General features: G+C 38.3%; 5 protein-coding genes and 1 long non-coding RNA gene across 12 annotated transcripts in view; 4 read left to right on the forward strand and 2 right to left on the reverse strand.

Annotated features, from left to right (window-relative positions):
• Nucleotides 1-6,323: 6,323 nt before the first annotated feature.
• On the reverse strand, nt 6,324-20,792 carry wdr47a (WD repeat domain 47a). The gene is made up of 15 exons (XM_066692080.1): nt 20,623-20,792; nt 18,072-18,249; nt 17,627-17,710; nt 17,119-17,203; nt 15,287-16,089; nt 14,759-14,864; nt 13,271-13,449; nt 11,420-11,665; nt 10,804-10,882; nt 10,451-10,608; nt 10,097-10,266; nt 9,813-9,983; nt 9,584-9,715; nt 8,847-9,065; nt 6,324-8,236 (listed from the first exon to the last, which is right to left on the reverse strand). The coding sequence occupies exons 2-15, from the start codon at nt 18,227-18,229 to the stop codon at nt 8,094-8,096; spliced, it is 2,733 nt and encodes a 910-aa protein (XP_066548177.1). The 5' UTR covers nt 18,230-18,249; nt 20,623-20,792; the 3' UTR covers nt 6,324-8,093.
• Nucleotides 20,793-22,902: 2,110 nt separating this feature from the next.
• On the reverse strand, nt 22,903-68,177 carry camsap2a (calmodulin regulated spectrin-associated protein family, member 2a). Of its 7 annotated transcripts, none has more exons than XM_066691621.1 (19): nt 67,473-68,177; nt 59,836-60,095; nt 45,809-45,970; nt 45,071-45,154; nt 41,249-41,281; nt 39,792-39,933; nt 39,044-39,183; nt 34,022-34,112; nt 33,813-33,915; nt 33,456-33,529; nt 33,281-33,350; nt 30,892-33,037; nt 30,368-30,504; nt 29,848-30,068; nt 28,822-28,894; nt 28,171-28,236; nt 27,316-27,431; nt 26,868-26,986; nt 22,903-26,745 (listed from the first exon to the last, which is right to left on the reverse strand). In XM_066691621.1, the coding sequence occupies exons 1-19, from the start codon at nt 67,627-67,629 to the stop codon at nt 26,440-26,442; spliced, it is 4,500 nt and encodes a 1,499-aa protein (XP_066547718.1). In that variant the 5' UTR covers nt 67,630-68,177; the 3' UTR covers nt 22,903-26,439. The 7 variants fall into 7 exon arrangements, with proteins under 7 accessions (XP_066547718.1, XP_066547717.1, XP_066547719.1 ...); XM_066691620.1 differs by having other exon boundaries at nt 28,822-28,918; XM_066691622.1 differs by lacking the exon at nt 41,249-41,281 and having other exon boundaries at nt 28,822-28,918; nt 67,473-68,176.
• A 1,431-nt stretch (nt 68,178-69,608) lies between these two features.
• ddx59 (DEAD (Asp-Glu-Ala-Asp) box polypeptide 59) lies at nt 69,609-74,891 on the forward strand. Its single transcript, XM_066691791.1, has 8 exons — nt 69,609-69,695; nt 70,448-71,306; nt 72,371-72,553; nt 72,854-72,943; nt 73,030-73,281; nt 73,965-74,117; nt 74,231-74,359; nt 74,574-74,891. Exons 2-8 carry the CDS (start codon nt 70,455-70,457, stop codon nt 74,835-74,837), a joined length of 1,923 nt encoding a protein of 640 aa, XP_066547888.1. The 5' UTR covers nt 69,609-69,695; nt 70,448-70,454; the 3' UTR covers nt 74,838-74,891.
• Nucleotides 74,892-75,405: 514 nt separating this feature from the next.
• kif14 (kinesin family member 14) lies at nt 75,406-102,693 on the forward strand. The gene is made up of 30 exons (XM_066691790.1): nt 75,406-75,544; nt 75,914-76,963; nt 77,697-77,951; nt 78,224-78,311; nt 78,414-78,512; nt 78,918-78,970; nt 79,162-79,192; nt 79,274-79,381; nt 79,591-79,707; nt 79,889-80,007; nt 80,151-80,323; nt 80,474-80,621; nt 81,620-81,683; nt 81,801-81,985; nt 82,102-82,204; nt 82,291-82,448; nt 83,951-84,098; nt 84,292-84,444; nt 84,563-84,695; nt 85,478-85,571; nt 91,817-91,958; nt 96,261-96,364; nt 97,934-98,028; nt 98,442-98,666; nt 98,796-98,983; nt 99,314-99,454; nt 99,574-99,696; nt 100,755-100,829; nt 101,431-101,578; nt 101,672-102,693. Exons 2-30 carry the CDS (start codon nt 75,969-75,971, stop codon nt 101,989-101,991), a joined length of 4,785 nt encoding a protein of 1,594 aa, XP_066547887.1. The 5' UTR covers nt 75,406-75,544; nt 75,914-75,968; the 3' UTR covers nt 101,992-102,693.
• An 836-nt stretch (nt 102,694-103,529) lies between these two features.
• Nucleotides 103,530-115,532, forward strand: LOC136715034 (adhesion G-protein coupled receptor D2). The gene is made up of 19 exons (XM_066692707.1): nt 103,530-103,565; nt 104,317-104,620; nt 104,893-105,000; nt 105,105-105,503; nt 106,554-106,615; nt 106,908-107,057; nt 107,310-107,409; nt 107,819-107,956; nt 108,213-108,306; nt 108,599-108,710; nt 109,048-109,088; nt 109,190-109,316; nt 111,162-111,187; nt 111,599-111,701; nt 112,935-113,113; nt 113,286-113,295; nt 113,452-113,550; nt 114,087-114,181; nt 115,358-115,532. Exons 1-19 carry the CDS (start codon nt 103,530-103,532, stop codon nt 115,530-115,532), a joined length of 2,358 nt encoding a protein of 785 aa, XP_066548804.1.
• Nucleotides 115,533-139,012: 23,480 nt separating this feature from the next.
• LOC136714434 (uncharacterized) overlaps nt 139,013-144,179 on the forward strand; it is a 12,384-nt gene continuing 7,217 nt past the window's right edge. Inside the window, exon 1 of the long non-coding RNA XR_010805027.1 lies at nt 139,013-139,056. This is a non-coding gene — a long non-coding RNA (uncharacterized LOC136714434). The remainder of the gene's footprint in view (nt 139,057-144,179) is intronic.

Genomic DNA, 144,179 nt, shown 5'->3' on the forward strand with positions numbered 1-144,179 from the left:
ATGCTTTTAAATTGTTAATTGAATTAATCAGGCTGGTGTCGAGTGGGATGGACAGCACCTCTACGAGTGGAAAACTCTCACCAGAAATCTCCCCGCAACGTTGATACTCTCTGTCCCCTGCTCGAAGCTCAGCTGGGCCAATGCACTTCGAGAGAGAAAAGTATGAAGTGCTGGACAAAACAATCATATTTATATAAAAAACAAATCGTTAATAGATCGGATGTTAGTTCTTAATATGCCATATTGAAAGTGCGATAGAATGCATAGCTTTCCTGTTGTTTTTAAAGAATAAATTAATAAAACAAACAAGAAATGAAAATACCTTGTAATGCCATAGTAAAGTTTTTAATGCTCGATACATCTTTCCTGTTGTTAATGTGGGCTCTGAGTATTAGCTGGAGTAAAGCTGACACCCAGTGGTAGACAATATCACTGCTCTCGGCAGCTGCTTTAACTCACACTGTGTGAAGCCAAGGACACTTCCCAGTTAGGAAGAGACGGGGCTTTTGAGTAAATGGGACAGACAACGATCACACAGAAATGAGAATAGGCTAATAAAGGCATTATGTTACATTGATCTACAAAGTGGGAAAAACCTTCACACCTTTACTGTAAAGTGTGTTCAGAATCTGCGCAGACTCAGGAAAGGGGCTGCAAATTGGTGCACGTCTGTTGGCCTGTTTACCTCAATGTTATGGTTTGGGGAAAAAACTCAAAATATAATGACAGTTCTTTATGGTAGCTTTTTATTTAAATTTGATCCTTGCCTACGGTGCAGAGAGCATGCATCCCCACCCCTCTTTCTGCCTGATTGTAAAACGAATCATTTACTTTTACATGACTTGGTTTGTGGATGGAAGTTTTTACTTGGTACACACCTTACAATGTTCTGACTGGCAAGTTCAGAGAGTAAGTGATTTGTGTTTGCTTTTAGTTTCAGTTGGTAACCTCAGTGGACAACCTCTTGGATGTTTTTTAATTTCATTTGGATTAATTACAATATTTGTATGTGTGTATTATTGAACCCGTTTAACTCCATTTTGACAAATCTTACTCTTTCACAATTGTCTTTAAGAGTACTGAAACTGTCTCCACTAAAGCATGTCTAGCAAATTGGATGTATTAGTAATAAGATAGATAACAGCCTGCAAGGCACAGGCACCTGCAATATAAATCCTTCTTATAGGTTCACAGTATTTAAATACACAATTGCAGACCCACAACCATTAATTCCAGGCAAAGGGATGTTGATATCCCTCCCAATACTCCATAACTGTATAGTTAGAAAGTTGATCTCTCTCTAAGGCATTTCTCATCAGTCTATTCATAAATCAGACTAACTCTCAACTCAAGGGTCTTACTAACGTTTTGGAATGCAATTCTATGCACCCTTAGATTGATTACACGTCAAGGAGAACACTACACAAGAATAGAGGAGAAAATGAGCAGCACAAGTAGTATGAAAGTATGATTTTATTATATATGTTATGATGTAATATGTATTGCATATGCTGAAACCACAATTATTAAAGGACAGGCATTACTTTAGGCGTTATTTTGCTACTTGTTTATGGGGATGCAGAGCAGGAATCTTTGACAGACGTGTGTTTTTCAGATGAAAATAGACGCATTTGGTAACGCATTTTGGACGTGTCCATTTCCATTAAGGAAATGTAATCAATACTCCACTTCAGCTGCATTTGTGCTGATAACCCTGCTGGGGTGTAGAGAAATGTAGTATATACACTAATCCCATGATGCAAAGCAGAACCTGGGAAAAATAACAGAAGTGTGTTTAAGAAAGTGATTAATGGTACTTTTGACAGTGATGCTACAACTAACACATCTACAGCTAACACATGCTAATGTGTTATTGAAGGATGCAGCCATTTGAATGTCCTTTGTGTCAAATAAAGCACAAAAATAATACCTGAAAGAGTACTATAATGATGAGACAATGCAGATAAAGATGAACAGGCAAGTTTTTGAGGAGAGCCTGAATAAAATGACTGATGCCTTCCCCAATATGTTGCAGTGGACCAGTAACATTTGTGACAAAGGTCAGAGATAACGCCTGTAGGAATTAAAGCAAGTAATCAAGTTTGTGATTATTATAATTTTGTAATTACTTTTTTTTTTACATAGTCTCTTATGATATTTGATATCTACCGAGGAAACACTTCAGATATCCTTAACAAGGGTAAGAAAAGTAAACAAATAGGCCTGGACTGATCAAATTTGTGTCACTCCGTTATCTGACCCTTATGCAAGTATATCCTTGTAAATTCCCCATAGATTTTGCCGTTTTAACATGGCTGGTACATGTTAAGGAAACTGTAGTTTAACCATATTCTTACAGTGCATTTAAATAGATTCAACATGCCTTCAATGTTCTTTAGTACACCAGACAACAAGTAAACAATGGTTTACAATAGTACACATACCTTAGAAACATTTGTCATGAAATATCATGTTAATGATAGCTTTAACCAGTAAACTACCATCAAATGTTGGAAAAAATCAAGTTAAACCATATTAAGTGCAAATTAGACAAATTAAACAATATTTTTAAATTACATTTTAAGCTCTTTTGTTCAGTCAATGTGACATTTGTTTTAGATTTTCATATATAGAGGGGTTTCTCTTTTGGGTTCTATGCTACACAACATATCCCACTGTAATTTGAGCTGACTCAAACCTGCAGGGTCTTTGTTGTATATTGAACACACTTATACATAAAGAATGATGAAACATAATGTAGGGTATTTATTACCTTGAAAGGAGAGACTGAAAAGATGGGATTCACCCACATGGTACTGTAGTATGTCATGCACATGTCATCTTCTTTGGTAAATGTGCTTCTCCACCAATCTAGTAATACAAATTGAAATTGTAACATTCTCAGTGTCTGTTACACACGTTGTACTACAAGGTTGTGACTGTATTACATTTTCAAAAAGCAGAATGTGAAGAATTTGCGGAGAACAGCCTCAAATCACGTCCTTCAGATATCTTTTTGAAAACTGGAACGGAATTATCAACAGAAGATTGATTCCCAACCAGTTAAAGATGTCCTCAAATTTAAAAAGATCTTCACCCATCCTCACAAAACTCACCCTTTAAATTGTCAATGAACGTCATTTTCCTCTTTGCCGGTGCATTTGCCTTCATTTGCTATCACCTGAGTCACTTTGCTCTGATGTTGAATATAGGCAATCTAAAACAGGAATTCACTGTTACAATCCAGATCTAATAAAGTGTATACATGCAATCTAATTATACCGAGAGCAAGGCTTTACCTTCATAATAGAGTAAAGTTGTGAGATAAACTGTAATTTGTTACCTTGTACCAATTCCATATAAAGCTAACAATGAAGATCGCTAGAATGAGACGCCACATCTGAGTGTACCAGCCAATCCTGGTCCGTTTCTCAAGGGTGATTATTGCAACAACACATACTGAACTTGCTAGAAACTAGAAAATAAAACATAGTAGAACATAACAAATTAAATCACACCATTTTAATACCAACAACTAATTCTTAAAGCTGACAGTTGACATATGTTCACTAGAGGTCAGAAGGTTGAAAGAACAACATTTCTGTACATGCTGACTGGGGAATATGAACACATCATTTGCTTTTCTCTTCTCTACTCCCTGGACAGGTAACTGTCTCTTAAAAACAATATCTATTGAGAACACTAACACCTTCTCTTTGTAAGCAATGTGCACGCTTCCCATTAGCACCAAACTGTAATATAGTTTGTAAAATACTTCCATTTTACCTTTAGTATTGTAGTCAAGTTGAACCATTCAAAATTGTAATTTTCTTCCTGCCTAGAATTTAAGAGGACTCTGTCAAGAGCCTTATCCTCTAACTTGAAATTCCCATTTTTATTCTCCAGAATTTGTGTGATTTCGGACACATCTTGAGTTGTCAGGAATACATCTGCTGTGAATTGTATTTCATTTTTGTCTTCTGATTTCTATGAAAACACAAATAGATGTGACGAGAAGGTCTCACAAGATCAAACTACAATATTAAATGATATGATTATTTAATATCTTAAATGATCTTCTCAACATCATCCAAGAGCCTTGCAAGAAATGTCTGTAAAGTGGGTCTGGAGCCATCCTCTTTCTGGCAGGTGGAAGATATACTGGGGTCCACCTTCAACAGCATTTGTAATCAAGAAAACACAGTTTTACTCAGGAAAAAAACAAAACAGGCTGAAATAGATCTCGTATGCCTTCTCCTTGATTAAAGTAAAATATCAAGATATTTCAAGATAAATAAAACTAGCACAAATGGAGATGGAAATATTAACATAAATATTAAAATGATAGGCATAAATAACATAAAAGCGTGTTTTTATTTAAACGGGTACACTGCACAGTAAAACACACAGATGAAACAAGTGTTTATTTGTGGGGTAATCACTCTCTGTCCACTCAGGCTGTAACAAGACACCTGTAATGCTGTACAATGCGTGTGTTATTCAAGCACATGAAACACTAGACTGTAGGTGAGGTAGAAATCGCGACTTGAACTTGATTTGCGTGTATGCAGCTAAAACACCCTAGGCATATTTAATACATCTATTTAGGAAAAGTCACCATCGGGTATGCAAAGTGTATTCAGGAACACAGAGTCATCCAAATAGAATCGTTCAAACAGACCGGCCCTGAGCTGCGAATCTATTATAATTTAATATTAAATTTTTGATTATAATTATTTTGTGATTTTTTTAAATATACATTTCTCCATTCCCGTTCAGCACTGTTATACTGTAATATCAATGCCTAGTATTTGTTAAAGTATTACTGTGTGGCACAACCACTTAAACACAGTTACACTTATTTTAATAAGTACCCAATTAATCTACCGATTAATCAGCTAATGCCCATTGATTAACCGATCAAATATTTTAACCGACTGACCTAATATTCACTTACATTTTGCCAAGAATTCTTTTTATATTCTGTAAATCAGAATATTAATATCTTAATTTCCCAACTGAGACAAATAATAAAAAGTGTTGCAACCCACCACCACCACCAGAAACACCGCACAGAAGACTAGAAGACCCTTCATTCTCTCTGAAAGACAACACAAGACATTAAACAGCATCTCTACATACACTACAAAATGACCTTCTTCACTGAATATGACATATCTTAAAATGTAAATCTATTACTATTTGCATACCATAAATAATTACTACCATACTGTTTGTATATGATTCATATGCTACATCTTATATGCTAAACCAAGATTTTAAATAGACTTGATAAAGAAATGTTCACAGCATGTACAAGGCAAATTACTGTACCTGTACCACTCCACACCAGCAATTATAACTGTATCAGGAAGACAATGGATTTATATGTTGCGCTTCCGGTATTGTCTTACTATAACAGGTTATACAGGTTCTGTGCTTTACAGTTACTTCCACAAGGATTCGTTCCAGCTCAGTTTTATCCTCGGATTATACATCAGAAATATTTCAGCTCACATTTAATGCACAGCTTGTGTAGCTTTTAATTTGAAGTTTTGCTCCATAGAGGTTGCCAGTTCACCCATATTGCCATGTACATTTGACACTTTCTTTCTCGTTTCTCTGCTGAATTGCCTCCCCAAACAAATTAGTACTGCATGTATACTTTCCCATTAAAAAATAATGTTCTTCTGTTTGACAAGGCTTTTACCTACGCTTTGAGAAGATGTTGTGTAATGCTCCTTTGAACAGTATATGCTATAGCTATACAATGTTAGATTTCTTACTAAACATTTATCACCTTCAGACAAATTAAATATGAATAAGCTATTCATATATTATTCATATAATGGTATATACATTCTTTTATTATTTTTTACACACATTTTACAAACAGCACTTGGTTTCATATCAACACCTGTCTTCAAAGAGGTTTTTACATACGGATATATCACAACACATTCTCCCTGAACTGTGAAGAGGGACTTAGTTTAACTAGTTTTAGGTTCCTGTTCTATCAGTAACATGCACCTCATGTATGTTTCTTTCAGTATTCATCCATTTATTTTAAACAGAAAATGTGTAATATAAATATATAACTAAGATAGGCTAGAGGCATCAAACTGAATCGTAGTAGAACCGATATAATTATCACATTCAATATCACAGACATCTTTTCATAAACAAGTATTGAGGTATTCTGCCCAGTCTCACTCTGCACACTAAGCTATATGTTATTTTTTATCCACAAAACAGCAAATTAAATGTACAGAATCAATCAGTCAGTGTTTGTCGAACAAAAAAAGCACAAGGTTCAAAAAGAGTACTGACGTGTCAGAAAGGCTTTTATTGAGATAAACACAGCAGTCACACTTCCAGGACTAATACTTCTGTCACTTTTTAAACAAGGCTTGTAAAAGCTGCTCAGTATGTGCACAGACAACACTCTCATAAAATATAAACAGAAACAAACTACATTACAAATAAGTTAAATATAATAAATCTACCTTTATTTTGGCTTTTAATTTAAAGAAAAAGAGACTGTACAATACAAAAAAATAAATCAGAAACATTAATACAATACAACAATCCGCATTTCTTAAGAAACAGCAGTTCAGTTGTATTTCAAGAACAAAGTGCAAAAGGAACATAAGTGGGGGGGAAAGGTGGAGTATATTGGGGAAAAAAGTAGTATTTTCTTTTCAAAACATGCCTATGTGGAATGCCATGCTTTTCTCATCTTATTTGCGGTTTCATGGTTTATTTTTTAGGGTTTACCCTTTTTGAATGGGCACAGACTGCCTTCAGAACAAGATAAAATGAAAACTTGGTTACGTGGTTACATGAACTGCTTTAGACCATCAGCTATGCAATCATACCTACCTTTCACAAGGCGAGTGCTAGACGCAACAACAACGGGTGTCACAAAGAAAACAGTCACCACACTAACTGGAATGTGTTTTAAAAATCAGTAACTGCATGGTCTTCCTAGCTATCGACATTTTACAAAGCTAAGATTATTTTTGCAAGCACGATATATTGGGGAGCTCCGTGGCAGCTGAGAATAAAAATAAAACAATGATTTTGTATTAAATAAATCAGAAACATCTGTAAAACTGTTCTTTTATACATTTGCATTATATACACAGAAGTGAACAGAAGGAGTTTGGTAACCTATGTCTGAAGCAGAAAGATCGATCTGTTCTCTGCTGATTTCAGATTACAATTATTACCTGTGTGACACATCTACCTCCGCTTGTCCACCGACTCTGTGATGGACAGTTATTCATGTCAGCCAAGAGAAATTGGCCGCCAACTCTGGGTCATACTTCACAACGACTAATTTAGCAAAGGCAAATTATCTAGAAATCACAGCCGGGGTAGCAGAAATAATGTCACGTGGTGCCATTGCCTCAACAACATCTTGAACATTAAATGCTGTCAAAATTATTTCACTGCTATTTGCTTGAGCCCTTGCACTTACTGCCAAATACAGCCCATCACGTCACGAATAGAAATAAAGCTATCTATGGAAACTGACTCATCAAGGCACCATGTCATTAACACTGCGGTCTGAACAGGTGTTCAGGGTTTGTACTGAACTCGCGAGAGCGGAGCACTCAAGCCCTTGCATGAACGGTTGGGATCGTCTCTGGCCTCAGGAGTGTGCGGGTCGGTTTAGCTCTTGTGCATTCGCTCCTGACTCATCCGCCGCAGATGTGATTCAGGAACACAACAAATAAAACGGTCAACACGTTATTCTTAAGCCTTTTATCTTGTGCACACTTACAGGGAAAGGAGAGCCGCTGTCCAGGACTAGACCAGGACTAGAATCGCTCACAGAAGCGGTAATGCAAGTGGAAGACTCTAAGCACAGCGAAATAATACAAAACACGGCCATCTGCAGAAGCATAGAGAGACACACACACACACACACACACACACACACACACACACACACAAATGGTCAGGAGCCTCCGTTTGTTCCTGTCTGTCCTCGGGGTGAATTCACGTCGGCTTACATTTTCACAAAGGACTTTTTTCCAGTTCGTTAGGGGAGTCTCTGTGCTTCGTCTCTCCCGGCGGCAGCCAACTTACGCACTGTGGGCCCAGAGAGTGACAGTTCTGTCTGCCGAGGAGGACAGGAACGAGAGGTCGTGTGTGTGCCACCTGCACTGTATCACCTTGTCTGCATGCTCGCCGACTACCGTGAGAGGCAGCTGCTTCGTGAGATCCCCTGTGTGCGCCAAGGAAGAAGATACCGGTGTTACAATTGCACGTTTACAGAGAAAAAATAAAATCACAGGGAAAATTGGGCACAAACCAAAGTGACAGAAAAGGAGAGGATTTAGTTTACGAGGTAAAAGCCGGCAGAAACATGAAAACAAAATGACATGATAAAATAAATTAGTGAAAAATGAAAAAAACAAACAAGCAGTCCAGTCTCATTAAATCGTACTGCAGTGCTGGCAGGGAAACCATAATCTCTTAAATCTTATTTTCCAGTAATGAACTTAAGATTCATTAGCTTTTAATTATGCCGATAAGACCCGACAAATCAGCTTTAGAAAGCAGCTCCAAAGACAGGCCTCAGTGAAGTGTGGCTTGAGTTCATCTGTTCAGCTACATTTTACAATTTAGATCATTTTGTATCTCCTGACATGCAAACAAACACCTTCAAGCTTAAAGATGCTTAACAAAATTATAATTATATAATATATATATATACATACACAGGATAAGCACAAATACTCAATCCAAGTTGCATAACCTCACAATTTCCATAAGGATTATATCTAAATCTATATCTTTCCTGATGTGTCCAAGGTGTTTAAACGAGACCTTACCCTGCAGGTCCGTGATGATGACTTTAGTGTCGTAGGAGCCGGTGAGCAGGTAGTGGGCCCCGGGGGAGAAGCGCACCGAGCGGACATCGCTGGAGTGGGGGCGGTACGTCTGGACCATGCGGCCGCCTCTGATGTCGTAGAGCATGCAGCTGGTGTCCTCCTGGCCGGTGGCGAGGAGACGCCCGCTGGGGTCCACAGCCACGGAGGCTACGGCGCTCCCTGAGAGAGGAAGGTCAAAGATGTGGCCAACTAACCACTGACAACAATTCACAGTACACAACTCAAGAGGTTTTATTACGGTGTTGGAGAAATCTGCACAATCATGAGTCCATAAAAGGCATCGACCACATCAAACCAGAGGAGCTTTTCCAGATCAGCAGGGACACACGCACCCGGGGACACAAATGGAAATTGGGCTTCAAGGCATTCAAGACAGAAAACAGGAGACACTTCTTCACACAGAGAGGCGTCACAATCTGAACAAACTCTCCAGCGGTGTGGTTGAAGCTGAAAACTAGGGAACATTTAAAAATAGACTGGATAGGATCCTTGGATGGACACAAAACCAGCACGAATGGCGAATGGCCTCCTCTCGAGTCTTATGTTCTTATATCAGTGTACAAAACTGACACCAAGTGGTGGAAATACATTACTACACCCCGTCCAAAGCTGGCTTGATCTACTTTAACTTATTTATGGCAGCCGCCCCCTGTCAAGTGATAAATCCAGACCCTTACCTGATCCGTGGAAAGCCGTGCCAACCACCCGCACACAGCTCGGCACTCGGAGATCCCAGAACCGCACCGTCTTGTCCTGAGAACCGGATGCAATCATCCACCCGCCCCAGGTGTACAGGGACAAGATGTGACCTGAGGTAAACACACAATGCAATATTGGCTCTGGAACTCATTTGGACGTCGCAGTGAGCTCTGCGTGTTCGCAGGCGACCCGAGACGGGGCCTGTACCTGTGTGGCCGCTCAGCGCGTGCAGACCCTGCCCCCTCTGGCAGTCGGTGGTGTAGATGTTGCAGTCACCCGCCCCCGCGCTTATTAAGATGGCTCCCCCGCTCTCCGGGCCCTCCATGAAGGCCAGGTCTCGGATGGTGCCGTCGTGCATGCTGAACTCGAGGTCCGGACCTGCAGGGACACAGAGCTGCTTCAGAGACGGGCCCCTAAACGCGCACAGTGTCGTGCTGGAAGAGGAAACCGTTTTTCCCCCCTCCCAGGTCCCATAGAGAAATCAACCTCACCTGTAGCATTGCAGGATTCTGCGTTGAAGGGCAACACCTTGACGTATTTGTCATTGGAGCCCGTTGCCAGCAGCTGTCCGCAGTGACTCCAGGCCACGCAGTATATCGACCCCTTGTGATGCTTGTTCCTTTTGAAACGCACCACAGGCTGCTTGGGGGTGCTGCCCGGACTGCAGAGACAACATGGGAGAGCAAGGCATGGGCAGGAGAAGTGGAGGACTTCAGTATAAAAGGTCACTGAGAACCGTACACTGAAGCCTGAGGAGGGTGTTTGTGTGTACTGTTTCCTGCTGAGATGGTCAGTGTCCCCTACTGCACTAACAATGAAAGCAGGAAAGCGGGAGAGCTGTGTACCTCGTGTCGATGGTGTCCGGGTAGGCACAGACGCGCAGGGTTTTGGAGTTGGAGCCCACGGCGTACAGAGCTCCGCTGGGGTGGAAGGCCACCGCCCGGACTGCCTGCGTGTCCTCCAGGGTGCTGACAGCAACAAACTGCGTCTTCGGTTTCTCACCCTGGGTGGAACAGGACAAGAATAACTGCATTACGTCAAATGTCACAGATGACTCATTGCATACTCTTATGACTGTTACCGCTGCTTAGGAGTTGATTTATCTTCTGTTCGGACTGTACTGTTTTTTTGATCTTCTGCCGTTTAAGTGGCACCAGGCCCATTTCCTCATCTCTCCCAGGCCCTGCGGAGACCTCACCTCTTGGTTCCTGACCCGTGTAGGGGAGAAGTTCATGTCCTGCACAGCTCTGTCCTTGGGCACCGCCGCCGAGCTCCCGCTGTACACAACACACACACAGTGCATCAACAACCCTGCCACTGTACACAACACACACACACACAGACACGTACACGCACACACAGACACGTACACGCACACACAGACACACACACAGACACATACACGCACACACGCACACACAGCGCATCAACCACCCTGCCACTGGCTTTACTTCCATATAGCATCCATATTGAAAGAAGCCTCAGTTTTCACTGAAAAGGTTAAACTAGTTAACAAACTATCCAATGTACAAAAAAAGATACCTTACCTAAAAGTCAAATGGAGCATTACATGAATACAAAAACAAGCCTTCAACACCACCATAATATTATTAATTAAAGTATATTATGACACCTGCTAAATAACTTACTCATAGATTAAGTACATGAAGTCCTGAAATGAATATGGAAAGATATTAAATATAAGACATATAAGAGCTTTATCTTTATGTTCAGTGCTTCTCACTTATGCCGATGACCAGATCTCATTTAGAAAGCAACCGTTCTGGAGCTTTTATTCAGTGATTAAAGCTCACCTCTGAGTTCCTATAACTGGGGACTCGTCTAGTGAAGGGACCCCCCTGCCCCCAATCTTCTGGGGGGTGCTGCTGGTGATTTTGCTGTCCTCCTTCAGCTGGCTTTTCTCGTTCGTCAGCGTGACGTCGCTCTCGGGGGTCGGGCTGCTGACCCCACTGTTCCCGTTGCACTGCTGTGTCAGAGACTGCACCTCCCCGCCCAGATTGTCCATCCCCACATTCAGCTCCTCCAGCTTCTGGATAGACCTGCACAAAGAGGAAAGAAAGGAAAAAAGCTTGTAATAAATAGTGCAATGTGATTCAATCTAGATGTACGCAACGCAATTTACTAGATTCCCAGGAACACAGGGAGGTCTGATGTCACGAAAGTGGAATCAACAAAAAAGATTGGACATGCATGTGTGGTATCATATATTAAACAGACAACAGCTGTTCAAATTAATGGTGGGACAAGCGAGTATCCGGGGGGGGGAATGTTGAGCAACTTACATGCGATTACAAATCTGCTGTGGACCGTTCTGCTTCTTTTAAGATTAAGGGGAAATGTTTGTGATATCTCGTTTGGATTAGGAGATTTAGATTTTCATCACCTAGGGCTATTTCACAAATGCTTTTCGGATGTTTTCACACTTTAAATGTCTCCTGGATCTGTTGTTTGGCTTTGTGCTCCATTTAGCTTTTTCTAAGCAAAACAGAAAACTAAAGCACTGCAGTTTATTGAAAACGTATAACAAAATACACAAGTGCTAGAAATCTTTGTTGTAAAGAAGATAGCTCAAAGTGACAGTGGACTGAAATGTTCAGATGGAGGCAGGGAGAGGTCCCTTGTGACCGGCTCTGCCCCTGAGTCACCCCTGCCATCTGGAGGGACCGACTGAAGGCTGTCTGGCCCAGCAGTCTGCCTCTCAGAAGTGAATCTTTAACTAAAACCCTGCTGCGCACTGGGGACCGCTCACAATACAAATGTGGTAAAACACTGCGAAGACTTAAGAATCTTTAACAATATGGCCCCTTGTTTTGCAAAACACACAAAGTGTCCCTGTTTCTAATTAAAAAGCCCCCTCAAGTCACAATTATTTTTGTCTGTCAGGACAAAGATAATTTCCCTTTTAGAAATATAAACATGACAAACCAATCCAATCACTTACTTGAAGCGATTTGTTAAATCACCCTGGTTCAGAGTTAAATGACAGACAGATTCAAAATGTGCTTTTCCAGACAGGTGAAGAAACCACAGGTCTCGCTGGACAGCATACAACTTTCAAAGGCACAGCACTGCCAGCAGAGACTGACAGATCGGTTCAGACAATTGCAAACACATCTGCCCCATGGCTTGGGGCAGTCTCTGTACAATGCTGGCCAGCTGACGGCTAATTTGTATTCCACGGACGGATGAAAAAACATCTGAGCTCCTAATTTACACAAAAATCGCTTTGAAAAGAGGTCACTGTCAACATGACCTGAGCAGCAAGCTCCGGTCGTTATCTATTGGGTTATACAGAGTATTGTCATCACCCCAGGCAGGGCTGTCACAATGTATTTGAGACCTTTCGTTATGGATTATAGTCTTTTTCTATAATACCCAACTCAGTCTATTCAACCAGTCCAAGGAGATTAGGGGTATTTCATTCTTTTATCTCAAAGGGCTTTCTGCACCTTTAGGAGCACATATTTTCATCACAGATACAGAGCAGCAGGTCCCCCCAAAGAGTCACTGCCAAACAGGGAGAAAGCACTTATTTTACAAACAGCATAATACAAACATAATATCATTACTAAAGGGGAATATAAGAGCGTATAGCTAAAGTTTCTGCCTCTAAGTGCCACAGTGAGATCAGTTTGAAGGCCCACCTGTTGAGGAACTTCTCTGTCAGGTTCTGCTGTGCGTCCAGCCCATCTTCCTGGTTGACGCCTCCCTCTAGTAACATCTGCTGGTACAGCTGTCTCTGCTGCTCCTTCTGCTCCAGGTGCTGCTGCACACGCATCCTCTGTCTGTAGTACTCCTGGAACTGCTCTGTGGAGTCCCGGAGCTGTGGGGAAGACATTCAACTTCAGTGGCACCATTGGGTTGGACGGACAAGTTCCTTCCATAAACCAAATACATCCCTAATGAGATCAGGCCCGCCGCCCCCAGACAATGTGTCCGAGCCTTCACCGTAGTCATCGTCAGTGCTAGCACAGCCTGTAAACCAACCACTGTTAATCCTATGCAATCTGTGCTAATACAGACGCCAGCTTGAAAGATATTGCTTTTTTCATACATATTAAGTTCCCAAGATTCCACCCAATGGCAGGGCACTAATCCTGTTTTTACTGTTCTGGCATTTTACTTGGCATTTCAAATCTACAAATAATTCAGATCACAGATCGAAATTGTACCACATTGTTTTCATGAAACCGTACAAATTATTCACTTTAACAGCCTGCTTTAAATTGTAACTTTGTGTTGGTCTGTGATTCAGCAATCTTCAGGGTCACCAGAGATTTACAGAACACATTATTTACTGATATCATTACACCCTGTCCCTTGCTGTGGTCTCTACAGCCATAAAACGCTCATACAACAACTTCAGTATATTTAATCTTCTTTCATTACATTGACAATGAAGGTTTAAAATAACCAACTAGGGCGAAATGGAGACGAAAAGTCATGGACCGTATAACTAAATAATAAAAAGTATCTTCATAAATTTGTCTATTGCAACAATACTTTCTCTGGTGCTGCTTTCTTGTCCAGGCTCCACAATTATCTCAGCTTTCCCTGATGAGACGAACATTATGCTTCACTTACTACTGAAATCAAGGGAAATGGAGTGGACATAGCTGATTGTGGCCCTCGCAACCCAATGAATAAGCAGACATGGATGAGTGATCAAACCAATAACAATCAATTAAAGGGTCGCTTTTGTTTTTCCTTCGCAACTGAAGAAAAATACGTGGTATGTGTGAAAAAAACTAAAAAATACACAGACACCCAAAACTTCAGCACCCACTGAGCTAAATACCAGGTCACAATCTTCTTTACGTTGATCTGTGGTTATAGCCATGAAACAACACAAAGTATTAAACAGGACTATACGTTCCTTTTATGTGCTACTGTAAGTCAACTTAGTTAAGACCGTCTACTAAGAAAATAATACCCATAATCATAATAATAAAAATGCATCCAGGTGAATAGATTTTAAATACTTCAAGGAAGACATTAAAAGGACCTTAAGAAATCAGAAAATTACATAATATATGAGGAACCAAGAGCAGCACAATTGTGCTTTCAGGAGGGGATGCCACTGTAAAAATGTCCATAGCAGTGTATGTAATCAATGATTTGCTCCTAATTACCTCATTCTTCTCAGCAGATCCGGGAGTCACGGTTTCCCCTCCTGGAGCCACAGCAGCGGTGGGAAGCTGGGCGGAGTTCAGCATAGAATCAACAGGTGTGTCAGTTCTGCACACAAATCAGGAATAATAATAAAAATCAGACACACCGTATAAACATCATCATTACTTTAATCCCTTCTGAAAACATGTACCATTTACTCAGCTTGCAAATAGTATTAAACTATTAGATTTTATAACTTTTGCATGATTTTTATCTACTGCTTTTAAAAAGACAGATTCACACGTTTCAACATGAATTCCACGGCATTCTTATATATAATATAATTGCAAAGTCTAATAAAAGTATCAATGAATTGGCAAGACAGTGTACACACTTTCAAAATTCAGAATCTTCCTTTTTTCTCTTTATGGCTTTTCATTATGAATAGCCTTGGTATAAAATCCTCCAATGCAATATGATTTCAATTTCTCAATTCATAAATCTCTGATGAGGAGGTGAAGGAACCCACGACCAGATAAATCACCCACCTCTCAGGAGACTCCTCGTAAATACTGTGGCAATCTGTGCTCTCCAGCATTAAACTCCTGGACAGATTCTGGGCCCCGGGGTACTGGAAGTTAGCGAAGGAGTGCGACATGGGCGAGGTCTTGTTCGTGAAATCGGTGACTCTCTTGTCGTGATTGGACAGGCCGTAGGAGAGGCCATCCAGCGCGGGATTTAGAGAGCGAGACATGTAGGTGTCGGCCGACTGCGGTCTCCGCATGGGCGAGGACGGGTATGGGGACAGCTTATTGATCAGGGGGGTCAGGAGGTCAGCGTACGTGGCTTTCGTGGGCTTCACCAGCTTGTCCACGTGGATGTTGAGCATCTTCTGCTCGAAGGCGCAGGAGAACACGCTGGGCGACAGGTTCTGCAGCCAGGAGAGCAGGCTGAGGTCGAGGTCATCGCAGCCGTTGCCGCAGAGCATGTCGATGCCCAGCAGGACCTCGCTCTCCGTGATTTCCTCGCCGGTGGCCTTGCTCTGGCAGAACTCCACGCAGCACTCGTACAGCATGCCCTTGATGAGGAGCTGGAAGAGCCGGTTGCTGCTGGCCTTGAAGCCGGCCTCGCTCAGCTTGCGGTCAGCCGGGATGAACTCGGCCACCATGACGCAGGCCTCCTCGAAGCAGTGCACCCGGGCCGTGCTGGGGTTCCAGTCCTTGAACTCGGCGTGGTTGGTGAGCCGCGGCAGCGTGAGCAGCAGGCACAGCTTGCTGTAGTCATCCTTGGAGGGGCAGAACTCCTCCAGGTTGTGGAGACACTTCACCGCCTCCTGCATGGTGAACTCCAACTGCAACACAGAGGCGTCACTTCACAAAGCAGACAGCAGTGACAACGCAACTTAAAATACTGAAAGAAAAACAAAAAAGCACCTATTTTACGTACGTTTTAAGGAAATTACTGAAACCTTATAAAGATATCACACGAAAAGTGTCTGAAAGGAAAGTTTTTTGTTGGTTTTAGGTCTCACAAAAGGTATCATAACTAATTCAGATTGAGTCATTTTCCACTGGTGTTCAAGAACTATCAAGCATGATCTACTGCTGTGCATGATCTCTGATTTGAATCAACTTTACCACAAATATGTTGTCTCTCAAGAACTAAAAAGATTGGAATAGGTTTTACATCCTTCCTCACCCAGCGATAACATAATACAATCTCTTGCTAGCGGTGCATACAAATGATTCACCATTAATTAGTACTGTGCAAATGACTTAAAAATGCACAAATAGAAACATATCCAAATATTACCATTCAGACAGCTTTCAGCACTCTGTCTCCAACAGGAAATATGCACAGTACTGCCCCCACAGTAAAGCAGGTATTGTATATAAAATCCTGTCTGTGTAAAAACACTACCTCAAATGGTGCATACAAAAGATCATTAAAATATGTTGGATAGCAGTTGTATCAAACAAAGTGTCACTAAATTGCATCCTTGCAATTTCCAAGTCTGTAAGTCAAAGATAATAGATGAAGATGATAATTTAAGTTAAGAAACCATTAGAAAATAACATACATTTCATAGGCAATTAAAAACACAGTACACTTTTAAGTTCAACTGTCAAATAGACAGCTTCTTCTCTGGAGTGTAATTACTCATAAAAAAATAAACAAGAGCAGTCATCCAAATAACAAAATATACGGCACAAGCAAACACTTATGGCAACTCTCAATTCTTGTCTGCTTGGTAAATGGTAAACAGGCTTTATCTGCTCAGCTGATGAAACCGCATTTCAAAGCTACACCTTCTCTGACATAACAGCTAATTTAATCAGCCGCTCTAAGCCTCCATATTCTTGGTGCGGAGAGCACTTACATGCTGGGGCTCGTCCTCTGCTGACATTGCATTATTCACACACAGGGCTTCAAGGAATTTCTGCTTCAGGATAATGTATCGGAATCTGAAGAGAGAAAGCAGTCAGAAACACAACCGGACAAACACACACACACATCTGACAACAGTGTTGCACAGAATAGATATCCCCGTGGGATGAACAAGTCCCCTTTACCTCAAGCAAGGTAAATCAGAAATAATTATTTGGAAACAAAATTTCTGTATCTGCATTTTAAGTTTTTTTAACTCATTACAAATCTAAATTACAATTTCCACAATTTTGTTTTGCTATCAACCTTTAACCTTTCACTTTAGTCAAAGGTAACCCAAACACCCAATCACTAGGCCTGCACCTCAGACTGGCTACTAAACGGCCAACACAAAACAATCAGCACTGAAAACTAGACAGCTCCCACAATGAGCTCCCAACTCAAACAATGCAACTCTTCTTTGCGTGCTGCTTATGTTGCCTTCCTGAGAAATCATTTACCTCTTCCTGTCAAACTTCTCCATACATTCCAGGGGCTGGATGAACTGAAGAACTTCATCCCATTGACCATCAAGCACGAGCTGCCTGAAATGAAACAGTACCTTTCAGAACAAGTTGAAATGCATGGACCCTAAAAACCTCTGTTGTTGCTTTATTTGTATGGTGTTTATTGAAATAGGCTCCCTTTCTTTTTATTTGATGGGGAATATTATAATTGAGCTTCTGTGCCCAGACATTATAAACACTGCAATTCCAGCTAGACTGAGGAGGTCCCAGTGCCAAGGCATGAATGGGTACTTTGTGTGCAATCGAGTAAATGGGGCCATCACCGTGGAAAATTCACATGTCGGTGGCCTCTGAATATCTGAATACACTTCAATTAGTAGCATCCCAGTGGGAAACTGAAGAGATTAATGTATATCGTACTCGGAAAGAAAGTGCCTACCTTAGAAAGAGCATGTCATCGGAATAGAGGCCATTTATGACCCCGCTCTCCTTCTCGAGAGCAAGCATACTGATGTGCAGCTTCCGAGAGTTCAGAAAATCCAGGATCAGTTTAATAATCTCGACCTCCTTAATGTTGATGGTCTCCTCCGCTGTCATGGTGCCAGCTTTTAAATGAACTGGGGGAGAAAGTCAAACACATTAAAAAATATAATCCCCGCAACTCCAAAGACATTGAAAACGACAACCCTATGGACCATATTGAATAAAAACACCACCACCAACAACAGGGTGGGCTGAAAGTCAAACTTGAAATAAGATCTTAGTTGTTCTGACTTTATAAAGTGTTTATTTTGACTGAATTTCTGTATCAAATCTGAGAACATCCCTTGAAGTAGACAATTAGGAGATTACTGGGAAACATGAGGTTAAGCCCGGGAAAACTATGAAAGGTTTATTCACATACTTAAGCATCTTAAGATGTTTTAACATGCACCAAAATAAGTCAAACCTCCATCATCAACATCTTAATACGTTTGTGCAGAAAGAGAACATGATTTTCCATTGTAATCTGTATATAAAAGCTTTATTTTAAGAGTTCCTAAAAGGATAATATTCACACTTCATTAAACCAAACCATTTCTGTTTATTCTTTTTAGGTTAAGCTGGTATTATGTTTAATGTAAGTCATGTATGTGATATTGTTAATATATGATTTACCTTTTTTTAATTAAATGTACAATAACAGGAAATCTGGAATTCTTGGGGAAAGGTCTACCTGTAAGGGATCTCCGAGGTACAGCTCACAGTACACAGATAAAGGGTTACTTTATTTCTACTTATTTCATTGAATATTGCAACTCAATATTGATTCATATAAATGATCTGTCCCACAGAGATTGTTCTTCAAGCAAATTGATCACAGAAGACTCCAGGCAGATATAATTTCTACTACAGCCTTCATAGTACACACCATACCCAATCATCACTTTTGTTGGATCAACTTTGTATTATCTGATAGAAAAAGTTATGGAACCTGAATAACTCTAACAGTCTTTCACATTACTTCCATTGTCACTGTTACACTTGTGTTACAAAGGGCAATTTCCAAAACACACTTTCTCCCTTTGTAAAATATTGACCATTTTGTATTTTATAAAATAAACAAGGTTTTAAACCCAAGGATCACTTTACAACAGTGTAGGTGTTTCAATAAATGAAACATGTTTGGATGTTCACTGGCTTTACTAGTTATTTAAAATAATATCATGCCGTCACTTTTTATATAGAATAGAATAGTGCAAAAACAAAACAGCGTTGAATGCCAGCTGATGAAAATGCCAATACATAAATCAACAAACAAACAAATAAATAAAAACATGACCTGCAGACCTTCAATTGAGTTTATTAAATACAGCAGGCATGCTTGTCTTCAACTGACTTGGGGTCTTGGGGTTAGTAGACCAGCACATAACTTTCAAAATGATTTAAGAACATCAGAGAAAACTGTCTTCATTATGTACTTAACTGTACTTTATAATTGGAGAAAAAAAAACATTTAAATACAGGCAAAAAAGAGAATAGCAAAATAGTAAACACTGAAACAAATATTAACTAACAATATTGTACTGCAAGGTTGATCTAAATCTAAGCCTGAAAAAATAAAAAAATAATAATAAAAAATAAATATATATATATATATATATATATATATATATATATATAATTTTTTTCTAAGCCTTAATATTATCTTTCCAGAGAAATGTATCTTAATATAGCCTTGCAAGCTGAAGCTCCATCCCACATCAATGCTCAAAACAAAAGTATTATAATTGGCTACTGCACTGTCTGTCTATTATATTTCTACACACCAGCTGAAGATGATGTAAGTAAACATATGTCTCAAAAAGCAAACATCAAATACCTGCTCAGATTAGCTCAACTGAAGCCAAAGCCATGCATTATTATGGAATGACATTATGTGATCATTGCAGATCCACACAGAAGATGAATGATGTACAGAGACACAGCCCTGCTGTAGTGTATCCTCTGTATCCAGCTCTCCCCCAGACTGGGTGGCTCATCTTTGTGCAGGGGCGCATTGTGGAGGCTTAACTGCGCCGTCTGTTGTCCTGATGAAAGTCAGCCATGTACATGTATACTAATCTGGCCACTTCCTAAAGACTGAACCCACATCCCTGTTGAGATCCACTAGTGCACAAGAAAGGCCAGGACAATAGCGTGTCCTCGTCTAGCCACATTGTCAGACCCAGATCCCAGATCTTTCTCCAGCAGGTTGATCATGAGCAAGTGAGCATCTAAAAATGCTCCCTAAACGTCACTACCTCAGTTAACAATCACACACCGCCCATGCAGGACACCCAGCCCGGTGCTATCAACACCACAGCGGTTTCAGATGCACCCGGCGTGTAATGGTGTGGTTCAGCCTCCGTGTGACAGATCCAGATCATGGGGAAGAAGAGCCCAAGACATGCATCATCACTGCCATCACCACTGCAGCACAGGACCCACCGAGCCGCATGTACACTCACCTCCTCCGCGCTATCAATGCATTAATTTGATCTTCGAGGTGGTGGGCAGGATGGGAAGTGTCTCGCCGGTGTGTTTTTGCGATATAGCTGTAAAACCCTGTTTGTTTCTCCCGATGCCCCGCTGTTGTCGTCTCCTCCCACCCCGTCTCCGCTACCCCGGCTCTGGTTGCCAAGCCGAGCAGCCCGCCGACCAATCAGAGCAGCGCATTGCGCCCCGGCTGGCCGAGGACCCCTGGCGGCCGACAGCAGCGCCGAGCCCGGGCTGTCCGCGCAACTGCCTGCCCGCAGACCCTTGGGGAGATCGGTCTGGCATGGACGAAGATTAACGCTTTTTTCAGTTTGATAATCGGATTATTGCAAGTCAAAATGTCAGGGATAGCGTGCATGCCGCTACGAGATTTTTTTTTTTTAAGCCTGATTTGATTTGAACGTGTTTTTCTAAACACACAGAAAAGGGAGTGTCCAGATTCCCCATCCACCCAGATTGCATCTAGTGCAGTTTCTGATTTGAATGATTATAACAATAATAATAAAACCATTGTGCTAATTTAATAGGGCAATGGCATGTGCTGCTTTAAAACGTCGCGGTCATTGCCCTGTTGGAAATGTTACAATTGTTACTACCCTGCATTGTAGTCTATTTTTGTATCATATAACATAACAACTCGAATTTCAAGTACCTCAAGATACCTTGTCTGCATGTCACAGTATTTTTTTGCATCCTATTAGATTATGTGTATTATTGGTATGGTAGTATGTAGGTTAATATCAGTGTTAGTTTGTAATGGAAATACTAGTAGGCCCTACAGTATATAATGTAGGTTAGGGGTACTATTATCTACATCAGTGATAGTTTGTAAAAGTAAGAAGGTTAGTAAAAGCAGGTATGTGCATGCTTATTTAGTATGTAATTTTTATTTGCATTTGTATTTATAACATTGGTAAAAGAGGAAACCATAGTAACAAGGGAATACATAGATAATAATGATAATACAAAGTAGTATGGTGTTTTGTGGTTAAACATGTTAAATATAATGTGGTTTACCATTGTACAATCACAGTAAATGTAGTGTGGTAAAATCAGAGTAAAGTGTGGGCTGGTATACTGTGGTAACAACACAGTCAGAAGTGTGTGCTGCACTGGGGCACAAACACAGTCAAGTGTACAGGGGTGTAATATGGTAACCTATTAACACAGTGACCGGTGCCAGTAACTGCACATATTGAATAGCTATCCTCCTTCCCTGGGATTTTTCATTATACCATGGCCTGTCAGAGCATGTGGTTTCTCTTTTGTGTTGTGTGTCTGGTGTGTTATATAGTTTCAGCCTGCATGTAGCATAGTTATGAGTATATTACATATTTCAATGTTGCAGTTTGCCATAGGTATGTCTAATTTCTCCAATACTTTAAAGTAAAAGGGTCATTTTCAATGCAGCCTACTGTTACACTTTAAAGTTGTATTACTCAGACCTTCAACTTGAATTGGTAGAAGGCTTAATTCCTTGTAAAAACAAAGGCTATTTAAGCCTAGTATAAACTGTGTCACTCGTGTGGTGTATTGGGCCAACACATCCACCCATTTGGTAGAAGATCCAGGTCCAAGCTCTGGTGGGAGTAAAAGTTGTTTTGAAATGGAGTTGGCTTGAACATTTCTAAATGAGGTGTATACACAACTTTAAAGAGGGGACAAGTGATGAAACTAATACATTTAGAACATTGTTTTTAATACATTACATAGTTTAACAAAGGACAACACATTTCCATTACTTTTTATATAAAAAAAGCCCCTATATAAGATAATAATAATATTAACACAAATTGTGTTGTCCCTAATTGCAGCTAGTAATGTGTTAAAATTGTATTTTTTGTAATAACCAACAGTACTAGTGTCTATTAAGTCAAGTTAGCTGAGATGTTAATATAAAACATGTTGGTAATGGTTTAATGATGTACATCTTTGTTGTGTGGGTACATCTCAGGATAGTGTGTCGCTATGATCATCATGTTTCTCCTTCTCATGACCTCGCTAATTCTTATGACCGGTAACAATAGGTTCTTGAAGTACTGCAGCCTAATGACTTAAATACTGTGGCATGACAATTGCTTCTGTAATATTGCTTATTGACAAGGATTTGAATAAAATCTAGGCAAACAGTAGCCCTGCTTAAAAATCTTTAACGTTTCAAATGGTCAATAATACGATGTATTTCTTAAATAGTGTGATTTTATTCCATCGTGGCAAATCCTTTCAACATGTATGAAAACACAAGGTAACCCTTTGAGGCCATGCTTCATTTTATTTGATGCAAAAGGAAAAAAAACAAAAAACTACATGTTACTTCAGCAATATGTTGACAATATATGACAGCACAGCGTCTGAAAAAATTGAAGCAATGCTCCATCAAGGTGGACAGATTAGCACACAACACACTGTACAATAATCAACAGTGCCCATTTACAATTAAATAGCTATTCATTTTGGCTTTAAACAGCCAAGTAAGACAACTATACTAGCTGTCCTAAAATAATACCTCTTTCAACATAATGAAACCCAAAAGGCTTCAGTAACCAAAGTAACTGCTGATTTTTAAAGTACTCTTTTATTTATTTTTGTCCCAGAAACACACACAACTGCTTGTTTGGCAATTCTATAAACCCCGCTGAGAGCACCAGTGTTTGTGTTAGAGACAGACATTCAAATCTGCCACCTGCATAAGGTTTTCTGGTAACCCGCAAAACTAAAGATGATTAAATATAATTATAAAACTAGCAGGCTTAGAAAAGAAAGGAAAATAGTCATACTTATATAACATACAGCAACAATTCTCTACCAATACACAGAGAAATAGTCAGGCACATTCTACCTTTAGACATTGTACAAGGGAATGCCACTGAATCGTTACTTGGCGAGAAGAGAAAAATTAAAATGAACACGATTACAAATGAGCAGTTTTAAAATAAAGTTAAACCCTGATCAGTCTCATTATCAGCTGCAGATTAAAATATATGACACTTTTTATTTGGGCAAAATATTCAAATTGGACTTTATATGTACAAGATTGGAAAGCAACCTGTATAAATTATATTTCCATTTTCTAATATCAATTCAACAGTTAAGAAAATAAATGAACATGTTCACTAGCATTTTATGCCTACAGAATACTAAACTCAAATGGCATCACTGAAATATACTACATGCAATCAAAACAAGAAAATATATCAGAACTGTTGCAAAGTGATGCATCTCTAGAAAAGTCCTCTACACTAGTGCAAGTGAAAGAAATGGATCAAATAAGAAGTGCCATCTCTTAATCCACAATATTGTTTACAATACATGATATCAGGACATAAAAAAGGGTTCAAGTGTATTTAAACTGGATTTATTTACAGAGTGTGGGTACAATCCAAAGTGTAAATTTCAAAGTAATTAAAATCATTTAAAACAATGGGAATGCTGATGGTTTAACCTAGACAGTTATGCCAATACTTGTCTTAAAATAGTCTGCTTTAAGTACAACATTCTGCCTGCACTCGTTATGATCTGTAATTCTGCCAACACCTACGTCTGCTTTTTTAAATAATGGCATGTTGTGACATGTCTACAGGCAGAATATATGTGCATTTTAGTCCCTCGATTAGGTTTATATACATTTATTTATACAGTTTTAATTTTTGAGAATTACATATCTTTACCTTGTTCATGCAGATAGTATGGATAAGCCAATGACAAACCTTTTATATATATTTTTTTTATTTAACCACATCACTCTTCATTTCGTAAAACGATGACTTTTTTAAGTAGATGAAAACGTTCTTTCGATACAGGTTAAAGAAGAACATAAATTTAACTATTGGATGGCATGTAAAAACTGGATGAACTGCACATCTTGATTATCATAACATTTAAAAAAATATTTCAAAAGGATGACCCTAAGTTGGAATACACGAGAACACATAACCATTCATCATTAACGAATATCATTATGTAATGACAACAAAGAACCTTGACAGATTTATTTTCTTTTGATAAAAAAAGGGCATATTCTGTCCCACCCTAATTGGTTATCTAGCCCCATGCAGACCCCACTGCGCCTCTTATTTAATTAGGTAATTGTGATGACAAACAATATGGGGTTAAAATTTTTTTTTTTTAATACAAAAACAGATGGTTGTCTGCATTCTGGAGGTATGTGAACTGGTTTCCTTCCAAACTTTCAAGTTATTTGTTTTCTCATGAGCTTCCATATTGATTAAATATATTTAGTGGAAGACCATACTATAGAAAGAGAAGATGGGAGGATAGGTCTCACATACACGGAAACAGTTCAGCAATGAAATACTTTATATGCCCAAAATATGTACAGTATACACACTGATGAAGGGAAACACAATAAAGTAGAAATAAAAGTACATATTTTTTCTTCAACCAGTAAAGAAAAAATGGCAACATAAGCAATGATAGACACAACCCTTCAGACATGAAACACGGCGTTGTAATAAGACCTGCTGTATACAGACACATAGCATACTAAGCAGTTGAAAATGGCAGTCAGGAAGAAAACTGGAATTCAGTGTTCATAATTCACCTTGATTAAAACAAATTATTTACAATTGTAAACTAGTTAAATATTGTCTTTATAGACAGTATATTAAATCTATATTTAAAATTGTCTAGAACCAATATCTAATCTGCTTACAACAGGTAAGTGAAGCCTTCTGGCTTGACTTGCCGGCTTTGCCTCTTTTCATTAAGAGATCCGAATATGACGCCACATTTACAAAAGTTACATTTGCCTTGTATTGACAATTAAGTCTACTGTTGTACGTTCCTTAATGTATATGCAACAGAGTTTTTGGGAACTACCTAAACAATCCAAACTAAGCAGATCTAATACTGAGCTCTACTGACTGAATACTAGTATTTGCTAAAGAGTAAAAGAGGCTCTGTGTTCAGTAATAGTCTGTAATCAGTCAATTATATATTGCCTGGACTGTAGATGTGAACATATGTTTCCTGAAGCAAATTGTGCAATACTGTTGAGAAAATGTGAGTAAAACAGCATACTTTTTAAGGATAAACAAACAAAAACACTATATATATGAGGGGTTTGTTGCCTTTGACAGTTGCTAAAAACGAATAAATACTTATGTAGTGACTTGTTTTGATTCTACATTTCATCCAAAACCTGTAGAACCTAATACATTTGGTAAAGGTATCTCCCTGGAACCCCTGAACCCCCGGACACTTCTCATTTATCTTCTTTCTCTTAACACGTTATGTTTCTACCACGATAAAGTAACAAGCATCACTTGTGGACAAAAACCTTTCATGAGACAACAAACTCACAAACACCTGATGGCAGTCGCATACAAAATAAAACAAGCATAAGGCCACAAATGATAACAGATATGAAAATTCAATCTATACAGATGTTTGACATTCAGTGCTTCAGTGTACCAAATTAAAATATGACATCCATACCTTTTCTGTTGGCACATACAAAACCACACACACACACACGCGTGCTTTAATAAAATTACTCCTATTTCATGATCTCTTTGTACTAAACACATTAGTGATGTCAATTTCATACTCTTAAATAGTGTTTTACATTCCAGTTGTGCATAACGACAGTAGAGTTCTGGGTCCAGTTCAAACTAAGAGGGAAAAAAACAAAATCTGGGAAAAATAAAACAGGATATACTTTTAGTTGTCCATTGGCAGCAAAAGCAGCCTAATCCAAATGGATATTTAAGGTGAAGTGCAATTTGAACATGAATGTTTTGATAAAAAAAAAAAAAAGTTCAATACTACTATGACTTGGAAGGTAGAACTTTTTTAGGCGTTACTGGTTTCTTGGTCTGCCACAAGTGACTGTGAATGGTAATGGCGTCGACACTTGCGGACATGGTTTTAGCAGGAATATGGCTGAACTGCTTCCGGTCAGAGTTGTATTTGTACAGCCCCTCGATCATCTTCCTGGTGATGGACTTGGGCCCAATGCCAGCCAGCTTGTTGATCTCCTCCATTTCTGGGCAGTACGTGTACAGTGACCTGAACTGGCACCCAGAATCCCGGAACAGAATCAGAAAGTTGTTGGCCTCTGATTTCTCCATTTCCTATCGATCAAATTAGGAAATAAATCAAGGTGTCATCAATTATCAGGTAAAATATTAAATGCAGTATAAGACAGTACACAATAAAAGTGTTATATTAATTAAACTCAACAGTAACTTCTTACCTCCAGTATTTTATTTTTCTGGCCCTCGTTTACTTTGCCTGCCAGACAGCAATGAGACAAAGCATTCTGGATGATGTGCTTGTTAGACTTTGCACTTGGTTCCTTGTACAGCTTTGGCCCTATAGAGAAGTCAAATCAGAAAAACCTATTCAGCATCCAATTTGTTTGTGGATCAAACACAGACTTACCTATATTGTAATGTCACAAACTATACTCCAATCGATTCAATATCAAAGAAAACATTCTTATGCGGAATATTTTTCCTGACCTATTATTTTATTATAAGCTTGTCAGACCATATAGTTATGTGATTGCATAAGTTCTAGTTACTGTACAGTTATTCAATTGTAATTTGAACATTAAATTGCTAGAATCCTCTCTTTCCTGTGAACTGAAGTCAATGGATCTGCGTAACTGAGGAAAAAACTTGCCGAGAAGCAAACAATACCTGTGTACTCTGTATTGGAAGCCACAGAAGAGGTCGTCGAGCCGTTTTCCCAGTCCTTCTCTCCATTGCGACTGCCTGAACGACATGGTGATAAAAACCCATCGGCGGACTCCGGCCTGGAAGAGACGGTCAACATTACCAGGTGACCTGTCATTTCTTACCTTGACCCCCTTTTCCTCCGTGTGGATTGTCTATTACATTGTTTGCCAGCAAGATTGCTTTTGAGGTTTCTGAACAGCGCGTAGCTCTGCACAAAACTTGAAGAACAAGGATTATTTGTCTTTATACAGGAAAGTTTCTGTAAAAGCAAACAAACACTCCAAGCATCTCTGACTTCTACAGGAGAGAGGAATTAAACAGAGCCACTGGGGTTCTGACAAAATGCAGAAAGAGAATTAATTAGGCATCAAATGTGATGAAGAATATATGAGAATCAAAGTGGGATATATTGTTCATATGAGATTATAAAGTGCCAGTAGAGTGAGATGTATTTCTCTGCATCACTAGAAGTATTGTACACAAATGATCGAGTGACCATTGAGACCACATCAAAATATGTTAGTTATGTTAATATATTCTTCAAAGGAAAAAACAATACAAATAATTCAATATGATATCCTTAAATGTTCGACTCACTTCCTGCAACTGCAAGAGTATCTCATTTAATCAGATTCCTGTTATGACAACTGAATGGAAGAGCTTTGGGAATTGTAGCGAGACATCTTGTTGTCCTCTTGGCGTTCCTAAAACTAAGCTGGCTAAACTCGGCGTGTCGACGTCACCTCACGAATTACTCCATCCAGTAAACAGGAGCAGACATAATGGAGTGAGTTAGGTCATATCAAAGAGACTAACCTTGCCTTTTTCAGTTTAGAAGATTTCAATAAGTAGTAAAGGTTGCCAGAGGCTATGTTACTGCTTCTGAAAATTCCAGAAAGGGGGAGACAAAAAGGAAAAACAGAAAAGAGAGAAACAAGGAGGCAGAAGAAAGAGCATCAGGCCTGTGACTCAGAGAGATGGGTCACAGGTGAAACAAAGGGCGAACAACGGAGGGATATGCTTAAAAAGAAAGTCTACTGGCAGTCATGCAATTCCCAGTAACGCTCAAGGCAGGTTAAGAGAGTGTTAAAGATAAGTTATGGGCTCTTCCAATGAAGCAACAAATATGGAACACGTACAAGAAGGACTTTGTGTGCCACCACCATGATAATCAGAATTTATATTACCAGTAAAAGCAAATAAATGTGTTTTTTCTTTATTCCTAAACCTCTTGAGACTTATTACTGTGAGTAAGATGGTTTTAGTACAAGATTTGGACATTTCCTGTCTTTTTCATATTTCAAATATCTTCCCAGCCTTCAGTAGAAGAGGGAATGTTGTAAATATTTAGATTAATGATACTTTTTCTTCCCTTTCGGTATAAGCTATAACACATCCCATTTCCTGTAATTAATGAAGATAAAATGCATTACAAAATCATGGCAATAAATGAAAAACATCCGTTACCTGGGCGTCCTCTTGCCCGAGTGCACGCTGTCAGTGTCGGCCAAATTCAGGGAGGCCAGAGAGAGGCTGGAGACTGAAAAAACACGAGGGCGTGAACCTGGATTCAAAACACAAAGTTGTCACAATGTAAATCATTATATCAAACAACAGGGTCTGTTCAGAATACTTTGTATCCACCTATGCAACATATTTTAATTTAAGTAAGAGTAAGAGGGATGCTTACATATATGCATGAATAATTATAATGCCAGGACGGCACATTTACTGTACTTTGTAACGCTCTGGAAATGTTTCTTGTGAAAACTCTAAGTCGCCCTGGGTAAGAAATAAATAATAATTAAATTCCTCAAACACTCACTCAACTCCAGTTAACTGGAACTTTTAACAGCATCTTAATCTTAACAAACCAAATAAAATGTATTCTGTCTTCTGTTTGAATGCACTCCATTTAGTCTACACTAATACATATACAGATAAAAACGATGAAATACCCACGTTAATTGGTCTTGACGAAACAGTTCACAATCAGATCTTTAAAGCTTCAATCACAGTGCAGGTGGCAGTGAGTTTCACTGAAGCAGAAACACGTTTAATGCAGATTAGGGAAGCAAAGTTGGAAAAACTGGTCACACTTCACAATAAAGGGCACTTATTCCTAATGAACTGAGGTATGAATATCACAGGAATAACACATGATCAACAGCAGACGTGAACTCAGATGCTATTCCTGTTGAATTTGTCCATAATTCATGAAGAACTGGTTCCCGTCACTGTAAAGTGTTCCCGAAACATTAGTGTCCAGGTGAGAGTAAGGCTGCAGGTTACAGAAACGTTGCTGGTGTTAAGGATTTGCATGCATATATGTAAGTTTACGCTTTTTAAAGATTTAAAACCAAAAGCGATTAACAAGGAAGCTATTAAGCAAGTGCTGAAGAAATGCAGCTAGCGACTCTAATTGGGTTGCAGGTGGCACAAAGCAAGCCTCGGGCACAGAACAGACCCCGTGGAGACCGTGGCCGGTGTTACCTGCCGGTGCCCTGACGGGGGTTTTGGGGGACTCCATTATATCCCTGTGCACAGATTTGGGACGAGGTTTCTTCGGTTTGGAGCTGGCAGGGCGCGGCTTTATCACCGTGTCCATGTCTTCCATCAGCTTGAGCTGCTTCCTCCTGAGGTATTCCTGCTTGATGAACTCTCGGCGTGCTTTCTCATCCTCTTTCTTTTGACGCTCTTCTTCAGCCTTGACCCTGCGGGGTGGGGGGGGTTAAATAGAAGATATGTTATAGAACTAATTTGCCGTGTTTGGGGTCCACTTCTGACTTTGATTGGGAAACCCTGAAGTCTGATCTTCAAGGTCATGGACTTCACTATATACGTCGTTAGTGTATTTATGTCAGAAAGCTGCAAATATCAATGTAAATGGTGAACGTTAAAGGAAGCAGGATGTAGCATTTAAAAGGTTAAGAGTTGTAATTTCTTCCGTCAGGGTTTAATTAATAAAAACAATAATGGCAGTAACAAGTGTTTGGACACCCTGGTCATTTACCGGGCTTCCTCTTTCTTCTGCTCCAGCTCCGCTTCCAGCTGCTGCTTCCTCTGCTGCGTCTCCTTCTCTCGCCTCAGCCGCTTCTCCAGCAGCGCCGCCCGCTTCAGCGCCATGTCGTCCTCTCCTTTCATGTCGTCCTGTGGGCAGCAAAGATTCATTATCCTCTGAGCCTCCTGACTTTCCTGACCTAGATCTTCAGGAGGCAAAAATGCCACCTCATAGCAATCAGCTGATTGTGTTTTTTTTTTATCTTGCTAGCTAAATCATAAGCACTGCAACAAAAAAAAAAAATCCTTGGGAATTGAGGCATAATTAAATTAGTGAAATGAGGGCATCATATCTTGAATATTCTTGCATATTGGAATTAATTAAAAACGTCTCTAGCCATACAGAACATGATAAAAACAATTCAAAGAAGACTATTGTCTTACAATTAAAAGCATTTTTCTTAATCTTTTATAAAATAAGACCTACATAATTAACTGCATCACTGACAGTCGTTAGATGAAAAAGGACATTCTTACCTTAAAAAAGAATCCACAGCACATTTTCTGGTCCTCATCGTACATCTCTCCACCTGTTTCCCCTTCTCCCACTTCCTCCAGTTCCTGTCCGTCCAGAGGCTTCAACACTGACAGAGGAACCTCAATCAGGTTCCTAGTACTCTGGCCGATAAGATCACTTGGGTTTTCTGTGGGGGTAACTGTAAACGTCTCCATTATTGGCTGAGATAACACTTCTGAGACTGTGGATTCAATGGGCTTCATCTCCTTATCCAGCTCGGCCTCTGCAACCTTCTCACTTGTTGTCCACTCCTCCCTCTTGTTGGGTTTGCCAGCTGGCTTCACATACTCACTCTTCTCTGAACCTTCTGCCTCTGCATATAGAGCTGCTTTGAGTTCCTGTGTGGCATATTTCTCCTTGGTCCAGGTCTCAGTGGGAAAGCTAGCATCATCACCAAGGCACACGAAGGAGCTCGTTTGGGTCTGACTGGGAGAGAACCTGCGAAGGCGAGGGAGGCTATCGACTGACTGGGGCGTGTTTAGAATACGGTTGAGAGGAGCAATTTTTAATTCATTTGGCCTGGGAGTCCTTGGGGTCTTGGAGTGGAAGGACGCAGATTTCCTCTTTATGCTCGTTGGGGATCGGTGGGACGTCCGTGGAGACTCTGCTGAGGACAACACCGGCGACAAGGATCCGGTGGATCGGGTGGCAGTGCGGAGCTCCCGGATCTGTTTCTGGGGAGAGGGCTGAGGAGGAGAGATCACCCACGTCTGCTGCTCCCTCATCTGCATGATCACCTCCTGCTGCTGAGCCAGGCGCTGCATCTCCTGCTGCAAGAAGTTCAGAGATGTGTTGAGTTTCTCAATGGACTTGGTGTACTCCACCAGGTCGACTTCTCCCAAGCTCTCATCATTGGGAGACTTCAGCCATCTGTTCTGAGCCTGGTCCACATGATCTGGAATTTCAGTTTTACATTTCCCAGGCCTGAGGTTGTTGTCTGCTGCCACCTTAAAGGGTTGGCTTTCCATGGAGAGTTTCTCATCTTCTGAGCCAGCAGCCTCCTCCCTCAGAGGTGACGTGCCGTCTCCTTTTTTCTTCACTACGGTCAGGAATGCTGTTCTGCCCATTCTCTGCCTGTGCCTTGTGAAGGCTGCTTCCACCTTCTTCTTCTGGGCTTCAATGGCCCGGCGCTTCTCCTCCAGCTTCATCCTCAGCTGTACCATCTCCGATGCCAACAATTGGGTGGGATCCCTCCCTGCCGCTCGGACTGGGCTCTCCTCTGGGGTTTGAGCCCAGGCCACCATGTGAGGGATATTTAACTCCGAACTCTCTGGAGTGGTTTTCTGGGAGCTGCTTCCGCTGCTCCTGCCATCAACGTGGTTCAGCTTCTTGAACTTCTGTTCCGCAAAGCTGGTCATCTTGACCCCAGAGCTTGAGGATGCGGTGCTCCCAGCCTGAGACTTGGTACTGACTGAGCTGGGACACGGGCTTGTCATTTCCCTGGGGTGGCCAGGTTTCAACTCATAGTCATGGTCCATGTCCGAGTCCATACTCACAGTGTAATCCCTCAGAGAGGAGTCCTCGTCCATGGTCTCCTGAATATCTTCTGTGCGCACGTTAATCCCCGTGTCCACCTCTGTAGTATCAGGACTCATAGCTCCCTTAGTCTCTGCCACCGAATCCAAACCAGCTTCTTCCATTTTAGGCTTTGCACCCAAATCTCCTAAATCCTGACTATGGAGGAAAAATCCATTGTTGACCTTGTCAGATTGAAGTACACTGTGGGGTTTCCCAGAATTGTGAATGATTTTCAAAGCTTCCTCAATACTTGGAGTCCCTGTGACACTGCCAATGTCATCCGTGACTGGGCCATTTGAAAGCCCGTGCTGGCCCCTCTTGTTCGCTCTTCCTGGCCACTTGCCAGAGGACTCTCTGCCTGTGGGACACTCTGTAAACGCTTCCTCCTCAATGCCTTCCTTTTCATTTTGCCCGTTCACAGGCTGGAAGGAGAGGTTTCTCTTGATGTTTCTGGGCAGGTGATTGACTTTAAACCCTAGACCTTCGGTGCTGATAGACCTGGTCATCCCTTTACTACGGGTTGAAGGCATCTGCATAGAGTTCTCTTTGTCGAATGGGATGTCAAAGGATACTCCATGAGCTGATGACCTATATTGAAAGAAAGCGACAAGATTACAATCTCAATGCATAAATAAATGAGTATTACTTTCATTCTCCTGGTATTTTACTTTGTATCATATTCTGAAGGTCAGTTATTAGGATGAATGTTCAATAACTTCTGAAAAGAAGTTCGATCTGATTCACTGAGGTAAGAATCTACTTAATACTCAAAGCAGTGTCAGCTAATAGTTCTGGAAAGCTGTTTCTTTTACTCTCGATAGGAATACAGACCGTTTCTCCTTCGGCCACGTGCCAACACAACCATCCATGTAAGACATCGAGGTTGATCTTTTCATCACACCTGAAAAAACAAATGCACTACTATAAGCTACACAACACATAATTACAGTTATATATTTACATGCATGTGAATACTTCCGTAGGTTGTAATGCAGAGTATTTTTACCCGAAGTGGCCATTTCAGGATGTGGTTGCGTGTGCCTGAGGGGCAGAAGAGACTCTGCTGGTGACAAGGGCAGGCTGGAGAGGGAAATACAAAAGTTTAAGTTAGGAGACACCTCTTTGATACTATCCACACACAGAGTTTCTAACCTAAAGTTTCTTACACCACAGGAATAAAGAAGGAAAATATTATACAAAGGAAATATTTATTTAATGTGCACTTCACACACCTATTTAATACCCTAGGAATTAATTGACATGCAGGGATTTGATCACCACCGTTCTAAAGCATGCTGGGTGGTTTTCCGGAGACCTATTATGACATAAACAGTGCTTTAAAAAAGGATGTAATTAACTCAACCTGGACTGGTCTGTACTGGGAGGGTTCTCAATAAAGCTTCTTTTGGTGGCATTTGAAATGGGCACTGTAGGCATGTTTCGCAGTGGCTGGACTGGCTCCGGAGCTGACAAAAAACATATGATTATTTCACAGCATTACCGGCATTTCACACAACAGGGTATATTCTAAATACAATAAAAAGCATTTTTTTTATTTTTTTTTAACCATACCTTCAGGGTCTAAAACACGGGGTTGTACAAATGATGGCTTCACCACTTCAAACCACCAGAACAGCTCTGCCATGAACACAAGGTAGTTATTCTGAAAAAGACAAAGAAAACACACACTTAACAAATCTCTGCAAATCAGAACTACTCAGATGTCGTTGTTCTGCCCTATTGACATGGAAAAATGGGCTGTGCAGTTTGGTCGCCTCTCCACAAGGTGTTGCTGCTCACAAGTGCAGACCAATTTCCCATTCAAAAGAAGTGATTGTAACTGCAGTTCAAAATTAACAAGGTACATACAGTAACTGCTTCTTGATTTTCATTTATTGAAACTCATTTAAAAATAAAATGACTCATCCTGTAATGTCTACAGAAATTATACAATAATATTGACCAATTCCATTCAATCTCTCCTCTAGCAAACAATGCAAATTTATGAATATCATACTTGCACAGTTTCTCAGAGTCTATATGTCACAAAGTATTTGAGGAATCCTTGAAATTAGAAAACAATAGTTTAAACTTTACACAACCTGGTAATCTATAAAATTATCCAACGGAGTAACCTAAAAGATAATTAATGACTAATATGGAGGTAAAAAACAAAACACAGTCGATAGTATAAAACCTGAGATGCATGTAACTGGCATTTTCTTAAAAATGTGAAACTCTCACTGTATGATGAATATGACGAATAACAAAAAATCGACCCATTTCTATCGACCTGTACACCCTCCACATATGGGAAAGTCCATCACATAAACACGTGTGTTTTTAAATACCCTGATGTTCAACAATGGGAAGAAAAGTAGTACAATTGCGCATTACATTCTCGCGAAGGTCAGAGGAAGTGAACAACATTATTGAGTTTTCAGCATTGATAATTCCATGAATCCAGTTCACTGCTGTTAAAACCAACAATCATGTGTATTGTGTTATATTACATATCAGCAGTCTGCTAATCCTCACACTACATTAATATAAAAGCATGATTAGGTTAAGAAAAAGCTTGGATTTGGTCTGATGGGTTCTGACAAGAAGCTTACTTACACATTTATAGGCAGGTAACATCAGACAATAGGAAATGTTCCAGTTTACGCATTGCCTTTAAATATTAAAAGCTTCATGGTTAGAATGCAAATAGGTTTGGTTTTGTTTTGTTTGTTCACCTGATGACATTTTATTAGTGCTAAATGACAAAACAGCCCAAAAGAATCTCATTTTCATGCTCCTTTGTCAGCATTACCATTCACTTTGTCTGCAACAGATCTATTACTGTCAACAAACACAACATGAAAGCCATTTTTTGCAGGACCCAACCTGCGGAATGGTAAAGGAACAAATCAGACATATTTGACCTTGAATTCATGAGACGTGCTTATAAGAACACAATGAAAAGACACAATAATGCTGTTTTGTTCCACGTGAAACCAAGAGGGGAAAAAAAATCTGATGTTTCCAGCATCAAAGGTAAAAAGCACACTGCGGGAACTACAACACAGCACACTATCAACCAGATGACATTTCTTTTGTTATGAAGTATGCTGTTTCAGGTAACAGAAAATGTATTCTTGTTTGAAAAAAGCACCATAATATTTGAATTAAAAAAATGCTTTTTTGACGTCATCTTTTAAAATCAGATTTTCCAAAGCTAACAGTTAATGGTTTTCACTTATTATAAGGTGAAACAATTGCAGGGTAGCATCGGTACAAATAATCCTTGAATTCACAATAATATCAAACAGCACTTGTATACCTTTCCCAAGATTTGACATTCAGATGTCAACTTTACATTTGTGAATACAGCTGAAAACATTTCTCAGAGCACTAATCAGTAGAGAAAAAATGTGATTATAATCATTTGTGATAAGTGTTTTCATTTACAATCAGATAATTCAGACATAAACACACACATCAATTACGAAATAAATACATTTTTAAAATAACTGAACCACTCTGCAATTTTTGTCCTTGAAACCTAGAAAGATATGGAAAGATGTAGACAGTCATTCTTACATATACTTACAGCACACTGTGTAAATAATACTATGAACCAAATACAGATTCAAGGTACATTATCTAACAAATAATACATTTTTCCAAGAATCAAATGAAGTTACCATAGATGCTTTCTATAGATGCTTTCCGTAGGTGTCCGTAACAAAGCACTGAAGAAACGGACATCTCCAGATGGCTTACTATGAATCCTGTCCTTCTCTCCATCTGTTTGTCTACCTGCTTATTCATACTACAAATATACTACTAAAAAATGTTTGTGGTTGTCTTTTAATCAGTATTCAAGAAATAGCCCATTGTCTGCTTACACTAGCTCAGACGGTTTTACATATTTAAAAAATCTGAAAACGAATTACGCATTCACACTGTAAGCGGAGGGTTTTCTTCATAACATTAGTCAAAAGGAAAATAAATGATACAGGCAATTTATACAAAGCCTGCATTAAGCAGTTAATCTCCTTGATCCCTCTTTCAGGCACAAAGGCAGCCAGGATTGATTTGCAGTCTCCAATTTAACACTAGACACTAGACAATATTCCTTATGAATTGTCAACATGGAGACATTTAAGTGACTTAGCAAGCAGTAGGTCAAGAATGGGACATTTCTGCTAATTAAGGTAATCAGATGATTTTAGTTTTTTTAATTAAAGGAATAGAACATTTTAAATTGAGCTGCTGCTACTTATCAACAACAACAATAACATTAATAATAATAATAATAATAAGCAATGTTGTTGATATATTTAAAGTAGATGCAAAATAACGAAATCCAAAAAGAAAATAAGATGGAGAAAGCAACAAGACATTCTCAGCCAAGAACTGCATCTCTTCATATTTTACTTCATACAGCCTGGTCAATTGGGATAATGTATTTCTGTCAATCCTATTAAATGTTTGTTACACATATGTCACACTGGGTCCTAAAGGGTTAACATGATTATTTTATTTTTTTTACATTTTGAGAAGAGCAGTGAGGAGGAATGAGATTTGTAATAGGACAGCTCTTTAATGGCAGTGCGGTCCTGTTTTCCCTGTTTTTTGTTTGTGCATATGTTATTAAAAGAGTGGAAAACCAACTGAGTAGCTGCAATATTGCGAAAGCTGTACTTTAACAGGATTATTGCTGAAAGCAGCAGCATTTTCCTTTTTTGTGTGTTAGTGGGAGCTGGATGAGCTCAGCAAAAAAACAAAGCAAAACCTGCACACCCTCTAACACCAGATGGCAGGCCTGAGAGCGCTACACTTGACACACATTTCTGCCGCCATCACAGATGTGGAGCCGAGACTGCCTCACCTTGGACTGTGTGAGCTCATCTGTAAGAACGTCCTTCTCCGTTTGCTATTCGTTTATGACCACTGTTCGCTTTACACGTTACAGAGCAGAATGAAGCTCTGGCTTCAGGAAGTGAACAGAGCCTCAATTCAGTAAGACGAGGATAAAAGTAGGTCAAGGTTACTGTCAAAGGATTGGCCTGAAGGTAATAGATATGCTATAATTCCAGGAGAATCAATCACAAATGTGCAAGGGTTCTTTGCTGCAATTTCATTTTTCATTCAGACAAAAATAGGTTTGTGGTGTCACAGCTAGCATCCTAGACCACTGTAGAACAGCCTGAATATTAATGGGACTTCAAAACAGTTCTTGTCAAACAGCAGAGTAATATGTAAGTCCCTCAAAAACATATAAACAAGGGATGAGAAAATACTTTTTACACTGCACAATCCTCCCGTGTCTGCAAAGTGATTTTAGCCTAGCAACCCTAAAAGAAGATCTAATTCAGTGACTAATAGGACAGAAGAAGACATTATTCTTCATGTGCTATACTTTGTTCATTCCTGATTTAGATATTTTAGAGAATGATTCCTTATCACTCTTGAAGAGCTTGTGTGGAACAGACAACTCCTTCCCCAATCATTCTCAATAAAATACATTGAAATATACATTTAAGCATCAGTGTTCTTTGGTACTCTAGAAACTGAACAAACAGGATGTATTGATTTACAAGTGCCTTGTATGTAAAGTGAGCAAGAAAGAGCACAATGTTGTCAGTTCATAAAACGCTCCTCAGTCAGTTGGGTCAGTATCTGCAATACTCTTCCAAGAGAAGTCAAAGAACTGACGGTTAAGCCAACTGCTATTTCCATCTCAAAAGGCAGTGCCAGGTTCTGAATGTCCTCAGCACTTACAAGCTGCAAACAAGGTTTTTTTTATCCTCTGTTTTACAGTGACATGCTTCATTAGAGAACTATACTCGTTCTAAACCTCTTAATACCGTATTTATTCATCTCGGCTGAGCCTCCCATTAACAGTCACAAGGCTGTGAAACAAAATCATCCCAGAACTAATTTAACACATTGCAGGAAGCCGTCCATGGAGGTCAAGTGCAATATTTGTATTTTCTTTTCTTCAGGAAGAACGACGGAGTGCCACTAAAATATCCCCACCGCCAGAGTCCAGGGAGTAACATCACGTCTACTCAACAGTCTGTCTTTATTTTGTACAACAAGAAAGCAATACAAATTCAAAGGCCAAGCAGCTCAGACTGCTTACTGAAATCCTTCCGCCCTTCAATTTCACATGCCAACGGTAATAGAAAATCCATGTATATTTGCGTACTCTACATGACCGCTATTCCTGTTCAATCTCTCAAAGACAAATGGAAAGAGAGAATGTTAGAAGAAACGAAAAAGCATAGCCACCCCTGCCATTGGCCGACTGTTAGTGTACTTTCTGATGAATAGTTGTTTCAGAGCCATCTTGCAGTCAGATCTGAACGTGCTGATGACTAACAGATTCAACATCCCAGTAATAGTGTGGTTTACTTTCCTCCGTGCAGAATGTATCTGCCCACCCTTCGAACATCTCCATTACAACTGTATGACTCATACCTACTAAGGGAAGAATGTTATTGGAGGCTTGATGTGTTTTTTTAATTAATCATCAAGTACTTGAGAGAGAAAACGGTGCGAGGCCCAAATGTTTTTCGAGGGTCCATAAACAGATCTTACCTTTATCGAGGAGGAGGCATAGAGCATGTCTTCTAGCGTGAAGTGACAACATCGGTTCAAGTTCTCCTGACAGAATTCCTGAATCAGCTGTAGATTATACAAGCTGTCTGCCAACGACATGGTCTCCTTCAAGCAGATATCTGAGGAAGAGTCAGAAATGGACGATGACGTAAGAAAAAGCCAACGGCAAAACTGCTCCGCGTCCAAATTTCTACCCTGTCATTAGCCCAGCACGCAGTGGATGTTTATAATTAAACTGAAAAGCTATATCCAGTGAGATAACAACACAAAAAATGTTCAGTAAGCAATGTTTAATGAACACTTTAAGGCTAATAGGAAGTAGAAATTGAATAATACTCATACTCTAAACAGGATTCCCAATACCTTAACATATCAACTGAACATCAATTAACAAACCCCCTTTAGGGTGATTTAATGTGCATTTGGCAAACCTCTTTCCAAATGGAAATTAAAAAACAAAATGTGTCAGTTTGTAATATCTTCTGATTGGGTTGCAGCACTTGGGGAATCTACTGCTGCACATTTGAGAGCATCACTGGGAGGATTTTCAATCTTGGTATCAGTCCTCTGGGAATCTCTGTTGTGGCGGAGTTCTGTTGGAATTGCCTTGAAGCACACATGCTGCACACATCTCTAAAAAACAACCACACTGTGCCGCAAGATAAAGGCTGTGCTATCAAGAAAGGCTGCACTTTGAAAACAATGCAACCGATCAACTATTTTATACCTTCTAACTTCACGATGTCTGGGCAGTAGAAGTGGATCAAAGCAGCCAGTGCACAGCCATCAGTGCTGTCTTTCAGTAAGTTGTCCACGGGGGGAATGCATGGTATTTGTCTTGGCATTGCCTGTTCCTTCCTGTAGCGAGCCTGTGCACACCAAAAACAGATTAAACGTAGACACATACACACACACACTTTACTCCACACAGTTCAAAGTGGGGTCTTTGGATTTGGGATTGGGAATTTACAACAGGAAACAGGAACTTGTCACATGCAGGGCTGCAAACTACAACAACACAGATGACACTAGCTCCACATTTACAGTGTTTCGTATATGAATGTATCACACCATCAACAGATCAGCTTTAGTTTTGTTTTGCTTCTTTCATTCGGAGTTTCCCAGCCCCGGAGATGATAATGTGGTTGGTGTTGGCACAACAAAAATGGGCCGAGAACCTCATTCATGTAATCACTTGCACAAAATAAGAACGCAGATTTAATTTTCTTTTGAGGCTGTGTTCCCAGCTGTATCTCGTTCTGACCACTTTAAAGTATATTATAAAGTATTCATCGTCGTTGTTAAACATGCTCTGGCTATTTTATGTTAAATTGAATAACATTTAATAACTCACTGCAAGCAGGTCATTACAAACTATGTCTTAACCCAGCAAAATAAACTTCCTGACCTCTACCCTACCATTTCTCCCTTGGCTAACGACTGTACTGTGCGTAGACTGCTTACTGTTTAATAGTATTTTTATAGGTCTAACTGGGGAGAAACAAAAAAAGAAAAATGGAAAGGGAAAGTAATAACCTTTTCCTTTCATAAGGAAAAAGGGCACCCATTCATCCAGCTCCTACATTTGTGAATTCAATGGCCATATCTCTCCCTTGACAATAATATAATAGAAGTTCAAACATCAATTTGAGTTTCCTGCATACCTACCAGGAAAACAACACATACAAATAAAAGTCATGTACTAACAAAAAAGCCTTTGTTTCTTTCTCTTCACTTAACAAACATGAAAGGACAGGTTGAAGTTGAATAATTAAGCAAGGGTGGTGAAATGGGGTTTTCAAAAATAGACAAAGATGGTTTTAATCATCTTTATTTATTAGAATTCCAGCCAACCTTGTTTTGCTTTACAATGTTGATGTATTCATCTAAAAATAACTGATGAGAATGAAGGGATATCCCCTCCAAGTGACCATATTTCTGGATCATATTTCACCCTCATACCACTGTGATGATTTTATATCTAGTACAAATTAAAGTCGCAGAAGACTGAAGTGGCTGTTAAACAAGGTTGAGGACTCTAAGATTAAACAAAATAGTGTTCCTGTTCACGATTGCAGGACACCCTTTTGTTTTTTCAGGCCTTGCAGCCAATGGGAGACGTGCATGCAGTGGGACACAGATGAAGACATGAGTGAGAGAAATAAAGCTGGTAGGCAGACTTACAGGAACCAGTTTCCAATACCATTTGGTTGGAGACTTCAGCAGCAAAAAAAAGCAGCAGAAAAAGAAAAGGGTGACAGAAAACAAAACACGGAGAACAGTCAGCAGTCTGCAGGCATGATGTGACCAGCTTGCAAAGCTTTCACAACATCAAAGGGTTTCATATAGGAAGAATTTCGGGTTATTTTCCAGCCCGTCCTTGCAATCCAATGCGTCAATTGCATGAACAATCTCACTCTCATGCAAGGAGTTTAACCTATTCACTGACTGAAAAAAGGCTTTCAACTACAGACAGACAAAGATGCAAGTATTCCTCAAGGATCGTAAAGTATCTGGGATCTATTAGGTCTGTGCTGCATCCATATTGAACACTATTTGTGCCCTAGGGTCTTTGGTGCATTATGAATTAGTTTTGATGCCAAAAGATGTCTTAAATTTAAACTCTTCTTTTATAACAACGGTTTGACAGGCAGATCTATCCGATTTCTATATGATCCGCAAAGCAACTTATGCAAACAGTTTTAACTTCAATACATATTTTGTATTATGCATGCCTGTAGGACAATGGGGCGAAAATTAAATATACATGCTCTGGCCGGGCACCAGAAACAATGGCTGACAACTTCAATATTGCATGGGGAAGTCAATTCTGGTAAAGCCTTTAAATAACTCGGGATCATCAGTTGTCCGCTGGTTGGGAAAATGTTATCGTTCCTTTTGTTTTTTTCATACAGGGTTAACAAAGGATAAACATACAAAGATACAGCAGATCTTGCCTGGAGGGGCTTCACATCAAAACAGAGCAGCCCTGTCTCAATTTTTTATTAACCCAGTGCTTGTTGATTGTGCACTGGAGAGAGAGCAGTGCATCACAGACTTAATAGAGGCTGCCACTATAGACCAGTTCTATATGATATTATTCTTAATATAACTGATAGCGCATTGTAATGGTGGAGCACAGAACTGCAAACAAGCACTCGATTGCCAATATAAAATTTCATTTTCCATTTTTGTCTGGTCAATATCGACACACAATAAAATGCATTTTAGATTCCAGAAAAGTGAGAAAGCTTTTCTTTCAGTCAGAAAAACAGGGGATTCCATGGTATCTATGTCAGACACAAGCCTTTTTGGTTGATTATGGAACAAAACTTGATGGATTCCAACCCTCTCTTTTTATTTCCGTGGGTTTCAAAAATTCTCTAATGGTGAATGCCGTGTGTATTCCTGCTATGTCAAAGGATAAAGAGCTTTTTCACTCAATGCAGCGTGATTACACATCTTATTTTCTGTGTATGCTCATAGACACGGGAGCTGCATTGATAAAAACATCTCTCAGTCCAGACATTCCACAATGATCTGATTAGCAGTTGTTTGAATGTTGTCCAAACTCCTCTAATACTTACATGTAACCTAGCCTAATAATTCAACTCGCTTTCAATACAACTGTTTTTTCTTATTTATATTCCAGAATCACAAGTGTTTAAACTGTCTTGTTAAAATTATTTAAATTAGTCTGAGTTTAAGTTGTTTACCTCTTTCTATCTTAAGCTGGCTCCCATAAAATCATCTGTAACGTATGTAGCAGATACAGTTGAGTCCTGAATTATCTCAGGCCTGGTGCCTCAAACACAAACCAAGTAAAAGACCAAAAGGGCATAGGATTCATGCACTAAAGATACAGCATAATAACTATAACCAGAGATGGTCATGATTAAATATATTATCATAACTGTGCTGGAATCTATACACAAACAGTTTTAAGATAGCCTGCTTAGTGCTGCCTTATATTAGGAGTGCAGAAAGCTGTTTATTGAAGAGAGTTGCTGTTAACTCTAAGCTCAGACAACCGACTCAATTCTCTTTCAATGTAACGTTTGTTGAAGTATATTTGTTACAGTTTAAATATATATATCACTCCAGCACAGATACTGGTGCTTAAAACTATACAGATGTAATTAATAAACATAGTGATCAAGTCTATCCAAGGAAAACATTCTGCAACTGCATGTTGAGAGTGTTGGTGCAATTGAGTGTGTCAGAACAGATGAGGTCACTGTTCATATCAATTATTCCCCCCCCGTGTCTCTTAAACCACAAGCAAAACACAGTGAGAAAAGCCTGCCTCTGACGGACAGTAGGCCGGGAGGTGGGACGTGGTTTTAGCAGGATTATAACACAAAATGCTCACTAGAACATTCCTGGCCTACCGATGTTACTGTCCCTGACAGGAAACAGTGGACGGCTTGCTTCGTTTCAGCAAGGAATGCTGCTTCTGCAGAGTGACGGGTCACATTAACATCAAGTTTATGCTGAGCAATGGCTTGGAAATGAAACAGTAAAATATACTGCTCTTTTCTTGCAATTTACAGTTTAAAACTGCCTCCTGAACTGAGCAGTCTGCCTGAAAGATTCAAGATACATTCTCTATGAGAGGCTGCAGGAGGAAAATACTTGTTTCAGCCCCTAACACTATAAGCTGTAGTGTTTTTACTTCAGTCATACACTATCAAGTACTAGCACCATTGTGAGGCCTTCAAATCAAAGAAGAAAAAAAGGATTACAATTTCACACAGCACAGATCTTTGATCTTCAACAATCTATCAGCAGCAATATTGCTTATCTGATACCACACTGAGAACTGATCAGCTAAACTGACTGAGAGGAAGGAACATTTGTTTTGGTTTTAATGGTCCGTACGGCGTTACTGCCATTGCATGGAGTGAATGGGAAGCGGGTGGCATGAACTGCCCTCAGCAGGTCTACTTCACGTTTAGCAGCGAGATGACATTGCATTCCTGCACACAATCCACACACAGCTGTGAGAATGAGCTCAACCCGTGCTGTGTCAGCGTGCCGAATCCAACAGGCATTCAGGAGAACACCATGCTTAAGATTGTCTAGACAGTTATCAGCAAACCATGGGCAACAACAAACTCCTATCAGAAACTATTTCACAGCAATGACAAGGCATTTTTACATTTCGATACACATTTCTATAAAAGAAGAAATAAAACCACCACCACCAACAACAACACTTTACCTAAGACTGGATGAAACTCATATGACACAGATAGGTATTGCAACAAATTACAACATGCTTGGTTTTCATGAGCTTAAAATGTTATCTTGTCATCAGTACTGCTTTTGTTATGTCTGAACGTTAAAAAAGATGACAGCAAAAAGTAATATCATCTCTCCAAGTGTTTCCTTACTCATTCATACGCTGTGATGATTTGAAAACCAGAAGCTGACCAGACAAATATGATGTGTATTAGTCAAGGATGGCTGTTCTGCTCAGAGTACGTTGCCACCCGCTGGCTCACGGTACCCAGTGAGATAATGCCACGCTGACTTGTTAGTTGTAGGATAAGTGTACAAATGTTTTTGTTTCCATGGTTTCAGGCTATTCACTGCCAGAGCCGGCCTACTGTAACTGAAATTTGCACAAAGTAGCTCAGTGTTTTAGAGGAAAAAAATGTAACTATATTATACAACTGAAAAACTTTAAAGGGAACGTTTTATGTGTGTGTTTTATGTCTGTTAATATACTGTACGATTGACTAAAAAGCATGAATTGCACTGCAGGATAAAAATTGCATATAAATGCATAAATAAAACATGTCTAAAGGACTGTACATTACTTTGTACTTTCACGCAAAAACTTTCTGCAAACTGCCGATTAAGTTGATCCAGATTTAGAACTGGCAATGTCTGTGAATGTGAACGCAAGCAGTCTAGCCTTTTTCTTTTCAATCAACTCCACCTGGCATGTTGTTCAATTTAGTATTGTTTTTTTTTATTAAAGCCAATGATTCTACTCACCCTTGGTCCTCCAGAGGGTTCTGAACACTGAGCTTCTCGGATCTTCTGCTCTTGGATGATGATGTCTTTTAAGTGTTCATTTACCTTTATATAAAAATAAAGTATGTCAAGTAAAATAAAGCGCACTTACACACTTGACAATTAATAGTTATACCTGCAGGAACTGATGGGTGTTTAAGAAAACAAGAACATGAAAAGAAAAATGTAAACATGTCAATGGTAAATTGTTATTAGGGATGAAAATGACAGTAGAAATGGTCTTTTATTTAGGTTGTGAGAGTATTATTCTAAATAAGTTACATTTTGGACTAAGATTAAGTTTAGTGATTGTTAACATGATGTGATTTCAACATTTTTGTTTTTTCTTAGTTTTTTTCCTCCTCCCTGGAGTGAATCTTCTGACAAATATGAGAGAGTCTTTTAGTTATTATACATTTTGAAAGGATAAGATTGTATGGTTTCACGCAAGAGTTCCTCTTCAGAGTTCAAATTCCGCTGAGCGGTTTAAGCTAACACTTCAGAGTTAGTATCGCTCAAGAATCTCCTGTGGCATCTTAACATACATTTCCATGGATTATGTTTTGGTTCTGAAACAGTGACTTTGCCCCAACGACTACAGCAGCAGTCTGAGGTGAACAATTTAAATTCCCGTCTGCCACAGCCTGAGACTCACTGTGTGTGCATACAATCTGAGAGACACAATGAAATATGAAGAGTAATGAATCCTTGGTTAAGTACCTTATTAATCCAGCTGGTGACAGCATCCTCGGTATCATACGGCATATCGACATCAGGATAAAAAGGTGAGTACTTCTGTACGCACTTCACAACCTTCTCCACGCTCACCATCTCCACAGTGTAAGCCATCATCAGCGTGTCGATCATGGCCAAGTGTGCACTCTGCGAAAGAAAAACACAGAAAACAACAGCTTTATTTTTAGGGCTCATCTAGACAAGGTAGTGTCACTTCTGTAGGCCTCCACCCATGGATCCATGTGGTGTAATGGCTCTCCTTTCACTGTCACTGACCTGAAAACACTTCTTCCCAGGTTGGGAGTCTTTCTGTGCTTCAGTTGCTTGGAAAACAGCTGTGCAGCCTCCTTGATCAACAGTCTAATTACTTACATTCATATTCAAATACCCCCAAAGGCAGAGATTGGAGAGTTGTAGATTAAGCTGATTGTTGTGCCAGAGAAAGCAAAATGTGTAGCACTTCCTGGCTTTAGATCCTATTGAACCAAAATGTCAATTGCTGTGCAGAAGGTTGGAGCTCATTAACACTTGCATTTGTGATACATTTAAAATAATAATGTAATATTAGATGGTTATAGTTTTTACTTTTCTCAACAATCTGTTCAATTCAACACCAGTTCTCTACATCAGAGTGTATGTAAATGCAAACTATAGTACTGAAACGTGGAAATAGGCATCTGGATAATATTTAACCTTTGTAACCTCTCTTGAGGTCACAGCTGAAATCAGTCAAGCTTTCATAGATCCTGCAAGTTACTTCAGCACTTCTGCACAGCCTTCTCTACCCTACCCGTGGTTGTGCTGACACTGTGGTTTGCTGCTGTATAATTAATCACTGTTAAAACCTGTCGGCCCGGGCCCGAGATCTTCCAAGGGGTATTTATCCCTGAAGCTTGTAATAACAGAGCAAATAAATGTTTTGACTTTGAGATTTATTTATTTATTTAAAAAGAGGCAAAACAACAGATATAAGAGTTTCGGAAAGATACCATTATAGGCGTGCCAAATTTAGACTAACAAAAGGGGCGGTTTACATTTTAATGAGGAATTAGCCTGCTAGAACTGAACTTGCTAAACAAGCACTTCTGACTACAGGCAGAAATCAGAAATGGTTTCGATGCTTGGTTTTCTCATTAAATCGTACGCTTGAAATTAAAATCTGTAACGAGTTCACTTTTAGTTTTAGAAACAGATGGAAGAAACCCACAAACCGCGAAATCTAACTGCATGTTCATGCAGAGTGAGAACTTGCAAGCCTTCTTGACTCTATTTAGCTTGTTATAGACTTCATCCCTTTTAAAGGTAGGCCTGTTGAAGATATAAAATGCTTAGCCATAATAAATTAATAGATAATAAAAAATAATGATACATACAATTAAAGAACTATATATTTTTTGACCTTATACTGAATCAAATATCAGTGCTGTCAAAATGCCTTGCTGGCTGTCTGTCTGTTCCCTATTAAATGTAGTATGTTTACAGGAATGCCACTGCTGTCTTCTCATAAGAAGTTGGTATTCTTGGGCAAAACTGCTCACAATACAGTCCTGAATATGAAAACGATAAAGGTCAGATCCAAATGAGAATGTCATTCCCATTGAATTGTATTCCCATGATATTTTGGAGTTGAAAGAGGGACTTACTCAGTCAAACCGCAAAGAAAATGCAGTAGGGATTTCATTGAGATTTCTTGCAGAAACACCAGTTTGTGATGACATCCTTCTATCAACTTAGCTCATATTATTTGTTTCTTTTCATGACAGAAGTAAAAAATGAATAACCTTACATTTGCACCAGTTTGCAGCATTACTTTATTAATCATAAATCCATTTATATACGTAATAACAAATACATTTTTTTAACTTGCAAAAGAATGCAAATGTGCTGCAGATCAGTTTTTGTCAACTGATTTTCACCAGATTATGTTTGGCGACACAACATTTATTTTGATTTATTAATAACACAAGTTACTGTTTTTTACATCAAGAACTCAATGCCATTCCCAAGAATTTTCCTCAACATGTTCAGCCCTCAATGGTATTTTTTTTGTTAATGATGTGCACCATCTAATATGAAGTAGTTCATATTATTACTGTCTGCTTGTGTTTAATTCAAACATTTGCTTCGATACATTTGTCTGCTTAAAAACCCTCTTTGGTTTCTGATTTTCTGCAACACAAAGACTTTTGCTGAGTAAATCTGTCTTCATTGATATGGCACATTTAATTATAAAGACAGGCTCACTTACTGCATGCTGCACAGTAAGTACCTGAATAAAGAAGATGTAATTCATGCCTTTAATAAAAGCTGAAAGAGAAATAGATAAATAATCTTATTATTATAAGGAAAGTATTCTGTTATTACAGAGGCAAACATCTGCCACAATTATTCAGGTAAATTAATAACTTGTCTGTAATATACATTAAACTCCACTTACCTGCTCACTACTATTGCTCCTTATGATCTAATTCTTGCACGTTAAATTGCCTTAATTGTTAACTAAATCTGTACTATTTGTAAGTGCACCTCTTATCTCAACTACATGTAGCTCTGGTGCAACAATTACTGTATTTTCCTCCTCTGATTGTCCTACGTTTCTTGAATAATTATTTTGGGACAGCATTAAGTTTCCATCGGTAAAGACACCTGCTGTGAAATATTGTTTTTGCACAGTTAACTGCCTGAACAGACCATGCAGTTCTGCCTCATCAACAGGCAATTATTGGGTCTGCAGGATATCAGGGTACACTTGCTGGTCTCTTCATATGTATATCTATCTCCCCCTACGGAAAAAGTTATAGAGAATATATTGCCCCTGCATTTCCCTGGCTATGAGCAAGAGAATGCAGGTTTCATTTTCACTACTACATCACTGAACTGGGTGCATATATCTTTTCTGCCTAGTTTTGTCTTAACCAAGGCTAAACATAGATGTCATATTTCACCCAGTATTAAAATCTGCTCCTGCAACTAGAAGCTCAATATGACACGATAATATCTCAGGCAGTGCAGTGTAGCAGTTCATGAATGTGCGTCTTTAATGGCATACTGCACTATAAATACTGAACTGTAACTGCCCTCAATAAATAGGTTAAGTCTTGGAAGTCCTTATACCAAAGTTGAAAAACAAAGTGTGGCAACATCTTCTGTAATGACTGTTTCTTTCAATCTTGAAGACTTGGTGATAGTAATTTCCTCCTTTTCCTCAGAGTTAAATCTGTTCATTTAATTGAATAAGAAGCTTAGGGGGATATGCCTGTGAATTGCACGATTCAATGCAATCTGCAGCATCATGGTAATGCTTTCTAAAGCCTGCAGTGTTTTTTAAAAATGACTGGCATCTCCACAGTGGAAAGCCACTCTAATCTTTTCTTCAACAACCTGTACTGCCTCCACTTGAATTTCCTACGGTCATGTTTATGCATTATATGCACAAGAAGTGAGACGCGTTAAATGATTTTGAGGACATGAATTTGGGTTTCATTATTTTCTCAATTTGGACAAAAAAAATTAATGACTAGATAGATGGATGGCAAAGTCAATTTGGTTTACATCATAAAAGACTCAGCAGTTCTTTTTAAATGCATAACAAGAAACATTAAACAAACTACAAATGGATAGTACCTGTGCCACACACAACCATTCGACTACCAAGAACCATGATTGGGTAAGGGCGTCTGCAAATAGATAAATAATGATTTAAATAGGTTAAATGTTGAGCAAAAAAAAAATGTATACCTAATCTAAACCAACTGTACTGCTGGTGCAAAAGATAGATACACCAGAAAAACAACTTAGTTTTTTTTGTTTATTTTTACATAGTATTGGGTATTGAAACCTTGTTATTAGTTAACTCCAAAGCCTCACTTTTAAACAACGTCTTTCAAGCAGTCTCACAGCAGTTCATACAGGCCATCATAACCTTACACTCACTCACTCGATCATTCTGATTTAATTTCAGAGATATTACTTGAGCTAGCTCCCCAATCTTTCATAAGTGCGCTGCGGAATGCAAATCTTAGACTGCCTGGAAGTTCCAACCGTTCTTCAGAAATCAATCACGGGTTCGAGATGTTTCGCTTGGTAGCATTTGCTTATTCTGTGGTGCTTTTTACAGAATCAGAACGGCAAACATCATGTGAACACTTGCTGAAGGACGTGGCTGCAGATCTTGTCAATGAGGAAATAATTAACTATCACAGAAAGCTTTAGGTTCATTACACTTATGCCAGCAGACACGCATAAAACTACCCTGACACAATGTTCCCAGCTGTTGAGATCTGTTACCGAGCGATGACGAGCTGCCGTCCGGGGTGAAGCCACTTCCAGGGTGAAAGAATGGCTGCTCTGTATAAACAGCTCGGCTTGTTTGTTCAGCAGGGAGGACGGAGGTTTCTCGAGCTGTGAGCAGCATTCCAAACATGCCAGGATGCACGAGAGGCCGGCCACTGTTGTTATTGTGCTCCTTTAATATTCATCCACAAATCCAGCAGGTCACCTGAGGAACGTCCTTCTATAAGGGTTGAGATAGATACCAAACACATAGATACAATCCAATTATCCTCCCTTTCTCCTTTAAATACTGTATAGTACTAACATTTCTTATTCATTCTGGGCACAAATGTATCAGTGAAATAAACTGGAGTAAAAGAAACCAACTATGAGTCTTGTTTCTCCTGCTGCCACAGACCTTTGCTATTTCATGGTCACTCGAAATGGAACATGTCATGACATCTTTCAGTTTTACATTTACTTTTTGAATCATTTAAAAAAAACTCCAATAATTCTAATACTTTTCACTATATCGCCAAAGACGGTCATACACTACAGGTTTTGTAATGACGCCAAGGAAAGTGATAATGAATTGGTAAAGTATCCATTTCTGATTCACTGAGCATTCACAAAACAACAACAAAGCAAAGCATATCCGTAAACAAGATTCCTCCGGTGGACGATCATGGCTAATAAAATATATACAGCAGCCTTTCATGGATGAATTTGTAACCGTGTCATAAACCTTTACATGAGAGCATTCCACACCAACAACTTAAAGCCCACTCAGTAAAATGGACGCATTTTAGATCTTACACACAATCTTTTTTTGTGGAAAATGTTCTCTTTAGCCCTGACGTCAATGTATTGAGGGTAATCTTGAGGTCACCGTGATACCTTTCCTATTTCGTCCTCTGCTATTTGAACAGAACTAACTCACAAGGCCGGAATGCAAATAATAATTTCCCATTTAGACTGATTGTGAAACGTGATTAACCGATCTGTTGATGTTGGTACTCTTTTTTTAAACTACATATTAGAAATATCAAATTACATGTGCTATATCATACTCTGAACAGAGCTACAAAAGCAATAAAACATTATTACCTTTCCTCTGCAAACGACGCAGGCATAATGGCTCTCCTTTATTGGCTTTTCCTACTACATCTTGAGACTGGGGATTTGGACAAATGTATTTTTCCTACACTTCGGCACAGAACACCTCAGGTTCTGCAATGTACCACTCCTTAATTGTGAAGATGTTTCAAGTCTCTTTTTCCATAGTGTCTAAATACCAATGGCCATATTAAAAAATAATAGCATATCATTATCCTATGGAGGGAAGAGAGACGTATATATATATATATATATATATATATATATAAAAAAAGACAGATAAATAGACACAAGAGGCTGTGGGAACCTAACATTTCAGATCTCATCGTTCAAAACATGGCAGGCCTCTCTCTCATCTGCACTGGTAACCATGGAAATGAAGCAGAGGCACATCGGGTGTACATCGGGGGGGCAGTCATTGTTCCCCAAGGCCGGGGAGTGAAGGTATGCACGCCTCCATCACTGTGCTTTACCCTGCAGAGCGGGAGTGTGTCTCACTCATGAACACGTTTGAGGGAAACTACAAAGCAAATCAAACCCGTCGAGAGAACTAAAAACTATGCCAAATCAGCGATTCCCCAATCCTTTTTCAAGCCCGTGACACAGGTACATAAATTAAAATAACATGTTGTGTGGCCCACCAACCCCTTCTGCCTGCTAATCCCACTTTTATCAACATTAAAACATAACTTGCATAATATATATCGATTTTCACATTTGCTAAAATGTTGTAATGTAACACAAAGGTGTACAGTATAAGGTCTCATCTTTCAACATGCCAATGCAGCAACACAGTTTGGGTTAAGGCTAGGGTTCGAGCCTCCAGTAAACTTTCGTTAAGGTTAGGGTCCTGATTTAACTGAATCAAGTGTAGTTTTGTATGGACCTAGGTTCAAGCTTTGGTTTGGGCTAGGGCTGGGGTTCAGGCTGCTGTTGGGCCAGTAACCTACTAATATAATCAAATGGGTTATAATGAAAAGTACTTACTGCACTGTTACTATCCAGCATCATAGTTAAACAAAGATTTTAAATATAATTTAATCATTAGGCAAATGCATTGCCATATTGGTAATAACTGATGATTTTGATGTCTATAGTCATTTATCTTAAAATATTTGCAGGGACACCAACACTTAATTCTGTCAGGAATGTATATAATTCAAATGAATGTGATGTTTATTATTGTTAATTTATTCATTATCTCATTCATTACTTTTAAATTCAGTGGCACACCTGTTAATGCATGATGCTGAATGGGAAACATCATTAACAATATACATTTTCCAAACCAAAATTGAACCTGAACCATGGATTGTTTTCATTGAGGAAACATTATTAAATGTAAACACAGGTTCCGCAGAAGACAGTTTGGATACAACCAGATCCCAGTATCCCAAAAGCCTCAGTATTAATCACTGTGGCATCCAATTTACATGTTAGCTTTCATGAATGTTCAATCTCACAGAAGTTTCTACCGTTGCCATGAATTGGATTCATCTAAAAATGGCTCATTCTGCTCAATGTCTGATCACAAACCGTGAAAGTGGTACCAGGTGTTAAACACAATTCAATTTATTACCTCTGTTCCTCCTATTTGAATCTGACTTGATTACGTCAGCAATATTACATTGAAAATGAATACCACTAAAAATTCCCAGAAGGGCGATGTCTGAAATGCCCAAGACATTGTGCTATTCCATTATGTGGCGGACCCATATTAAATCAAGAGCAATTCACAGCAGCACCCCACCGAACGTCGATCTTCACAGCTCAGTCAGATTTTCCACCTCAAAATGCTTTTCAGTTTCTGTGCTCTAATTTCATACACAACTGGGGTTCTGAGTTACAGCTTTCATTTCAATGACCAAATAAAAACACAACAGTGAGATTTTATATGAAAAAGTATATATTTGTAGATTTAATCTACAGATTATCTGCAAAGCCTTATTGAACGGATACTACATGATAGGACATTTTCTGAACACATCAAGCTAGAGTCTAGACCATGTGATTTCACTGGGAAAATATATTCACGAAACAAGCAGCCGAAATATTAAATGTGCATATTTTTGGAGTCAATGCCTGCTGAACTGCACAGTACACTACTTGGAATTTTCAAGTAGGTCAATCTTAATGCAACTGTATACTACACTGAAATATAAATTATACAGACATTTTTTCTAATGCAGGAGCTACACAGGTCAAGGCTATTGTCCTCTGCAGATGGAGGAAGTACAAACATGGGATGCATTTACAATAAATTAATGTTGCCTTTTCTAGGTCTATACAAATGATGAGCCTCTGTATCATAAGGCAGATTTCTTATTTATTTCATGTTCTGTTATGCAATCAATATATTTATAATGCAAACCCCCATAGTTGCTCATATCACCATTTGTACTACTCCCTGTTTACTACTCTACTAAACATTGTGTTTTGGTATTTTAACAACCTGTCCATGCTCAAAATGTCCTGTGTCTCCCCCTGTAAATACTGTCTATATATAGCTGCACTGAAATCCCTGACCCCTGTTTTAATGTAATGAATTGCCTGCAATTGCCTTATATGGTTCTGGCTGAGTCTGAAGTAGGAGTTGTGTGGATCCATGCATACATAAAATAGTGACAGGTTAAAAGAAGAAAACTGCTTTAGATGTGCAAAAGTACAAGAAAGAACTGTGAAATCATGGCCGCCCTACTGTCAGATGGACAAACTAGCAATAAATAGGTCTATTCATTCTATGGTGCATGCCACATGCTTTCAAGGTGTATTGGAATTCAGGTTTAATATTAAAATACTGGACAGGAATATGTAACACCAAACAATAAGCAAATACAGTCAAAATTAGAACCTACCCTTCAGATGGTAAATGGAAAGTTCAAAAACTGCAAATAAGAAAAAATTATTTTGAAAAAGCATTCAACCTTATTAGCCACTCCTTTGATGATTGCCTCTGTAGCAGCAATAAATTCAGAAATTAACATGGTGTTTTTAATTAGATTGTGGGTTTAACTCCCCTGTGACACAGCGACTACGGTCAAGCACTGTCTCTGTGCGTCAACAACCTGCTCTTGTTGTTGTCCAAGACTGTCTTCATAACCCTGAACAAAGCAGCAGTGCACTTGATCTGACTGGGCAATATCTGACATGCTGGCTCCACCAGGGAAGACGATGGTGTATGTGGACACTACAGCAGTGTTTCACAACCTCTTCAAGGTACCGCCACATTTATTAAACTTTAAATTAAACCTACATTCGGAAAACTGAAGTCGTCCTGAGGCAAAGAGTTGTTTGTTCGGGCAGGAACGTACTTTGCATAAATAAAGAATAATTTAATCTCAAGTATGACTTTACCAAAATTGAGACACACTTGTTCATGGCTCACTGGGTAAGATTCAAATCTCAGTTGCCCACTGTCGCAGCTTACTAACTACTACTACTACAAGCCGTATTAGCACACATATTGATGTAATATAAACTGGTCAGTAGATCTCTAGGTTATGAGTCTTGGAGAGTTTTCCGTTTTCAGAAAGTTGTGTATTTATAACAGTCTGTAATGTCACCCACACCAAGAATATTGGAGACAGTATATTATTCTTAGTAAGTAAAAACCATAATTCAGGACCATAATCACATGACTGTGTGCTACACATCATGACAATAAGCCTTGGATTTTTAAAATATATGTTATGTAGTTGTTATTTTTTTCCTTGTACAAAAAAATCTCCTAGCTACTATCTAATCCTCAATTTACTGACATGTAAGTTTGATGTCATAACACTAGTGGCTTTAACTAGCTTCCTAGGTTTTCCTTTGTCAGTTCCAAGCTTCTTTTAGGCCAAATGTTCAGGATTGTTTTCAGCAGAGCAGCAGGAAAGATAAATCTTGTACACTATGCCACAGGCCAAACGGCTCTGACTCAGAATGGAAAAACTTCTATTATGTGCATTCAGTAACTCCACAGACATTGACCTCTCTTGGCATCTTCTGAACACGGTTTGCGTTTGAACAGGATTTCCCAGAGCTTTTAATTTCTTCACTTTGCAGACAAACCATCCACAATGCCTTTATAATAGTAGGCACATGCTAGTTGAAAGCCAGTAAACAAAGACGACTCCCGATATGTGGTAGCTTCATAAAAGTGACTATTGTTTACATACCAGCTGAATTACTGCTGTTAATTTTCCATAATAATAATATTATATTGTTTCTTCTTACACACTAATAATAAAGTCACTATTTTGGGGATAAACACCAAATTCATTTATAAATAATAAATAAAGCTGTCTAATTGAACACTAAGCTGGTTTACAGGAAGCTGCTACTGTTATCATTGTAGCCTATTGTGCATGCCTTGGCTTGCTTTGAAGCCCCACCCTACATGCTTCTGCAGCACTACAGCACTTCTTCGATGCTATTGTTACTGACCTGCAGATTTGGCAGCCTGCGTTCAGAAAAGTGTGCAATCATCAAGCTTTCCCTTAATGCAGGTCATATATTTCCAAGATTTATTTTGCCCATACAATTGCTTGCCAAACACAAAAAAACACCTATAAAACTAAAACAACGATACAAAGCAGATTGCTGCATGTGCTTATTTTAGAAACATGTGGCTGCCCATCAGTGAAAAAGAGGTGCACACATTATCTATGCAAATTTGAAGCACACACATATGTAGACATCTGATTACTGTTCTAGGGTTGCGTTTGCATTTTCATACCTGATGTCGGTTTACTTGCTTAATTTTGCATGACCTCAGACATGCCACAAAAAAACTCCCTTCAGGATATAATTTAAGGTAAAATGACAGATAATGATGAATGTTCTTCATCTGCTGCTCTATGCTGAGACTCAAATTAACCTAAACATACGAGCCAGGTAAGTGGAGTAAATTCCAGTATCCCACTGGGAATCTGAAAATCTCACTCTTGCACAGCAACCCTTTCTTTCAGTGTTTATAAGATATATAGCACCAGCTTGAAAATATTATATATAGTACATATTTTAAAAAATATGTAGAATGTATTCTTCCATTTAAAAGTCTGCATAAGGGCAGATAAAATTAGGTATCATGACATTTATACAGTATGTGGAGTTTAGTTTAAGGGTAGATAATTAATATCTCATCTTCCATTAGACATTTCTCATTGTATTTGGTTCCTTTGTTTTCCATACCTATAATCCAGAAAATATATCCTAAATCTTCTAAGATAGTTTATTACTCAAATTATCAGGCTAAAAGTCATACGTAAATGTACCCATAAAACCTTTAGAATACACAAAGCCTCAACTTTCATGTCAGGAGTATCAGTCTGCCATTGTATCTCCAAAACCAACCTGAAGTGGCATTCACACACATTTTTCTAATAAAAGATACATATGTGTGAAAAAGCCTTAGGAAAGTAGATTTTTGCATTTTAATATGAAGAAAAATATAATAACAGTATTGTAAATTATTAAGGAAGCGTAGCGATCCTGAAGCCTCCCTAAGGAGCCTAGACCTTTTAGTCATGCAGAAAGTTCACCGCACTGTGGCGAGGGAGACCAGGACCAATGTTACATTGGTGTTAGCAGTGGGATAGATGAGCCTTCATCTGGCCATCTTGAGTTAGGAGATGGAAGACCAGTGTGAGGTTGCGCTGTAACTACTGGGGATGGGGGTAGAGTAGAAAACCTGAAGCCTCGCTAGGGGGTCTATACCTCTAGACTGGGGTTCAAGTCTCGCCGTGGCCGGAACCCCCAAGATGTTACAGTACATTGGTGGTCATGATAATAAACAATCTTGAACAAAGTGTACAGCTAAAATAATACACGTAGTAATTTAAAAGTATTTAAATAACAGGGCCTGCAGAAACACATCTTGTAATACCATGTATATACTAAAGAATAACATCACAGTGGCTCAATTTCTAATTAGGTATTTATACAATTAGATTGCATATGACCATTCCTAATGGGTAATTTGTAAGATTCGTAATACCAAAACGCAAATCTGGTACTGGAGACTATTTGAAGATGCTATGACTGGTCAGACAATGAAGAGTATTTAATAACAGCACTGCAATGCAGAGACTCAAAACCATTATACTGCCAGTCAGGAGACATAGCACTTGTGTTGTTAAATAGATGGATTGTATTATTTAATTGAATTATATTAATGCCATTGTTCTTTATGGAGAAAATAAACATGTTAAATCACATTAAACAAAAATAATCAAGAAGACAAATCTGATAAATAGACATTAGTATTTGATAAGATATGTCTTGTCTCATTATTTCATCTCAACCAACCGTCACATGTCAAGTCTGCAAGATTAAATAAATCATATATATTATTTAATGTATTATATGTCCTATGTCCATATGCACCAGCATGGTAACAATAATATCTACACAGTATTGTGCAGATCGCTACCAACTCGGATATCTTCAGACAACTTCCTTTAATTCTTCACGAATAACAGATTGTGATATCTTCAGACAACATTAAATCAGCAATATCCTGTTCATTTATTTTTGTATTTCAACAACAGCTCCTGCCCAGTCAATGTTAAATCTCACTATTTCCTTGATGTATAATGGCTTGTACTACACCATTAAGGTAAAACGTGTAGTAGAACTGGGTGCAGAATTCCTTATCCTAATCATTGGCGACAAGTATTTTTAGGACAACAGCATTCCTCATTCCTTCAGAGAAAAGGTAATGAGATTCTCCATTGGATTATTGAGAACATCTTATAACAAGATTTACAAATATCCATTTAGCCAAAGCATGGCAAAAGCACAGCATCTCTACAGCACTATTTTTTCAAAAGGAACTGGTCAAATGCTAGACATCGTTTTCCTCTGAACAACCGTTTTGTACACATCTTAATATTCCTGGCCAATGAGCACTTAAAAGTTTCCCATTACCATCCAGAATCCTGCAGTTTGTTCAGTTCAGTAATCTTTGTTTAAAGGTCTGCCCTACATGATATAACCATTAGGCATTTGATAATTGGAAAATATTTTCAGTTACAGAAAAGTGCTCTTGTCATCGAATCCAAGTCCAGTGTCACACAACAAACACTCCCTGCCAAACCAATATATATAAATACATACAATCTAAAGCGAGCGGTTTATTTTACCACTAATGATGCCCCCAGAGACATGCTTGACAAGATACTTGTGTGGCCTATCCACTCCACTTCAATTTTAAATAAGCTGAAAGATGTTCTGTTTTTCTCCAGCCTAATATGTATAATCCTCCAGAGACTGAGAAGGAGCTAAATCAGCATCTCCAAAAGAGGGAGGCCACTATAACAAAATAAATGATTGCCCAATGGTTTTGTGTTGTCTTGCCCCAGTGGAAATATATTGTTGGCCTCATTTAGGTGAATAGAAAAAGTGTATTTTTTATTATTAGAATATATTCTATTGTGCATGTCATTAAAACCTATGCAATCACATGGAACAAAATGCTAATGAACTACATATAAAACATTATTCGCAGTGTTTTTAGTTAAAATAAAGACCTATGTGGTTGTATAAAGAAAAAAGTATTGATGATTTCTGGGCTGATTTAACAAGGACAATTTTAAGGATTTCTAAACAAGGAGAACCCTGCCAAGTTAACAACAATAACTAGATGTCTTTCATTCCTATAGTTGATTAAGCCTTGGACACACCTCACTGCAAGATTGTCATCCTATAGACATGACTATTAACACTTCAGACGTACTTCTTTAGCAAGGTTTCTGAAGAAGAGAAAAGCCCGAGGCACAGGGCCATTTACAGTGCATTCCACTTTAATGAGCAAACCGATTTAATTACACCAGTGCATCATCTAATTTACTTAACCTATAGCTTCTGTAAACACATCACTCACATGCCAGAAAAAAGCTTTAGCAAGCCTAGCCAAGGTTCTCCCCAAATCCAACTTATAATACTCCATTACTTCTAAGCAAAGGCTGTCTGCCATTGTATTAATTCCTCAAATCTATGGTCAGTTTGTAGGAAGCAGAAAATATTACAAAAAAATCTAAATGCAAAGCTGTGAAAAGTAGAGGTTATGTAAAAAACAGAAATTAAGCATCTGACAGTGATTGATGCTAGGGGGTGAGCTGACTACACTGCATTGGTTGCAATTGCAATGTTTACCATATATCACTAACCCAAAGCATGGCACCATCTGTCAAATATCCGTGATGCCAACAAGAATGAGTGCACAGTGTACTGGGAATACAAAATGATGGCCTCTCAAATTAAGGGGGGCTGTTAGTATATCATGAGCATTATACTAATTACACCTTAATACGGAAAAAACTGCCATTTGAATCAAATAGATTAATGGGGATCTCAGCTGTCTTTGAGTCACAGCTGTACATTTGCCCGTGTTTAAGATGTATGAGCCATAGCTTCTGCGCTTCTCCCCCAAACAAAGCCACCGTGTAATGCTGTTGTAGCTGCTCTGGTATTTCCTGGGGCAGATAAACTGAGAAAGCACAATCATATTAACCACTATTAGAGTCAGTCTTTATAATGGCACCCTTGCTTATTGGCAACTTGTCCCTCATGATTGGTTTTGCACCATGCTTTTGTTTTGTACTACCAGTTGCGGGGAATTGGGGGATTTGAACACTCGCCATTTGAATGGGCTTCTTGCGCAGGTCCCTCTCAGTGACCAGCTTCTCCTGGTCAGTGACGTACAGGCCCTTCTGCGCCAGTGCCTGGATGACGGCATCGTGACCCAACAGGGGCTTGGCGGCGTCGCTCTTTAGAATGAGGCTCCCGGCGCGGCAGTACAGTTCGGCTGACAGCAGCAGGTTGACCACGGGAGGTTTGATGTGCTCCTGGTCGTACTGGTCGGTGTAGAAGGGCTCCTTCAGGTCCTCGGGAATACTGTCTGTAAAACAAAAACAAGCACACACTGACTGTCGACAGTTCAACAATGGCTCAAGCGGAGGTCACCTGGACAAAAAGTTTGCAATCCAGTTGGCTGTACAAACTGGCTTCCACTTTAATAATCCCCACACCAGGTGTTGTGCTGTTCATACTGGAAATACATCTACTCATATGTGGCACATTAATCCTTGTGATAGTGATATATTACATTGTGGGAAGTCAGTATTTTAATGCTGACATCATAGTCTGCTGCCTTTGGTCTTGTTCATTTCCTGTGGAACTGAACATTTATGAAAGTCCCACATTAAACCATTTCCCATTAATTTAATCATGTGAAATTAATAATTAAGAAATGAAACCGTTGGAGCAGTTACTTTTCAAGTTCATACACAGAACTGGTGCTTCAGGCTAATCTCTTTACTATTCGCTGCTCTGATGATTTGCAACATTCATTAATCTCTCCAAAAAGATGAAATTACAGTTTCAGAAGTGCCGAATACAAACCAAATCCCTCTCTTTCTAATTAAAACATTTTGAAAGCATTCTTCAGAAGACTGACAAAACACCATGGAAGGCCAATGTATGCCATATGCTTTAGATCTTAAGAGACGGATGGGGGTGGCAATCTCAATCCCCAGCTTCAATATTCATCAGGACATGGAGTTTTTATCCTTACCCTGTATTTATTATGGTTTTACTCTTCTCCCGTGCTGTAACTGTTCACTATTCTAACAGGGCTTGCTAAGAACTTTTTAGATGATGTTCACCAGGAAACAGGTTTTCTAAGGAATACAAAATAATTGACTGATTGACTAATCAATTGTGTGGAGCATATGTAATCGTAAGGAGTCTGTGAAGTGCCATCTGGCAGACAAGTCAATAGAATTCAGTACAACATATTAAGGAGGATGAGAAATTGAGTTCGAGTCCACACTTGTGAGATGAAGTGGTGGTAAATACCTTGGCCTTATGACCTCAGTACCTTCTGACTCACCCAATACACGATTGTGATAGACTTTCTAAGCCAGAACTGATATTGTAAACCTAAAACAAGCACTAGTATCTCCAGACAATGGATAAATGCAAAAACATCTGCAAAACCTTTTTAAATCTGATGTACAATGCTCACATAAGTATTGCCAGCACAGTATATGATGTGTGATATATTATTTTCAATCAGTTGCATATCTATACATAATATTTAAATTCCAGCTTTTCTAGCAAACAGGCATACTGGAAATGACCATCTATGTTTAGTAGATACACTTAAGGCTGCTATGGAATCTAACTAAATATAGAAATTCCCAGTCCAGTTATATACAAGCAAAAACAATAGAAATCCTTCATGAGCTTACTTGTACTCTTCCAATTAATGTTTTGGTTAATGTTCTTATTTTATTTGATGAGCCAAATCGACTCGTCTTCTTGTGCCTTCCTTATGTTCTTATTAGTCACAGCTTGCAAACTTTATGAAAAACAATGCAGAGGAGAGACACATATGAAAACAACAGCACAAATTTATTATACACACATCTATAAGTGCCAGGGTATAGTCCTGCATATTTAGAATAAATCATACAGCCTCATTTCCTGTAGCACTGTTTTCCCTTCCTGCACACAGGTCTCCATCACAAATAACGTACCATTTCTACCTTATTCTAATGACCCACATTAAGTGGAATTCATGCAGATCAAAGTAATATCTCAGTTAGGACTGCTGGAAGATATTAATTGTTATTCCAGATCAGCTACTGAAAGACAGTCATCCAGTCTGTAGCATGATCTGCAGCTCTTGTAGTGATTAACACCAGTGGTAAGAATGCCATAAACACATTGTAACATGTCCTTATTCAGAATGGCCTTGTATTCAAATCTGTGAAAATGTTAGAAGTTACTATTTGAGGATCTTTGATCAAAGGACTGCAGTGCCGTGACTTATAAAGAATGCATTGTGTCTTGAATCCTATATTAAGCACTGCGGTAAATATGGGCTGATGTTTTGAAACGTCTTAGGTGTGTGCCTACTTAAGTAAATAGAAAGTGTAAACCAAGTGGAAACGTATTACAATTTTCCAAAACATTTCCAAACAACATTTCCAAACAAAAAAAAGAAAAGAAAAACAGTTCACACTTGTCCAAAAAGGAGAACCTTTTACTTGGGATCTGAAGCAAAATTAAGAGTTTCTATCTCATTACCACACTTAACAGTAAATCTGATTTGCACAGACCCTAACCCTAACCCTAACCCTAACCCGTGTGCACATATAAAGTACACTGCAGGCATGACCACATTCCACACTCTGTGCTCCTTCTTTCTTTTTTCTGCTATGATGCAAAAGGAAAACGTTTTTTCGAGGAAGAATCCCTGTCAGCTGGGACTGTTAATGGTGCCTGTTTCCTCTCCCCTCCATGTGATTCAAAATCTCGGCCTCAGCCTCACACGAGAGACTGGATTTTGAAGTGCATCTTAAAGCTGCAGTGTACTTTTTCTGTAAGAGCGTGGCCTGAAGCACGTGCTCACTGCAGTCTCACACAATTAGTCTCCTCGGCATTTGTATTTATTAGGAGAGGGGGCCTTGTTTACATACCAATCCTATGGACATTTGGAACCACACGTCCGGAGATTCCTTACTTTGTTCAATCATATAGAAAATGTGACGCCTCAACTGTATCTCAGCTGTACAGTAATAAAAAAGGCCAGACAAATGAAAAAACAGTAACACCATGTGAAAGAATGACTTTTAAAGGGTTGAAACAGCTGCTATGGGGTGTATTGGGAGAACAGTAAGGCCAAGGTGTTTCCAACTGCTTTAAAAACAAATGGTGTTTATTGTTCTTATCTTCATAAAAACCAACCCAATTTCCTACAAAATAGTAGGCTATTCAATAACAGTTTCACAAATGAGGCACAGGATAGTAACTAACACATTTGTATTCCCAATAAGGAAAGAAAACAGAAGAATGCTTATGTGAGAAGCGTCTTCTCTCCAATATTAGATTGGACCAAGCGTTACACAATTTAAATAAGAGGCCAGCACATTGGGCTAATTATCCTAGATGTTAGGACTACTATGGACAACCACGTCTTACTAATAAATACATGCATTTTACGTATTTTAAAAATGTTATGCTGCTTGGTAATTGATACAAATTGATCCTGAATTATTACACACACGAGATCAATGATAAGTGCATAATAACAGTCCTTGGCAAAGGTACAAACCACTTGAGAAACGTCCAATAGCAATAATAAAACAGAACTGTACTTTTTATATCGGCTTATAGGTGAGTATACATCACACTTAATTAAAATGAAATGATTTTTAATAAATGTTGTAGAAAGTGTGTAGCAATAGTTTTAACGGTGTCTGTGAGAAAGCAAACATACCAACAAACAAATCAGATGGTGTCAGATGTTTAGATGGATAGATAAACACAGATGTTAATGTTAATGTCTTGGTCGCCATATTTGTTTCACTTCATAAAAATGTACTCCTTCGGTTTCTGCCTTCACAAAGGAAAAAGTCACAATCATAGGAAAACAATGTAGCCTACATTAAATAGATTATTTTAAACTACCTATCTATCTATATATGTGTGTCTGAGAATGTATATACATGTTTGTACTTGCATATTAAAATTAGATCAGATACAGTATTCTTTTGGATTATTTTCAAGTTAAAACTATGGAGCTCTTTTCTAGAGTTCTGTTTTAATACTGCTCTTGGGTTTTAAGAAGAGCAATGATCTAGAAACCAGCAGTATGAATTTCCCAAGAGATGCTTTCTGTATTTTTGGATTCATCTTGGGTCACTAAAGATAAAATGTACCCTGACATTATTTCTTACCTTATTTGCAATGAAAATTAATTTCTATGTCAATGGTTTAATACAAAAAGGATGTATTAAGTAACATAACTTAATAATGCAAATGCACAGTTATTCCTATCCACAATAACCTTGAAGTGCACATTCAAACAATTCATCATTCACAACGATTAATACAAAACTGAATATTTTATTGTATGTCATTAATGATAGTAGAGGAGTCTAGTTTCTCTAAACGTCAGTGTTCAGTGCCTCCAGTGTGGTGCCAGGCGTGTCCAAGACTAACACTGTTCTAGTGTAGGCTGGTTCTGTTGTAACAGAAACAAATGTTGCCATTCTTGGTATTCATGTTATGTCACAGATGTTATGAAATTTCTCGGCCTACTTGTGTCTGAAATGAAGACAATTTCTAACAGCTGCTTTAGAAACAGTACCACTTCAGAATTAAAACATATTCACTGCTCTTGATCAGACGCTTACAAACAAGAGCAGTGGCCTTTAATTTGACGTTTTCAAATTGAAAGAGATTGCTGTGCAGTGCTGTCAGACATGTTCATGTTGACTTACTGGCTCGGTGCATCTCCCCCATTCTTTAATCACTACCGGATCAAAAAGCTATGATGTACACTACAGTCAATGCAGTACATGCAGACAAGACAGTTGTCTAAGCATGAGGGGTATACATAAAGTATGAAGGGACTACAGCATTAGACTGCCCCATTTTCTACAGCCGGATACAACATCTGGCACTCTGTGTTATCCGTCTGAATGGCTAATGCAGAGGTTGTCATCGTGACAAAACTAGCGTAGGCCTATAAAACTTGTGTGAGCCAGCTCAGTCTCGTTTAATCATAGAGGGCATACGGGTATAAAAACTAGATTATAGTAACTACCACTACACTGATTTTCTTCTGTAAAGTTTTCTCTAGGAGGAATCAGTGTTCAACAGACACACAATCTATATTTGATTAATAAGTATAGTTTCATTAAAAATTTAACTAAATGCATTATTGATGTTTCAAAAGAAGGATGTGCACCCTTTGAGTAAAACTGTCATTTAAAGGGGGTGCTTTCAGATTTTGAAAAGGCAATTGGTGCTTTCAATGGGTGACAAAGCAGTAAACATTGATATCTGCACTTGGGTACTCATTAATCACCAATAAATGACACCTGGTCACTTATTTTATTTATGTATTGCCTTTACACCTTCATGTACATATCTGTACACACATTATGATGTCCTTAAACAACAACTTTGAATTAGTTAACATATACATTTAAGACAGATAAATTATTTAAACCTCATTGTTCATAACAGTACATCTGAACAGACAACACCATTATGACAGAGAAAGATGGGAAACATCTTATTGCCAATGTTTACAATGGCTCTTAAAAAGCTAATACATGCAGTATCTATTTGAAGTGGCTGTGACATCACTGAAGAGTAGTAAGTGATAAATATTTTGGAAATGAATGCATCAAATGGCAGAGTTAAAGTCACAGACCAACAATGGTAATTGTATGTTCCAGTATAGCCTACATAATCCTGCAGGATTATATTCATCCCATACAATTATGATTAATAAAATATGATCACATTCAAATTAGTATTTCAAATGCAGTGCAAATACAATTCTGCAGATCTAACATTACTAAAATCTTAAAGATTTAGATTAACAAATACATTTGAAATACAAAACAAAAAAGTACATTATTAAAATGTATAGAGCATAATGCATCTTTAAACTCTGTCAAAAGATCACTTGCCTATACAAGCATATGGTAAACATCCTTTTCATTTGGGCCGCTGAGCAAAACAGAATTTGCCACATGTTTAAACTTCAATAATCATACAGCGAGAATTTCCTTCATCCCAGCTCTGATATTTTATCTTTAAAAATCCTGATGCTGCTACTACTACTAATAAAAATACCTATTAAGAACATTTGTTTGAAACAAATCGACCTTATTCTACAGTTAATCTCTCATGCTGGGATTAACTACTTTATGCAGTCTGCCAGACTATTCAGAAAGGAAAACTGTCAGATTTCTTCACCTTGGTGACTACTTTAATAACCTATTCCTGCTCCATTTATGAAGGACCTCACATCTGTAAAGATAAATGGATGTAACAATAACTACAAAAAGCAAAACCAAAAACAAGGCTTTCAACTGTTAACAAGATGGTCTTAACTGCACTTACAAAGTCTCAATCTGTTAGGCTATACCTGGGATAAATCTCTGCACGGTGCAGGATTAGTCCAAATCAAAATAAATATGATGAAAAAGCACTATAAAAATGCAGTTGCCACACAATGATTGTAAACCTGTGTGTGCTGAGGGAAGGGGAGTTAGTGTGGGTGTTGAGAGGAGTAACCATGGCAATGCAAATTGTGAATATTCTGCTAAACGATAAAGTGGAAACTCTGACTGAATCCTGTAATGAATCACCATCTGATTAAGGGTCTCTCCATGGCCACAAATTCCTTTAAAAACACAATCCATGAGTGCAACTTGAAGCTAGTACTATGATCCAAATGGCTGACTCCAGCCCCCAAATGCTTTATTTTATGCACATCATTTGACACATTCATTGGTGGAAGGTCATTCAATTCCCACAATCGGTAGTAAATAAATTGTGGTTTTGCCATTCAAAACAATATTAAAGAAGAACACACAGTTTGTTTACTTACTGATACAAGTCATTTCAATCAAAGTATTGTTAGACAGCTCAGAAAAATACACCAAGATATATATTCTTATTTACAGGGTTACATTCTTGTTTCAAATAACAGTTATTTCCTGAACATGTTCAGCCTGCATTACTGGCACCAAATAAGGCACAGGCACAGACTAGATATCCAGATAATTAGGCAGCCCTGACCACTCCTACCTGATGGGTAAGCAAGACAGCACCTGCACTAGTGTGTCTTGGAATTAGTTTAAACATGCAGAATCTGCCATGCTCCAGTACTTACAACCGCCTTTAATACTGAATGTAATTTAATATTTTTGTCTATTTTATATCAAAACATATGCAGTTGTTTAGGTGCAGATGTTCCTTGGAATGCTTCTTACACTCTATGACGTTTTTCATCTTATTGTAGATGGTATGACAGGCTGTCATCCCTCTTCTGTGTGAACCCACCAGAGAAAACGCAACAGTTACCACACTGTTCATCATTTACACCAGACTTCTTGCACACAACAGCAATTGTGGCTCTGGTGCATTTGTTGATTTCTGACTACCCTTATTATATAACTCCACAGCAGGGTTGGGGAAAAAATTATGTTTTGTAGCCCTTCACACATTGCTCGAACTGTTCAAATAATACGAATAAACTGCTTATCAATAGTCTGATTAGTGGGGTTGCTCTGCAGTCCCCTACACTAATGAACACTATTTTCCTTGCAAGTAAGCATTACTGGATGGACATTAATTAGCATAGGCCCTGGTGAATCAGATTGAATTATTTTATATTATTATTATTATTCCATGTCGGCATTTTCCCAACATTTGAACGCAAACAAGAAAATACGCCACCTACCTGTCCCAAAGGCTTTGGCCACCAGCCATGTCAGGCTACAGGAGATCTTAGACCGGCTGAAATCGTAATGATCAAAAGCTTTTATAGCTGGGACAATAAAAGTCTTTTTAATCTCCTTGGTGTCTGCGGCATCACCCATACTAGCACCTCTGAACATACAAGCCCCGTCTTCCCGAAACAGAGCTACTAACTATCAGGCTGACATCCCTCCAATGGAATTCAATGCACCAAATGTCACTTTTGTTTCCTTTTTAAATCCCAAATAGTTTCAATGTATTTTACCAATCACACCCAACACTGCGCGATGTGTGCAGGCCTTTCTGTGTCTATTCTTCAGTTATATCTCCATTGCATTTGACGTAGTCGACCCAGTGAGCAGACCCAGGCAGCAGCGGTATATCATCTCCTTGTAATTGTCATCCATTCTCCGGTATTAAAATGTATTATATCGCCGATTCCTTAAGCAAACCGCGCAGATGCACATTGTATTTTGTGGGGGGAACCGGTTTCCATCCTAATCGCGATTGATTTCGTCGGCAAACGGTCGTTTCTCTTGCGTTTCCATGTTTTTCTTTTTCCTTGTTTTTTTTTTTTTTCTTACGGTCCCCCTTTTCCTATTCAATCTCGGTCTTTCCTCGCTTGCTGCGGTTTTCCTGCCGCACTGTCTCTATTAGGGAGCTTGCCCAGTGCGCCTGCGCGGTCCGCCCAGGCCGTGACAGGGTAGCTCCGCTGGCTGCGTTCTCGCAGCGCAGATCTTCAGCGTTTCTGGGATGCCATTGGTGTAGCTGCGCAGATCTGCGGAGTTCTGCGCAACACGAACGCAGCTTCATGCGTTGGATTCAATGCGTGTGCGTATCTTAAGTGCATCGGCACTGCACAATAATGGTGTGTCAAACCATAAAATACATTTCTTACATATTAGCTTGTATAAGATTTGGGGGGTTTAAGTGTGGATGCATAAATATTTTAGGAAATTGTAAACATACCGTTACTGTATTTATAGTTTTCTGGGTGGTAGATTATTTGTGTGAAGGGATATATCCACTTTCTAGAAATCACAAAATAGTAAATATAACTAAGGCAATCCACAGTATGTGTCAGATGTTCTATAGAAGCACCATTGTGGATGACAAGCGTTCTAATATTCTGTTATCAATTTAGAAAATATTCACCAGTTCTTATATGTTTTTGGAAATGTACTAGCTAAGTAAGGCTCTGTGGATTACAGCTCTGGGCACAGTAAGGTGTGGGAAAACTGTAATATTCAAATATAATGGAAAACAGTAATTAGGAGGAAATGTCTCCAAATAATTAAAAAGGAGATGTGATTACATCATTCTCAGATCCTGATGGCAACTGGCTAGTGTTTGAATGAAGAGCATATTCCCTGTGCTTGTCAAATAATATACTTCATTGTTATCAGTAGTAATAGCCACTTGCCACAGAAAAAAACACTCCCTCACTAGTGGGTACACTTCATTTGCCAACTGGACACATTATCCTTGGTCATGCAATAATGCACAGGATTTCATTCAAGATAATATAATTCACAATCGTCTAAAGGAGAGTGTAGGTCCAGTTGTGTCAGAGAGATCACTTCCTAAGTGGCCAAGGTACTAACAGACCACTCCACAGTTATGTTGTCACTAGATCTGCATCTGCCTCTGCACTCTGTTGGATCAAATAATGCTAACAAGAAACATTCAATTAACTGGAGAAGTTACATAAAGCAAAATTTAAACTTACTTAACAACAGAAAAGCAGAATGCAGAATAAAGTATTCCCCAAAGTAAACATACAGTGCAAGACACAGGACCTACAACAAATGTGGTGAGGGATTAAAATACAATGCTATAGTCTATAGAGTGCAATACAAAAGTAGTAACAAATGCCATGATTAACAATGATATTGTGGTCAGAAAAGGTGGAGACTAGTTGCAGTTCTGCAGGCACAACTCAACAATTGGTTTCTACCACCTATACAAGAAGTCTAAGGCGTTATTTTCAGTTTATCATTATTTTGTAAATAAAATAAAACAAATCAATTTAAAAGCCAAACAAAAACTGAACCCATCAACAGCAGGCCTCTAAAAACTACATTTCCCAGAATGCCATGCGCGATATACGTAATGGTTAGGCGACAACGCCCCATGCAGGCAGGCAAAATAACAGCCAGATCCAGGACCAGGGTAGTTTTCATGAGATGAAATGTTACGTTTAACAGTAAGTAGCGCAATTATGTTTTATAGTCCAGCTTCATTATTTTTAGACAGTTTGTGGTTAAAAAACACGAAAACGTAATTTGTATATTTTTATCGGTAGACGATGACGAAACATGTGGCTTTTCTATTGCAGGTATCGTACAAAAACACGATAATGTCGCAGCCCGTTGCTGAACAATTGGCTTATGTGTTTATATCTGTAACTCATTTTATTTCGTTTATAGCACTGACATATATCGTGAAGTATTATCACGTCAGAGTCAGAAGTTACTAGATTATATGACGTATTTTGTGTTTTTTTTTTTGGAAATAAAGACACCTTTGAGATACTGAATTTAATTGATTTCTTCTGCTGGCACAACACTGTACAAAACACAGCGTTTAGTGTAGCCTAGTAGTAATATGTTTCGTAGTTTACACAAGCACATTGCAGCCATTGAGGGCCCCAAGTAAAACTATTGTAGTTTGTCTTCAACTGTTACTGCTACTATTGTAAAGTCTTTTTATTTGCATTTTACACCTATACCTGTACATATCTGTTTCTGAAGATAACCTAAATTATAGTTTTTCACACTGATTTCCATATTCTGCCTGAAAAGCAAACAAATCCCTGTTTATTACATAAAATACACCAGTAAGAAAAATGGACTGTTAATAACCATTATACAAAGGAAGCAAACAAACAACAGTTCTTAACTCTCCTAATTGTTAATCAGATGTTTATGAAATGCTGCCTTTTTCTTCTACTTTCAGGGGGAAAATGTTTGTTCCAAGGTCTCTTAAAGTAAAAAGACCCTCAGAAAGCCCCGGTCAGGTCCCCAAAAAATGCAAGGCTAGTCCCGAGGAAGAGAAAGATGTTGGGAATGAGGAAGAGAGTCCACGCATCCCTCTTCAGCAGCCTTGTGCCGCCACGCAAATAGTCTCCGATCGAGGCGAACAGCAGGACCACGGCCAGGTTGACCCAGAAAACGGAGATCTAGAGGCCAGTGACGGAGATGTGACGAATAGTAGCCCTACTAGCCTTGAGGAAAGTGAGGATGAAGAGCCAGTGAAGTCTTCCAAGAGAAGCCAAAGGTGGCCGGAACCAGGGGAGCCAGTCTGTGTGATATGCGGTCGATACGGAGAGTATATCTGTGACACGACTGATAATGATGTGTGCAGCCTGGAATGCAAAGCTGAACATCTGACCCAGGTGGCTGCAGGACTGGAGGCGGACGGTGATCAACCTGAAGCTGGAAAGACTGTCCTCTCAGCAGCTGTGGATGATGGCGGTGGTGAAGGCTATCGCGAGAAGGACCAGGTGTACTCGTACAGAGAGGACGCCTTCATTTCAGGTTTGACAGAGGAGCAAGTCACAAGGCTGAGGAAGGAGCTGGGGATCGTGGTGCAGGGACAGGATGTCTGCAGACCTGTCATAGAGTTTGAACAGTGCCGCTTCCCCCTGGCTCTCGGCGCCAATCTACACAAGGCAGGATACGAAGTCCCAACCCCTATCCAGATGCAAATGGTTCCTGTTGGCTTGGCGGGCCGAGACGTGATCGCCAGTGCTGACACGGGCTCAGGAAAAACAGCCGCCTTCCTGCTCCCAGTTCTCATTCGGGCACTGGAGGAGGTAAATTAGAGTTCACTTAGCATACAGGAAGGTGGGGTCGCTGATTAACTCCAGAGCTCCCAGAGTAATTACGGGGCAAGCTTGGAGAACCATGCGGGCTTTTATCTGGTTTGCCGGATGATTTAGAAAATGTGCTGCAACACATGGAACTTGTTTATGGTTCGAGTCGGCTATCATTTGGGAACATAGGAGCAGGACAGAGTTCAGCCCTGAAGTCAATGTGCGACTTTACCCCACCGTTACTCCACCCCCCCCCCCCATCTAATTTATGAACACTTTAAAATCAGGGTGGTGAATAGCTTGACTGCAAAAAATTAGGAACTTAATTGTCCATTTCCTAAGTCTATGTTCTCTTTATGTTGCTTTTAATTATGTTTGGCAAAGAAAATCAAAGTTTGTCAGCAAATGCAATTGTATATGATGTATACAGTATTACATAGGTAGGGAATAACATTTAGAATATTTTACATTTTATATCCTCTGCACGGCTGCTCCATGGCTGGCGAATGCTTCTGTCTGTTGTTAAAGCAATCCTACCAACTCAACTGCAACCACTTGCCTTTTCTCTCTTGGTGCAGCTTGAACTACTTATAAAGTGCTGCTCTATATTTGTCTGTGGCTGTGCTAAATTCAGAGTGTAAAATTACTCTGTGGTACAGCATCCCATGGAAATGTTTTCAAGATTTGGTTTTACTATAATGTTTCTTTTTTCAAGCTCAAATTAATATTTGTATTATTGTTACTACTGTTGTGTCTTACAACTATATTTGTCATGAACTAGAAAATATATTAAACATGTACAGGAGATGTTATTTGTAGCATTCATGTTCCACTTGAGCAATCTGGAATCTACAGTCATCTACAGACAATTGTTATTAAAGTATACATGTATTGCACAAAGGGAAGTTCAGTTTTAATCTAAGTATCTGCATGGTTAAATACAGATTTGTTGTGTCGTAAATAGGTTTGCTAAACCTTCATGCAGTATAAAATTAAACCCCCTTTAGTTTTACTTTAGACACATTAATTTATTTGAGTTCAATGTCCGTTTGGTTTCTTTTCAGAGACGAGCAAACACTGATTATGGTCCAGCAGCTCTCATTCTCACACCAACCAGGGAGTTGGCAATTCAAATCGAGAGTCAAGCAAAAGAGCTGGTGATGGGTTTGACCAATATGAGGACGGCGCTTCTGGTTGGTGGAATGCCTCTACCTCCTCAGCTCCATCGGCTGAAGCAAAACATCAAGGTAATAAAGAGATCACTCACATCTGCGATGATATCTGCCACTCAGCAAAGGACATGCATGCAGCTCATTGATTTTGAATATGAAATAGCCTGGTCAGATGTATTTTTATGAACTTGCATTTCGCCAGGTTGAACAGACAATTGTTATTCCTCCAAAATGTACAAAATACTTTTGCACAATGAAAGTGTAGAACTTGCATTGGTGCAACTGGTATGATTAGGTGTATCATTTCCATACCACATTGCCAGAATTCGTTTTTATCCCAGAATTTAAATTAAACTGTTCTTTTGTTTTGGTCAGATTGTTATAGCCACACCTGGCAGACTCTTAGAGATACTGAAACAAGAGGCAGTCCAACTCTCTGGAATAAAGATCGTGGTGGTTGATGAAGTAAGTACTTTAAAGCTCAATACAAGTGTGTGTGTGTGAGTTTGTATGCATATATATAAGATAACTTATTTAATTTTATTATTCAGGCTGATACAATGTTAAAAATGGGATTCCAGCAACAAGTCCTGGAGGTCTTGGAGCAAGTGCCAGTGGAGCATCAAACCCTGTTAGCGTCCGCCACCATCCCAGCGGGAACAGAGCAGCTTGCTAACCGTCTGACACAGAACCCAGTCCGAATAACCATCGGAGAGAAGAACCAGCCCTGCTCCAATGTCCGGCAGATCATTCTATGGGTGGAAGAGCCTTCAAAGAAAAAGAAGTTATTTGAAATCTTAAATGTAAGTGCCTTTTCTTCTCGTCTTTATGTAGCTGTTGATGGAGGTGTCCCTTACTGATTGATATCTAGTGCCTTTAGGGTATGTTTCACATAGATGTATTAAGCTTTTGTTTTAATATATATTGGAATAGTGAAAATAACAACATGAAGTCATGAAGATACGTGAAGTCCAAATCAAAAGCAGGACCCTTTATTGCAATGTTATCTATATGTAATTATTTATTTGAAATCATACTGGAGTATAAACTTCACTTCATCTTTGTTTATGCTGCGGTGTCTGCTATTCAGAAGGTGGGAAATCCTGCTGGTTTATCCTGGAACATATTTAGTGGCTTGTTTTAGAGCTCTGCTCCTGCAAAGGAAATGGGTGGGACCAGTAGAAAAGCAAAACTTCACCATGGAGCCGATCCAAGAGCTGGAAAAAGGGCTGATGGCCTGCGACCTTCAGCCATGCAGGAAATCAGTTTATTGAAAGAAACATACTGGAAAACACATTGTTTCCTAAACCATCTCTCTAATATTGATTTAACTTGTTCTTTCCTAAATTCCAAACAGTTTTAAGTTTCTTCTGATCCGTTTTATATAATATGTAACACATAATAATGTAAGACGTTCATCTAAGTCTGCAGTACATGTACTATTAAATGTTTATATATTGTTGAAGGTGGTTTCTTGAAATTGCAGGATAGAAAACTGTACCATCCCCCAGTGCTGGTGTTCGTCGACTGTAAGCTTGGAGCAGACCTTTTATGTGAGGCGGTTCAGAAAGTAATGGCTCTGAATACTGTCTCTATGCATTCCGATAAACCACAGTGTGAAAGGAACAGTATATTAAAGGTGAGTACTAATTGAGGGAGACAGCCTAGTAGTTTTTTTTTTTTTTAATAATATATAATAATACGTTTCGGACTTTTAATTCTAACAATGCCTCTTTCTCATATCTCACATAGGGTTTGCTTCAGGGGGAATATGAAGTGGTGGTCAGCACAGGAGTGCTTGGCAGAGGTCTTGACCTGGTGAATGTTAAACTGGTGGTCAATTTTGATATGCCTTCCAGTATGGATGAATATGTCCATCAGGTACTGACTATTCTCAATTGCATGTGACTCGATCAACAATAAAACTAAATATATAAACTATCCATTTATCTGTATACTTTACACGATACTCTTAGGATCGATTGCTGGGTGATATGATATGATACGTGGTAATAATAATCTACATCAACATATATCCAGTGCTTTCCTTAGCAATAACCCCACACTTATTTAATAAATGTACTTCTGTCTTCAGGTTGGGAGAGCTGGGAGGCTGGGCCACAGGGGAACCGCCATTACGTTTCTGAACAACAGCAATAAGCGTCACTTCCTCGATCTGGAGAACAGAGTGAAGCCGACGGGGTCCCTGCTCCCTGCGCAGCTGCTCAACTCCCCACACCTCCAGGAGCAGAAGAGGAGGCAGAATCAACGGAAAAAACGAGGCGAAGGGACCATCGTCACGAAGGATAACCTGATGGACATTATCATAAAACATGACAGAAAAACAGCCAGGAAATAGCGGAGCTACCTGACTGCCAACAAAATGTAATAAAGAACTTTTGTTTATACTTGATTCTGTTCGCATGGGAGTATTTTTTCTTGCAGTGTTGCGGATGGGTAATAGGACTGAAGTGCAAAGGTTAGTGTTTTAACCTTTGTTAGGCCACAATTTCTCTAAGGTTTTTAGCATTTCTGGAGATGTAATATTTGCTAGTTATGCATGCCTTCCATGAGATCCTTATAAAGTTGCTCTGCATGCATTATGCTTAATATCCAAGTATGGAGTCAGGCTGTGTAATTCTTTAGTGTATGAGCATTGAGTGCAAGCTTACCGAGTTGGACCAAAAAGCTGAACAGACAAATAAAAGGACAATATTGTCTTAATTTTCTCCAGACTGTTTTAACATGGAAGGAAACAGTGCCATCTGGTGGGTACTATGTGCCACCACCAAATAACCCATCACATATATTTTTTATACATTTATATTTAGTTTAACGTAAACCTTTATATATACATAAAAAAGAAACAAACGTTAGATAACTAAGAAATGAAGAGCTGTTTTAATTACATGTGCACAAGTCTCTGAGGGAAGGGGCGGGGCTTGGAGTGTTTTGGTTACAGCGGAGAAGTTTCATTTCCGCAATTGCGTGACGTCATCACACGGCGCTGGCCAATCGCAGAGGAGTGCGAGTTTGAAAACTGGAAGCGGGCCGATGGCAGGGAAGGTATGTACACAGCCGCGCACAGATACACTGTTTTTATGCTTTTTGATGGTTTGCAATGGTCGATTATAATAGATGTTTTAACCGTAAAACAAATGAATCGTTTAAGTTAATTAATTGAAATCGAAAGTCTTGACAGCACTTCCAACAGCGCATTTAAACGACACGACCGTCTCCTCAGCCGGACTCCTGTGCTGACAGAAGTAAACTGTGGACAAAGATTGCTGTCAGCCACGTTTATTATTATATGATATTACGCACAATCGATCAATGAAATCCCCAACTTATATTAAAAACACTGTGATGGTTATGCAACAGTTGTTTACATCGCCAGTGTGTTCATGTCTGTATATTCTCCGTTCTCTTTTGCAGGAAAAGCAAGTTTATAGCTCCTCTGTAAACGATTGACCCATACATACATTTAGCCATGCCTAATTACTCCACACCTTCCAGAAACTACTACCGGCCTCTGTTTGAGCCTGTCCAGCTGTCCAGAAACAGTCCCTTCACCGAGCTGTCCAAGAGGAGTAAAGTGACACGCAGGTCTGCAGACACAGACGGGGATGAAAGCAGCGTGAAAAGCGACGTCTCTGTCTCCGTCGATAAAAGCAAAGCGGTCAATCAGACCTACGTCCTTTCTGCGAGTAAAAGACAAACTGAGAGCAGTGGCTCCCGGGCCAGACTGACCCTGCAGAGGAGAAACACGGACAGCAAAGGCCCTCAGAGGGGGTCCAATGAAAACACTGTGCCCGATGCAGCCCTGGAGAAAAGACCAGCCCTGCAGCGGCGGACGAGGACGGGCTCCACCGAGACCAACAGAGACAATGTAACTGATCACCATCCGCATCATAAAATACCCACTGAGCCCAACAGCAGCGTCAAAACCCTGCGGGGTCCCTCATCCCTCCAGCGGGCAGGGAGTCTGAGGGACACGGCTTTGAAAAGCACCCCCAAACCCAGACTGACCCCTGCAACCGCCCCCGCCCACTCAGCCAGTAAAGGCATCGACAGGCCCGCTCGGCTTCTGCAAAAGGACTCCGCCGGGGACAGAAGCGATGTCCCCAAAGCCGATGCGAGGAAGACACCGGCTGAGAAGGGTATCGAGAAAGATGTGGGCAGAGATGGGTCGAGATCAGCCGCAGTCCAGTATGGCAGCTTGGACAGGGAGAGGGTCAGACCTGCGCCCAGAGCCGCTGCCGCCCCGGGGGGCACGCCTAGGCACCTTGCCGGGGGTCTGCTTAGATCTAACCCGGCGGCAGCCCAGCCGAGAAAGACCTTCAACCTGATTCATCCCCAGTGTCCCCGCGGAGAGGTGTCCGACGAGGGGGTGAGCAGGGAGAGTGTGGCTCTGAGCCTGGAGTCCTTGAAGATGGAAAGCAGTGCGGTGACGGTGGCTGTCCGGGTCAGACCCTTCAGCAACAGGTAAGAGGACCAACACTGGATCACACCGCAATTAAGACCTTTAGAGTACAGTTTATAACTTAATCTGTAATGCTTTTCCTACCCCCTTTTCATAATGTGTGGTTACTGTGCTAACGTTAAAATACCTGCATGCAAAACTTGGTTAAAAGGTGTGGAAAGGAGAGATGGGGGGTGGGGGGGGAAGGAGAGATGCTTTGGGGTTGTTATACATAGTAATGATAATAACTAGACTTAACAGTACTTTTGCATGATATATTATTGGATATGTATTATTGCATGGTGTGTTGTAGGTTAATATAAGTGATATTTTGCACCCAAGGTAGTTGTATAGTATAATTGAAGTTCGAAGTAGTTGCATCAGGAATAGTAGGTATGTTCGTGATAATATGTTAGTTATATGTAAGTATTATTATTGATCATACAATGGAAATTGAGTTATTAAGCTTATAAATCCTCTATAATATGGAAAAACATGCCTGATAAGGAAAAAAAGTGTGGTACAAGACAGCTTGGGATCATGGGCCAAATATGAGGCTGTGACACTCTTGTCCCTACAAGATTGTAATGTGGTGTACTGTGGGGAAAAACTTTGAGGATAGTGTGGTGTAGCATGGTAAACCCATGCTAAAGTATAGTTTACAATGGTTAAGCATGGTTGAGTGTAATGTGGTGTACTACTAGTAGACAAAAACTTGAAAAATAATGAAATTATCTTTTCTTTAATGTCACTCAGAGAGAAGACGGAGAATGCACACCGTGTGGTGTTCATGGAGAACCAGGAGACAATTGTTCAACATCCGGATTCCAAGCACAGGCATTCCTTCATCTACGATTTTTCATTTTTCTCCTTTGATGAGACAGACCCTGATTTTGCCAGCCAAAACACCGTGTATGAAAAGCTAGCTCTGCCTCTTCTCGAACGAGCTTTCGAGGGCTATAACACCTGTCTCTTTGCATATGGACAGACGGGCTCTGGGAAGTCCTATACGTAAGACACTTTCATTTTTGCTCGTACACCCATCTCAACCCCTGCATTCAAATGTAAAATTAGTTGTGAAACTTGCGCAAATTTTGTTATTCCTTTTTTGTGTTGTTGTTAAAAGATTTGCATAAGTCCTTTTATGTATTTCACCTGTGTAAACCTGGCTTTTTTTTTTGTAGAGCTTTCCCTGTGATAGTTAATCCATAAAATGTATCAAGCTTTTAATGATATATGATGTCAATATGATGTCATTATATTTTGTTCACGTGTCTCTAAAGGATGATGGGTTTTGAAGAGGAGGCAGGCGTCACTCCCACGTTTTGTGAAGAACTTTTCTCCAGAGTTTCTGAGTCAGAAAATCAGCAAGTATGCTTTCTTTTCATAAATCAATGGTTTGGCATGATTCTTTAAAATTAAAAATTTTAATTTTATAGTATTTGATTAACAGTTTTAACATTTTTATTTCAGATCACATATCACCTGGAAATGAGCTATTTTGAAGTTTACAACGAGAAAATTCATGACTTACTGGTGGTAAAGGATGAACAAACTCAAAAGAAGCTACCGGTATTTATATTTATATAGATGTGTGTGTGTTTTCCTTGCTCCAGCTTTGGGCAAAACCCCGCTGCTTCATTCTCCAAGCCTTGCATGTATTTATTGATATGCATAAAACTTCCATTAAGAGATGGGCAACCATTTAGATTTTCTGCAGACCATGAAGATAAAAATAGGAACTGGCTCACTACAATAAAAGTTTAATCAGAGTACTACTATATTTATGGTCTATGTCTCTTTTAATCAACTCTATAATTCATTTTATTGGCTGAAAGAATATTATATAAGTGAAATGTATGCTAATCCTTTTGCATCATAGTCTTATAATCATTGTTATAATTGGAAGACATTGACAAATTTAAATTTAAATGCAGTGAAAATCACAATTTATTGACCAACCTTTTTGTTTTATAGTTAAGAGTACGAGAGCATCCGATTTTTGGGCCTTTTGTGGAAGATCTATCAGCGTGAGTATGGACATATTTTAAGTTAAAAAGAACGTTACTGGACTTACACCAAAGTGAAAGGTATAGCTGAATGTGAGACATAAAAGCATGACATTTCTGATGCAATATGCATCATCTATTGATTTAGTAAAAGTGATCATTGATTTTGAGACTCAGAGTGTTTCTGTAATGGATTTTTGTCTCTCTTTCAGCAATGTCGTGAGCTCATACCGTGACATTCAGGTAAGTCCTTAAACGATCACGGTCGACATATTGTATTATGAGTTAAACATGCACCGTCTCTGACACGCGTGTGTCTTTCAGAGCTGGCTGGAACTGGGAAACAAACAGCGTGCCACGGCAGCCACTGGCATGAACGACAAGAGCTCCCGGTCCCATTCGGTCTTCACTCTTGTCATGACTCAGACAAAGGTGACTTGTTATGGATGTCTCATTAAAACAGAGGACCAATTGACCGCTTTTGTCTACCTGTTTCTCACGTTATCTTCATTGCTGAAAAGCAGCCGCCTACATGTGTTGAAAAAAGCTGCACATCTTTACTTAACCTCCCCCTCAGCTAATTAATATTCATGCAAATCGTGTCCTGGGGTGCACTAACTCAGCTCTTTATTGTTGGACAGACGGAGTTTGTCGAAGAGGAGGAACACGATCATACCATAACCAGCCGAATCAACCTGGTGGACCTGGCAGGGAGTGAGCGATGCTCCACTGCACAGACCAGTGGAAACAGGCTCCGGGTAAAACACGGGCCCCGAATAGCTGTTTGGGCATATTTCTGTCTAGTGTCATGATGATGGGTTGTATTCAGAACTCAGAACTAGATTTTTCCTGATAATCTTCATGTAACAATGTATTTAAGTTTGGTCGCATAAACTGAATAAAAAGTAATGATGGCAAATATTCTGCTTTTTCCTGTAGGAAGGTGTGAGCATCAATAAGTCCCTGCTAACCTTGGGAAAAGTGATTTCTGCCCTTTCAGAACATTCTCAGACCAAGAGGAAGGTCTTCATTCCTTACAGAGAGTCAGTGTTAACATGGTAAGAGAGCATCTGACATGATATATACTTTTAAATAATAATACATTAGAACAATCTTGTGGGTAATATCTTGGCTTTATTCATCAAGATTTTTTAAAATATTCCCAATCTTATCGTCACTGTCATTGTTCAACTATGTCCAGGTTGCTGAAGGAGAGTCTTGGTGGGAACTCGAAGACTGCCATGATCGCCACCATCAGCCCCGCGTCCAGCAATGTGGAGGAGACCCTCAGTACCCTTCGATATGCCCGGCAGGCGCGCATGATCATCAATGCTGCAAAGGTCAACGAAGACACCAATGCTAAACTCATTAGAGGTGGGTCAAGATTTACAGTCAAATATATTTCACCATTATTAGCCACAAGAGGGAGCGAAGTTCTGCTTTGTGTACATCTAACTGTCTGTCAGGCTTTGGGCAGAGATTTGTATGCAATATTTTAATACATTTGTATGCTTGTTTTAACAGAGCTGAAAGCAGAGGTTGAAAAACTAAAAGCAGCCCAGATGAGCACCCAGGGCATTGAACCAGAAAAAATCAAAGTGTTTCAGCAGGAAATATCAGGTCTGAAAATGCGGTTAACCCAACAGGAGAGGGAGATGGCGGAAGCTCACCGGTATTTTAAAAAAATTTCATGTTCCATTTATTTTATTTTATTAATACGTATTATTGGTCTCATACTATATACGGACAGGTGACAAATTAAAGAAAAAAACAACAAAGTGTCTCAGTAAGCTGTTGGGCACCACGAGCCCCAGAACAGCTTCAATGCTCTTGGCACAGATTCTACGAGTCTCTGGACTCTACTGGAGGGATGAACACCATTCTTCCAAAAGATATTCCCTTATTTGGAGTTTTGATGATGGTGGTGGAGAGCGCTGTCTAACACGTCAGTCCAGAATCTCACATAGGTGTTCAATTGGGTTGAGATCTGCTGACTGCAAAGGCCATAGCATATGATTCACATAATTTTCATTCTCATCACACCATTCAGTGACCCTTGTACCCTGTGGATGGGGGCATTGTCATCCTGGAAGAGAAATGTTATCCACAGGATAAAGGTGATCACTCAGAATAACTTTGTCATGATTTGAGTGACCCTTCCCTCTAAGGGGACAAGTGGACCCAAACCATGCCAGGAAAATGCCCCCCACAGCATAACAGAGCCTGCGGACCCCCTCACTGTAGGGGTCCAGCAGTCTGGCCTGTCCCGTTCTCTTGGTGTCCCACACATGCACACGCCCACTTGTCCAGAACACGAGCCAGTTGAGCGTCTGTGTGACTGAAGCTCCTGCCATTTGTGCCCCAATAATGCCCACTCTTTCAAAGTCCCTTAGATCCTTTCCTCTTGCCATCTTGATCCACAATCGAGGTCAACTGGGCCTGCTCAGCATTTGTATACATGCCACAGAGCATGATGGGATGTTAATTGCTTAATTGTATCATGCAGTACACCTGTTTGGAGGCATCGCCATTCGTTATGTTCCTCCACTCATTTATTCAGGTTTTTCCTTTAATTTGTCACCTGTCTGTATGTCAATAAAGAATCTGAAGACAAATTGTATGAAATGCAAAACATAATATGTGGTTCTGCTCTGTTTTTTATAATGTAAGGACTTGGAAGGAGAGACTAGAACAGGCAGAGAAACGAAAACGAGAGGAGACCATAGAATTACAGGTATCAAGATCTCAACTGTTTAAAAATATAAAGTTTCCAATTGAATTGAAATACTGAATGTAAAAAAACAACAACTATAATTTCCTTAAATCCTTTCCTCTGGTTTCTTTTAAACAGAAAGCTGGTATTACTTTTAAAGTTGATAACCGTTTGCCAAATCTTGTCAATCTGAATGAGGATCCTCAGCTGTCCGAAATGTTGCTTTATATGATTAAAGAAGGGAAAAGCAAAGTCGGAAAACAGAAGTCCGGTTCTACTCATGACATTCAACTTTCTGGAGCCCTGATTTGCGATGATCACTGGTAAGAGTTCGATGTGTTTCATCATTGTTTATTGTGCTATTTATTATTATATCTACCACTGACATTTCATCTGCAGATTTTGATTTTTAACTTTGTTTATTTGCATTTCCTTCTAGTGTCATTTCGAATGTAGGTGGCACAGTAAGTATCACACCAATTAAGGATGCCAAAACATTTGTGAATGGAAACTTGGTCTCTGACTGTAATGTCCTCCACCATGTAAGTTAACAATACATTTGTTTAAAATTAAAATAAATGATGGCATTACCTCACACGCACACTGATCCAATTAATTTAATTTGTAGGGTGACCGGGTGATTCTTGGTGGGGATCACTACTTTAGATTCAATCACCCAGTGGAGGTGCAGAGTGGGAAAAGAGGATCCTGCTGGACTGGGGCAGGAGATGGACACAAGGGCTTCGAATTTGCAAAAAATGAGTTATTAGCAGCACAAAGAGCACAGTAAGTTATTATTTAGCAAAATGATTGATAATTTTGAAGAAAAATTAACCCTGTGCTTAAACAAGTAATGGAATATGGGCTCAAATTAGTGCCATAAGTTACAAATTCAAAATTAAAAAAAGCAAAAAAAATTAAGTTGAGAAAAAATTGTTATAAACCAAAAATAAAACAATCGAAAGCAAAATGTATAGAATAAAACAAGAATAATTATATCAAAAGCAAAAAAATAATAAAAGGAAATAATGTTAAAGGAGACAATGGAGTCCCTGTCTGTGGCTGCGATGCTGCAATCTTTGCTTTCGCCGCCAGTTTCTTTTCTTTCGTTAATTTTTTCGTTTATGAGTTTTGGCACTGTTTTGGCGTGAGGGTGGGGCTTAGAGGGAGGCGAAGGTCATGGCTCTACATTGGTCCACTAGGTTTGAGTGACGGTTCTTCCTAACCCAATCAGTGATCAGGGTGGGCTGGTCTGGGTGATCTCTGTGTGGGATGGGAATCGATTGTCTCGGTTTCTTGCAGCAGCGCCGATTCCAGCAACTCATTATAAACACCCTGTGTGTTCATAGACCTGCAGTCAAAAGCTGGACAATCCCCACACTGGATCCCACCGTCGCCTTCAAAATATCCTCCCCCCATACAGCACTGAAACAAAACGCAGGATTTACCTGCTACGTGCACAGTAAAATGTTTAATATCATGTTCATATTAATGTAACCTGCAAAAGCACTTTAATTCAGCTCCTCAGACAACACCGCGCCAGACTGATGGAGCTCACATCATTTAGCAAGAGGCAAATGGAGGGGCATCGTATTAATTAAGAGCATGTGATGTCCCAGTTTGTTTACACACACACACACACATATGTATATACACACATATGCACAGTCACCTACAAAATCACTGTCACCATTGATAAAGATGAGAATAAAGGCTGTATAAAATAAACACATATGTAATATGTAGAAAGCGATTGTCTATAACTTTCTTTAAAAACATGCTTTGTTTATAATTAAATTCAGAAGCCATGTAGTTGCACCCACTCAGTTGCACCCTGCTCACTGATTGGGTTTGGAAGAACTGTCACTCAAATGTAGTGGACTAATGGAGACCCTTGATTTGCGCCTCTGTCTAAGCCCCATCCTCATGTCAAAACCGCGCCAAAACGAAAAAAAAAAAAAACTAAAGCAAAAAAACTGGTGGCTCTAAAAAAACTCTAGTGCTCTCGCTTTAAAATTATTTCCTTTCAATATATATATTTTTTTGCTTTTGTTATAATTAGTTTTGTTTAAAATTCTATACATTTTGCTTTTGATTTACTTTTGATCTCAACATCAATTTTTTCTCAACTTTATTTTTTTTGTTTACAACATTTTTTATTTTGAATTCATTACTTATGGCGCTTATTTGAGCCCATAATGAAACTTATCGTTTTACTTTAGCATCTTATTTTCTAGTACAGGAGTTTACTTTGATGTAAAGTGTTTAATCCAGTGTGACGTTTACAGACTCGAAGCAGAGATCGAGGAAGCACGCATGAAAGCCAAAGAAGAAATGATTCAGGGTATTCAAGTGGCCAAAGAGGTGGCTCAGAAGGAGCTGTTGGATCAGAAAGCCTTATTTGAAAACAAAATTAAATCTTTAGAGAAAGAACTGGTAAGTGTTAAAAATGTCGTTTTGTAAAGGAATGATATTAGTACTGGTCACATTCTATTCTATTGTGCTTTATTTGCTCATTCTGTTTACTTATACAAGTGTGCCTCATGAGCTTAAAGCTGAAGACAATGATGTTTGTTTTAGATTTCCAAAGAATGTGCATTTCTTAGATCTGAAGGTGTCATTTCTTTAGGAGGCAGAATGTGAGAAAAAGAAACGTCAGGAAATCAATAAACAGAAGGTGGCGAGCAAAATGGAGGAGCTTCAGAGTGCGAAAATACAGCTGGAACAGGAAGTGCATGTCAATAGAAAACGCCTCCAGATGGAAGCATTGGCCACCCGCCAGGTAAGTTTGGATAAGGTTGTATGCCAGTAAAAAAAAATGATGATAAACAAAGTCAAAACAGCAATTACGTATGATTATGATTAATTTCACTGTCTGAATTTGTCTACATACTTTGTAGGCCCTGGTGGAACATGACATACGTCATGCAAAGATCATTGAAGCTTTAGAAGAAGAGAAAAGGAAGATCACCAAAGACTTGGAAAAGATTCAACAAAAATCCACAAGAAAAGAAATTAGTGTCCCCAGGAACAGTAAGTCATCTTTGTAAATGCTTATTTGGTATTGTGACTCCGTGATCGGGCCTGTAGGCTAGAAAACTGACAAAGTGCTTGGAGAAGGAAGTTAGTCTTCAAAAGCAAGACTTGCAGTGTATTATTTCTGGCTTTTAATCAAGCAAAATACAGGGCCTTACTGGCATCAAAAGAAAGAAATGGAAAACAAAACCTAACTCTGCATCGAGCATTGACTACACCCAGGTTCAGACAAACAAAACGGTAACGGTTGTAAAATAAACAAAAGACAAAGGTATTTTCTTTGGGAAAACCAAGAGTTGTTCGCCCCTTCCATAGACCATGTAAACTTTACTAATCCATAGACTCCTTAACCTCACTCCAAACTCTCCCCACTCACACACCTTAGCACAAACAAAGTACCAACTTTGAAGACAGGGGCCCCAGCTGCACCTACTAATTAGCTAATTAGGCACTAGAGATTAGCAGCTTTGTGGAAACGGCGCCCTCTTCAGTTTTAAGACCTCATATCTACTGTAAATGCTACAATTGGGTTCCTGGGCTGGAGTCTGTACTTTGGACGAACTTAATGTTAGGTGTAACTGTAATACAGCAGAATATGACTGTACTTGTAGTTTTGTTCTTGAACTAATGCTGCTTTAATTGTACATTTAATCATAATTGCCACAATATCTGATGGGAAGGCAGTTTCATTTACTTTTCTGTGTCTGGTTCAATGAAACTGAGTTCTGTTTTCCCAGTGATGAAAATGGTCTTTTGAACGAAGTGCTTATTTATTTTAGCTCAGCCGCAGTGGGATTCAATGAAGCTGTCACTGATGGTCCAGGAAGCAAATGCTATATGTAGAAAACTGGGGAAAAATTGTGTATTCAGCAGGTAAGTAAAAAAAAAAAAAAAAACTCCATATATTGTTCTTAGTAGAGATACTATATTTTACTTTTTACTATGGCCTACGTTATATATAACATACACTTGTAGATCAGTTGTCTGGTCTACTTGGATGGTTTCATAATTTACTCTCCTGATCTGAAACATCATTTGGTTGATATACAGGCAGTTTTTGAGAAGTTAAAACTAGCAGTACTAACTTTAAATCTTAAGAAATGTCAGTGAATAGGCCCACTCGCTGGATGCTTGTGCTTTTTGCAGCGCATTTTCAATCCAGGTGACAGGCTTGCAAAGTCTGCATAAATACTTATGGGAATTGGAAATTGAGTTCTCCTGACTTTAGCCTTAATGAAAATACATTTTTAGGCAAACTGCACAATCTAGGTTTTCCACTGTTGAGGAGGAGTGACGCAACCATAGACTGAGAGACATTCAAAGATCAGCATTGCACTTTTTACCATGTTGCACTGTTAATTGAATGATTTGTTCTTTTTGTGAGATACTTATCAGGGGTGTAAAAAGTATTTGGAAGTCATACTTGAGTAAAAGTAAAAATATTCTATCAAACACTTACTCCGGTAAAAGTAAAAATTCTCCCATTCAAACAGTACTGAGCCTCATGAAGGGGGCACACAAGAGATTAATTTGATGTTTTAATCTAACATTTTATTTTCCATAAATTATTAAGGTATTTTTACGCTCCACAAATGGGCCCTTAGGAAAAAACAACTGGGGAATGAAAAGGGGCAGCAGCTCGATATGACCCTGTATCTGAATATAACTTAAAGCATCCGTGCACTGCAGCGTCTTCACTGCCATGAGGCGCTGGCCCAAATAAGGCAAAAATATAGATTGAAAATATTATTTTATTGAATAACAACAACTTTCGACACTACTGTGTAATCATCAGGGCTATAAATACCTAATATTTGAGAGTGCGGCTACAAAATCATTTTTTCATTATATACATAATCCTGACCAGTTTGGTGCCCTAGGCAAGATTTTAGCTGGTGCACCTTGCATCGTGTGTTGCTCAGTGCGGGTGTCCGGTCCGGCCCCGAGTTCGAGTCCATCTTTGATCAGGAAAACAAAGAGCTGATGCGCTAATGGACGAGAGAGAGGCGGGTCTTTACGGCAGATCCAGCTCACTGATTGGCTCACTGCAGCGCTGCTCATTGTGCTACAGTGTGATTGGTCACAAGTATCTAGCAAACCTGAAACATGGTAATTTCACGTATATGTGTGTCATTCCTCTCTCCAATTATATTAACAGTAATGAGGCATCTGTGGGAAGTGTAGTGGAGTAAAAAGTACATTATTTTGTTCATAAATGTAGTGGAGTAAAAGTAAAAGCAGCCACAAATAAAAAATACTAAAGTAAAGTACAAATACTTGAAAAACGTACTTAAGTACAGGAACGTAGTATTTGTACTTTGTTACTTTACACCCTTGCTACTTATACCCTTTAAAAAGGTAATATTCCACTACTTCAGTATTTTTAGTTTACTCTAAATTTTATCTGTACTCTGGTTGTCAGATAATTAAACTTTTCAGCTTTTTTTTTCAGTTTTCCTCATAAAATGTACTTTTTCTAGTTATTGTTGTTTTTTCCACAATAGAATGGAATAGACTCCATTCAATTTGTATTTAAACATTTTGTTGTGGCCACCCTCCTGTTGGAAGAACACAAAGTTAATGTCATTATTCATGCAGTCTTCTTCCCATAATATGACTTGAACTGAGGCCAACATTCTCAGCGCACCCCTCCCTCCTGTCCATCCATAGACACTGTCTAGAGTGGACAAGGATGGAGGGCTATTGCCTACGTGTACTGAGGCAGTGTGGGGGGGGGGTGTGGTACAGGGAAGAAATAACATTTCCCTCGCTTTGGTTGGAGTCCCACAGCCAGAGAATGACCCAATGAGTGAAATGATCGAAAGACCATTCAATGTGATAAGTCATGTCATGTGGGTGGGGGACCTGTGTGATAAATGTGAAGGTTAGTCATTACTGCTGGCTCCTGCCTGTGAAAACAGAGTCAAAGGTCATTATAATTCAAGTCTTCTGTTATGATAACCTGTCCATTTACAAAGCCAAAGTCACAAAATTGCCCTCTCTCTCACTCTATCTTAACGCATGGCGATACCATGCTGTCTGGCAGGCAAACAGCTGGGAGGCCAAGGCCGCAGCCACTGACACTGCCTCTCAGGGGGAAATCCTTTATCTGTGTCGCCCTGTCTCGCAGCTTCTCTCCCAGCCTGAATTTCCTAGAGTTTCATGACTAACTCAATTAACTTTTAGTTATCTAATTATTTTACCTTTTTCCGGATGTATTTTACACACCTGTGAATTAATTCTTCATCCTCTCTCATGTCCTGATCAATATTACCCCCAGAAAACCTGTGTTCTGAAAGCGGCAGCACTTTCACTTCCCACAAAAATTCCCTCTTCAGCTTCCCAAGCCTCCTCAAACCTTCAAACATTCCCTGTTCCTTGCTAAACAGTTGTCTAAGTTATGTATCGATATACACTGATCAGCCATAACATTATGACCACCTGCCTAATATTGTGTAGGTCCCCTACAGTAATTGCTGTTTCCTCAGATTCCCATTTCTCTCTCTCTCAAATAAATAAATACATTTTGATATATATATATATATATATATATATATATATATATATCAAAATGTATTTATTTATTTTTCCCACTCTAATACATTTACCCTATTAATCTACCTATTTATGTAACGCCTAGTTACAACCCTTTCTTCTTTCTTTTTTTTTTTTTTTTCAAGCCACTCCTCTGATCGGATGTGGCACTCCGATCCCACTCCGATCCCACTCATGCTTCCTTAACAGGTAATCCACCACCGGAAAACAAAAAAATACTAGCACATCAGTGGCATATGCCGGGTTAGTATAACACGCAATTATACCTCCAGATTGCAGACCTGGGCACCTGCACCCACACTGCAGTCTCTGTATCCCAAATGCAGGGCCCGAACCGCACACTGAAGCGGAATAATGGCCGCAAAAAATCTAAAAATCTCACCACTCCTCTGGGGAACTGGTGCAGGGCAAAGCCCACAAATCTGGGCAATTTGACTTGGAAACACAGAAAATCTCTCTAGACTTATTTCACTCTCTTATTCTTGATAGTGGGATGGTGCTCCTGGTGACTATTGATAACCGTACAGAACACTAATTTACAGTGTGGTACTGAAAATCCTAAACTCATCCTTTTCCTACTCTGCACTGGCACTAAAGTCCGGGACACCGAAGCCACTATCCTGTTCATGACGCCAACTGAAGAGTCGTAGAAATACAGAGAGAGATGTACCTCCAATCACAAGGTTTTTTTTACAAGCAGCTGCAAGGAAGAGGTTCCGGATCTATAGAACAGTCTTAGAGAAGTTATAACTACAGGCACTTTTATGCAAACCAGACAGGAGAGACAGATTACAGGATCCACATGTCTATCCCTTGATGAGTTGCTTTGGATAAGGGTTCTTATCAGACCCTGTTCCTCTGGGTATCAGGGCTGCACTATGGCACAGTACAGTAGCACAGCAAGACAGTGAGACAGAGGCCTTGTTTACACAGACACACAGGGAAAGAAATGCAGTTAATCAAATGGCAGAGTTATTGTGGAGGAGCTGGGCAGGAAAGGTACCTACTGTCTGATGTAGCTAGAATTCTACTAAGTGGTTAAGCACAGATCAACAACAGCAATGTGACTTACATTATTAACAAAGATTTACACTTTTAAATAAATAGTTTAACGTTGAAACATACTATGCTGTTGTGTCTTTATGGTGAGGTATAGTTTATGTGCGATATTTTTTACATATTTTGTAAAAATGATGTAAAAGCTCATTATTTCAAAACTCAAACATTTTCCATTTGTTTTTTCGTTTACGACATATATTTATATTTTGAATTCAATATTTACGGCACTAATTTGATCATATATTCTGAGCCTTCTGCAGCACTGAGCTGCAGCTGTGCAACACACTTCCAGAGGCAGTTAGAAGGGCCCCTACATGTGCTAATTTAAAGTAATGTCTTACAAATTTCCCTTTAAAAAAGTTTTAAATGATATCTGTTAGTTGCAAGTTTTTAAATCCACGTAGCCTTTTTTATTGCTTGCTCCCCTTTATTGGCTATCCTGCATGTTTTCTTGCTCACTTTGTCTTTTCAGTGTCTGCTTTGACTCCCGCTTGAGTGTAGCGCGGGTATAAGATTGCGTTATAAATAAAATGTATTATATAAACAGTAATAATAAGTAGAGGAATGTAGTTGAGGAAGTAAAGAAACAGGCGTAGCTTGTTTGACACATACCAGATCAAGAAACGGAAAGGCTGTGTACTTAGTTTTAACGGATCCAAAGTGTAATAATAATTATTACTATCATTATCATTATTATTATTCCCATGGGTGTAGCTGCAGCCAGCGCCATCTTTAACGTTTTTTTTGTTTTTGTTTGTAGCTGCGCCCCAGTAGACCCAACAAATCGACGATGAAATTCGTTGCCAACGATTTTTAATAATCGACATAATCGATTTCATCAATTAGTTATTGCAGCCCTACTGCCAATAAATAAATAATACTATTAATGACGGGAATAAAGTTACTACATGTAGTCTAACACATTTGACTACTTCTGATACAATCAAATAATACATGGGTGCGTTCACATTGTGCAGGATGTGCTCAGATCTGACCAGCAAAGCGATTCATTTTCATAATGTATGACAACAGTCTGAATAGTGACACATCCAGCTGTCTATATAAACACACTGTGTGCAGTTATACAGAACACAACAATAGGCGACTATATTTGTGAGTATTATAATCAGCATTGCGCTGCCCAATGGTGATTGTTTTGCCTATATAAAAATATACAATAACACAGTAGTGTGACGTCTCCTAAATATCCATCTCGGAGTATTTTAATGCTACTGCCATTTCTTTAAACGTCCAGAGTGCCGGTCCGGGTCTCCTCTCTGGATCCACGGGCCTCTGTAGTGTCTCGGTCCCATGGCCGCAGTGCTCTTGCTGGATCTCTGTTTTCTGTGTGAATGCATCCTTGCTGGCAATTTTCCTGCATTGAAACCCAGTGTGAATGGGGGACAACCGGAAAAAAGCAGGCAAACGTTACTGGCAATTTGGTGGCATTTCAGTGTGAATGGGGCTATACAGAACCATTACAATTCTTTAAAGTAAAAAATGATTTGTTTAGAAACAAAATAATCTATGAAATGGTGCCATTTAATATTTACTTTATGTATGTTAAGTGTTGATTTTTTTTCATTTCTTGAATGACAAGTAGTATATTCAGAGCATGACTGGTTTAAAAATGCCTAAATCCCCCTCTGAAATGTCACAAGAAACTAGCATTCCTCCCCAAAATATTGTGTCCCTACCAATGTTCAAATCAAACCTATACCCTTGGTCGAGACGAGATATATAATTTTTTTTTTTTTTTCAATATTTTTTTTTTTGGTTGTTTTTTCCTCTTCTCAAGGACTTTAGTATTAGATATGTTGACAAGCTGTGAGCAAAAGGTGATCGTGTGAATCATTTCCCTTTCTTTGCTTTATCGATTTAAATTTATTTTCCTTTTATCTATGGCTTGATTCTTTGTTTGGGTTATCTTTCAGTTTCCTATTCCCGTGTTCCCCAAGCTCACATGCTCCGCCACAGCTAAAGCCAATACGTAACCCCCCCCCCAGCTCTCCAATATGTGATCGCCACCCACCCCACCCCACAGTTTTGTTTATGTTCCGTGCTTTCGTTATTTATTTAGGAAAAAAACTAAACCAAAAAAATAAAACAAACACTAAAACCGGGTGAAAATCCGTGCAAAAAAAGTATTGGGTTTAATAAGGTGAAAAAAAAAGTTTTACTGTAGCCTACATCAGTGGTTTTAGAACAATATGTATTGTTATTATTTACTTGATTTGAAATAAATATGCATATCGTACATTTGGCTACTTAATTTAAATGCAACGGGGTTCTCAACACTGGTCCTGACAAACCACTGTCTCTTCTAATGTTCACTCACCTGCGCGTTCAGCTCTTGTTATTTAAGCAAACCTGTAATTGAACAAATTAAGTGATTAATCAGACATTTCTTGTTATTTTCAGCTCTTAAATATTAACAAAGTTTTTAATATGTTGTGGTTTTAATGCATCGTACATTTTAATCCCTGATGATTTGTCTGTGGCAGACACGAACCATCGGATAAAGAAAACGGCAATACCAAAGAACAGCTGCAAGTGCAAGTTCAGAACACGAAGCTGGGAATAACGACCTTTTGGAGCCTAGACAAGTTTGAGGGCAGACTGGCAGCCATGAGGGAACTTGACCAGGTAAAGACACTTGGACAACAGCGGGAGAATGCACAATATCCATAACAACAAAAATCACACTAAAATGAATGTCCTGTTTCCACTGGCCACGTTTAGCTGCAGCTCAGTGTGGCAGTTTGAGTCCAGGGTGTTTCCATTGTGGCTCAGGTGCACCTCCGCCTGTGCCGGAACTAGTTTCAGGAGGCACAGTTTCGTGCAGTGTACCGACTGAGTCCCAGCAAGACACAACGCCACTGCATTTTGAAATTGCAATTACAATAATGGTGACTGCTATCGATATGAGAGATGCGGTAGAAACTTTTCCCAAGAAAGAATGTGTGTGTTTACCTTGGGAAGATGAATACATTTGAGCAGTTATTAATGTATGGTTGGAAAGTGCAACACAGGATTAATTGCTTGGAGCAGTAAGACATATAAAAGTGTCAAACTCCTGGGTTAATATTATATGTCCCGATGTCCCGACAATTCTTTCAAAATTGTTTAAATGTCATGGTTATTAGCTTTCCCTTGTTTTGACTCGCTTAAAACTCTTAAAATCTTAAAAATAGAGCATGTTTTTATGTGATCGATCACATGAAGAAGCAAACATTGTAATTATACTGGTAAGGTAAGGGTATGGATATACAGTACTGTGCAAAAGTTTTAGGCAGGTGTGAAAAAAAGTGGTAAAGTAAGAATGCTTTCAAAAATAGATATGTTAATAGGTTATATTTATCAATGAACTAAATGCAAAGTGAGTGAACAGAAGAAACATCTAAATCAAATCCATATTTGGTGTGACCACCCTTTGCCTTCAAAACGGCATCAATTCTTCTAGGTTCACTTGCACAATGTCAGGGATTTTGTATGCATATAGTCAGGTGGCTGATTAAACAATTATACCAAACAGGTGCTAATGATCATCAATTCAATATGTAGGTTGAAACACAATCATTAACTGAAACAGAAACAGCTGTGTAGGAGGAATAAAACTGGGTGAGGAACAGCCAAACTCGGCTAACAAGGTGAGGCTGCTGAAGACAGTTTACTGTCAAAAGTCATACACCATGGCAAGACTGAGCACAGCAACAAGACACAAGGTACTTCTACTGCATCAGCAAGGTCTCTCCCAGGCAGACATTTCAAGGCAGACAGGGGTTTCCAGATGTGCTGTCCAAACTCTTTTGAAGAAGCACAAAGAAACGGGCAACGTTGAGGACCGTAGACGCAGTGGTCGTACAAGGAATCTTACTGCAGCAGATGAAAGACACATCATGCTTACTTCCCTTCACAATCAGAAGATGTCCAGCAGTGCCATCAGCTCAGAATTGACAGAAAACAGTGGGACCCTGGTACACCCATCTACTGTCTGGAGAAGTCTGGTCAGAAGTGGCCTTCATGGAAGACTTGCGGACAAAAAACTATTCACAAAAACACAGGAACTGGGGTGCAGAAAAATGGCAGCAGGTGCTCTGGACTGATGAGTGAAAAATTGGAATATCTGGTTGCAGTTTGTTCACCGAAGTGCTGGAGAGCGGTACACAAATGAGTGTCTGCAGGCAACAGTGAAGCATGGTGGAGGTTCCTTGCAAGTTTGGGGCTGGTCTCCTCAATGCTGAGTACGGGCAGATAATTATCCATCATGCAGTACCATCAGGGAGTCATCTGATTGGCCCCAAATTTATTCTGCAGCATGACAACGACCCCAAACATACACTGACAGTCATTAAGAACTATCTTCAGCGTAAAGAAGAACAAGGAGTCCTGGAAGTGATGGTATGGCCCCCACAGAGCCCTGGTCTCAACATCATCGAGTCTGTCTGCGATTACATACAGAGAGAGAAGCAACTGAGGCTGCCTAAATCCACAGAAGAACTGTGGTTAGTTCTCCAAGATGTTTGGGCCAACCTACCTGCCCAGTTCCTTCAAATACTGTGTGCAAGTGTACCTAGAAGAATTGATCCTGTTTTGAAGGCAAGGGGTGGTCACACTAAATATGGATTTGCATTTAGTTAATTGATAAATATAATCTGCAGATGAGGCTTCCGCACAGCTCACTCCACTGAGACTGCCCTCCTGGCAGTCAATGACTCCATCAGCTGTGCTCGAGCGGCCTCCCTCTCCTCAGTCATCATCCTCCTTGATTATTATTATTAATAATAATAATAATAATAATAATAATAATAATAATAATATTTGTTGGCAGACGCCCTTATCCAGGGCATAAATAGATAAACATAAATACAGAGGGAGTCATTGACTGCCGGAGGGCAGTCTCAGTGGAGTGAGCTGTGCTGAAGCCTCATCTGCACTCATCAGCTTTTACAATCCAGGATGTAAGACACTTGTGTAAACTGGAATTTGTAAAATGTATTATGCTTTGAATTGCACTGTATTTTTGCACTTTGTATTGTGCTTATATTTTGTAAGTCGACCTGGATAAGAGCAACTGCTAAGAAATAATAATTTGCCATGGGCATGTATGGCTACCAAGAGAACTGGTTCTCTTGTATTTATTTATGATGTGACTGCTGACAAAAGCAGCAGGATGAATTCTGAAGTGTTTAGGGCTATATCATCTGCTCAGATTCAGCCAAATGCTTCAAAACTCATTTGGATGACACTTGACCTGAAGCATACTGCGACAGCAACCCAAGACTATTTTAAGGTGAAGAAGTGGAATGCTGTGCAATGACCAAGTCAATCACCTGACCTGAATCCAATTGAGCAGCATTTCACTTGCCTTCAGTTTTGCCTTCAGCAAAACACCCCAAGAACAAGCAGGAACTAAAGACAACTGCAGTGCAGGCATGGCAGAGCATCACCAGGGACGAAACCCAGCATCTGGTGATGTCTATGGGTTCCAGACTTCAGGCAGTCATTGACTGCAAAGGATTTGCAACCAAGTATTGAAACTCACAATTTAAATAATGATTATGTTAGTTTGTCCAAATACTTGTGAGCCTCTAAGATTGGGGGACCACATATAGAAATGGGTGTAATTCCTACACTGTTCACCCAATTTGGAGCACGTCTTTTATTTCCTTTCAAATCCATTGTGGTGGCAATACAGAGCCATGAATGATGACAATTGTGTCACTGTCCAAATATTTATGGACCTAACTGTATGTATGCATTTGCCGACTGCAGAAATACATCAAAAGATTTAATACCTGATCCATTGACAACAGTCTTAGGAAATATTTTATAGGAATCCCATACAAAATAAAAGTTGATAACGCACAATGTTACAGATGTGTGATTAATTTATTTAGCAACACATGTTGTAATTGACTAAGCTTTTGTGGAATTTATCCAGGAAAAAACTATAAAACTGCATTTGTGAAAAACAGTTTGAGTAAGTGGATCCCACTGTGTTGTGACTGTATATTTCATACTGTTATGCTAAGTGGCTACACAGGACAGATTTAAACACAAATAAGCACTTTATTTAATAATGCAACACAGTTTAATTCTCCCACAGAGAAATAATAAGATAAAATATTTAGGATACTTAAGTTATATTAATCGGATTGTCAGAGTAGTCATACACTTTTTTTGTAAACGTGCTGCTCAAAAAAATGAGACTAGATGAAATGACAGCAGATGCGTGGAAATTAACTTTTTCTAACAAATACCATAGTGTTAAGTTATGGAATTTGTTTTATATGTAGGTTTTCAATATATTCCGTTTACTACTTTTGAAAATCTGGTCACCTGGCCTATATAGTCCAAAGTTTATTGCACTTTAAGTTATTTCAGGCTCCAGTTTTTGTACACTAAATCCCAGAATGCAGAGTGTCCCAGAGTTACGTTTTGAACTTTCATGTCTCACATTCACTTCCTAGGGCAGCTGTAAATTAATGGAAACACAGGCAGCAAAGTTTAGTTTTACGCTTACTTCCCTAAACGTAACCGTAAACGTAGCCACTGGCAACGGGGTATAAAATGTATTTTGTGGAACAAATTTAAGTACAAATATACATATCTATATGTAGACAAACTGCATACTTTCAAAATGTTTCATATTTTTTATTTGGATAACATCCATAATAATTTAGTCAACAAAAAAATGTCCTTTAGTGCTTTCAGTTATGCCTGTTGCAGTGCCATCGGTGTTCAAGATTCAAGGCTGTATTCTTAATGTGTTTGCATTTTCCATTTTAGTTTGACTGGTATCAGGTTTATTACTGGTTTAGTTGTTTGTTATGTAAATCTGCTGTCATCATCCCAGTTACATTTTTGTGTGGGTTGATAATGGTTATTTGGTAATGGTGTACTTATTTAATATAGTGTTAATGAATGTCACAATACGTTTTCTAGGGAGATTCGGGTGCAAAAGACGATGACGTGTTTTATGATCCAAACGATGAGTGGGAACCAGATATATCGACTTCTTCTGATACTTCATCTTTTTCACGTAGAAGGTAAATGCGAGCAGTAGCCTGCACATTTATTCACATCCCTGATGAAAAGAACATGAAAATGTTGGCTGGTATTTTGCAAAATGAAAAATAATTGCCTGTCAATATAGATGCATCTAGTGAACAATATTCAAATGTATTTATACAATATTTATTTATTTCCTTGTATTTAAAAGAAAAGCATTTTTTTGTCCAAAATAACATCAAATTGATCAGAAATATAGTGTAAACATTGTTAATGTTGTAAATGACTATTGTAGCTGGAAATGGCTGATTTTGTAATGGAATATCTACATAGGCGTAGAGGCCGCTTATCAGCAACCATCAGTCCTGTGTTTCAATGGCACGTTGTGTTTGCTAATCCAAGTTTATCATTTTAAAAGGCTAATTGATCATTAGAAAACCCTTTTGCAATTATGTTAGCACAGCTGAAAACTGTTGTGGTGATTTAAAGAAGCAATAAAACTGGCCTTCTTTAGACTAGTTCAGTATGTGGATCATCAGCAATTGTGGGTTCGATTACATGCTCAAAACGTCCAGAAACATGGGCAAGAGAACACAGACACTGGACAGAGGAAGACTGGAAACAAGTGTTATGTACAGAGGAATCTAAGTTTGAGGTGTTTGGATTGGATCTTGAAAGAAGAACATTTGTGAGACGCAGATCAAATGAAAAGATGCTGGAGGAGTGCCTGATGCCATCTGTCAAGTATGGTGGAGGCAATTTTATGGTCTGCAGGTGCTTTGGTGGTGGTAAAGTGGGAGATTTGTACAGGGTAAAATGGATCTTGAAGAAGTAAGGCTATCACTCCATTTTGCAACGCCATGCCATACCCTGAGGACGGTACTTGATTGGAGCAAGTTTCCTCCTACAACAGGACAATGTCCCAAAGCACAGCTCCAAACTATGCAAGAACTATTTAGGGAAGAAGCAGTCAGCTGTTATTCTGTCTATAATGGAGTGTCAGCACAGCCACAGAACTCTACCCTATTGAGCTGTTGTGGGAGCAGCTTGACCGTATGGTACGCAAGAAGTGCCCATCAAGCCAATCCAACTTGTGGGAGGTGTTTCAGGAGGCATGGGGTGAAATCTCTTCAGATTACCTCAACAAATTGATACCTAGAATGCCAAAGGTCTGCATGGCTGTAATTGCTGCAAATGTAGGATTCTTTGATGAAAGTTTGAAGGACACAATTATTATTTCAATTATTTCTAACCTTGTCAAAGATTATATTTCCTATTCAAACTCATTTCATGTCCTTGTTTTCCATGAAAACATACATTTCTAAGTGACCACAATCTTTTGAATGGTAGTGTACCTCAGCAATCAGTATATTGTGAAGTGATTTAGAATGTTCTTCCTGTAGCCTTTTAATAGGTTCATCTGTAGGGATATTTTATTTTTTATTTTACACCATTATATATAATTAATTTGAAAGTGGTGTTCTTAAAAAGTTTACAATAATGCTTTGTGTACAACCTACATTGAAATTAAACACAGCAGTAATAATGTATTACAATAGATTTTTGTGAAAAAAGTGTATTAATATATTTGTTTTATATATCACCAGGAGCAGAAGTCTTTTAAAAAGCAGGAGAATATCGGGACGCCTGTATGAAATAAGAGTCCATCCCATTCAGAGTCTTCACAACTCCCAGTACTCTGGTAAAGTAGTCGAATCTCTGCCAGCAGTATTGTGGCCACTGTGTTTTATTGGATGTAGCAAGAAAAGAAAAAATCCAACTTTTGTCATCAAAGCCTTCGGATGTTCCCTCAATTCCACTTGGTTGCCATACTGACGTTTGTTTAGTTAACATATTTCAGGCTGAGGAGAACAGAAGACTGTTTCCTCTGTTGAGAGAGGGGAAATTTAAGGCTTAGAAGAATGTGCATTAACTACAGATTTACACATCCCACTACTCAGAGTTTAAATTCAGACAAACGCAATGTTCATTGTTTTAAAAGGAGTGTGCAAGTCATTAGGTAAGATAGTTAAACACTTTACAAGAAATTAATGTGCAAATTAATGTTATATCAGTTAATTTAATTTAGGTAATTTGTTTTCCTTTCTCTTATAGGCCTAATGAGCAAAACCAAAACTGCACATTCCAGTGTGACCGAGTCGGCATTGCCCGGCATCTGCAAAGACCTGATTAGCTCAGCGGTGGCCAGACTGAGAGGAAGAGAGGCGGTGGAGGAGAGCGTGGCTGACAGGTTAACGGAGGACGTCCTCACCGTTCACAGTGGTGTCTCGGCCATCTCTGCCCTGTACGAACACCTTGATGAGGACAGCCAGGACAACCGTAAGCAAAAACGTGATCGATGATAAACTTTGCCTTTGGACTTTCCCTACATTCATAGATAACCCTGTGAGTTACATACGATTCAGTATTCACCCGTGGTAATGAAGTTTACTCGTCTCTTTTTTTCAGTGTTCGTTTGTAATAAAGAAGCTCAATTCCTGCTTGTCAAGGCAACCGCTGCCCTGGAGAGAATCGCCTGCCTGACAATGCAGTGGATCTGCAGTATGAAACTGTGTGCCAGCTCTGTTGATTGTGCGGCTGAAGACCTCAGGGGGGAAGTTCAGAAAATGGGAGGCTACTTCCAGCTGCTCATTCAGGTATCGATCCACAAATGTTATTGGTGCAGTGTTACCCTGATGAATACTGAATAGTAATCATATGCTTAAGCCTTCAATGCATCTGTATCCTAAGGATTAAAAGTAAATAAATGGATAACTGCAGTACAGATGTATCTCTTCCAATATGTCATGATGGTGGTCTAATTAATAACATGCATGTGTGTGCAAAAGGGGCAAGTGTAGGTTGAAACAACTTTGGCCATACACTAAATTTGTGCTAAGGAATATTGGGGGGAAATACTAGAAACAAAATCCAACAAGAAACCTGTTTTTCTGAAATATTTTAAATCTTATTTCTTTTCCTGTTAGGGGTGCGATTCAGAGATTTCTTCTATGGTAACAGAAGCCAAGATGAAAATCGACCAGTGCACTAAAGCAACACTTAAATTAACCGGCCACCTTGCGGTAGTAACTGGGACGGTCCTTCACATCTTCGAGCGACCGCAGGAGGTGCTGTACAAGAGCTTTATACATTTCACTTGTGTGTTGTGTAGATAACGACTTACATTTTCCTGCTAGTTTTCCATTTGATGCAGTATGTTCACTTTGCCACGTCATTCGTATTTCAGAGCTCCGTAGTGGCTTCCCTCCTTGAGGGAGCTCGCCAAGGTCTGAGCTCTCTGCTGGAGGCGGGGGTTTATGAAGCAAAAGAGATGCAAAGAACTGTTCGGCGGATATTCGCCAGAACTCAGGTACTGTATGAGGACCACTGCAATTACACAGTTATTCAATAGCAGTTTGTCAAAGACATCGTTTGTTGTAAGAACATTAACAATTTTAAAAGTTCAAAACCTCTGATAACTGCCCTGCTATGCCAGCTGTGACAGGTGTGGTCAGACCTCCTTTGAGTCCCACACATCCTAATGTCAGATTAACACAACCACTATGCCAAAAGGCGTTGATTCTTGTAAGTCTTGGGAAGTGTGTTATCAAATCACACAATTAGCCCCGTTTCACAGTCTGTGGAATTTGGGCTCTTTAGCAGCATGAAGTTTGGCCAGCTTTCAAATATTTGTTTTTGTGTCTTATGACGGAAAGGTGCCTTAAACAATAATCCACTGGGTTTAAGTCTAAATGAATGGTCTACAAAATCAAGCAGTTTTTGACCCAGGGGTGTACTGACGGCAAAGTAGGGTGAGAGGCGGGGGGAGGGTGGCTGGCGGTAAAATATTGTGAGTGCGGGGAGGGGGTGGCGTTGATGGTAAAAACTTGCGAGAGCGGGGGGGGCTGACAGTACAGTCGCCAAAATCCCTGATCGGTTACATTTATTTTTTTCGGGGGGGACATTTTGCCGTCTTTTTTGAAAGATAATATTTTTTTCTCACGCACCCCTTGGGGTCAGCCTATGTACCACAGTTTGGGAATCGCTGTACTAAAGTTTTAACACGCTATACTTCACAAGCACTCTCTCTAGTACACCCCCACACAGGAGAGTAATTAAGCACATTTTGGCATTTTTTTGTCCATAAGATGTCTTGAATGTGGTTATTATAACCATGGTTAATTATTAGCTATACAATGATAAATATGCAAATTATGAGATTCAGATGGGGACGTATTTGAACTCTTATCTTTGCTATGGTTCATGTTACAGTTTGGTTAACTAACAATGCATTAGGCATATAATGTATATGTGTAGATGTCTGTGTAATAGTTATACGTACCATTTATTAAACATAATCAGTTAGTTAATACAATCTTTACAATCTGCTTCCGTATGTGTTTAAATATCTATACATGCTCTACACAGGTTTTGCAAGACTTAAAGAAGCGCACATTGGATGTTGCAACGACCCTGCAAAGCTATATCTCCAGCATTAAACCGGTAACATTATATAGTATTCTGTGTAGTAGTTATTAATTGCACTTATTGTTATCCATACAGTATTTATTAATTCATTCAAAATTCTTTCATTTGGGAAGTGTGCTCTTAATTTATCATTACATATGCAGTCAAATCTGGTATGTTTTAATTTGTATGAGGACAAAAACAGTTGCCATTAGAAGGTTATCATTATGTTCATCCTTTCCCCCCAGGAATTGAATGTTTTGAGTAAAGAGCTATCTTTCTCTCATCTGAATGTTAGTAGCCAGGGACAAAGAGAGAGTTGTCTGTCATGTCAAGGATCAGACGTTTAAAAAGTACAGCCTGTAACAAAATAAGTGAAATACCTTAAAAAAACATTTTATAGTTAGGGTGTTCTTACAAATGAACTTTAAAAACTGGGCTTTACTATGAGATGGTAGCTATTTATTCAGGTTGAAAAGACTACATATTAATTCAGCAATATGATCTTTCTAATCCTGTTTATTACTAGTGCCTGAACCTCTCACTCTTCAACTGGATCTTTCATTCCAATAAAATATATTCCATTATCAAAATATTCCTTTCCTAAATAAAAGCAGTTCTGTTGTGTCTGTTATAGGCAGGCCATCAGTCTTTGGAAAGCACGGACGAGGACAGCCTCCCTGATCTCTCTCAGCTGAAGACGGCACAAACACTGGCGATGGAGCTGTTGAAATTCAACATGTCTGTCCGCCAGGTCAGCTCCACTGTCACCAGCACCTTAAAAGGTAACCGTTCACATGAATAAACCTGCATTGTGCTATCAAATTGTACATTTTATGGAACTTCAGAAGTCTAACACCTTGATCCTTTCTTTTCAGGTGAAGGGAAGTCCAGTCTAGGCACTCACAGGGATGCAGTCTGGGCATCGTGTGAGGTTATTCGAGTCTGCGTCAGTGTCTTCTCGTCAGATAAACGGAACGGCTCTGTTTCTGGACTTCGGGTGGATGATGCAAAAAGTGTCATGGCCGCAAGAGTTAATGTGGAGTCTGTACTGAAGTCTTTAACTGCTATTTTTGACCAAATATGCGGGGAAACAGACATGGCAAAGATTGAAGACAGACTCAAAGGAGTCCCTAAAGTGGTGTATACCTTGTCATCCCATGGAAACTATTCGCCAAGTGCAGTACAGTGGGTTTAATCGACACATTTGTATAGTAATTGGTATCGTGGTTGAACTTCAGGTTCTGAAGGTGTGTGTGTGGGTGGGTGTAGATCTGTGTGTACATATGAACTGTATTAATTTAAGTAAGGAACCAGCTTTTGGTTAGTTAATATCATCTGCATTTGACTGTTTTGACTTTTCCACACACACATATGAATGACAATAACCTTAATACACAAAAACCCATAGGACTTGCCTGAATGAAAGTGTTGGTTCGTGAAAATACACAGAACATGTGAAGTGCTCTCAAAATACAAACGACAGGAGATCTATGACATTTAAAGTGTGTGGTTATTTTGCCGTCATAATTAGCAATAAACAAGACACTAGCCAGGGGAATGTCTATATCATTTTTGTTTTGTAGGATGTAACAACTTTTGTGTAGCTTTTAAAAGTGTGATATATGAAAATACTGTAGTTTAACTTGGATCTGTATATTATTTTTCACAAATAATTTATTTTTGGAAATGTTTAATAAATGCAATGTTATTGTATTACTACTTGTATTACTCTTGCACTATGTGTCAATCAAAACTACATAATGATATAGTGTCTGATCTGTTTTGTATTATTATTCTAAAATCAAACTTCACTCATCCTGTGTTAAATAATCATGTATGTTTGATGTTTTGGTTGAATGGGCACACTCAACAATAAAAATGTATTTTGTACACTTAACTGGAACCAAATCTCATCTTATTTTGATTAGATAACAGTTTAAATGGTATAACATTTAATGATTTATTTATTGCTGGGTTTAAAATCCAAAATTGATATGGATTGAATTAAAATGATTAAAAGCTTTGATTATTTAACCGAGAGGTTTTAATTGGGATTCACTGACTAGCTAAGATTCTCTCTTTTTGTGTGTTTGCAGCATCTACTCTTGGTTTCTGCATTTTTATAGAAATAAAAACGGAAGCATATTGCTGCCAACTGGCTATATACTTTTTTTTGATATAGTGAAACGTATCCTGTAGCCTTCGTGCAGGACAGTATCCTGTACGTACAGGAAAGGTTCCGTTATTTAAAATAAAGTATTTTTACGTACAAAATAATCCTACTATATCTTTTTTTTCCACTTGGCAGCAATACGCTTCCATACGCTACGGTTTAAAACCATTGATTGTGTCTTCAGTCCCTGCGTGCATCTCTCAGGCACTGCTGGCAGCCCAGAGGTCCCCGCACAGCTGCAGGACAGAAAACATCTGCCAGGATTTATAACGAATCACTGCGGCAAATCCAGATGTGCGATGTTTCATGCATTTGCTATGAAGGCAAACCATTAAACTACAAGGGCATCGTTTGACACACGTTTTCATGCAGGTGGTATATTATCCATTTGATGACAAAACTTATTGCATTTCTTACACTTTAGAGTTGCTTAATTTATTTTTTGTGTATATCGTTTGCTCAGATGCATGCTTTTGTTGGATTGTTTTGTTTAACGTGTTGATTATTATATTTAAATGCAAATACATGATTTGTATCATATGTTATGATTTTACAGAAACATGCGGTGGTTCAAATTGATCTACCCTAATTTAATCGTAAGTAACTACTAATTTAATTAAATATACCAATTTTGTAAGTTGTTGCGTGCTACTCATGCATACTGTTTTTGGTTACAGGTTTTATTTCACCATTGCACAGCCGAATCAGATAAGTGATATCATATGCACATTTAAATCAGATTGACTTACTACTAAGCTAATTAATTTATTAAATTAATGTAATCATATTTTATTAACTTATTCAAGTAAGTTCGAAAGTGGGCGTGTCCTGCGGCACATTTTACATTTTTTAAAATTCGTGATGGATTTCATTTATAAAATTTGTATATTTAGAACTTTAACTGTATTTTAATGTATTTGTAATGTGATAAATATGAATAATGTTTCTTGCTACTTCTTTAAAATCATGTACATAACCTCAATGTCTGCATGAAAAAATAATACTCAAGAAATAATTCTTGTTTGTTCTTTAATAAATACAATTACTCAAAACTAGTAAAAAAAAAAAAGTTATTAAACATGTTATTGTTTAATATAGTAAGTGAAGTGCACCAGTGCACTCCACAAGTCATTTTAATGAAGAGCTGATAAGAAATTAATGTCATCCAGTTACTTAAGCAAACCTGACAGAACAAGTAAATCCAAGTAAATTCGCAGTCATTTGAAGTTGTAATTCGTAGTAAATATGCTAGTGTGTAATATGCACATTTTTGTGAGTGTTTCTGTGCACACTTCACTCCTGTCTTGTAAAATATTGTAAAGCTGATTCTAGGATTAACAAAATGAGATATATATATATAATACAAATGCTGTGAAATTAATTAAACTACCAACGTTATGTACAGTTTTATATGGCTATATTACTCAGTCTTGTCTTTTACCACATTTTCCAAAAGGCCACAAGTTTACCTACAAATACGGGCCTGGCTGCCGCCCGTGGAGGGAGGCAGAGCAGGAGTGTGAGCAGAGTTCTGGACCGCTGGCCACAGTGACAACAGCTCAAGAAAACAGGGAGCTCACCAGCTTTTTACAGGCACTTAACATAACAGAGCAAGTCTGGATAGAGAGTCCTGTCATGGATCATAAGCTCCGTAAGTTCATCTGTGACACCTTTAATAATGCCTATCTTCCAGACGATGTCATTTTCTTAGTCAAAGATTATAGGTTAAAACATGTATTTTATCTTGTATATGGAAACACCTGTATTCTTAAGATGGTTATAATTATTTCATATTGAGACTTTATCCCACACTAGGATTTTCACAATTTCTCCTAATTATTATTATTATTATTTTTATTTCTGGCAGACGCCCTTATCCAGGGTGACTAACAAAATATAAGCAAAACATTTCTTCCATTGAAGGTGCTGCTGATTCCTTGATTCTTGAATTTTCAGGCTGGGATTACTGGCTGGAATTGAGGTGCTCCATTGTCCTGAAGGTCTTCTCTTACACGCCAGCTTGGACGGTTTGTGCTTCTGTTCAGTTTGAACACGGTTCCTTTGGAGATTACATAGTATTCTCTTTTAACAAGCTATCAAAACCATTTTTTGAGTTCAAGCTCATGTGAACCCAGGGGAGCCAGTCAAGCTCACTTTGCATACAGCTGAGATGCCACACAACCCAGATTTAGTGGCTTTCTCAAACGATGGGCTATGGCACTCGAGCTGGGCTCGAGATGGCAAGTTGGTCCTCGTTGCCAATGGATCTGTGATTGGCCAGTGGGGGAACCACTCCCGGTCTGACTCCACTGGTGGTGACTTTTTTCTAGTTATAGGCGACTATGTATACAAGTCCTTTTCTTGGAATATTATGCAACTTAACGTATGGGATCGGGTGTTGAACATCACTGAAATCCAATCTATGGAAGAGGACTGCTCACTGAATTCATCTGGATTGATTTTCCAGTGGAATCTCTTTTCCCTGCCATTCAGCAAATCTTTGAAGACACATTGGGGGATTAAACCATGCCAAGGTAAATGGAGTTGCACTGTTGTTTGGAATAATTATGATTTTCTTTGTATAGCCTGTTCTGGTGTTTCACTTTCAGTATTATAAGGATTTCCTATAAATTCCCCCCACTGTGAACAAGAGACTATTGATGCTAAGTTGTAATTGGCAAGTTTAAAACTAATGGATCGACACATTTGCTGTATGCTATAATGCTAATATCCACCCTGCAAAACAATGCGAATACTGAAATATTTATTGGTTTAAATATTAGGCAGATTGGTATGCATTAGATAAAATAACAATAGTTTCAAAGTTTTGGACAGAAAAACATATGCAATAGTTTTTACCCTCATGATACATACTTATACTATATAATGTATACATCAGTTTCTTAAAGGAGCCTTTGTAAACATATTATTATTTTGCTGGTCATACATCTTGTTATGCATGTAATTAATATTAAAGCACATACCTCTAAAGAGTTTGAGGATACTATAATCATAGTAATGTGTAACATACATTCTTTCTTTTGACTTAATTTGATGAAACCACTTAAAGAAGTCATATAATGAGTTTGTTCTATTAATTAGGCAACAGAAGCCAACAGGTTGTCCAAATATTGCTGCCTGGTGTGGATGAGGTATTAAGATTGAACTTCACATGGGATTTCTTCTATTGGTCATATATGGAAGTGTGTGTAACTCTCGACCCTGTGACTGGAAGTCAGGATCTGGATCTGTGCCGGAATCCAAAAGGGACTGTCTGCCAATTTGACAAAGGTGACCTCAATGATAACACTGTGTAACATTTTTGTTGTTGTTGTTGTTGTTTTGTTCCTGGGTAGTAAGTGTTATTTCCTAATTGCTTATGCCTCAAAAGCAAAGTTTGTGGGGAATAATAGCAATTTTCTATACTTTTGAGGCATAAGCAATTAGGAAATAACACTTACTACCCATGAACAAAAATTGTGTTACATAGTGTAATATTGGTTTCTTTTCAAATCTAATCCCCCTCCCTGAATAAACACAATTTGCATAAATTCACTAAACATTTTATAAATCATTGGTTTCAGATTCTTCATTGCCAAGGACAGCCTTTTTTAATACTGTGAGCAGAGATCCCCTTACTAAATACGTAAGTAAAACGAACGAAAGTGGTCTGTGAGGCTGCTGTCAGTCAGTTCATGCTCAGTACTATATATTATGTATAAGTATTAGTGATAATTAAGGAAATGGAAACATATCTTCTTATTATTTTTTCTGCATTGTATGTTTTGAGTTTTCTGTGAAGGGTAATTGTCCTAGTTTCTGTTTTGTGTTGAAAGAGGCGATTGCAGGTTTCCTCTGCCAATATCTTGAATGTTGTGTGTAGAGCCATTATGAGCAGTTCTGGTGATCCCTGTTTATCATTATTCTTATTTCAACAGGCAATGAAAGACTTCCAGCTAAACACATTAAAATACCAGGATCTTTCCACGGTGAACAGTCTCATTGAGGTGCTGCAGAATGCTTCAAAGGAGAAGTCGGTGGACCTCAGGCCTGATGACCTCCTGTATTTGACAAGGTTTTTAGAGAATGTAACAGAACTGCCTGTCACTGCGATAAAAAATTACTCAACAGTCTTTAAGTCTCTGGCTGCCCACTATATAGAGCTGGCAAGTGAAGTCATTGATCCAGAATTGTCTGACAAATGGTTGAATCTCAGCAGGAAAGGGGTTATTATTTATTTAAAAATGTATGGATTGTATGGACAATATATACATTAAAAGGCTTAATAGAAGGCAAGACAAAAATAACTAAGAGTATTATTTTATTCATACTTTATCCAGGTGTCCCATGAGTCATTCACTGTCGACAAATTCACGGGAACTTTGTCTGATATTTTGTCTGTGGAAGGAAAAAACTTCACTTTATCAACAAAAAACATAGGTGAGACCTGTTCCTCATCATTAACCAGGTTTAATACTCCTGTCACTTCTGGAAAAATCTGTAAGTGCTTTGTTTCATTGATGAGAGCCATAAATACCTGTCTGTCATAATTTCATAGGCTATACTGACATCTGCTGGTGAAACATGTAATTTCCTAATTTCTGCACAGAAAGGTGTGAACTACACAAACACACTTGTGATTTATTCTCGGTTAAACAGATGTTCTGTTTGTGAAGTTCATAGCCTGTAGGCAGCTTAGGTTCTTAGACATAACAAAGGGAATACAGGAAGACTGGTGGATCTTGAGTGAATCACAAGTTGGCACTGGCCAAGATAGACATCATAAAAAATATGTTTAATTTCCCCTTCTCTGTGTGTCAGTGTATGGTTTACATTCTGCTTTCCTCAGATTTGCGCATAGAGTCTCTGAAACTTTCACATCTGAGCGGCAGTTTTGTGTTTAAACCAGAGACGCCGAGCAACTCCTCTGACGATCAGGATCAAATTCAGATCACAGACACTGAGCTTTCCAGGTTACGTGCTTTAGGTGAGTAATGAAAAACATCAGTTGTTACTGTTTTATCCCCTCTGTTAATCATGAAAGATGCTTCATAAAAACAGGACTAAATAAGGAGATATTTGCTTCCATGTTATAGGACAGTAGGGTAGATTATTCTGGTAATTAGTAATCAGTTGGATAATAATAAAAACAAAATCTGCCTATATCTGTGATTGGCCAAAACAACTCACAGCCTCAACATTATTTTGACATTCCTGCTTTTCTTCTGTTTTACATTTGTCAGGTTACAACAATGTTACATTAATCCTTGTATACTACCATCAGCTGAGGGACCTGCATGCAAATATGTATGGGAGACTCGAGAAAGGACATAATAGGTATGGATAATTCAACATCTTTCTTCAATGTAGACTTGGTGGGATTCAAATCCATCTTTAAATGGGACAGAATGCTGAAATTGTACACACATGAGGTGTGAAATATAGGAAAAGAATCAGGTTGTTTATTAATATGAATATGAAAATAAAATGAACAGCTCAAGTCTTCACATGTTTAGCTTTGTAAGTAGGCCTGTGAAACTATTTCTGCTAATAATCTACAAGCAATCTGTACATGTCCACATTTCATCTGTTGTTTTGAGGTATATACACTATGCTTTTTTTCCTCCAGTTCACACATAGGTAGGCTAGCAACAGCTGTCATATCAGTAACAGGAAGAGTGCCCTCCAAATGCCAAAATATTCCAGTGGCGGTGCATTACACTTTATCATCCAATGAAATGGTGAGACCTGCATGGCTACGTTTGTGTTCTTGTTTGTTACAGAGGTTTGTTACTTTTTTACCTGTGTTTTGGGATGTTTCCTTATATTAGTATTTTCTCAATCCCTAAATGAACAATTGCCATCTTTGTTTCCCTGCTAAATGTTTCACAAATAGTTATTTGACTTAACCTGCTAATTCTGATCCACAATGTAGAGCTATGCTGTCATCTTGTGGCAAATGTACTGCACTACATTGCTGTGTGTGTTGTGAGAAGTTCACAGGCAGATTCTGATAATCTGGGTCTGTGTTAATGAATTAATAAAAGATAAACACCTTTGTATTTGTTATAGATGGAGAATTATAAGCCAGTTTGTATGTTTTGGAATTTCAGCCTCATGTAAGTATTATGTATTACAATATATTGACTTTTTTTTTTTTCTATTAACTTAAAATCCTTATGTGTTAATGTTCTCAATGCGTCCTTATTGATATTTCTAGAGGTATACAAGGTGATGGCTGGTCAAGTGAAGGCTGTCGCGCGACCCACACCGGATCAATCGTTACGTACTGTTTTTGCAACCACACAACCAATTTTGCGGTGCTTATGAAAGTTGCGGACACAGAGGTATTTTTAAAAGTGTTCTGATCTCGTATCTCCTGTTTTTAATACACACAGGTAGAATAATGTTATAGTTCCACATGTATTTAAAAAACAAAAGAAAAACAGAAAGCAGTCATTTACTATATACAGTGGCTCTCAAAAGTATTCACCCCCTTTGGACTTCATTGTGTTACAACATAAAATCAGAATGGATTGAATCAAGAGGAACATGTCCATAATGTCAAAGTGAAAAATATGATCTGCAAATTGTTCTGAATTAATTACAAATACAAAACAGAAAATAACTGAGTGCAGAAGTAATCACCCCCTTCAGTAAATATTTGGTAGAGGCACCTTTGGCAGCAATTACAGCCATGAGTCTATGTGGATAAGTCTCTACCAGCTTTGCACATCTGGACACAGCAATATTCCACTCTTTCCACATATTCTCAATTGGATTGAGGTCCGGGCATGACTGGGCAACTCCAGGACATTGATCTTTTTGTTTTAAAGCCACTTCAGTGTGGCTTTGGCTGTATGTTTGGGGTCATTGTCCTGCTGGTCCCAGGTCTCTTGCAGACTTCATCATTTCTCTGTACTTTGATGCATGCATTTTGACAAGGTTTCCAAGCCCTGACGCAGAGAAGCATCCCCATAGTATGATGCTGCCACCACCATGCTTCACAGTAGGGATGGTGTTCTCAGGATGATGTGCAGTTGTTGTAACACAATGAAATGTGGAAAAGGCTAAGAGGGGTGAATCCTTTTGAGAGCCACTGTAGTTTGTTCTGTTGTGTCATGGTTTTTAATGTCCTTCAAATTAATTAGCATATTTTTTTAACAGTTTGGCAGACTGCAGTATTGAACTACATTTCTGAAGCACTGAAATCGTATATATTTTACTCTTTCTATTTCTATATGGTAAAAACATTATAAACTTAATTTAAAAAATGATGTTAATCCTTTTATGTTGCTTTGATGTTTTCCAGGATCCATTTTGAATATGACAACTTTGATTATTGAATTTTATTAGAAATATGATGGCAATAATATTAGTAGTTGTAGTAGTAGAAATAAGACTACTACTACCACTAATAATAATAATAACTGTGTCAACATTAACAATATTGCATATATAATTTAACTTCAAGCTTTCTTACTGTAATTCAAGATGAGGTGGAAATTGACCAATTCCACACACACAAAAATCCCTTTATATTCTGAATATTAATTTGATGGCCTGTTTTTTCTTACGATCATAAAGACATTTTCTCCAGCAGGTGTCAGTGTTAATATGAAGACATTTTGAAATGCAAGTTATTTAGTTTGTTTTGCATTGATACTAGTATTGTTCCACTATTTGTATAACATATAAAATGATACAGAAACACCTATTTGCTGGGGAGGAACCCAGACCTTTATGAGCTTGCTTTTTTCCTTCTCAGAAACCCCTCTGCCATCACAAATTCCCATGTGTATTAAACATATGACATACTTCTAGAATCTCCCAGTGAAATCAATGTTTGTCACTAAAGCGTTGTTTTTTGAGAATCGTTATTGAACAGCGTTAATTTAGTAATTAGTTTACTTGGACAGCTCTTTCTTCACACATGAGCCAGAGTTTTATGATGACATTACAGGAGAGTTAATTAACCTGAAGGGTTCCCCAGGGTGATTATATCAAGCCCTTTATTGCCTCTGCTGATTTAATTAGAAGATTTGTGTTTTTTTCCGAAATGTTCACATTAAAACCAGTTCAGTTGAGAGACAGTCTGATGCTCTGGGGTCACCTCTGAACGGAGGTATATAATACATTGGACTGAGGGGACAGGTAATAAAGTGATCATATTTTGTTGATTATGCCTCTAGTGGCTGGTAACTTCTGTGACACCACAGTAAAGAGAATAATACCATTCCAGTAATTTATACCTTTCTGTCTCCTACGCCCCATACAGGCTGGTATTAGTCAGTGGGGTTCTGTTTTCGATCATTTATATTTACAGCCATCTATATCTTACGTCATATAATAATATGTACAACATATTAAATTTTTACGGGCATACACATACAAGATCGTCCTCCGTTTTACTGTGCTTTAGTAAATCGTGCTTTGATTTTTATTGGATGCTAACATTCATATGTGAGCAAATTAATTTAAACACATTAAAGATATCAATACGACATTATACATAATTATCCAGCAGGACTAAAATTTTACTCAGAAATGGCAACAAACAATCAAATTGATACATAAATGATATAATTTCATATTAAGTATTCACTTCCTTTGTTTTTCTCGTTTACAGCATTCCCAAATCTGACCGCACTACCGTTCACAAGAATCTCTTCGTAGCTCTGACAGCTGCTCACATTGTTCTTCTTTGCAGTGAATTGGCTACATACAATAAGGTACGCTTCAGCATTTAGTACCAGTCCACTGTCTTTAAGTGGCGTTTTAACTAGACCTGGGGTAAATTACACTAGCAATTGTGTAACTCATAAATAAATCCACTGCATATGAGAGTAACTTTGCTTTTAAAAAGATTCTTAGAGCACCATTATTAGCTTGATATTACAATAATAAGTACATAACTCCTAGAAACAAAAGAAGACCCATACCTTGATTAGAAACTAAGTAGCCCAAATTAATTTAACTTTAATTCAGATATAAGTGTGATGCTACTGAAGCAGCTAGAGTCCAGGTTGGAGCTAAGATTATGGTTTTGATTATGGTTAAGATTATGGAGTTCCCAGTAAAATTTGGGGTTTGGGGTTGCCTGAATCTGGTGTTAATGTTTTTGGGCCTAGCTTGACATTTTGATATTGGCTGGGGTTGGGATTAAAGCTGTTGTAATGTTGATGTTTCAGAAAATTTGCATGACACATTGAACACAATTTAGAATTGCGAATTATTAAAATTGGTAAGGGTTAGTTATAATCTGGGATACATTTGAAGGTAGAAATTGTCTTATAATTACATTTAATTACTTCTTATGCTATTGCCAGAGCTATAAAGGCGATTGGTAACTTATTGATATAATACAGTGATGTGTAACTGAATGACATTTCATGTAGTCAAGCTCCTGCCGTTGCGATTATAATTTTTACTGAGATGAGTTGGCTGTAAATTTTGTCCAGGCTCACGGAAATGCTGTCTACTGCTGTTTTTCCCCGTTGTTTAATTTCCCACTCTGCATGGGTGGACCTTTTGATTACTATTGATGTTATTAGTTTCAGTTCCAGCTGTAAGAGTATATATGAACATAATATTTCTACTTAACTGACTAAACATTTCCTCCTGCGTGACACCGAGCTGACCTCTGTGTGATCTTAGTCACCCGACGATTTCCAACCACAGAAATCAATGATCAAACTTATTACACTGTTAAACTGATATGCCTTTTTTAATCTGGTGCATTGTTAAGTACCCGGAGAGCAGTCATGTGATGAACACCTCCCATTTTATGTAATGGAATTCCCTAATGTTGTGGCTAAAATCTTTTACCTTTAATTAATTTGATGAATGGATATTGACTGGGAAGCAAGCTTGATTGCAATCTGTACATTTGAGGTCGTATCTCTAATGGCCGATGAGTGTGTGCTATGATGTGTGCAGTGCTGATCTTGTGGGGTTTTTCCCAGATGGCCTGCGAAGCTGTGACAGCCCTGTTGTACTTGTTCTTCCTGGCTGCTTTCACCTGGATGCTGGTGGAGGGGTTGCTGCTGTGGAGCAAAGTGGTGATTGTCAACCTATGCGAAGTCAAGCGCATGAAATACTACTATCTTATTGGCTGGGGTAAGAACAGCATTTCTTTGCCACGGTGTCTTCCCTGCAGCGAAAATTCAAAGGACTAATGAATGATCATCTCTTGGCTGGTAAATTTCCAGTGATGCATGAAGTAACATGGCAACATTTGTGTTCTCTCTTTTCGAGGGATGCACAATGGACTGATTCTTTAATTATTTTACTCAATTTGGGTGTTTTAATTAAAGTAATTTAGCAGTAAGCTTAAATTCTGACTTAATATATTCCAACAAACAAAAATGAAAAGGCAGTTTTATCTATCTATGTAATATACTTTAAAGTCATAAAACCTGCCACTGCCTGGTTTGATGGGGTGCAGTTTTCTTTATCGTGCAGGTCTCCCAGTTTTCATAGTCAGCCAGGGGTGAATACATGGACAAAGACCACTGCTGGTTGAGTGTGGAAAATGGAGTCATCTGGGGCTTTGCTGGGCCTGTAATCTGCATAATCATGGTAAGAAGACAAAACAGGTAAAAATACAATCTCTTGTATAGTTACACATTTGTATCACAAAGCAAATCACATGAAAAGCTAAAACACAAAACTGGAATTAAAGTGGCACAATTATATTAAGCAAATTTAAGGTTTTATTCAGTCTGCATCTACAAAAATAGTAGTCTCAAGATAAGTTAAAAATCATACTTTTTTGTAAGTCAGTTGTATTGCGCTCTCATTGTTGACAACGGCAGCATTTGCAAGGACATTTTACCCTCCAGATTTGTCACGATATTACCGCATATTCGATACATCACACACATTTATTTTCCTTTGCACGGCCATTTTCTCTCTCTTAAATTCTCACATGTAAACAGAGGTGCGGGACTGCCGTGACCACACAGGTGAGAGAGATCTGTCGTCAAATGTAACATCAGTGAAAAATGTGCGAGTGTAAATAGGCCCAGAGTGTGGCTGATGACACATTTTTTCACAGATGTTACAGTTTTATTAGCATTTCAGAGCTGTTGCTACTCTGTCTTTCTGTCTCTCAGGTGAACGTGGTGGTCCTGGCACGTGTGTTGGGGATCACCTCAGGCATGCGGCCGGGGAGCAGCAGTCGTATAGAGCAAGTTTCTGCACAGACACGGTGAGTTTGCAATACTGTCAGCTACGACACAAGGGGGCAACATTTCGCCTCACACACTTGAGAGTACACACTTATTATGAGAGCAGCGTTTTCAAGTTTTAATTGAGACTTGCTAATATACTAGTTCTGTTTATTTAAAGTAGGTTTCAATTGGTTTACTATTGCCCCTTTCTGTCCTATTTAGTCTCACTGAAGTGGTTTGTTAGAGACAGAACATAAGTCATACAAAAGGAAATGACAAGAAAAAGCAAACCTCTGTCATCAAGAATCATAACAAGATCGTATTCTTGTTCTGACGTACCAGATTTATGTTTGTTCTTAAAATATATTACAAATCAGATGATTTTACAATTACTTTTCTGTCCCTAAATGCTCAGATGTAGGATCCATATTCTTTACTGATCTGAACACTTCTACTTTTGATGTATAGCCTATAAAGTGATGCGTTGAATATGCAATTCTTTATGTCCCAATGAAAATGCATTTCCTTTCAAAACACTATTTGTATTGACTTGAAGCCCTTAAGCTCTGATGGACCTTCAGTTGTTTTCTGAATGAGTTCCTTGAGCATCCTCTGTATTAAAAGCCCACATCGTTACACTTGCACACATACAACAGCTAACCGATAACGACACCCTCTGCTATAGAAGGTATTCAGAATGCAGTGGAAGAAAATCTAATTGCTGACTTAATTTGCCAATATTATAGTTCACATTTTTCACGATTATACTTAAAGTGTAAAATATGCTTGAGAGCTTCTTCTTTTGCTTTTAGTGCATTATTTCTAAAGTTCTTACTCTTGATTATTGAATAAACCAAGCTTCATTATAGCTCTTAAAGTCATCGAGCCTCAATGGCTTCTAATGGAGAAATAATAAAGCGTGCCTGCGTGATTCAGTGTGCCACACAGCTGCTTTTATTTAGTGGTTACCTTAACATTATACTAAACAGAATTAAGTCAGGTTTACTGTGGAAATTGTCACACTATGGCCAGAACCAGCAGCTCCTGTTGTGTTTGGACCGACCCGTAGGCTAATACACTGACCGGCCTGAAAAGCAGGTCTAATGAGGCCAGAAATAAAGTACAAGGATTCTTTTGAGAGTTTTTTTATTCAGTTTTGCATCTGGAGTTACACATTATTCCCCCAAATTCTGAGCCCTGATGTTGTTTTCCAGCACTGTGGTGAAACCAGTATTAGTGTTATTACCTATCCTTGGGCTCACATGGCTGTGTGGAGTGCTGGTGTCTTCCTCCACCGCAATGGCGTATATCTTCGTTCTGCTCAACTCGCTGCAGGTTAGTGGCTCTCTGTTTTTGTACCTTGAATGTCTTTACAAAAGATCTCTCTGATTCGCAGTGTTAATGAAATACCCCTGACTTAATCGAACTTAAATATAAATAAATGAATAATATGAACTATGATTGCTCTGGACATGTACTCTGCTGAATAGAAATCATTGCTGTTGGTTGGAAGTACGTGGTATTTTTCTTGTGTATAAAAACAAATGCAGCATCAGAATGAAGAAGTATATAATTATGGAGTATTCTGCAATACAAATGTGTTTATCTTATAGAATTTTAAGAGTTTATTTTTAGAAATACAATTAATTTCTGGAATGAATGAAGTTAGGCAATTTAAATGAAAACACAGTCCCACTAATCCACAGTGGTGAAGTGATATCAGCCTTTGTTTTTATAGTACTTATGTTTTGTGTACATTTAAAAAAAGCACTTATTTAATATTGTAAAGAATTGCAAAATGGTTTCTTTCACAGTGTAGAACTGTCATTGAGATGCTTTATTTCGTCCCATGTGAAAAGTGTCAAATACTTCCAAATTCTGTGAAACTGAATTTACTGAACCTTTAATAATTACCCACAAAGCAATGCTTTAAGGACACTGTCAGCAGGAATATGATCATAGAATTAAATAAATACATGAAAAAAATCTTGACTGTAGAATAACTGGTAATGTCTAACACTATTTGTGGGTGCTCTGAAAACAGTAACAAGGAGCAATTATTGCCACTTGTTTACCTTAAAGAACTGTCTTCTGCCTCGGTCTCTGTGACTCTGTGACTCTTAATGGTGAGATAGACCAATGCAGAGTCGTGCAGCAATCGGTAGAGCCCCACGCTCACACACCTGTAGGGACACGTTCACAGCAGGGTTGTTTGGTAGCTTTGCGTTTGACTTGCCAGAATGAGTTTTCCAATAAATACTTGGATTGTCAGAAGCCACGGATTGAGACGCAAACAAAACCCCGGGTACTTTAAAGCACAAAGCTACGCCTAGTGGATCGTCCATGAATTTGAATCGGTTCTTATTAGGTTTCTACTTATGGTTGTAATTTCATAATGTGAATGTTTTGAGTATTGCCAGTCCACTTGTGTTTATTACTGTAATAACTGTTATTTAGAAGTAAACGCATAACTTGGATCATTCTAGAGCTGGCAGGAAGCTCTGGTGTCATGGTTCTTTCATCAACAGTACAAAGGTTATTTGGATCTAATTGAAGATTAGTGAGATGGTGAACAATTGCAGCTTATAATGAGCCTAGCTTTAAGCCAACAGTTAAGCATGGGGGAGATTAAATTAAAGTCTGAAGGTGCATAACCTCAAGTGGTGTTGGAAAATTGCTCACAATTGTTTGTATAGTGACTGCAGGAAGGTACACACACATTCTAATCCATGGTGCTATCTTGTTTGATTTCTGCTTAAAGCTGTTTGTGTGTGTGTGTGTGTGTGTGTGTGTGTATATATATATATATATATATATATATATATATATATATATATATATATATATATACACACAGTGTAAATATACACTGATCAGCCATAACATTATGACCACTGACAGGTGAAGTGAATAACACATAATCTCATTATCATGGCACCTGTCAGTGGGTGGGATATATTAGGCAGCAAGTGAACATTTTGTCCTCAAAGTTGATGTGTTAGAAGCAGGAAAAATGGGCAAGCGTAAGGATCTGAGCGACTCTGACAAGGGCCAAATTGTGATGGCTAGACGACTGGGTCAGAGCATCTCCAGAACTGTACAACCAGCTACTGTAGCTCAAATTGCTGAAAAAGTTCATGCTGGTTCTGATGGAAAGGTGTCAGAACACACAGTGCATCGCAGTTTGTTGCGTATGGGGCTGCGTAGCCGCAGACCAGTCAGGGTGCCCATGCTGACCCCTGTCCACTGCCGAAAGTGCCTACAATGGGCATGTGAGCATCAGAACTGGACCACGGAGCAATGGAAGAAGGTGGCCTGGTCTGATGAATCACGAGTTCAAGGTGTTGACTCCAAATTCCCCAGATCTCAATCCAATCGAGCATCTGTGGGATGTGCTGGACAAACAAGTCTGATCCATGGAGGCCCCACCTCGCAACTTACAGGACTTAAAAGATCTGCTGCTAACATCTTGGTGCCAGATACCACAGCACACCTTCAGAGGTCTAGTGCAGTCCATGCCTCGACGGGTCAGGGCTGTTTTAGCGGCAAAAGAGGGACCTACACAATATTAGGCAGGTGATCATAATATTATGGTTGATCGGTGTATATATACACTCACCTAAAGGATTATTAGGAACACCTGTTCAATTTCTCATTAATGCAATTATCTAACCAACCAATCACATGGCAGTTGCTTCAATGCATTTAGGGGTGTGGTCCTGGTCAAGACAATCTCCTGAACTCCAAACTGAATGTCTGAATGGGAAAGAAAGGTGATTTAAGCAATTTTGAGCGTGGCATGGTTGTTGGTGCCAGACGGGCCGGTCTGAGTATTTCACAATCTGCTCAGTTAGTGGGATTTTCACGCACAACCATTTCTAGGGTTTACAAAGAATGGTGTGAAAAGGGAAAAACATCCAGTATGCGGCAGTCCTGTGGGCGAAAATGCCTTGTTGATGCTAGAGGTCAGAGGAGAATGGGCCGACTGATTCAAGCTGATAGAAGAGCAACTTTGACTGAAATAACCACTCGTTACAACCGAGGTATGCAGCAAAGCATTTGTGAAGCCACAACACGTACAACCTTGAGGCGGATGGGCTACAACAGCAGAAGACCCCACCGGGTACCACTCATCTCCACTAGAAATAGGAAAAAGAGGCTACAATTTACACAAGCTCACCAAAATCGGACAGTTGAAGACTGGAAAAATGTTGCCTGGTCTGATGAGTCTCGATTTCTGTTGAGACATTCAGATGGTAGAGTCAGAATTTGGCGTAAACAGAATGAGAACATGGATCCATCATGCCTTGTTACCACTGTGCAGGCTGGTGGTGGTGGTGTAATGGTGTGGGGGATGTTTTCTTGGCACACTTTAGGCCCCTTAGTGCCAATTGGGCATCGTTTAAATGCCACGGCCTACCTGAGCATTGTTTCTGACCATGTCCATCCCTTTATGACCACCATGTACCCATCCTCTGATGGCTACTTCCAGCAGGATAATGCACCATGTCACAAAGGTCGAATCATTTCAAATTGGTTTCTTGAACATGACAATGAGTTCACTGTACTAAACTGGCCCCACAGTCACCAGATCTCAACCCAATAGAGCATCTTTGGGATGTGGTGGAACGGGAGCTTCGTGCCCTGGATGTGCATCCCTCAAATCTCCATCAACTGCAAGATGCTATCCTATCAATATGGGCCAACATTTCTAAAGAATGCTTTCAGCACCTTGTTGAATCAATGCCACGTAGAATTAAGGCAGTTCTGAAGGTGAAAGGGGGTCAAACACAGTATTAGTATGGTGTTCCTAATAATCCTTTAGGTGAGTGTATATTATATACACAAACACACACCAATTCGAGAACTCTCAGATTCAAGCAAGAAAACTGGATTTAAAATTAACTTGAATAAAACCAAAATCATGTTTAACGGCTATGTTAAATCTACGATCAAAGGATACATGAAGAAGTCAAAAGTTATGACTACAAAACTACCCATTACCCATCATTACCAGTGTTTATGGCTGTGAAATTCACAAAAATTATACAGAAATTGAGGACGACACAATGAAGCATGGAAAGAAGTATGCTTGGAATAACAAGAAAAATAAATGAATGGATCAGAGAACAAACAAAAATATAAAAAATAATTTAAAGTGAAAATGTTCAAATGGCAACAGGCTGAACAAATTGCAAGAAGAACAGGTCACAGACGGACAAAGGAAGCTATGAATTCCAAGAGATTAAAGAAGACCTATAAGACGACCACATAAAAGATGGGAAGATGAAATGTGATGTGGCATGATGTGGAAAAGAGAAACTGTAGATCAAAGCAAGTGGAAACATCTTGGGGAGCCTTCATCCAGCAGTGGATCGATATGGGCTGATGATGATGATGATGATGAGATTATATATATATAGAGAGAGATCCTATACTGTAAATGCTGCAATCATCAATAATGCTGCATCCCATGCTGGATTCTGTTATCGCAGAGTTAGGCTGTATATATTGTGTTTCTATATCTATATCTATATCTATATATATGTAATCTATATTAAATACTGAAATGTTTTCAGATGAGATACATTACACACCTATAGGAGTTGAGGAGAAATTCAGAATATAGTAACTACATATTCATATATCCTAAATGATACATGCAGGTAACAAAAATGTCCACTATAATTACACTATGGGAGGTACAGATCTAGATGAAGTAACGCATGAGAAAGACCTAGGAGTCTATGTGGACTCCTCACTTTCTCCATCCAAGCAATGTGGGGAAGCAATACAAAAGGCAAACAGAATGTTAGGGTATATTGTCAAAAGTGTAGAATTTAAAACAAGGGCAGTAATGTTAAGACTGTACAATGCGCTAGTTAGAGCTCATCTAGATACTGTGTGCAGTTCTGGGCTCCACACTTCAAGAAAGATATCGCTGCTCTAGAGGCAGTTCAGAGGAGAGCAACCAGACTTATTCCAGGTCTGAAGGGAATGTCCTACTGAGAGACTGAGGAACTGAACCTTTTCCCCCTGGAACAGAGGAGACTACGTGGGGACTTGATCCAAGTCTTCAAAATCATGAAAGGCATCGACCACATCAAACCAGAGGAGCTTTTCCAGATCAGCAGGGACACATGCACCCGGGGACACAAATGGAAATTGGGCTTCAAGGCATTCAAAACGGAAAACAGGAGACACTTCTTCACACAGAGAGTCGTCACAATCTGGAATAAACTACCCAGCGATGTGGTAGAAGCTGAAAGTTTGGGAACATTTAAAAATAGACTGGATAGGATCCTTGGATCACTTAGATATTAATGAACACCAAACGAGCACGATGGGTCGAATGGCCTCCTCTCATTTGTAAACTTTCTTATGTTCTTATGTTCTTAAAACGATCAGGGTGAATTCAAGGGTTTTACATTGAAAAGGCAGGAAAGTGGAAAAAAGTCTCCATAAAGTAAAAACCTATAAGTTTACCTCAGTGCAACTCTATGTAGTTCTGCTCCCCTGATGCACCAGAGATGGTCTTTGATTGCAGTCTGTAGTTATCTTTAATCAGTTGTATCTTTAATAGAGCCATATATTTATTAACAAATCAATAGAGATTAAGCAGAGTCAGATCATTAAGTATTAAACTATAAATAGTTCAGTTTCTCCCACACCTAATTAATTTTTTTATCACAACAATAATTAATGCAGACCTCTTATTAGTTTAAATGAAATCACAGTTTTGCTATGCACAGTACTCTGTTAATTGTACATTCCTCACTATTTGTCCAAGTGCTTGTTCTTGGCTCTTCTTGGCCAATTATAAAGAAATCTCATAAACATTTTTGCAATTTATCTCATATTACTCCACCGTCTCTGATATATGTTGCTTCGCTTAGTGTACTATTAATGTACTATTTTGAAATTATCAATATTACCCGGTATTTGTGCCATCACAAAGAATCTTTGAAGTCTTTAAAGCTGTGTGAGTGATATTTAGTAGCTGAACGGAGTGGCTTTAGTTTATGAATGGCTATAATTGTCCAGTTGTGTCGGGGGCTATGAGATCAGTGTGGTCAACAGTGTAATGCCTATTGAAATTAATGGAGCAATCTAATTGTGGAGTTGGAGATGAGAAGGGAAGAAATAATACCTGGTGCCTTACCTTAATAGCTGGGCTTTAAAAGCTTTTGATAAAGGGAATGGTTAAGGCAGTTTGTATGCTCCTGCATTACTCAAAACCTATTACTGAGGTATTTCGTATTGATAGGAGCTAATGGCAGCCTCTTTATAGTGTTAGGCTTCCTAAAATAAATGTCCATCCCAATTAACATTTTTTTCCTAGCAAATGGTGCACCATGGAGTTCTGCATAGCATACTGTTATTAGTGCATGTTTAGATTTTTTGTAAAATAATATATTTTTTGTACTGTAATTTTATTGCTTCCTTTTAGACCATTCATGCAGAAACAGGTGTTCACATCTTTGAAATGTTGGAATCTGTTTTGATTTTAGTCGAGCAAACATCATATATGCCCTATCATAAGCAAGCGGAAACCTGTACAACTCAATATGACTCATAAAGACATGGCAGGCTGCAGGAATGCAGAGGAAATATCTGTATTGCTGTCTGTGATCTTTTAATTGTTTGGGTAGCTTTTGTGTGAGTACATGCCAGACATTTGCAAAGGAACTTGAAGAACTTAGATTGCTGTCCCCTGTGTTCAATTTAAAATTGATTCATCTGTTTTTCTGCCGATTTTCAAACCCATATGTGTCTGTTGAGCCTGACGTTAATGTCTCCTCCATTTCCTTGTAAACAATAAGTCAGAAAATATATATATTTTTTCATTTTCTGAGAATCAAACTTTAGAATAAAACATTTAAACAAAGAAAATTATTTAAGGATTTTTTTAAACCAAAACATTGTGCATTTTCATGATTTAAACAATGGAGAGACCACTTAACATTGATTTCTGAACTTGAAGTGGTCTCTTAATTATTTCCAGAGCTGTATATAATTTTGGAGAAAAGGGGAATGTACACATTAACGTGTGTGTGTATGTTATTGTTATCAATTAAGGTAATAAAAAAGCTAAGATGAGAACAGTCCCAAAAAACCTGCAGATTTTGATACCACACTGAAAATGAATGTGAAATGAAATGAAAAATGAAATACAACACAGTTGTAGACACCCCAAAATGTCATGGTGGTCTTCTTTGGAATCTGTAAAATGGAGCAATTGAAAAGGTGATAAAAAATGTATCCTTTCTGCTTTAAGGAAATCAGTTTTTAGTTGTGGTTATTGTATTTTCAATATATTGCAAAAGCAACATAAAACTTAAGCTGCGGGCCTTTATGCTTAAATCAATAGAAGAGATAATGTTGACAAGCTCTTTTCATTGCACGCTCTTCCCATTGGTGGCTTGACAAGACTGTGTGATTCTCAATTCATATTTTTAATGCCGGTTTAAACCATCTAATTTTCAAGCACTGCAAAGCACAGTTTAAAGAGCACTAAAACAATCCTGCTGGCAGTGGGAATACTCTGTGTTTGTGGTTATGACACATTTATTGAGTTTTATTGGATGATTTAAATGTCTTTATCTTCATTTCTCAATAGTTATTCCTTCAGAATAATTAGCCTTCCTCACATTTTGGCAATGAACAAGTTTAAAGTCAATTTTTTTCATTTTAATTTGCTTGGCATAATATAAATGTACAAACCTGCCTTGTGTAATATTTTACCAAGCTGCAAGACAATAGCACGTGTTTTCAAATTATCATAAATCGCTCTACCCTCTGCGATTCAATTTCGATGCAATGTCATCGCACACCTCTGGCTATCTATTACCTGAACATAATGGGGTAGATGCCATGCAGAAGCCAGTGTATTATTAGCTTCAAATTATGAACAAATTACAAACTTCTGCAAGTTGCCTACAAACTTTGTATACATGTATATGTCACACAAAATGCTAAAAACGGTGTCTGGTGAACATTCAACTATGTTTAACCGTTAATACAAAACTAGGCAAGGGCGCTGCTTTGTGTAGGATGTATTTGGTAGGGGCAGGGAGTGGGCTGAAATTCCTTCCTTGAAATTGATTACTAAGGTATTTCGTAAATATCCACCACTAGGGGGCAATGTCACCTTTAATTTTTTTTCGGTGTCCTTGCCACAGGATTGGGAGTGAAAAGTTGGAAAAATATTGATTTACATTTTGATCCTGACAATGATATACACTTTTAAACTTCAGTGACACCAGCCTTCATCAATTAGCATATGAAATGCACACAGAGAGTGGTTTGATAAGTCAAGATTATCTCCAAATGCAACCATTTCAGCCAAAATAGCCACAGGGCACCAAAATGTAAGCACACCGCAATGGAGTACTTTTATCTTTGCCATACTGTCACTTCTTTTCATTATATAATTTACCATTAAATCCCAGCAATCTATTGTCACCATGCATAAAGCTATTAAATAAGTTGACCTAATTAAATGTATTGATAAAATATAAAATGATATGTAAGGACTAATGCTGTGTTGACTAGTACCTAGCCAATACAATCTAATGTGCTTTACATCTTGCTTCCATCTTCACTTCTGTCATGCGACTTAATAATTTATATATATATATATATATATTTAAAATACATTTTAATCAAAGTGTTTCATGCAAGTCACTGATTTAATATGTACATGCCTTTGGGAATTTGCTTGAAAAGAATCTCAAACCCCAGCTGTGTTCGAATTACAATATTTGAACTGATGGCTGTAGGGCAGGAAGATGTGATACGAGGATATAATGTTATTTCTCAGGTCAAAGCCATTTTCCAATCAATTGATCAATGATAATTTTCATACTGCTCATCTCAGACTGAAACATCAAGGATCATCGCAAAAAAGAGAGAAAAGAACTCATGGACAAAAGAATATAAGTACAATCAACAAAAAATTAAATCCATACTCGCAAATATGCAGCCAGCATAGAAACAATTAAAACATGTTTGTTGTGATTGTTTGTAACTCCAACACAAAAAGTAGTGCCCAAAGAAAGTTGTGCACAAAGAGAAATTAATCCTAGTGTTGCACCTTGATTTGAATGCAGAAATAGACCACCAAATCTGTAGTGAGGGTCATTCAGAGGTTATTCCAGGTGTTTGGATTCAAATTATCTGAAGAATTCAATACAGACATTACTGTTTTTCAGGAACATAAAACTGGAAACAGAAATGGAACAATGGTTGAGGGAGCAATGAAAGCAAAACACACTTTCTTGGCACATCTCTCGTTTCTCTGGAGATTTGTTTTTCCTAAATTGAAATAAAAGTATTGTCTGGGGGATGCATTAAAGCGCTGAATATTTTGACAAGATGCAAAATATGTTATTTGAAAAGAAACAGCACCATAATATCCTGTCCGTCACACTTCACTTCCCTGATCGTCAGCATCTCGTGTCTGTAGAAATTGAGAACCAAAATGACAATTAACCCAACAAGACTGGAAAAGTTAACACCTTTATACGCAGTGCATGCTGGGACGACGGGTATGTGTTGATCACAAAGACAGCAAGCATTTGTAGTGTTCATGTAAAATGCCTTTACAATGACTTCATGTTGTGTAGCAGATTTCCTTACGCTGAATGAAATGATTTAAAGTATTTGTTAAGATTTATAGGTATTCAGATAAAAGTGACGCACCTATTAGCCGTGTATTACCTAGTTGGTGGGCTGATGATTGGAAGTGATTAATGAGTGTTGTGATAAGAGTGGGAAGAGATCAGTAGCAGTTTATGCTACGCTCAGCTGTCACAGCTGTGTTGCTTCACTCCCCCCCCTGTATCCCCTGGTCTACCAGCCAACAGGCCACCCTCTTCCTGCTGGAATTTGGGAAAGCTGTGCGCTTGGATGCCAAAATGCTGCAATAGAGGCAACTGGGAGAGAGCCATGATTGTGGTGCACTAAGATCACCTTTTATTTCCTCTTACACAAAAGAGGAAGGGGCTATTTTGATTTTACGTTCACAAAAACAACAAGAACTAAGCTTCCCAGACAGGTGTCCGTTCGTGTGAGCTTGTTCCTGCTTGGAGCCGTGTGAGCCCTGCTCCGTGGTCATGTTACAAGTGACATGTTTTTCATTTTTGATCGTTGACCATCGCAGGAGCCACCTCGCCTGGTATCGACAGCATAACGAAGCGATACAATATATCTCGAGCAAATCTCTGGTTAAATATTGCTTCCCCTGCATGCACAAAAAATCCCTGCTATGTGAATCACTCCACTGTCATCTGGGGCAGCTCAACTTTTGAAACTTGTCAAAATACTTTTCCCTCCGGATAAAACTGAACCGCTACGTTTTTCTCTTGCAGTGTGTATGTGCTCTGTCACCTGATCTTTTAAAAAGACGTTTGGATACAGGGGCATGGTGACTGTTACATTCTTGTCAAACTTGATAAGTATTATTGAACTTGGAGCATGATGACCAAGAAGTAGTAGGTTACATTGCTTTTTATTTATTCACAAAAATCTGAAATGATTTAAGACATAACTGAGATTTAAAAATATGTGAAATTATGTGGAAGTTTTGGTGAGAAAACTATTCTGTTAACATAAATTATAAAAAAAAATCCTCATCAAAATCAGGAATATATTATTTATTATTTGTTTCATTCTTGTAACCAGGCAATACTTTGAAACTGGGTTTTATATATACAAATGTGTGTGTGTGTATGGTGATGTGTGTGTGTACATATTATATATACACAAATGTATGTGTGTGGTGAATGTGTATATATATAATACATACACACACACACACACACATTCACACATCAAAATGAAATAATTTATAAGATCAACATTATTGGAATTATCTTAAAAAATTCGGGGTGGAAATTAGCCTGTGGAAAAATAAACATGCAGAATAATATGTTTCTTGTCAAAGGCAAAGGAAATTTCAGCCATTAACTTGGGCAAAGAACTTTTGTTCTGAACCAAAAAGTATTTATTTGTTTTTTAATTACCTGTCAGCTCAATTTAGTAATGTCTTGTGTCATACAAAAGCAAACCATGTCATACTATACTGACTGAATGCTCAGGATCACATGACGAACTGGTGGCGACTCTGTGACCCCTGTTATAACAACATGACCCCCTACCCCCAATTGGCAGGAACCTCCAAGACACCAAAATTATATACGTCAAACAATGACCATTCTATTTTTAAGTTAACCACCTTAACACTGACGATTCTTGTACTCGCTGTGTGCTGTGGATGGAGGGGCTCTGTCAGGCAGCAGATCTCCGAATCTCTTTTAATCGAAGTGCTATGGACTGTTTGGATTGCTTTGATGTGTAGTGTGCAGTCTCGAGATCATTAGTGAGATCAGGGCAGAAAAAGGAGGGAAAAAAGCCGGGTAAACACGGTCATGTACTAACAGATATACCCGTCTGAAATGTAGGCATACTTAATTTTGAAAGAATAATCATTTGAAATTAAAGTGCAATATGTTTATACATGTTCATGTTTTCAGTTTTGTTAAACAAAGAGGTAAATGAATGGTGTAGCAGCTCCAACCCCCCTACCTTTGAAGTAGAGTGATGTCAAACATACCTATTAATGTAAGAAAATTAGAAAAACAGCCAGTTCATGCAATATTCAAGTGCTTTTTCGTTGTTGCTGTCACATTTTGTCAAACCAATAACATTTTGTAATAAAAGCCCTTACCAGATGACTTTTACAATTTATTTTTAAATAAAACAGGCATGCTTTTTGGTAAAAGAAAACAATATAAAGAAAAGAAGAAAGTTTAATGTATTTTACAAAAATAATGAACACCAGAAATCACTGTGATAAATTACACAGATGTGTGCATGAATTTTTGTATGACATTCACACCCATGAAATGCATTAATTGTTCCACGCGTGCAGTGCTACTGAAATTAAGAAAATACGTATAATATGCATAATTTCATATAGTTTTAACAGAGTTATTTGTTCAAGCCATGGTTTAAGAATGACAATCACATCTGCATACGTTTAAGGGAACAGGCTTTGAAATAAGCCTCCTAACTATTGAAATAAAGCTCGGTTAATGCAAACCAAATCGGAAAATAAATAAAACACAATTAAGTTGATGCTTCAAAATGTAAATGGTGGTTTGCATAGTCTTATATATTTGAACAAACATATAAATCACGAGAGAGAAAACAACCACGGCCTCAGAATAGTGTTCAGCCACCTCGCCTTTTGCCCTTCCTGTGGAGTAGTGTTCTCATGCACTGTGAGGTGAGCCTGCGAGACTCCCCCTCTCGTGTCACTTCCTTCAGTGTGAGCAGCATTTCTTCCCCTTAATGAGTGTTTACAGAAACGTGTTGATTCTTATTAATCTGTTTCTTGTCTCCTGAGCTGGCCCGAGTCTGTGCAAGGTGAGGAAAGTGGCGTTTCTGACAGCTTTGTACGCCGGGCTCGGTGCAGCACCGAATAGTTACACTGAACAGATGTGGTTTGTAATTGTTATTCTTAGTAATTATCGTCATTAAGTGAAAGCATGTGTCAATCAAGTCGATTTCAAAAGGGGCATGTTTTTTGGGAATCAGAATCTGTTTGAAATACATTGAGTGATATACAAGCAGATCAATGTATGTTGCTCAGCGATCATTGCCTCTCAGCTCTCTGTCTCTGCAGTGTTTTGAGCCAGTCAGCAGATCAAAGCTATAGCTGTCAGATTGTTTCTGTTGGGCATTTGTTTTTATACCGCCATTATGTTTTTCTTGCAATTTTGATCATATAAAACATACATTTATTTTAGAATACAGGTGAACAATTAATCTTTCGTTTAACCTTTAATGTATGTTAAGGAATCTTATATGTAATTACTAGGAGAAAATCTATTTGCAAACATTTGAGTAATGGTTGAAAGAATTTTCTATGAATACAATGTTGTTGCTCTTTAAAATCATTTCATAACCTTTTTCAACCATATTAAATATATGCGCTTTGTAGGTTTTATACCCGCAAAGTTTTGAGGATATTTAAACAAGTGAAAGAACTATTCTTTTTAAGTAAAAAAATGACAATACAAAAATGATGTAAAGGAAAGCAATTAAAATACTAATAACAAAATAAAAATAAAAATAAAGAAGGTAAAACATGGATGCATTCAATGTTCACATAGATGAACTACCATTCATTCTCACTTTGAAGTTGCACAGCCTATAGTAAAATGTAATTGCTTCTGACACTTGTACCAGGGACCTACTTTATAATGATTAATATTGTTCAAACTACCTTAACCATCTGTGGCACTCTAAAGACAGATGCCATTAACCTCAGCTTTATTCAGTTTAGGAATCATGAGAATAGGGCACTTAGCAAATAAGAGTGAAAATGGCATTCTCCATGAAGTGTAGGTGAAGGAAATGTCATCATTTTATATTGATTACAGGCACTTTACAGGGATAAAGACTTGGTTACAGAGAAAGGTATATTGTTTCATGTCCTCGTTTGGAACGCAATAAGGACAATATTTACTTTGCTTGTTAAGACTCGATTACTTCAAATCTACCCCCCTACACATATTGTAAAGGGCATGGTTTGGATGAACCATCTCTTGTCCTTATTTACACACTTCTACACAAATGAGAGTTACTCAATTTAAGGACATGCATAAATTACTTTTCGTTTCACATTGTGATGCTCTGGTGAAATTTTAGTGTCTAACATGCTTCTGTGATGTGCTGTAATTATGACAATGTCGTTATAATTGACACCAAGGACAACAAGTTTTTCAGTTTTCCCTGACGAGTTTTCTCTTGGATTTTTAACTGTCCCAGAGAAATTAAAATACGCGGATTAATGTACATGTTCTAATGTCAACAAATTATCCATCAAGCTTAGGCTCACTTCATTCAATTCAAAATTATTTATTAGGGACAATGTAATACCACAATATGAACTTCTGCTGGGAGACGAGGCAATGGCTGCGCAACATAAATATGCATACTTGTGAAATTAATTTAAATAACAAGGGTTCTAGTCATGTGACATCTCAGATTGTTAGATTTTCATGAATAAATAGTTCCTTAAATAGTTTTACGGTAACTTTCATCTCTACTTTTAAAAGAGTCCCACAAAACGATCTTATTGTTTTTATTGACTATGACAAAATTCTGATTCTATCCGTAAAATGTTGAGTAATTTGTTCATGTATTGTATGCATATGTATACTGCGGTTTAAAGATTAAAATAAAAACAAATGTCTGCTTGCTGTGAATAATTTACATTTTGTTATACACCCTTAATTATAATAATCCTTTACTTCATCTTGGTTAAAAAAAAGTCAAATTTACTGCACTGCTTCAGCACATAGATGTTTTAATCCCTGACATAATTTAATCTGCATCTGTATGCTTTTAAAACTGTAAGATTCCCAAACTCTCTCTGTCTGTCAGTGGAAAATGTGTAATTAAAATATGCAGCAGATTGACATGGGGGTCTCATACAATTTGACAAGGGGCACACAAAAATGTCTGTCGGATACCTTAGTATTTTTAATTAAGCAGGTTTTTGGCGGATAGACTGTTCTTTTCTCAGCAAGTTCAAAGAGACAGTTTGACCCATGTGTTAAAAGTTTGTATCAATTTTCCATGCGTATGTTTTAGTTGGCTCTCAAAACATACAACTAAAATTGTCTTGTTTTAAAGCAAGTTTGTTTATAAGATCATTCTCTTTCTTTTTTTCGACATGTGTGCACCACAATTATATTTGGGTGTATAGTTACAAATATAGTGAAAGTTGCTGCCCAAATCTCTGGAAAATCTGAAGGGTAATGCAAGGAAGTAAAGAATTATTTGTTCTTAGTATTATATCTAACTATCTAGATGTATATGTCAATGTAAAATGTGTGAAAATGTCCATTTAAAGAGTATAATTTCAAATAAATATCATCTGTAGTCTCACATGTTACAAGCCGTTAAATAAGAAGTGTCCTCTTGCATTGCTGAAGTCCTGGAATAGCTCATCCATAACTTTAGATTCGCTGACGTAAAATCTATAAAATACTAAAAGAAACTTTGACTGATGGCAAATGTTTTGACATCTGTCCTCTACAGTAATGAAGACGTATTTCAACATACATTTCAACAGGATTGTGTTGTTGTTATAGCTGTCATTATACTTAAAAACAAAATTAAACTAATAAATGAGTGTAGGCATTCAGACGAGAACTGTTATTTTCTGGCCACGATAAGGCTACAGATATTTGTAGGGTTACTCTTGTTCTCATATGTTCCTTGACATTTACTGCAATCAGTAAATATCGAGAATTCACCTTTGACTTGGCCAGTGCAGGTAATGGCGTTTTGTTTTGCAACTAACACTTCAAATTTTAATTCAGATCTGAATTTGAAACAGCCTTGATTTTAAAGAAGCTATTAATCTTTCGCATCCTGTCTCACAGATTTAAAGAAAGTAAACAACACCTGGACGCACTTTGATATTTTATTATGTATTCTTTTGTGTAATCCACATTCAACATAAAGATGGTACAGACAGATCTGGAGTCCTATCTTCTCCCTTCAAACATGTATTGTGATTTTATGATATCCTTTTCTTTCAAAGAGTAAAATAATGACTGAAGTTAAAATCACAAATGTGGTGTTTTGTGGCGGGCTATTCGAAAACATTCTCTGAGACTCGAAAAGATTGTATTGGACTTTTTCAGAACAGTTACATTTCACCGCAAACATTTTTACAGACACACTTTCTACAGCCGCTTAAGGTATAAATATGTAATATCAAAAGGATGCAATAATTTTTTGTCATATTTGCAGGGACTTCCAGTATATACACCAGCGCACTAGTGGTAGTAGGAACATCTGTTTCGAGCTTGTTGTTCCTCTTGGCTGCTTTTCAATTGGATTTCCTCAAGCAGGTCCAAAAGCTGTCACCTTAGCCAGGCTCTGTTAGCTATCACCGCTGGCCCTATATTAAGTAGGTGTTTCAGGGCTAAGTTAATAACTCTTCTGCCTTTCTGACTGATCACAGCCAGTCTCGCCCATATCTGTATAGCTTACCCATCTCCTCTGGGGTGGAGTGTGTTTCCAGTTTCCATCTTTTTGCTCAAAGGTAAACCTCTTTTTGTTTTTGGTCATTCATAGGAATGCGTGGGGGAATATTCCACCGCTTGTGATTTCTCTGTGTGTTTGTTTTTGAAATGATTGCCTGATCCTAATATATCAATTGAAATTTAACCGACTGGAGTCTCACGTGTACTGTTTTTAAAGTTTACAGGGAATTTGATTATTCACATAAAATGCAGGTGTACAGAAAGATTTCTGGCAGTCCTAGTATGACTTCATACAAACTACATAAAATGTTGGTCCTTTTAAACACTTTTCTTCTCACTTTAAAGTTGACCATAACAGGTATAGGAGTAGAATATTCCCCGGATTACAATTGAACGTGAAGAAAATTAGATATTTTTGTCTCTTAAAAAGCAGAGGAGGGTCACTTGGAAAGCAGAATAAGTTTGATTAATTACAATGAAAAGTAATATGTCCATCTAAAACATGAGTGCATTGCGAAGTATATGACCTATTATAATTCATTTCATATACCACTTTTTTCTCGGTACAAAATTACCAGTCAGCCGCTATATTGTTCCAAAATCTGTTGAACAGATTGTTTCCGACAGGTGATATGAATAATTTAGTAATCAATTCCTCAATCAAGTTTATTTCTGCATTGTTTAATATGCTATTTAGTAAAAACATTTCATTGTGTTTTCTATAAAAACCTTTGCTGAAGGAAAGCTAATTTGCTAGTTTTGGCAGAAAGGGCACTGCATCACTCTTGGACAAGTTACAAATTTTATATAATTTGAGGTTCTGCTATGCATCAAATAAAAAGCTGTAGTTGACATCCAGATATATTTGAAAGGCTGTGAGCTGTTAAAGTTTAAGTTATGTATACAAGCTAATTAAACTGTTTTTGTGTAAAAGGGTCAGAGACATTAGCAGCTCTTTTATATAAAGTGTGAACTTTTTCGGAGCATTTGAACCTCTTTGTCTCTTATTTCCATAATTGCTTCCATGTGCTTCCATTTCTCCCACTGGTTTAAATGAGGAATTTGTGAAATGCACAGTTCAAAAGATTTAAGTGTACCTGGTTTAATTTAGTTGTATGCCTGTGTGATTGTGTGTGTGTATGTATGTATATGGCATTATTCTTACACGTGATTCATTCTCCAGCTTTTTGACATCAATGTAACTTCAATTGCAATATTGAGATGTAAAGTAAATGGACAGAATTCTCCATGAGTGACAGTTAAATGAAACAGTGTATATTTGGATCGCTGGCCTTATGGTGTTCCATGTATTTCTATTGTTTCATGTTTTTCGAGAGTTAATTGGTGAAGTTCTGCTTTTTGTCATGGTCTGACTTCTTCACTATTAAAGCACACAAGCAGCACTGAATGACAGCATTAATTATTGAAAATATATAATCTCAGTTTCCTTTGTCATTTCCCTCAATTAACTCACAAGGTACTTCTCAATTAACCACCGGTGAGAGTATTTTATTCTGGTATAAAAAGTTAAAAAGGATAACATAGTAAAGTATTCATGAATTTAATGAATCAGGCATTTAGTGCAGAGGCCGGATAAGAACGTATATGTATAGATAGGTGAGCTTGTATTAGTCTGGACCGTGCCAGTTTATTTATGTACAATTATTTATTATTCATGCATCACATAAACACAATATGTGTTTGTTTATTAATTCACTGCATTTATGAGGAAAATCTCTGAAGATTGAGGGGGGCAAAGTGTAAAGAGTAAAATACATATTTTTTAATTTATAGAAAAACTTTTAAAATGTTTATTTTTACTTTAAAGCAAGAAATAAGCAAAAAGCATTGAACAGGGTGCCGATTTATTAAGCCAGTTTAACAGTCTGACATATCTTTAATGGAAAAACTGTACACAAAAACATCACAGGCTGCAGTGTATAATGTATATATTTTGTACTTTCATGTTGTGTATTTCCAGGCAGGATGTGTGTAGCACAATACAGTGTCATTTACATCGAAACACTTGGACAAACCTGTCTTCTGTCTCAGAGTCAGACAGAAAGCGTAGTGTTATGTTTAGCTACATGTTTGACTGAAAATGCTTCAGCTTTACTTTATACTTCGGAGAACGGTAATGAAAGGCGAATAAGCTGTTGCTATGCACTTGGCAGTTTCCTGGTTACTACAACCTTTTGACCTCTTTTTTTTTTTTAGGCTTACTGCTAAAGTACGAGGAAGTGCAAAATATGGCCACAGTCATAAGACTTCATTAAAGACACCGTAGGATTTATGTGTTGTGATGAGTGATACGATTTAGCAGATTACACGCATAAGGATTTATGTTATTTGGGCCCCAGTCTGAGTTACAGTCTGAGTTCTGTGGTTTTAAAAGGTAAATGAATGAGATTTGTATACATCTATTCATCTATCTATGTATGTAACTAGTCAAAATCACAAAACCATGTGTGTGTAATCGTCTATCTGAATAGAATGTATTTCAGTTTGTAACATATTAAGTTTGAAATAATTTATCGGTTTTATAATGACAAATTAGGGGGCTTATTGATTATTATTATTATTATTCATATTATTATTATTATTATTATTATTATTATTATTATTATTATTATTATTATTATAATCTTGATTTTATATTGTAAAATCTACAGCTATAAGACTACATAAAATAGTTATGGTTTTGTTTGACCTCATATAATATTTCTTATTTCTTAATAAAGCAATCCAACAGATTATTTAATTTAATTTAATTGTTGGTCATAAGAACTGTGAAAAAACACTATATTAGCAGAAATGTCATAAACAGTAAATCCTTTTTTTCTTTTAATGCTTACCAGAAATGGAAATGGGTTTAACCGGGTCAATCAGTTTTGAACCTAGATGTCTTAATAGATTAGATTGTAGTTAGATTTTGTAGTTAAAATCAATGATTTAAAAAAATATTCAAATAAAATTTAATATTTTCCACTTTCATGCCATGGGTGAATAAGGTTGTTAGTACTTCTAGTATGAGATGGCACTACTTTGAAACAATACTTATGTGACTGAATAAAGAATATTCACGTATTAATTTGAAAGACGTACTGATGTTCTGATGATAAGTACTACACAGCATTGTGATACTGAATGACTGTTGCTCTATTAAGAAAGTGTTGATTTGTTCACCACTGTCTCTAAACAGGAGCCACAAAAGGATAGCTTTTGTGCCATTGAATAGAAATTCATACAAAAGCATACTTTGTGCACATAAATGTTGGGGGGTTGAAAGAACCATTGACCTCAGACTGGATGCGTTTTTCAACATTGTATTTACTATGACATTTCTGTGTGTCAAAGCCGCTTGGGAGTATCTTTTATGTTCTTTTGATTGTAGATCATATAAGAAATAATTTATTTACATGCTACCTATCATGTTGGGGTTTTTCAGGTCCTTCTTTTGACTTAATTTTAAATTCTTGAATTGGCAAACTTGCTGTGTGAGCTGACCATGTTCAACATAATTAATTCATAATAATTAATTGATATAGAACAAAATTAATTCACATGTTTAGTGAAGATGTGTGCTTGTGTGTGAAGGTTGTGCAGGTTCCTTTTCTTTACTGCATTTGAAAAGTATTTTATATTTCTTAAAAATATGTCTTACATTTTTAAATTGATTTAGATTTAATGACATATATTCATATATTGAACATGTGGTTTAGAATATAATGAATGTCATGAAACCAGGTTAGATATTAATCTACGTAAAATTTCTATGACTTTACCTTACTCTAAACAGGACATATCATTTATAAAATAAAAAGAGAAATATTTTTTTTTACCTTTTGTCTTTAAATTATATATATATATTTAAAATAAAACTATTGTATTTGCCACATTTTAGAGCATAAATAGCATTCACAATAGCTTGCATATGAAGATAAACTTTAGTTCCACTTTTGATCTAAGCAATATGCCATTTGGGTTATTTAATTACCGCAGCAATTGCCTGGAAATGTGGTTTGCATATAGCAAGTCTACTCCCGCGAGGGCCAGGGCGGTGGAGACTCTCCGCACCTTTGTGACTTCTCTCCATCACCGATCCGTCAGGTCCATTTGGCATAGAAGCGGTGTCAGAAAGCATTATATATTTTCTGTGGAAAATAGAAAGCTGCCCTCCACTCTCCTTGCCGAGACACTGTGTCCCCTTAATCATAGTTTTCATTTCAGTACATTGAAATTTCTGTTACCAAGGACAACATCATAAATAAAAGTGTTTGTGAAATTTTTACCTGCGGTTTCCTAACTTTGTGCATTAAGGGTGAGAGAGGGAGAGAGGTGGTCATCTGTGAAAATTTATAATCATTTATTACATACGGCTGGAGCAAGGAAGTAAGTAAAAGCGTGAAGGCATACATCCATAAACTGGAGCAGAGGGCCCTAAATGAAAAGTAAAGTGAATTTCTGTATCTTGTCACAAAATAATGAGAAGCTAGGGCTCTTATTCATTGCGGTGTACAATGCATTCACTCTCAATCTAGCTTTAGCAGTTAATGCTCCCCTGATGTATAGCCTGAAATTTGAAAAGAAATATTTGTGCTCTACATAATATGGAGGGAGGGTGGGGGGGAAGTACATGGTCGAGTAGATTCTATAAAAAGGTTTATAGTGTGCTTTCTTACTGTTATTATTTTATTCATAATGTAGTCTATGCAGTATTTTACCTGAATACATTAAATCATGACCTTTCCTCGTGTACTTACAACGCATTACACGCCCATTTTCAGAGAGAGTTTTGTGTTTTCTTTGTTAAACCGTTTATTTTTGTTTTAATTTATCAGCGGCCATATCACTGTGGACGCAAATTATTATTATTGTTATTATTCTGTGTACAATTGACTTTTTAGAGTATTGTCTGACTGTGTTAACTGGCTATTTGTGCGAGTGTGTTTTCTATTGTTTATTTTAATTAACTTTATTGAGACCCCAAGGTATGCAAGCTCTTACAATTTACTCAAGGGTGATATATTTTCTCCATCATATTGTTTGTTGGCTTTAACTTTTGTTTTGTAACAATTGTTTTATAATTAGTTGTCTTGTAATTAATTTATGCATTTTGTTTGATGTATAGGAAGACTTTGAAAACAACTATGCCAATCCTTTGCATAAATTTGTACCATTTTTCCTGAGTTCAAAGAAATAGGAATGTTTTCGTAAAAAAACATTTAAATGTGATGTGCTTCTTTTATCTGTTTGTATCTTAAGTAAACATTAATGAACTAAATTTTTTTTGATAATTCACAAAACACATTGTGATACTATTTATTTTTAACTTAATTATAATTAATCTAATTAATCATATGTTGTTTGTATTCGTGCAGTATGTTTAAGTTTAAGTTAGCAAAGAAACTGGAAATAACGAATTTAATTGGCAAGCTGCATATTAAAATAAAATGTGTGTTGTTGGATTTTTTAAATCCTGTTTATTTAAGATATTTTAAAATGTTTATTATGCTGCTTAGTGTTCCATAAACAGTTATTTTTTAGTTTTTAAATTTAGTGTACATTGTAATGCAGTGTAATATGTAAATGCTGTATTTAAATAGAGATGTCCATATAGATGCTGAATTTATAATTTACATTTAATATAAATCCTCTTTTTATACCGGCCGCGAATATTGACAATGTTTTATTGTCCAAAACCTAACAATCTATGTTAAAGTATGCTTTACCTAGTCAACTTTTACTTGTGGTCTTTATATACAAAGTTACGAGAAAATAACACATCATGATGCTGTAATATCCCAAAGAATGACCTAATGCCTGATATTAATAGTTGCACTACTTCCACTATTACAATTATAACTTAAAATAATGACTAGCTGAAAAACATGTTTTTTTGGAGCGCTCAGAAAAGGTCATGCTTAGCACTGAGGCTAAGGATAAAAAGTGTTGACAACAAACTGATCAAACACATCCAGGACTTGTGGGTGGGGGTGTATGTGGTGTTTGGAGGGGCGGGGGGGGGGCACTTGCACAGAATGAGGTTGACATTTGGAATAGGCTACCAAATCATGTTGTCAATGGTGATGCATCGAGATCTTTCTACAGTAAATTGGATGTTCCCAACTCTCCACTGATTGATGGTTCATCCATGTCACTCTGCTAATGTCATCAGGGATGAAAGAAAAAAATAAATACTCCCTATTGATAATGTATTCAGATTAGAGTTGACATCAGGCAAGGGGGATAGGTGCTGGAGTGTGACTGGGAGCTGGTCAAGCAGATGCCTCCTCAACTCCACCAGAAAGCCCAGCACAGATACGTTGAAGAGAAATGTCCTGTTTGCTTAACACATTGAAGGAGGGAAAGGAAATCAAACACCCTGCCTGTACACTGCCAATGCAGTCCTTGCGTGATCTGTTAAAGACCTTGGACTGCATTGTGAGTTTAAGAGAATGGCTTTTACATTCCATAATAAAAAAGTCACCATATTTTTGCCACCTAATATGTTCTCATATAAAAGCATTGAGAATCCAAGGGCAGTTCATTTTTACAGTACATGCTGCCTTTATTCATAAACTCAAATATTTTTCTTTATGAATTTTCCTTTCATTATTCTTTATGTTCCGTCGATTATCCCCCATAAAGCCAACGGTGTGTCCCTTAATTCGGCTTTCATGCCATGCGCATTGTTTGGTGAGAACAAATGCTGAGCATCAGCACTTCACACTAAAATATTTATGCTCCATGCAAGCATAGAAATGTCAAGTGTAGTCATTGTTGGTGCGGACCTGAACATCGCGCTTTATGGATTGTTGATCAGTTGTGCTTTGAGCAACCACTAGTTCTCGCATTAATTAAGTAATTTAGTAATTTAGTTTCCAAAAAAAATTAACAAAGAAACATTCAAAACAAAAATGATACTATTACCATAAAATCGTATGTTTTTTTCTCATGCTTCTGACAGTTTATATATAGGTGTGTTTTCTGTGTAACTTATTTTTTGGAACATTATTATTAAATACATTATAAAATGTTGATTTTCATTATTATATTATTTTTCATTGCTTGAAAAATATAATGTATTTTATTCAAAATAAAACGTAAAGATCCAGTCCTTCTAGTGGCTGTCACTTTCTGTAAAATTAGCAAACAAAAAAATTGGAAATTATTTTATGCAACGTGCTATAAATCGATCTTTCTCGTATCTAACGTGGAGTATTTCTTTAATCTGTTTCAGTTTAAACATGCAGACTGCGACTGTGACATGTCCAGGCTTTATATTTCAGGTTTCCATTAACCATTCCTAGCAGCCTTAGTTTCAGAGCTGTGAGAATATTTGCATTCTCTTTAGACTGACTATCTTTTCCGTCACCACGGTATATAACTTTCAATAGGGTTTTTCAAATTGATTACAGGAAACATAATCTGACGATAACTGCTCTATTATTTGTTATGAAAGTGCTGCAACCACCAGTCTTGCCAAGGTCCCTATTTTAAATGAAGAAGATTGTTATTACCGAGTGAGTGAATGGTCATAATAACTTCTAAAATGCCTGTGCAAATACACTCTTTCTCCAATTGAAGAAAGAATTAAAACTGGCCTTGACTGAATGGTGGATTCTTATCTTGTTGTTTGTTCCTAAAGAAGCTTTTAATTTTACAACATTTTTCTGTGTGTGTGTGTGTGTGTGTGTGTGTGAGAGAGAGAGAGTATATATATATGAAATAATAGGATACTTATAGTGCTGAAATGATGAGAGATAACAGCTTTTTCCCTCCATTTTGTTTTGCAGGGTCTCTTCATCTTTCTGATATATGGGGTGTACAACACAGAGGTAAGTCTGCACAGTGTCTCAAGGCTGACAGAGTGAATGAGAGAAATGACAAGTTTCTGATCGCACTAACGAAAGGGACGAAGTGGCTTTCCACGCGAGCGTCCTACTGCCCTTCATGCTTGGACTAACTTATATGCATCCAGACTCACCATTAAACACTGACACCCTGAGTAAAGAGGCAGTCATTTCTCAACAACATTGGCTAATATTTCACTGCCTCTTTAAGTTTTTAAACTCATGGCCCTCCATTTAACATTTTGACATTAGGCTTTACGGGGATGGTAGCTTCTGCCAGTAGACTGTAGCCCAAATATGCATGAAGAAACAGATTTCTTTAGCATTAAAAGTATTATTATTAATGCTTTTAATCTTGGTATATACACACATATGCACAGGAATTTCATGTTTGGAAGCACACTATAAGGAGACTTAGAATATCATAGAAATACGACGGTGATTGTATGCAACGCCCGATTAAAAGGCATTTTCATGAATGCAGTTTCTCCCTCAGATAACTAAACAGTGTTTTTGAACTACCGGATTAGACTGGAACTAAATACATTTTGTGTCTTCCGAATATAATTTTGTAGGTTGCAATATTTTTGTGCAAAGCATGGAAAAACTAAATAATGGTATTTTGTTTTTTGATGTTAAAAAATAATAAAAAAAAGTACCGAGTTCAATAGACCAAATTCAGTAATACTTCATGCACACACATGCATAGGCAATTCTGGACACTGTGGCTGTCGGAACTCATGTAATTTAATGTAATAAAATCATGTTTTTTTCTCTTTAGCATTGAACAAATTATAGCCTACTTGCATCACAGACGAGCATATAAACCGTACCTGTACATTTCAGTTCTGTTTTAAACTCTTATGTAAACGTTTAAAGGACACTACACCTTTGAATATAGCTGTAGAATTAGCGGTGAATGAGGTATACTCATCTGCAATCATGTACCGCTCCGCTGACTGTGTATGCAAGGTCAGTGCTGCTTGGCCACAGGAAATTAAACCTTTACCCCTTCCTAGTGCGCAGTCTGGAAACATACAGCCTCGCAGGACTCTAAGGTAGCCATTGTCTCTTTGAGCCCATGTTGCATGGGCTGTTTTTTATTCTTTACAAAGAAGTGCAAAGGGCTGTCCCTGAGTCATTGCACTGCATTGACATCGCCGAGGTTTCGAGCTGACATTCCACATTGTAAAATAAATCATCGCTGCATTCTTGCTTAAGTGGCTTTTTTAGTGTACAGGAATCCATTTTCTAACTCCAAGTTCTCCTTGACCCAGGGTCTGCACAATTTGTGAGCAACCCCTGTTGGCTTTATGCTTTAGAAAAGGGTTTTGTAAATATGAAATGTAATAATTTATGCCATTCCTCTATTTATTTATGTATTTGTTTTATTTTATATACAGTTTAAGGTGTGACAAAAAACATTGACAGCTTCAGTTTCACCTTTTGACATGAAGGAAATTCTTGTTTAAATGGAAAATTGTGAAACGCCGAAAGGAATAATCAAAGTTTTAGATTGCTAGATTAAAGAGATAAATTGATAAGAAATAAGTATAAATTAGATATTATTACTGCCCAATCCCAGCGCTACCAATGACCCTTTATAACAAATGTTAAAAAAGATAATTAAGACAACTTTACCTAAACAGGTACAGATTTAATTGCACAGCAAATGTTTTGCTCTGAAATAGATTTAATCTGCATAATGACAATATCTATCTATCTCGGGTGACATAGAAATACCTTCAGAACAAAACAAGTGTAAACATCTTGGGGAGGCCTTCATCCAGCAGTGGATCAATATGATGATGATGATGATTTATATAGATAGAGAGATAGATAGATAGATTACATTTTTGTGAATATTTTTAAATACAAGCTGTATGTGGAGAACATTTATACATACAAATGTGAATAATTCAGATTTTATTTTTACAGTTTATTTAAGTTTAATGTTTCTTTAAACTGCATTGACTAAGGTAATTCTGTGCTTTCCATGAAAATGAAAGTTCACAAATATTTATAATATGAATCTGTCGAAGAGTCATCCAGTATACATACATACATATATATGATTTATTTACATTATTATATGTGATATTTAAATATTTTACATTTATATATTTATGTTGGTAGACATAAAAAAAACATTTTCCTAATTGAGGTCTGTATAAATCGTTGTGTAGCATAGTAGCACTGTGAACCTTTCCTACCACAGAGCATTAGTCTTGGACTACCCTACCTAAAATAATATTGACTATCTGTAGGATGTGTGTGGCTGTCAGTATATACTGTATTTCACAGACTTCAACCCAGGCAGGGGTTATTTCTAATGAAAATAAATGGTTCAAAAAGTCCTTTTGTTGTTTGCAAGTTATCATGGTCCATTACGTGCAGTATGAAGTGCCATTGAATATTTATAGGATCTACCAGATGTTGACATGCACATTCTCATAGTTCCACACATATCAGTATAATGCAGAAAAAGTTCTCACTTATATCACTGTCCATGTGAAAATCAAATTAGAAATTTCTATGTCAATAATCAGTAGCTAACTCTCAAATGACTAACTGTATACCTGAAGTGTCTGCAAAATTCTTAACGAGGACACACAACTGAAGTAGGAGGCTAGCGAGATGAAAGAATAAATCATTGATAAGGTTCCCTGGTAACATCCGAACAATTCCTCAAGTCGTTAGAAATATTATAACAATAATAATACTGTTTATGGGAAGGATCCAGTTAAATTGAGCACCATTGTAGGGTGGCTATTAGTCCCTGTGCATAAATCTGAACTGATATATATATACACCGATCAGCCATAACATTATGAACACCTGCCTAATATTGTGTAGGTCTCCCTTTTGCCGCTAAAACAGCCCTGACCCATCGAGGCATGGACTCCACTAGACCTCTGAAGGTGTGCTGTGGTATCTGGCACCAAGATGTTAGCAGCAGATCCTTTAAATCCTGTAAGTTGTGAGGTGGGGCCTCCATGGATCGGACTTGTTTGTCCAGCACATCCCACAGATGCTCGATTGGATTGAGATCTGGGGAATTTGGAGGCCAAGTCAACACCTTGAACTCGTGATTCATCAGACCAGGCCACCTTCTTCAATTGCTCCGTGGTCCAGTTCTGATGCTCACGTGCCCATTGTAGGCGCTTTCGGCAGTGGACAGGGGTCAGCATGGGCACCCTGACTGGTCTGCGGCTACACAGCCCCATACGCAACAAACTGCGATGCACTGTGTGTTCTGACACCTTTCCATCAGAACCAGCATGAACTTTTTCAGCAATTTGAGCTACAGTAGCTGGTTGTACAGTTTTGGAGATGCTCTGACCCAGTCGTCTAGCCATCACAATTTGGCCCTTGTCAAAGTCGCTCAGATCCTTACGTTGCCCATTTTTCCTGCTTCTAACACATCAACTTTGAGGACAAAATGTTCACTTGCTGCCTAATATATCCCACCCACTGACAGGTGCCATGATAACAAGATTATCAGTGTTACTCACTTCACCTGTCAGTGGTCATAATGTTATGGCTGATTGATGTATATATATGTACTTCTTAGCTCATATATATATGTGCCATGCTTGACAGTTGGGATGGTGTTGACTGGGCGATGTGCTCTGTTGGGCTTGTGCCAGATGTAATGCTTTGAATTTAGACCAAAAGGTTACAGTTTTGTTTCGTCTGACCAAAAACCTTCTTGACTCGTGTCTGCAGTATCATTTACATGGTTTGTCACAAACCCCAAATGAGACTGATAGTTGGGTCCTTTTCAGTCATGGCTGCTTTCTTCCTACTTGCATCAACACAGGCCAGCTTTGTGTCGGGACTGGGATATTGCTGAGGTATGAACACTGACTTCCATCTCAGATATAGGACTACGGAAATCTAGTTTCCTGTTTGCCCGGCTGGTCAGTATGGAATGGCGACCTGATCTAGGTGGTGACTTCGTTATGAAGCTCATTCCAATTCTTAATGATGGTCTTCACCAATTTGGTAACTTTCAGATTTTCTTGTAACCTTCCCCTGATCTGTGCTTCTCTGACACCTTTTCCCTGACTTGTTTAGAAAATTCCGTGGTCTTTATGGCTGGTTTGTCATTTCACTGTGTGAGTTGTGGAAGAAACTTACAGTAACAAATTAATTTACTCTGAAGTTATTACACAGAGACAGTGTTTTCTTTTAAAAATCAAACTTATTTACATTATATCAGCATGTTTTTTGGCTTCATCACTTTGGAATAGATTGTGTAGATTCTTCATATAAAGCCCTCTTTGAAACTCAAAATGTGGAAACATTGCAGGGGGGTGAATACTTTTGCAGGGCACTGTGTATATGTATACATACAAACATACATAGGTACAGATGTTAAACATATTAGGAATAAATAAATACATTATTCTTGCAACCAGAATATTATTTGCTGTTAACATTTTATTTTTATTTCCCTCATAAAGTCTCATTCTTATTTTCTACTGTATTACCTAGAGGTATTGCGAGTTATGGCTCTTTCATATGTAAATCATGTCTAAATGTCTTGACATTGGAAGCTGTCACAGTGTGTATGGTTTATAGCACAACATATTATGTTATTTTTCATCAAATACTTGATCTATACTATGATATTTTTATTTAGCAAATTCCAGTGTTAAAAAAATTATTCGGTTGACAGTAAAGTAACATGCTTCATCGTAATGTTGCATTTGTTCAGCTTCAGTGTTGACCCTATTAGCTCCGGTGATACAAATATTAATTCGTTTTTCGGGACAGACATGTTTGACTCTTTTAATAATCCTGAGACACTATCATTAACTCAAGGTGACAAAGAGCTCTTTGTCTGCTTCATTATATACGCACTCAGGGGTGGTTTCTATGCAAAATGTTGCCTTTATATCTGTACTGAGAGGATTTATGACATGCCTGAGATTAATGAAGCTGTAAGACATGCATATTTACTAATACTATAGGTGGAGTCTCAGCCTGCGATGCAGTTCGGACCTGTTATGGTGTGTTGTGAGGGATAGTGTCTAATTGAAATAAAGGCATGGGGTGGGGAATGATTCACCATATGTTCCCATTGTTTTTTAACAATTACA

The sequence above is a fragment of the Amia ocellicauda genome, chromosome 19 (genome assembly GCF_036373705.1).
Source record: "Amia ocellicauda isolate fAmiCal2 chromosome 19, fAmiCal2.hap1, whole genome shotgun sequence".
In the NCBI taxonomy this organism is placed as follows: Eukaryota; Metazoa; Chordata; class Actinopteri; order Amiiformes; family Amiidae; genus Amia; species Amia ocellicauda.

What these genes read in the sequence shown, in the direction of transcription:
- wdr47a (XM_066692080.1), bottom strand. Translation starts at nt 18,229, where the DNA reads ATGACAGCGGAGGAGACCATCAACATTAAGGAGGTCGAGATTATTAAA. An exon ending in CCAGTTATAGGAACTCAGAG is followed by an intron (nt 10,883 to 11,419) that starts GTGAGCTTTAAT and finishes TGTTGTGTACAG; the next exon opens with CGGGAGCTCGGCGGCGGTGC. An exon ending in CACGGGTCAGGAACCAAGAG is followed by an intron (nt 10,609 to 10,803) that starts GTGAGGTCTCCG and finishes TGTTCCACCCAG; the next exon opens with GGTGAGAAACCGAAGACGCA.
- camsap2a (XM_066691620.1), bottom strand. Translation starts at nt 67,629, where the DNA reads ATGTTCAGAGGTGCTAGTATGGGTGATGCCGCAGACACCAAGGAGATT. An exon ending in TCACCAGCTGGATTAATAAG is followed by an intron (nt 45,155 to 45,808) that starts GTACTTAACCAA and finishes TTTTATATAAAG; the next exon opens with GTAAATGAACACTTAAAAGA. An exon ending in AGAAAAATAAAATACTGGAG is followed by an intron (nt 26,746 to 26,867) that starts GTAAGAAGTTAC and finishes TTTGATCGATAG; the next exon opens with GAAATGGAGAAATCAGAGGC.
- ddx59 (XM_066691791.1), top strand. Translation starts at nt 70,455, where the DNA reads ATGTTTGTTCCAAGGTCTCTTAAAGTAAAAAGACCCTCAGAAAGCCCC. An exon ending in TCATTCGGGCACTGGAGGAG is followed by an intron (nt 71,307 to 72,370) that starts GTAAATTAGAGT and finishes GTTTCTTTTCAG; the next exon opens with AGACGAGCAAACACTGATTA. An exon ending in GGCTGAAGCAAAACATCAAG is followed by an intron (nt 72,554 to 72,853) that starts GTAATAAAGAGA and finishes TGTTTTGGTCAG; the next exon opens with ATTGTTATAGCCACACCTGG.
- kif14 (XM_066691790.1), top strand. Translation starts at nt 75,969, where the DNA reads ATGCCTAATTACTCCACACCTTCCAGAAACTACTACCGGCCTCTGTTT. An exon ending in AGGAGACCATAGAATTACAG is followed by an intron (nt 81,684 to 81,800) that starts GTATCAAGATCT and finishes TCTTTTAAACAG; the next exon opens with AAAGCTGGTATTACTTTTAA. An exon ending in CCATGAGGGAACTTGACCAG is followed by an intron (nt 91,959 to 96,260) that starts GTAAAGACACTT and finishes TACGTTTTCTAG; the next exon opens with GGAGATTCGGGTGCAAAAGA.
- LOC136715034 (XM_066692707.1), top strand. Translation starts at nt 103,530, where the DNA reads ATGCGGTGGTTCAAATTGATCTACCCTAATTTAATC. An exon ending in GAGATCCCCTTACTAAATAC is followed by an intron (nt 106,616 to 106,907) that starts GTAAGTAAAACG and finishes TTATTTCAACAG; the next exon opens with GCAATGAAAGACTTCCAGCT. An exon ending in TGACAAGGTTTTTAGAGAAT is followed by an intron (nt 107,058 to 107,309) that starts GTAACAGAACTG and finishes TACTTTATCCAG; the next exon opens with GTGTCCCATGAGTCATTCAC.